General features: G+C 42.5%; 1 protein-coding gene across 1 annotated transcript; it reads left to right on the plus strand.

The window, feature by feature from the left end:
- Positions 1-1,124: 1,124 nt before the first annotated feature.
- LOC140716667 (V-set and immunoglobulin domain-containing protein 10-like 2) lies at positions 1,125-111,114 on the plus strand. The gene is made up of 14 exons (XM_073029487.1): positions 1,125-1,496; positions 11,012-11,105; positions 37,048-37,122; positions 45,753-46,106; positions 51,620-51,898; positions 61,010-61,285; positions 69,141-69,401; positions 72,398-72,655; positions 74,107-74,397; positions 78,283-78,630; positions 99,839-99,961; positions 102,341-102,365; positions 107,198-107,292; positions 110,608-111,114. The coding sequence occupies exons 1-14, from the start codon at positions 1,125-1,127 to the stop codon at positions 110,718-110,720; spliced, it is 2,964 nt and encodes a 987-aa protein (XP_072885588.1). The 3' UTR covers positions 110,721-111,114.
- Positions 111,115-137,187: the final 26,073 nt, after the last annotated feature.

The following is a 137,187-nucleotide window of genomic DNA, read 5'->3' on the forward strand; positions in this document are numbered from 1 at the left end:
TGGAACGAGGGGGCTAGACTGATTCTTGTTCCTAACACAGGATCATTGGAAAGTGATTAGAAATAGGAACCTGGGTTGGTTTCCCATTAACCCCAGACACTGAGGTAAAGATCAGAAGTAGGAACTGTGGCTGAGACCTCTCCAACCCCCCCCCCCCCCCCAACCAACTCTATACCTGAACAGCACATGGTGATGTTGAAGACTTGTATGTAAACTCCACCCCCTGGCTCCCCTTACACTCCAAACCAGGATCACTGGGTAATATTCAGAAGGATTTCCCTGGGCTAATTTGAAAGGGTTGGAGAGTATTGTGAGCAGTTTTGAGCCTCTTATCTAAGAAAGGATGTGCTGGCATTACAGTGGGTCGGTAGGAGAGTCACGAGAATGATCCTGTGAATGAAAGGGTTAACGTATGAGGAGTGTTTGAAGGCTCTGGGCTTGTACTTGCTAGAGTTTAAAGAATGAGGAGAGATCTCATTGAAATCTATTGAATATTGAAAGGCCAAGATAGTGTGGATGTGGTGAGGATGTTTCTTATGGTGGGGGAATCTAGGACCAGAGGGCACAGCCTCAGAATAAAGGGATGTCCATTTAAAACAGAAATGAGGAGGAATTACTTTAGCCAAAAGGTAGTGAATCTATGGAATTAATTGCCACAGGAGGTCAGTTCATTGAGTAAACTCATAGGTTGTTGTTTAGTCAGGGTGTCAAAGGTTATGGGGAGAATGGGGTTGAGAGGGATCAGCCATTATGGGATGGTGAAGCAGACTTGATGGGCTGAATGGCCTAATTTTGCTCCTATGTCTCATGGTCTTATTCCAGCATCTGCAGTCTCTTGTGGATTCGCTAGCTAATGATCTGTAGTGGGAATCTGAATGGGCTCCCCACTGGGCGATCTTCTGATTAAGTAATTGGACTAGCAAATGGAATTCTAAACCGTTGATCCAGGGGCATGGGTTGGATCCCCTGAGGTACCATTTCCCTGAAGTATTATTTCTCTGTCTATTACCCTGACTTACTATTTTTGTTTATTTCCCTCTCTCACAGCCAACATAGTAACGATTATGATTCTTTCCCGGGGAAATTGTGGTCTCTCCAAAAACATCACTCACTACCTGGTGGCCATGGCAACAGCGGACCTCCTGGTCATCTTCATTGACCTGATCCTAAGACATGTCTCGATAGCCTTCTGGGATAAATTTACTTTCTTGGAGTCTCTGCCAGTGTGCAATATTCATGCTGTCTTCCTGTTTGCAGCCACAGACTGTTCTGTCTGGTTCACTGTCACTTTTACCTTCGATCGATTTGTCAGCATTTGTTCTCTGAAGCTGAAGATGAAGTATTGCACTGAGAGAGTGGCTGCTGTCGTGCTGGGAACTGTGACAACAGTGAGCTGTTTGAAGAACATCAGCTGGTATTTCATGTTTAGTGGGGAATACTGGCTTTTGAATAACCCTTGGTTTTGTAATGTAGACTATGATGTTCTGTTTTCGCAGGTATGGGGAGCCGTTGAAACAATTTATTATTTTCTCACCCCGGGTTTTGCATTTGTTCTGATTCTGATGTTTAATGCTTTAACTGTCAGACAAGTTTTGCTGGCTAGCAGAGTCCGTAAGCATCTCCGGATTCACAATAGCTCAAAGAATTCCAAAGACCCGGAGATGGAGAGCCGGAGGCAGTCTATCATTTTACTCTTTGTTATCTCGGGGAATTTCATACTGTTATGGTCAACCTTCATGGTGTATTGTGTATGGAACAGAATGTGGTATTTTGGGTTTACTTATGTAACTCCACCTAGCTTTGTTCAAGAAATTGGATTCATGCTCCAGCAACTTAGCTGCTGTACAAACACTTGTATTTATGTGTTGACCCAGTCCAAGTTCAGAGAGCAGTTGCAGAATATGGTGAAATGCCCTGTTAATGGATGTTGCAAAATTGATTAAGTGATTAAAGTAATGGAGAAAATTCTCACGGTGGAACTCCATCTCATCTTGCGTTCTGCCAGACAATTCTTATCTGAAGGCATTTTGTTACATGCTCAGAGAGGGGAGCTTTGGAGATGGACCAGTTCTTTCACTGTAAAAGGCTCTACAAATTCCACGAAACTCTGCACACAAAGTTACAAGCAGTTTGCTGAAACCACAGCCCCTCTGTGAGACCCTCCTCTCTCTAAAGTGCTGCTCTCTGTAGTCCTTCTTCTTATGAATCATTTGTCTGCACTTCACACAAAGCTCCTGTGTCTGAGACCACCACCCTTTTAAAATTCTCTCCCTATGAAGCTCTTGTCCATCTGAATAAGCTCTTCTAATGAAAATTTTCCACTGATGTGAACTCTACCCCCTCCAGCAGAGAGTCTCTTGACAAAGTCCCCACTTGTGAGATTGTCCCTCCATGAAAATGCCCATGCACAGTATAAAACTGATCACTGTGTCCATTTCTCCTGTATATCAGTAATCCGAGACACTGAAGACCAGCAGTTATAAACTGCTTTATTATCTACATGGAGAGGGAAAGAAAAGAGAGAGACAGCAATTGTTTATCTAGGTGTCTATTCCAATCAACTAATGGACAGCTTCTACAGGGTTTTGTAAAATCAGATTCAGATTAAATTATTTATCACATGTACATACAGTGAAATGCGTTGTTTACGTTAACAACCAACACACCGAAGATGTGCTGGAGGCAACCTGCAAGTGTTGCCATGCATTCTGGTCTCAATGTAGCATGCCCACAATGCACAGCAGAACAACACAACAGAACACAACAAGCAACAAAACAATAACAGCAAAACAAGCTCCTTTTCCCTCCTCCCAACACCTCCCACTCCCCACCAACACACATGGACAGATCTCTAACTCCAGGACAGGCTTCCCGGCCTGCAGTCTCCAGGCTTTGCCTTCTGGGCCTCCGATTGACCTTGGCTTTGATCTTTGGTATCGACCCCAGGACAAACTGATGACTGGACCCCAAACTCCCAGCTCGACCAGTCGATGGTGGGACCTTGAACTCGAGGCTTGACTAACCAATCGTAGGGTTCCGAACTCTCTAATCATTGTTACAGCATAGGTCTCCTGCTATAATTGTCATAGGCATGTACACCCAATATTATATGTCACAAATGTTCCAGGCCATTTAAAAAAAACTAATATCTAAGGTACCTATTGAGTATGTGTTTGCTTTAACTTAGCACAAAGACCCCCAAATATCTGGATTGATGAGCTACTCAGAATTTGAAAAATAAAATTAAAAAAGGTCATGTACTAGAAGCTGAAATAAAAGCAATAGATACTGGAAACACTCTGTGGGTGCTCCCTGAACTCAGTCTACAGAGTTAGAGATACATTTCCCAACCTCGCTTCACATTCAGGCTGGCCAACACTTCGCTCCAGGTGATTGTGTAGACACAGAAATGGTTGCAGGGCATGGGGAAAGGTGGTGAGCTTTGGGAGGTGGGTGGGTGGTCTTCTTGTGCCGATTGCTCTGATCTGGGATGCTATCTTCTGTTGTTGAGCCACAAGTTCGGCAGTGTGGACGTGTTGAGATCCCACTGCATTCTGGCGTTAGATTCAAGTCAGCTTCATCCTCGCTGTGTCTCCAACTCTTAGCCATGGGTAGCCAATCCTGCAACAACACTGAACAGAACCAATATCAAAGGTGCCTGCCTCATAAAAGTCTGCCGCCCCAGCGTGCCCTGCGAACTCTGCAATGACTTTCTAAAGGCTCTGAGCTCTGAGAAATGCAGGAGGATCTGACATGGACACAAGAGATTCAGCAGATGCTGCAAGTAAAGAGTAACACTGGAGGGATCCAGCAAGTCAGGGAGCATCTATGGAGAAAAATAAAGAGCTGATGTTCTGGGTTGAGACTCTTCATCAGGACTCATGATGTGTTCTGATGAAGGGTCTAAGCCCGAAACATAAAGGGTTACATAGATTTGCTGGAGTTCTGAACCATTTCTCTGAACCCTTGTAGCTCAGAAAGTGGTAACCTTGGCTTCACCAAGTCCATGTTAATCCCTTCCAAACCTTTGGAAATGTTAATGCTCAGATCTTCACAGGAGTGAAAACCATCCATTAGCCCCACAAATGCGTTATAAAACATACAGCAATTGTAAAATAATCCATCCATTCCAGGTAAATCTTCTTTCAACTGCTTCAAACTCCTGAGCATCCTTTCTAACGTAACTACTGTATACCAATTTTATGCACAGTAGTCCAGAAAGAATTAAAGTAATCTGCAAAGTTAACATGGTTTTAACATGGAATCAAATTTGATCAAGTTTTCAGAGTTCTTTGAAGAAGTGAGACATAATGTGGGTAAAGGGGAACATGGCAATTAGTAGCTGAGGAGGGAGAGCAGCAAAACTTACAGAATTGCCCATTGTATTTTCTCTTATGGAGTCTAGTTTACCTAAAGAACCATGATCTATTGAATTGTACCAGGCAAATGTGAAGCTAATGTATTCAAGATGACATGGTTGGATCTGAATCCTTGTATATTGACTGCCAGGTGATCTGGAGAATTGGTAAGCAGCCTAGGGGGTTAGATCATGTAAACATTACTTGGAGAATACAATGGAAGTTCTGGTAACAGAGTTTGGCCAAGGTTCCTGGCCAGTCACCAGAGGGCATTGCTAGATTGACTACCAAGACAGAAACTGCAATCAGGAAGGGGGTGAACTAGTCAAGAAGTAGAAGACAATAATCTCTGGACTCTCACTGGATGGCAACCATGAATTATATGGGATTAAACTCATAATTTAGCAAGTGTTGGTGTTGGAGGTTTAGTGTCAACCATTTTGTTAAGTTATTGTAATTGCTTAAATCAAATAAAAGTATACCCTCACTGAATAATTCTTTGTTCTCATTTATGCTTTAGTTAGATCCACATAAATGCTCTCCTGAGGGAAAATTGCCTGGCTATTTTCAGTTCCTTTTTACTTACTTGTGGTAATCCTTCACCCTTACATGTCAGGAATCCATCAATCTCTTACTGAAAAAATGATCAAAGACTCTGCTTCTATGCCCTTCAGAGGAAAGTTCCACGGACTCACGGTCTTCTGAGAGCAAACATGTTGCCTCATCTCAGTCTTAAATGGGTGACCCATTATTTGTAAAAATGCTCTTGGTTCTGGATTCTCACCACATGAACTAAACCCCACTCGAATCTTACATGTTTCAAGTTCAAGCTTATTGTCACCTGACTGTACAACCAAACAAAACAACATTCTTCTGGACCCATTTCAAACCAATTTGTGAACATCTGACTGTGGTATGCAAATTAGAGGCAACACCATAGTTAAAACTTAAACCTTTTTCCATAGCTTCCCACCTCTCTCAAAACACTGGCAGTAGCGATGAAGCCGCAGTGCTGGTGCTTCACCAGCAGAGGGCGGGTAATCCATAGTTACAGAAGCGTGTCCCAGAGGATCCAGCCAGCTCTCTCCACGCACTGCATACATGCGGCAGCGAACCTGAACGGAGAGTGACCTTGATTTGAATGCAGAGATTGGAGAGTCGTCTCCCCTGGCTTTATTGGGTGTCTGTACAGCATGCAACCTCCAGATACAGGTATAACTTTCCCCAGCTATGAATGAATGAAATTTTATTTCTGTCAGTAAAAACGTACCAAAAAGTGTCATTTTCAACCATGATTTCATAAAACAAAATTAAACGATAAAAATCTTTAAAACAGACTGAAAGGGCTGAAGCTACAGCTTATTACGCCTACCCCTCTTACTTATACAAAAACATATTTGGCATCAATCATCACATCAAAATCAAAATATTTAATAATCTTTTAACACATAATCCAGTTCCAAGTATTATTTATTTACATTACTCCCATTCATTTCAAATCATGTATTCTATATTTATTCATTAAATTATTTTAAAATAATTTTTTAAACTTGTTAAGTGTGGTGCATGTTTTTAAATTCTCACTACAACTGTTCCATAGATTCACCCCTCGGACTGAAATACAATGATTTTTTACATTTGTTCTTATCCTTTGTTTTTGAGATATACACGTTCCTCTCAAATCTTGTTGACTTTCTCTCATTTTAAACAACCCTTTGGATCCTTTGTGGTAACTGTCCATTTTTTACTTTATACTTGATTTGTGTTATTTTAAAATCTACTAAATCTCTGAATTTTAAAGTGTTTGGTTGAATAAATAGTGGATTGGTTGGCTCATAATAACTTGTCTTATTTGCAATTCGTATGGCTTTCTTTTGGAGCAGAAAAATTGAGTTTATATTTGTTTTGTATGTATTTCCCCATACCCCTACACAGTAAGTCATGTAACTTTAAGAAATCTTGCGCTTAGTATGGTATTGCAATAGATTTTGATGTTTTTGCTTTGACATAATTTATTTGTGGTTTCCAGTTAATTTACTATCTATTGCCACTCCTGAAAATTTTGTTTCAGATACCTTATCAATTTCTACATAATTTATTCTAAGTTTACTCTATGAGTTTGGTACACGGTTTCCAAATATTATGAATTTAGTTTTACTGAGATTCAGTGATAATTTGTTAGTATCAAACCATTTCTTTATAATTTTTAGTTCTTTCTCCACTGTATCCAAAAGTTGTTTCAGATGTTCCCCACCATAAAATACAGTTGTATCATCAGCAAATAATATACATTTTAATGTCTGGGAAACCATACATATATTGTTTATATACAAAATGAACAGCAACGGACCAAGCACTGAACCTTGTGGAACCCCACAAGTTACCCTCAAAAGTTTTGAATTCAAGTTGTTTATATGTACATACTGTTACCTGTCTTCCAAATAACTACTTAACCAGTCATGTGCCACCCCTCTAATACCATAGCTTTCTAATTTTGTTAATAATAATTTACAGTCAATGGTGTCAAATGCTATTAAATGGGTAAAGGGTTTCACTTCATGGAAAGGCCCACACTTCCGCAAACGTCCCACAGAAACATAGAGCAGTTGCGGCTCAGGAGGTTATTGTATCCTTGCGAGCAGGAAGAGAGTTGTCTAACCAAATCCCACCTGGTCTGTGCCCCTGAATCAGAAACAGGTTGATTGGCACTGACATATGCGATGAAATCTCCTCCATTACTTATATGCCATCTCCAAAGGGATCGTACCACTGAACATATCTTTACCTCCCCCCGCTCTCCGCAGGGATTGCTTCCTCCATGATTCCCTTGTCCATTCATCCATCCCCACTAATCTCCCTCCTGCCAGTCATCACTGCAAGCAGCCAAAGTAGCAATTCACCTCCTCCCTCAACTGCACGGATCTGCTGGGGTCCCTTGTTGTGTCCGGTGCTCCCGATACGGCCTCCTCCACATTAGTGAGATCTGTCCTAAATTGGGGGACCGCTTCGTCGAGCACCCCCACTCCATTTGCCAAAAGTGGAACTTCCCAGTGGTGAAACATTCTAATTCCGATTCCCATTCTCGTTCCGACATGTTGGCCCGTGGCCTCCTCTTGTGCTCAGATGAGGCCACCCTCAGGGTGGAGGAGCAACACCTCCGTCTGGGTAGCCTCCAACCTGAAGGCATGAACATCGATTTCTCCTTCCAGTAAAAAAATTCCCTCTCCCTCCCCTCTTCTTCTATTCCCCACTCTGGCCTCTTGCCTCTTCTCTCCTGCCTATCACCTCCACTGGATCCCCTCCTCCTTCCCTTTTCCTATGATTGACTCTCCTCTCATCAGATTCCTTCCTACCCACCTGGCTTCATCTATCACCTTACAGCGACCTTTCTTCCTCTCCCCCCTACCTTTTCTGACATCTTCCCCATTCCTTTTCAGTCCTGAAGAAGGGTCTCGGCCCTAAGCGTTGACTGTTTATTAATTTCCATAGACGCTGCCTGGCCTGCTGAGTTCCTCCAGCATTTTGTGAGCGATCCTCTGCTTCTTGTTGCTCAGTCAATTTTGGATTGAGTTGAATACTTTGTCCCCTTGGATATCATGGCCTTCTACTTTTCTAACAGGCTTCCATGTGGGGCCTTGCCCAAAACCTTGCTGCAATATATATTAATTACATCAGACACATTGCCCTAATTGGCATTCATTGTTACTTCCTCATAACATAAAATCAATTAGTCAAACACAAAATTTCCCCAACAAATCTGGGAGAATAATGAAATAAATATATTCCTGAAGTGAATCAGACAGTTGTTCAAAAAGAACAAATATTTACATATGAAAAAAGAACAGGACTGAGAGCAAATGTGGATCATATTCCAATAACATCTGGTGGCTTTGAAAGTTCAAAGTATTAACACCAGACCAGCACTGCTGAGTGTGAAATAAACTTTTGCTTTGGTAAATATTTGCAAAGTGTTTAAGTGTATTAAATCAGTTTATGTTTTCTCTTGTTAAGGAAAGAGGAACACGATTGAAGGTGTATATTATTTGTGAACTAATTGTTTCTTCAGGGATCTGGCACTTTAAGGTTTGTGGCTCATGACTAATGCCTCTCTGGATGACAACGACATTAGTAGGATGTTTCAGAGACTGTCTCTGAAGAGTCCTTCAATAAACAGAAGAATGAAGAAGCAGGAGTAAGATATGTGGCCCCTCGTATGTGCTCCTCTTCTCAGTGAGCCACTCAATCCTATTGGATCAAGACTTCCAAAGATTCACACCATCCAAGAGAAGAATGAGAGGCAGAATTAATATTTCAGGACAAAGATGTTCTTCAGATCTGCAGTTGTGTCCAGTCTGCTTAATTACTCTTTTTTGACAATTTGCCAAGCGACCTATCACTGGTAAACTTCCATCATGTTTGCCCTATCACAAGTGTATTCTTAGGTTGCAGAACACATCTGCATATTCCATTACAAATGGGGCCTATAGAATTGGAACAAATGCCTCTATAGAGACCAACATATCATTTGTCTTCAGTGACAAGCTCAGGAACACCAACACCTTTCATGCTCGCACCATTTGTAAAGTACTCGACGTTACTATTTTTCTATGGAAGTGGATAATATAAACATACACTATATTTTCTATATTATATTCTGTCTGTCACGTCTTTGCCTGTTTGCTTAGCGTGTCTATATTTCCCAAAGTTTTTTTTGTTGCCTCCTCCATATAGACCACATAGCCTCATATCACCAACACACTTGGATATTCCACCTTTGATTTCCTCATCAAATCATTGATACAGATTGCAAACAGTTGGAGAACCAAAGCCTACAAAAAGTAGTAGACACAGCCCACATATTGAGGATTGGTTTATCTAGGTGTGCTCGAGTTTCACTTAATAATCTCTTCTATGACACCTTTTGGAAGGCCTCCTCAAAATCCTTCCAACCTGTAATAATCTATGAAAGTTTGGGAGATGGCCAACGTCTGGGGAACCTTCTTAAAAACTCTATGATGCAGGTCATTAGATCTTGGAGACTTATTGGCTTTTTCCCACTAATTTATTTATTCCCACTAATCTCTCTAATACTAGTTCTTTACCAATCTTAATTTCTTTAAACTCATCATTCACAGTGGACTTGTTCTCCAATAGTTTCAGGACAATTTCTGTACCTTATTCCATGAAATCAAACATGAAAGATTAGTGACACAAGAAACTGCTGATGCTGGAATCTGGTGCAACGATCAATCTGATGAAGGACAGTGGGTTGTGCAGCACCTGAAATGTGGGGGGTGGTGGTTGGGAGAGGCAGGGAAGAAATTATTGACATTTCAAGTTGAAACCCTACTCCAAGATTGGCCAATGTAGGGTCTTGACCCAAAATGCGGACAATTCCTTTCCCTCCACAGATGCTGCTCAACTCACTGAGTTCCTCTGGCAGACTGGTTTTTGCAACATTATTTTACCTTCTTTGCCATTTCCTTTTATCCCATTACAGTTCTCCTGGCTCAGTCTATTTGGGATCCATGTTACTCTTTTTCTTTTTACGTGTACATAAGAGATTTTACACCTTCTATTTCTGCCTAATTTGTTTTTCCATTCTACTTTCCATTTGCTTATCAATGCCCTGGTCTTCTTCAGTGAATTCTGAAACATTCCTAATCTGCAGTTTACTGTTATTTTTTTTGTAAACGTTACACACCTGTTCCATTGGTGTAATGTTATCTTTAACTTCTCTGGTATAAGTAGGTACAAATCTTCAAATTTGAGATATTTCTTGTGTCATTTTTTTCAACGTGGTTGACTAATCCACCATTGTCTCCCACAGTTCTTCAATATGTCTATATGGAAAACCTTTCTTACTCATTTCATAAAACTCAATCCTCCACCATATCTGCTCAATTGACACCTATTTTGTTTTTGTTCATTGTGTCTCAAGTGTGTCAATCTGCATGTGCTCCAAAGAACTTTGTTAGAATTAAAAAGTCAGTGGGAACACATACTTTACGTTAGATGTAAAAGGGATGTGATACCAGTTCTAAAAATAAGTGAGTTCTGGAGAGATATAAACAGGGATGGGAATTATAAAATCCAAGTGTTGCTAGGCCAGGAACTGTTGAAGGGTAGACATTGGCTGGAGGGGGAGCAAGGAGAGGGTGGCCAAGGTTATGCCTGAGTTTAAATGCAGGCAATTTTGAATATGTTTAGACTTACAGCAGGTAGAACTTGGAGAATTGGAGGAATATCGATGTATGTCACCTGGCATCAGTCCTTGCAATGTGAAATGTTGCAGCTATCATATATGCAGCTAGACAGTGTAGAGCTCGGGCACGAGGCCTTTGAGTGGCTGATGTGTCAGAGCTTGACAGACGTCCTTGGCTTAGGGAGTGGTTGCTTTCAGGAGAGGATAAGTGAGAAGAGGGTGTGACAGAATAGAAAGTAATGTGGCTTAAGGTATGCAGGGGAATGATTAAGTTGCTACATAAGTACCCAGAATACATCAGTTCGAAGCCCAGTGTGCAGCCTGAGAATGTCCTGTGTGGGTGGGCAGTAAATACCCAAAATCCTGTGTGGGAGGGCATTAATTACCCACTATCCCGTGTGGGAGGGCAGTAATTACCCACTGTTAAGGCTGTGTGCTGTGGCTGCAGGAACCTCAGGCAGATCACGAGTCATGGTTGACATTGCATTATATCTGCTCTAAGTTTGACCCTGGCCCAGCTGACCACACTGACCAGGCAATCAGTGGGTTCAAGCCCACCTCCAGAACCCAAACTCACAGGTGGAGCAATGATGCTGGAAACACTCAATAAGACAGGCAGCATCTGCGGAGAGAGAAACTGAATCAGTGCTTCATTGACAGAGATATGGAATGGAAACAGCCCATGCTGACAACTATCCATAAATATATACTGATCCAATCTTAATCTATGTTTATTCTCCCCACATCCTCATCAATTTACAGTGGCCAAGCCTTTGGAAGTTCGAGCACTCAGAGGAAACCAGGGTGAATGTGCAAACTCCCCTGACAGCACCGAAGCCAGGATCGAACCTGGCACTGTGGCGCTGTGAGGCAGCAGCCGTGCTACTGTGCTGCCCTTCATCCAGGTCATCGGATGAAAGGTCATCAGTGCTGAAGCATTAACTCTGCTTCCCTCCCCACAGATAATGCCTGACTGATTGAGACTTACCATCAGATTTTGGATGTGTTTTGACCCACTGACAGAGTATTCAGTGGGAGACGTGGGTTCTGGTTTCCCTTTTGTTAAGATGGGGCAATGCACCCACTGTGTTAATTGAAACAGGCAAACTGCTGGCAACAGCTGCCCAGAGTAAAATGTGGCTGAGCCCGGGAATCAGGTATTCTTGGTAAACAAGATCCTGCAGGCACCTCTCCATTTCGGCTCTTACTACGGCAGCTATAAATTTCTGGCAACCACTTCAGGGAGGCCCGGTTTCAATGATCTGGCCGAGCCAGCTGTGAGAAGTTGCTTAAGCAAGTCATGAAATATTTTAAATAAACAAGCTTATGAAAGCTTAGAGACAAGAGCCTGCAGTTGCTGGAATCTGGAGCAGAAAGCAAAAAACTGGAGGAACTCAGCAAATTGAGAAGCATCTGTGGAGGGAGATGAACAAGGTGATACCCTTCCTCTGCACTGTCCATTTCCCTCCACGGATGCTGCCTGACCCACTGAATTCCTCCAGCATTTTGTTCCTTGAAGCCCATGAAAGCATTTCTAATAGTCTTTGTGTTTCAGCATCGTCATTGTCAAAGCAAATATATGTATTAAAATCAACAAGGTGTGCTGGAGGAGACAATGACTTTGTGAATTATTGTTATACACCTGTACCCACAAAATGCTGGAGGAGCTCATCAGGCCAGGCAGCATCGATGGAAAAAAGTACAGTCAATATTTTGGGCCAAAAATATTCAGCTGGACTGGAGAAAAAAAGTTGAGGAGTATATTTGAAAGGTGGGTGGAGGGGACAGAGAAATGGCAAGCGATAGGTGAAACTTGGAGAGGGAGGGATGAAGCAAAGAGCTAGGAAATTGATTGGTGAAAGAGACAGAAGGCCATGGAAGAAGGAAGAAAGGGAAGGGGGAGGAGCACCAGGGGGAGGTGATGGCGGCAAGGAGATAACATGAGAGAGGGACAAGGGTATGGGAAATGGTGAAGGGGAGGAGGCATTACTGGAAGTTAGTGAAATCAATGTTCATGCCATCAGGTTGGAGGCTATCCAACTGGAATATAAGGTGTTGTTCCTCCAATCCAAGTGTGGCCTTATCACGACAGTGGAGGAGGCCATGGATGGACATATTAGAATGGGAATGGGAAGTGGAATTAAAATGGATGGACACTGGGAGATAGATCCTGCTTGTTCTTGCGGACGAAGGGTTTCGGCCTGAAACATCGACTGTACTTTTTTCCATAGATGCTGCCTGGCCTGCTGAGTTCCTCCAGCATTTTGTGTGTGTTACTCGGATTTCCAGCATCTGCAGACTTTCTCTTGTTTGACACCTGTACCCACTGTGGTCTTGTCTCTAGATCTAGTTCAAATCTTGAAAGTACAACATAACTGCATCTTGGCATGTCTACAAGACCTTTACATTGTAGTAACGCAGAGAGAAAGCCTGAACAATGCACTGTGTTGATCAGAATGCTATCACTGTTACTCTTTTTCCTCCTCCTAGCCCACCTCTGCTGGCAATCTCTGGTATGGCTACCCAAAGGTACAAACGTGTAGATGAACGCAAGCATTGTCCATGCCAGCCTAGTACACTCGGGAATGGAAGGGAGATTTTGACTAAGGTCAGCTGTCAGTGGTAGGGATCTTGATGGAGAACCAGTAACTGAATAACTCAGGGGATTTGAATGGTCCTGGTTTCCAGTGCTGGCCTGGCTGATCCTCTTTATGTGCCCTAGGGGGCAGGTTTCACCGAGTGATCTGTGGATGATACAGGCTGCTCCAACGTTTCAGGAAAGTGACATGCCTGTGTGTAGGTGGGCAGGTGGCAAAGGGATGTGTTTTGATGCTTTATTGCATGTTGTTCTGCTGAACATTGCAGATATGCTACATCCACGTTGGAATATGTAGTGACATTTGCGGGCTGCCCCCAGCACAGCCTCAGATTCTGTTGGTTGTTGACTCAGGCGACACACTTCACTGTATGTTTTGATGTACATGTGATAAATGAAGAAATCGAAATCTAAATTTAATGTTGCAGTTCCCAAGGCCCCCAAAAAGGCCACTAGTCTCTGACAGCAACTCACAGACAATCTGTCTGCTTCTAGTCCACAGAAGCTGGAGACTATCCACAGATCACAGGTTGCCCGCAGGTCCACCATGAGTGTAACCTAAGAAGCTTTATAAGATCAAAAGACGTAGGAGTAGAATTGGGCCATTTGACTCATTGTGTCTGCTCTGCCATTTAATCATGGCTGATACTTTTTCTTCCCCTCCTCAATCTCACTCCCCGACCTTTTCCCCGTAACCTTTGAGAACGTCCAACGAAGAACATGTCAATCACAGCCTTTAATATCCCCAACGGCCTGACCTCCACAGCTGTATGTGGCAATATATTCCACAAATTCACCACCCTCTGGTTAAAGAAATTTCTCCTCATCTCTATTTTAAATGGACTCCCCTCTATCCTGAGGCTGTGCCCTCTTGTCCTAGACTCCCCCACCATGGGAAACATCCTTTTCCACACCTACTCTGTCTAGGCCTTTCAACATTCGAAAGGTTTCAATGAGATCCCCCTTCATCCTTCTAAATTCCAGTGAGTACTGACCCAGAGCTATCAAACGTTTCTCATATGATAATTCTTTCATTCCTGGAATCATCCTTGTGAACCTCCTCTGGACCCTCTCCAAGGCTAGCGCATCTCTTCTTAGATAAGGAGCCAAAAAGTGGTCACAATACTCAAGGTGAGGCCTCACCGGTGCCTAATAAAGCCTCAGCATCACATCCCTGCTCTTGTACTCTAGACCTCTTGAAATGAATGCTAACATGGCATTTGCCTTCCTCACCACCGACTCAACCTGCAAGTTAACCTTAAGTGTGTTCTGCACAAGGACTCTCAAGTCCCTTTGCATCTCAGATTTTTGGATTTTCTCCCCATTTTGAAAATAGTCTGCACATTTATTTCTACTACCAAAGTGCATGACCATGCATTTTCCAACACTGGGTGTATTTATGGTACCTTGGCTTCTCTACCTAGAACTATGACTGGTTTGATTAGAGTGACCAAGCGATTGAGGAACTAATTAACCCCAAATCTTTAGGTGTTCCTGGTTTGGAAGTCCAGGAGAAACAAACAGGATTGGAGAGATCCAGCTTCTGCCCAGGATCTAAAGGGCAGTTGGAGAGAGATGGGGAGATAATGAGAAAATAGGACTTCAGCAACTGATTGATTGTCATAACATGTACAAATTCTACAGTGTAAAAGATGTTCTTCATGCTAACACCCAAGCCCTCACCCCACTGAAACCCAGGAATGGGGGGTGAACTCATTAGGGGCAATAGCATAGTTGCTGTCCACAGGTTGAAACACGTTAAAGGCTTTCTCACTGTAACTCTATGTTTGACATAAGTGTCCTTGGCTCCATCTCATTGCAGCAATCCTGACCTTGAGGTCAAAGTTGGCACATCCCAGGTCAAGAATAGCCTCAGGTACATATTGGATCTCTGATGAAGTCCTAAACCTCACCAATGAAAAGCTCCAGACACAAGTTGTCCACATCAGGGAAAGGGAGAATATTCCAGGAGACCTCAGAGATGTCATAATTGTGACTATTTTAAGGAAAATCGACAAGTTGGATTGTGGAAGCCATGGGGGGTGTTCGCTCCCTGCTGTTCTCCCTCCTGCCTGACCCCAGTGGCTGAGAGCTGCTTCTTCAACCTCAGTGTGGATTCTGTCCATCCAGATTCACAGTGAAAATGACCTTCACCAAGCAATAATCCCAAGAAAAATACCGGGAGCAGGGTTGGCCATTTTCAACATCACCCCAAGCATCTGACTCCAAAAATACCCTCTAAATTCTGCTGCCCACTAAAATTTGTCCCTATTTTTGTTTGTTCTTGGACAAATGTGAACCATGATAATAGCTAACAGGTCTACCACAGAGCTATTCTCTGTGAAGACTGATGCTTGTGTTACTACCTAAACATTCTCTGTAGCAACAATACTCCTTAACTCCAACAACATCTCATGGGAATAGAGCTAATCTTCAGAAATATTAGTAAACTGTTCAACCTAAACACAAGAACCAAGGCCACTTGAACCTCAGTAATTGTCTACCTGCCATGTCAGGTATCTCATGCTGCATTAGTGGGAAAAATCTCTGTCACGAAGTACGCTGGAAACGTTGGAACCCAATTGTGGAAAACAGATAGGCTCCTATGTAGTGATGGTGACCAAAGTTTATTCTTAAGAATTCCAACAGAATATTGGTGTCTCAGCCAGGCGACACTGTGAGAAGTAACATTCTCAAAACTAGGACCCCGCGATTAGTGTTAATGAGGGGTCCGCTTAAATAATACAAGTAACCTGGAATCCCTGCGCCTGTCAAAATAAACTTAACAAGTTGAAACAGAAAGCACCACAACACTGCATTACAAACAACACTCGAGAAAAAACGCAAGGGACTCTAAATGATTTTGACTGTTATTGAACAACAATTAACCAATTCAGGTGCTCTCAAAACCTTAGAACATAATGCTCTCTGGCGCCCTGCACAGGGCTGAAGAGTTCACTGCAGTCTGAGTTTCCCATCATTAGCATCTCAGAATCTTTAAAATGGGAGTGGAAGGAAACCATCATGATATTGAAGAACTGTTTAAGGAGAAGAAGATACTCAGTCCATAAAGATGTGGTAACATATATCTCTGTACCACTCCCTCAATTGCACTGAACCCATTGTTAAAATCTTGAACAGACTTCTCATGCACTGATGAACACTTGATCTCCTAATCCTCTCGTACTTTATTTGTCTCCCTGCACTTCACGTTCTCTGTAACTGCAACACTATATTCTGCTTTCTGTTTTTACTGTCTTGATGTACTTCTGATCTGTTTGGAGGCCATATAGACAAAATCTTTTCACTGGATCTTCGTACATTTGATAAAAATAAATCAATACCAATAGTAATACCAAGGGTCCAACCCAGATTATGTGCTTGGACCTCTGAAGACAGTGGTGAGCCCACAGTTTACTGATTCAGAATTGACAGTGTTCTCACTGGGTCCATTCATCGTACATGTCTTGACAGTGAATATGGGCTAAACAACAAAAGGGAGCCATTCCTGATTCCATTTTTAAACTGATGTCCACACATTTGTACTTCATAACCAAGCCATCTGGCAGTACAAAACTGAGCAAAAATTAGGACTGCATAATGGTGGTTACTGGTTGAACAGCCAGTGCCCTTTGTCACTGGTGCAGGCCATGAGTTCAAATCCCCCCACAGCCACTGGGGAATTGAAGCTCAAAGTTATTAAATTAACCTGGACTGGGAAATGCAAAGGTGATCCTGGAACTATGTTAACAAAACTGGCCACCTGTTCACCAACCCAGTTCAGGGAAAGAAACTGTTGGCTTCACCCGGCCAGTTCTCTACGTGACCCAACAGACTGACCAAAATGTTGTAACACACACAAACTGCTGGAGGAACTCATCAGGCCAGGCAGCATCTATGGAAAATAGTAAACAGTCGATGTTTTGGGCCGAGACCCTTCAGCAGGACTGGAGAAAAAAAGATGAGGAGTCAGAGTTAGAAGGTGGGTGGGGGGGAGAGGGAGAGGAAGAAACACAAGGTGATAGGTCAAACCAAGAGGGGGGTGGGGTGAAGTAAAGAGATGGGAAGTTGATTGGTGAAAAAGATACAGGAATGGAGAAGGGGGAATCTGATAGGAGAGGACAGACTGTTGATAGTTGACCAAAACTTTGATAGTTGATTTAGGGGCAAGTAGAGACAGAGTCCCACTTGGTGGCACAATAATATCAGCGCTGGACTCCGGAGCGAAGGTTCTCGAGTTCGAATCCAAGTCGGGTTGAGTGTCAAGCTAGCAACTCAGCCTTGTAAAACAAGAGTAGCTTGCTACGGAAACACCGTCATGACGGTGCCCCGATAACGCCACTGCTGAGTTAAGGGCTAATGAAAAAGAGAGAGTAGAGACAGAGACAATAAATGCCAGTATTGCCAGTGAATAAACCTTAAAAATGCAAGGTTTTGGATGCAAATTTATTGGACGGTGAATTTCTGGATAATCAATCATTTATTATCCAATTTCTGATCATGACTATGACCATGATCTCTTCCTGTGCTTTCTTAGTTTAATTGAAATTCCAGACTAAATCTACACTCCATGTTATAATCCCTCAATCAAACGGGATTAAGGAATTAACACTGACCACAGTGCACGCCACCAGATTGATCCCTGAGGTGGGAGGATTATATAAGGGAAGGTTAAGCAGATTGGGACAATGCTCTCCAAACTGTAGAAGGTGATTTCAATGCAACAGTCTGATCCAGAATCAGCTGAATCAGAACTAGGTTTATCATCACTGATATATGTTGTGATATCTGTTGTCCGTGGCTGCAGTACAGTGCGTGCCATAGAAGTCTACTATGAGTTACAATATTTAAAAAAAAGCACAAATTAATTAATTAAAATAAACCAACAAATACATAAATAAATAATGAACAAAACTCTGATGGGTGTTATAGGGTAGACAGGGAGTTATTTTATGCCCTGTCTGGGGCTATATAGAACCAGGGTTACAAATTCTAAATAGAACTTCGACATTGAGGTTAGAGATGAGCAGGATTTTTTTTCAGGAAGGGTAGTGTTCATCTTTGGACTCCTCGACACCAAGGAGCTGTGGAGGTATGGTTAGTCAGTTTATCCAGGACAGAAATTGATAAAGTTCTGGATATTTTGAGAATCATGGGATTGGGGTTAGTGAAGGAAAATGGTATTTGTCTGTGTGGTCAGCCATGATACTAGAGTGTGGTGGAGCAGTCACAAGGGGCTGGGTGGGTTTGCCAGTGTGTGTGAGATATGCCACGCTGATTGACAGAAACAATTGATTCACTTTTTCAGATGTGAGTGTGCAGCGTTTTTTGCTCATCCCACATCACGCTTGAGAAAGTGGGACTGAGTTGCCTTCTTAGACCTTTTCAGGGCTTACGAGGGGTGATTGATAAGTTCATGGCCTAAGGTAGAAGGAGTCAATTTTAGAAAACCTAGCACATTCATTTTTCAACATAGTCCCCTCCTACATGTACACACTTAGTCCAGCGGTCGTGGAGCATACGGATCTTGGACCTCCAGAAAGTGTCCACAGCAGGGGTGATTGATAAGTTTGTGGCCTATGGTAGAAGGAGATGAGTTATACAGCTCTCGTTACATACACATGCAGTTCAACTCTGAGTGATTATGCAGAAAGTTTGAAGTTAATAACTCATCTTCTACCTTAGGCCATGAGCTTATCAATCACCCCTGATGAGTTATTAACTTCAAACTTTCTGCATAATCACTCAAAGAGTTGAGCTGCATGTGCATGTAACGCTACCTTCTCTATGGCTTCAACACAAAAAAGATCAATGATCCTTTCATTGTCTAAAGACTCGATTACTCATAGTGTCTCAGCGGTTTTCCCAAATTTTGCTATCCACAAGCTCAGGCATGAGCATCCAATTTGTCCCTTACTCTGCACCAAATCCTGCCCACCCATTACCCACTCTGGTACCGACCGTCACTGCAGTGGTGAATACACAAGGGGTACTGGAATGTTGCCTGGCATTCTGAGAAAATAATGGCTAGGCTGGGATTGCTTTCTTGGGAATAAAGTGTGACCTCACCAGATCCTTTATCTGTGCAATGAGATGTCATTACTCCCATACTCAAATTATCTTGCAGTAAAGACTTTCTTAATTTCTGGTGGTATGATGATTCGTGCAACAAAATACCCAAGTCATTCTGAAACTAAATTGTTTCAAACTCCCAGTATTTAAGAGAAATAAAAGGAAAAGATTTTATGGCAGGTGAAGAGAAGCTTCTGCCTCTTCTTCCGACCTTGGCCAGCACTGGATGGTGGACATCATTGCCTAAAATGGTGATGGAGGCAGAAAGAGTCAGAACATTACATATGACCTGGATGAGCACTTGATTAGTTGGTCTGATGTAATCTAAAAAGCTACAGATTAAAAACTGGTTGTTAGCTATTATCACCTTGTGATGAATTTTCTTTGTAAATTGACTGATACTGTATGCTGGCTTTTCACGAGATGCCAGGGTGACAGTTTTGATTTGGCCTGACATCTGGAGTTTATTGTCCTGAATCTTTTGAACATCTCATGCAGCAAAATCCCATGTTACACTGCCAAATACTATCATATCAACTATCCTGCACTCTCCACACTGATCCATACTTTTGCTTAAAACAGCCAATACAAATGGTCTTGGCAGAGAATTCAGATCTTCACAGCAGTGTCCGAAATGTGCTTTACATCTTTGATGCAAAGTTCTGCAAAATAACCAGGAAAAGCAACTTTGCCAATATAAACCATTTTCCTGCAGATGTGATTTTCTTATGTTTCAGTCTGTTGCTCATGAGTAAAATTGCTTCACCTAGGACAATAATTTCAAAGCCAACATTCTGGAATTCAAGTGTAAATGTCAGCTGGAACAATATCACTGAAAGAAAATGGCCAGTTACATCCAAAATCTGTAAAGAACTGCGCATGCATTGTGGAGCTCAGAAAGAACATGTCCCCTCTCTTTTGCAGAGGAAACCAATGAAGAGTATGTGTGAAGCGTGGGATGGTCAAAGGGGCAAAGATCCAAATATCTGATGTAAATTAAGAAAAAAGACTGTGGACAGTGAAGAGGCATCTAATGATGAGATTCCCTTAATCCTGAACATGGAAATCTGAGGCTGGCTGATATCTTGTGTAAGGAAACAAGGTCAGAGTGCAACTCACTTGTAACTAAGGCCTCATTACCAACTCCTGTGTCAGTAGCTTTCCTGCAAGTGTTCGGCAATACTTGCAAGCAAGCAAACATCAGATGCCATTAGGTGAATCATCCATTTTGAGGCCAATTTCCCATTGGATTGAGTTCCATCTAGAAATAGCCACTAGCCCAGGTGAAACCACTTACTTATAAGATTTCCTTATGCTCCTTGTGTGTAAATGGATGCAGTTCCTAAGGTGGGAGAGAGGAAATGGTCTGTGCCTGGAATGTACCTCTGAATTGACTTCAGGCCTGTCTGCGTAAGGTGGTGATTGGAATAGAAGTGGTCCATTCATTCCCAGCAAACATTTGCGAAAGGCACAACTAACCACCTACCGATCTGGGCCCCATTCCTAGGGTTGCCAGTGTTGTTTGCAAGTAGATCTGGAGGTTTAATCACTTGACACCTTCCATCCTTCAGTTCTACCTGATGCATCCATTATATTTGCATAGTTTATAACTAAGAATAGAGGGCAAAAAAAAGTACTGTCTTAACACCTCTGGGACTTTCTCTGAGCTTGCTTACGGCAGTGCTTCAGACATTAATCCTTAATTCCCAGAATCTCCAAGTGTTTCCCAAAGGGCTGAGAAGCAGTAAGTGAAATCAAGGTCTGGTTAAAGTCAGGTATCGAAGGGGGTTAAAGCACAGGAAAATGTTAACATTGAAAAAAAATAAAGGTACTATATCTATGTAAATACTCTCAGTATTTGCAATGAGGTAAATGGAATAATGGCACAAGTAGAAGTGAAAAGATATGATCTCCTTGTCATTACTCAAACATGACTGCAGGGTGACCAAAATTGGGATCTAAATATTCTAGGATATTCAATATTTAGAATATACCGGGCAACTTGAAAGTTTGAATCCCCCTACAGAAGCCAATTTGATGACAGCGTGGTAACCCATGTGTTGAACATAATCCTATTAGACTGCATGTTCCAGAGTTTTGTCTTTGGGGGGGGGAATAGATGATGGCAATATGTGTAATTTGAAAGGATACTTGGAGATGATGGTGTCCTCAAGTCACTGAGATATACCTGTATCTCTTTTTAATGATGAAGGTTTCCCGTGAGGGAACTGTTAACATGCTAACCCGCTGTTACGCTTCCAGTTGACACTCCTACTGAAACCACAAGCCGAGGAAGAGGAGGGGTGGCTAAGTGATAGAGGCACCGATCAGGTGGATCATTGTGCTTTGTAAATGTTGAGTTGCTTGAGAGTCATCACAGGTTCACCATCCAGGCAGGTGATTAATATACGCTTGGTGGTCACTTTATTAGGTACGCCTCTACACCTGCTCATTAATGCAAATATCTAATCAGCCAATCAGCCTTCTTCATCCAAGGGAAAGGGCGTCAGATGTGGTGCACGGAGGCGGTGTGCGGTCTAACAGATGGTGCAAATGATTCCCTTGGGTGTTTTCCTTGTGATCGCAAGACCCCATTGGACATCGGTAATGTTAGAATAACGTAGAAGTCCAGTTCATCGGTTCATTGGTGAGACCGATGGCGGGGCAGCTGCGTGGCCTCGGTGGTTGCACGGACCAGGGCCTCGTGCCGTGGCATCGCCTGTTGCAGCTACCTAGGGGAGGAGCTGCTGGAGGTGGTGTGAGAGAGAGAGCAGAAGTGCAGCGGGCTTGCTGGCTTGGCAGCATAACCCTCCCATTGGGGCTGCTCTCCAGTTTTTGCTGAGTGGAAGACAATTTGGATTGCGTTCATCTGTGGCATGCTGGCACGTGATGAGGAACTGCTGCATTCTTGTTCTTGCAGAAACATGGCTTCAGGACAACATCCCATGCATTATCAATTTTTAGACCATGCCACTCTGGGAATTGGGCTATATTATTTGTGCACAACAAAAAAAAATGGTTTTCTTCCTGATATAGATATTTTGCAGTTATAGTTGTCTGCAATCTATTTACTGCATTCAAACATTTCATGATGCGCTGTTCGATCATAAGATTTGGACGAAGCATTAGAAGAATTTGGACAATACCAGTTACACAGGAGTGATGTCAAGAGCGTAAACAGAGACTGTTAAAGGATAGAGGCTTGATATACTTCATGTGATGGACTGTTGTACTGAATAATTCACAAAGTAGATAGCATTTGTTACATATTGAGTTTCTAATTCAGACTAGAAGGTTCTAAGCTGCTAGCATCAATAATTGAGCCAATTATTTTACATTATTGATTACTGATCTAGTCCCACTAAGCAAGATGGCTTCATCATCCAAGTTGAAGAAGTCCCCATGCCATGCATCCTCAGGTATAACTAGAGAGATACCTCAGTGATAAGCCTCTGTGCTGACTTGGCTAATCTTAGCTGAGAACATAAGAACACAAGAAAGAAAAGCAGGAGTGAGCCACTTGAGATGTTATCTGTAGATGCATCAACCTTTCATGTGTTGCTGGCTTGAACACCAGCAACAATATCACTTTCCTCATCCTCATCTCCCCATGGCTGTGTTTCCTGACTCTGTGTCTCACCCCAGCATTTGATGATATTGTTCACCCTCAGGAACTTTTGCTTTCATTCCACATTCAGAGCACGTTACTGCTGCATTTAAACAGAGAAAGAACCACCCACCACGAACTTAAGCACCAAATAGCAGCTCCTAGTCCAGATGACCTTGCAAAACCCTCCACTGAAGCTTTCTGGGACACGTATCAAAACCAGGAGAGCTGTCTCACCAACTAGTAAAACAGCAGGCTAACGTAGTTCTCACAGATAATTGTCTACTATGTGCCACAATCCACCATTTACAACTTCTGGGTGTGCCCTGTCTCACCAACAATACATCGGTACATTGATAGGAGGGAGAAGTCCTGGAATATTCAAGTTGAATTCCAGACCCCGTAAAGTCTCATTAGATCAGATCAAAAGGAATCTACTCATGTTCATCAACTCTCACACTCCCCCAGCTGAGGAATTAGTACTCTTCCATGTTGAACAATGCATGGAAGAAGCACAGAAAATAGTGAAGATACAGGATGTACTTTGGGTGGGGACTTTGATGTCTATCACTTCCTGTGGTTTGGTAGACCAACACTGTGCTTAATTCTGGTTGCCTCACTACAGGAAGGACATGGAAACCATAGAAAGGGTACAGAGGAGATTTACAAGGAATTTGCCTGGATTGGGGAGCATGCCTTATGAGAATAGGTTGAGTGAACTCGGCCTTTTCTCCTTGGAGCGACGGAGGATGAGAGGTGATCTGATAGAGATGTACAAGATAATGAGATGCATTGATCGTGTGGATAGTCAGAGGCTTCTCCCCAGGGCTGAAATGGCTAGCATGAGAGGGCATAGTTTTAAGGTGCTTGGAAGTAGGTACAGAGGAGATGTCAGGGGTAAGTTTTTTACGCAGAGAGTGGTGGTGAGTGCGCAGAATGGGCTGCCAGCAGTGGGGGTGGAAGCGGATACGATAGGGTCTTTTAAGAGACTCCTGAATGGCTACATGGAGCTTAGAAAAATAGAGGGCTATGGGTAAACCCTAGGTAGTTCTAAGGTAAAGGCATGTTAGGCACAGCTTTGTGGGCTGAAGGGCCTGTATTGTGCTGTAGGTTTTCTATGTTTCTAACACTAACTGAGCTGGCTGAGTCAACCTATGAACTTACTTTGAATGACTCTTCATCTCATGTTCTCGATATTTATTGCTTATTTGTTTATTATTATTTTCTCTTTTGTATTTGCACAGTTTGTCGTCTTTTGCATATTGATTGTGTAACACTCACCCAACAGGCTGGTATATGTCTAGGGGAAAAGGAGATCCAGCCACACACCAACCCCACCTCCCGTACACGCAGGTGCTGTGAGAATCGAGTCTATGCCTCGCGCCTGCCCACAGTATCAAACCCACAACAAATACCGTTATGAAATACACTTTAAAGAGTTTACTAAAATTAAAAGAGTATTAGGCAATACAATATATATGCAAGGAAAAAACAAAAGGCGCCAACTTATCAAAGTTCAGTCAGTTTAGTGCACATCGTTGGAGCTCAACCATCGAACCATCCGACCTCTCGTCACTTTCCTCCGACCTCCACGTCTTCGCACCTAGGACCCCCCGGTAGTCTTCCGAGCAGTGCAGCGCATGTCCACCTTCCTCGGCGTCTTCCTCCCGACTCCCCACCAAAAGCCCGCGAAAACCCCTTCCCCACGTGCCCAGCCTCACAAGACAAAATAACATTCCCCATTGGTTAACAAATGAATACAATTACCATATCAGCAAGTATAAAGCAAACAACTGCGAGAGAAACACTTATCGGACAAAGAAGCATTCCTACTCTTAACAAACCAAAAAAACCCATTTTGAGTAACATACACAGGACATTGTACAATTGTTTGTCTGTCCTTTTGGTGCGGTCTTTCATGGATTCTATTGTCTTCCTTGGGTTTACTGTGCATGCATGCAAGAAAATGAATCTCAGAGTTGTATATGGTGACGTATATGTGCTTTGATAATAAATTTACTTTGAACTTTGAATCTGAAAGAAAAGAACTCCAAGATAGGAACTGTCAAAAAATAAGGGATAACTTTTAAACACAAGAGATTCTACAGATGCTGGAAGTCCAGAGGAACAGACACAATTTATTTGATCTCATCCTCATGAACCTACTTGTGGCAGATATATTTGTTCATCACTTCAAAGGCAGAAATTACCTTTTAGTGACAGAGTGATGCCTTTATGCTGAGGACACCCTCGATCGAAGTGTGTTGGGCTACAATTTTTTTATATAATTCAAATTTTTATCACTATTTATTCTTATTTTACAAAGCAGCACAGCATATTTACACAACCATCCCATGATAAGAAAACAAATAAGACTTAGAAACAGAAAAAAGTTCTAATTTAAGTTTAAATTAACATAAAACCAAAATTGATCCTACGTGTCTTGCACTTTTCCCTCACTGTTAATTCTTCCCAACATGTGTTCATATGATGAAATCTTAACCATTTCCTCAGTCCATTCCCTCACAGTGGGACATCTGGGTTTTTTCCAGTTTTGCAATATAATTCTTGCAGCTGTGATGAGACCCACCTTCAAAATAGTAAATTTGTCATTGTTTACATTAGGTATCATTGTCCTATCACCCAGGAGACAAAGCCATGGGCACAAGGGCAGTGTAGGACCCGACCAATTCCCCAACAAATCAAGAACTTTACACCAAAATGGACGGACCATAGAACACTCCCAAATCATGTGAAAATATGTGCCCACCTCACTTTTACATTTCCAGTATAACTTATTATCAACGATCCCCATTTTGTAGAGTCTAGTTGGTAGGCTACAATTTTCAGAATGGGAATCAGATTTCAGACATAGGTCATGAAATTTGTTGTTTTCTGGCAGCAGTAGAGTGCAAGACATTAAATTCACTATAAGTTACAACAAATAAAGAAATGAAGAGTGTGAAGGTGGAATAGCAAGGTTGTGTTTATGGGTTCATGTACCGTTCGGAAATTTGATTGCAGTGGGGAAGAAGCTGTTCCTAAAACATTGATTGTGAGTCTTCAGGCTCCTGAACCTTCTCCCTGTTGATAGTAATGAGAAGAGGTCATGTCCTGGATGGCGAGGATCCAAGTGATGAATGCTGCCTTCTGGAAGCATCGTGCTTTGATGATGCCTTTGATGGTGGGGAGGGTTGTGCCCATGCTGGAGCTTCCTTCGATCCTGTGCAGTGGGCCCTCCATGCCAGACGGTGACACAACCAGTCAGAATGCTCTCCACGGCACATCTGTAGAATGCTGAATGCGATAGACCAGAACAGATCTGATAGCTGGAAGCGGGGAGTTCATGGCGTGCTGTAGATCGCCAACAGCAGAAATGTACACCATCACAACCTATAATCTTGTTGCCCCAATGTATTCCTCTCTGCACCATTACTGCCGAGCCCTGGAATTTACCCTGCCTCAATGAGGAGTGCAGAAGGACAATCTTGGAGCAGCAACAGGCTTACCTAAACTGATGAGGTGCCAGCCTAGCGAAGTTACAACTCAAGCAAGTAAATTACATGCAATTTATTAGATGCCAATGTTGTAACTGTAGTAGTATGCTAAACTGCAAAAGTGCAAACTAAAATTCTATTGCATTTCTTTGCTCCCTGTAAATGACTGTAAGAAAATAAATCTCAAGGTAATATTGTAGCGGGAAGGGTTAACCCTATCTGCTGGTTGAAAGCCTCTGCTGCTGTATTAGTTATGAATAGACCTGTTTGAAGAGCGTTGCAGCCCTTCCATTGGCTGCTTTTGGCGCTGTGGTATTGGCTTCCAGCATCAAAGTTCCACTATCAATATAAATATAAATATCGTGCACATGGGGCTCTTGCTTCGGGGGCTCGTCACAGACTGGGTCACAACCAATGCTGTGGAAGGATTGGAAACGTGCTGCAGATAGAGAGCCCATGTGTGCACTTAGTTAAGTATCTGTGTAACTTCAGTGTTTAAGTCTTTGTCTTTGTTTTGTTAATAAAGAGTTAAAATACGGGTGTCTTCTGTCCCATTTACCGAATTCGTGAATCTGCTTCCCTGCAACAAGTATAGGGTAAAATACACAGTACGTACTTTGATAATGAATTTAGTTTGAACTTTGAACTTTCAACGGATCAGTTACAACATACTCCGGTAATGGCTCAGGTATTTCAATAACACCAGTACTCTCATGGGAAGCTAATACCCAACGATAGCTTGTGTACATGTTCAGTGATGTTACTACTATGATCACTGAGTGAAGTTGCTAGTGACAGCAGGAGTGTTCATCAGTAACTGCCTGGACTAATACTCACATCATGATCCCAATCCTAGACTGAGCATATTGGTATTGAAGTTACTACTCTAAACAGAGGTTGAGTACTGTAATACCTCAGCCACACATCCAGTACTCTAATAATCATGTTATTGTCCCATAACTTTACTGGGTAGAAAAAGCACACAGGGTGTAAAATAGTCACCACACCAACTTTCCTCTTAGCTGTTTGGTGAGTTGGGTTAAATTACCCTTGAAATACCAAAGAGAAAAATATTCCTTGCTGAGCAACGTAGTTGACAAAACATTCATAGGTAATTAACATAGGGTTTATTTTCATTAGGAATTCATTTATGTCTGATCCTGATCCTGAGAGTCATGTGAAACATGTCAAATACTGTCCTTCATCTTTTAGGACCACAATCATTGTTTAAATTTACTCACTTGATTCTACATCATCTTGTCTTAAATAAGACAAGATCAGATCTCCTTCTCAATTTCCCCTTTTGGCTTATGAATGTAGGATTCTTTCTCCTGTTCTCTCAACAAGAATGAAAAGATTGAATTTTTAAAGCACCTTATCATTTCATGAAGAGAGTAAGAAATAATTAATGACGTTAGTGCTGGTGAGCATGATGCTCAGCCTCAGCCATTGAACTCTCTTCCAAAATAAAAAAACTTATTTACTTTCAGTTTCCTTTCAGTAGTTTACTTTCAATCACCCTGCAGTTACATGATACAATGATAAAAGGTCATTAGCTGATCATTGCAATCAATCTTTATCAATTAATCTGCATTAATAGTGTGACTAGATCTGTAGAAGATTCTGGTCATAGAGTCATATAGCACACTAATGGACCCTTTGGCCCAACTGGTCCATGCCGAACAAAATTTCCATCCAAGCTAGTCCCATTTGCCCATATTTAGCCTGTATCCCTCAAACCTTTCCTACCCACGTACATGTCCAAGTACCTTTTATTTATGTTCCTGCCTCAATCACTTGCTCTGGCAGTTCTTCTACATATGGGCCATCCTTTTGACATTGTGAGCATGCTACGTTCTCTGGTATGCGTGGCAACACTTGCAGGCTGCCCCCCCCACTCATCCTAAGTTGTATTGGTTGCTAATGTAAACAATGCATTTCACTGTATGTTTCAATGTGTATGTGATAAATAAAACCGAATCTGAAATCTGTAATCTCAGGTTTCTATTAAATATCTCCCTTCTCACCTTGAAACGATGTCATCTAGTCCTTGATGTCCCAAACCTGGGAAGAAAAAAGACTGCATTCACCCTATCTGTGTTACTCACAATTTCATACACCTCTAAAATATCACCCCTCATTCTCCAACACTCCAACAGGGAAAGTCCAGTCCTGCTCAACCCAACTCAAAATTGTGGGTCTAAGTTCACAATTTCCTTTAAAATATTATTCAGGCATTTCAGTTCAAAAGTATGCTTTCTACAAGTTTAGAAGTAGCACTGTAACATGGTGTTTAAGTTCCTGAACTAAAAATCCTGGGCTGTGTTCCAGAGACATGAGCTCAAATCCCAGCACAAAGATTAAAATTCAGTTTATTAAATTAGTTCTCAAAAGAATTCAGTAAGATTAATGGTGACCATGAAACTATCGTCTCCCTAATTAGATGAACTACCTCCTCGTTATCAGAATATGCTATGGACCTATACCATTATGCAAGGTGTCCGCAGAACCCACATTGGGAATCCCTGCTCCAGAACTATAGTGATATGCTTAGCTCTTATCTTCCCACATCATTACTGCAATGTGAGTGGGCCTTGTTGGTGAGTACAGTATGGGACATCTTTAATTATCCTTCTGAAGGTAGGTGTGAGGGAACTGCTATAATCCAAAATGGCTCAACAAGCCAATCAAGTTCAAGGGCAATTCAAAAGTTCAAAGTAAATTTTATTATCAAAAGTACATGTATGCCATCATATACAACCCTAAGATGAATTTTCTTGTGGACATATTCAGCAAATCTATTGAATAGTAACTATAACAGGATCAATGAAAGATCAACCAGAATGCAGAAGACAATAAACTGTGCAAATGTAAATATAAATAAATAGCAATAAATAATGAGAACATGAGGTAACAAAATAAGGAGCCCTTAAAGTGATATCATTGGTTGTGGGAACATCTCTAAGGATGGGCAAGTGGGTGTAGTTATCCCCATTGTTTAAGATCTGATGGTTTTTGAGGGACTGTGACAGTGTATTCTGGAGTTATGGTATATAGCAAATATTGCAGATTGCAGATTGAATTTAAAATGCAGCTCAGAACAATGGTCTTCCTGGAGCTGCAAACTGGGTTGGTTGCAAACCAATAAACACCCATTCACCTGAGATGTCTGCATATGCATGAATGCAACTCAGAGTCAAAGGAGTTTAACACTCATTTTGGATGTGTTGCTGTGAAGACTGAGGTGTTTGAAATTCTGTGCAACCCAAAAGAAGCATTATGAGTTCATTGTAACTATAGAAATTGATCTGCTGTTACCTTTGTTCTTTAAACTATAAAATGTGATGTAATATTGGATCAGGAGGCCTCTTCTTCCAAGAGTGTCTCCAGTATGATTCCTGCTTGTTTTAGACAATAGACAATAGACAATAGGTGCAGAAATAGACCATTCGGCCCTTCGAGCCTGCACCACCATTCTGAGATCATGGCTGATCATCTACTATCAATACCCAGTTCCTGCCTTGTCCCCATATCCCTTGATCCCTCTATCCATAAGATACCTATCTAGCTCCTTCTTGAAAGCATCCAGAGAATTGGCCTCCACTGCCTTCTGAGGCAGTGCATTCCACACCCCCACAACTCTCTGGGAGAAGAAGTTTTTCCTTAACTCTGTCCTAAATGACCTACCCCTTAATGCCCTCTGGTACTGGACTCTCCCAGCATCTGGAACATATTTCCTGCCTCTATCTTGTCCAATCCCTTAATAATCTTATATGTTACAATCAGATCCCCTCTCAGTCTCCTTAATTCCAGCGTGTACAAGCCCAGTCTCTCTAACCTCTCTGCGTAAGACAGACCGGACATCCCAGGAATTAACCTTGTGAATCTTGTGCACTTCCTCTACAGCCAGGATGTCCTTCCTTAACCCTGGAGACCAAAACTGTACACAATACTCCAGGTGTGGTCTCACCAGGGCCCTGTACAAATGCAAGAGGATTTCCTTGCTCTTGTACTCAATTCCCTTTGTAATAAAGGCCAACATTCCATTAGCCTTCTTCACTGCCTGCTGCACTTGCTCATTCACCTTCAGTGACTGATGAACAAGGACTCCGAGATCTCTTTGTATTTCTCCCCTACCTAACTCTACACCGTTCAGATAATAATCTGCCTTCCTGTTCTTACTCCCAAAGTGGATAACCTCACACTTATTCACATTAAACGTTTTGCTGAATAAAGACTTCTATATCCACCAGCTTCAGTGTCTCTCTGGTGACTTTGTTCACAGTCACAACAATTAGAGTTGGGGAATAATCACTAACCTTCCCAGCAACACTCACAACTTATGAATGACTAAATAAAGAACTACAGCATGACTAGACACCACACAGTAATTTACCTCCCTTTGTTTGGGCTAGAAAATGCAACTAGCATTAAAAAGTCAATTGTTATATTTAAAGTGGTTTAAGTAAAGAGCATTGAGGGATAGAGAGCAAAAGTAAACAAGTTTCAATAGAGATCTGTAATGATCTGTTTGAGTGTTGGGGCTATTTCAGGAACCTAAGTGGCTTACCATTTCTGGTTTTCAATGTAACAGCATCAATACCTGCTAAGAAATGGTACTTGAGGCTTATCGAGCAAGAGGTCAAGTCCTTAGATTTCATGGAACTTTTCAGACTTAGAGTAAGGTTTAATATCAAAGGCATATGTTGTGAAACTTGTTAACTTTGTGGCAGCAGTACAATGCAATATATGATAATATCGGGAAAAACTGTATTATGGTAAGTATATTTATACTAAATAGTTAAATGAAATATGTAGTACGAAAAATAGAAATTAAAAAGTAGTGAGGTAGTGTTCATGGGTTCAACATCCATTCAGAAATTAGATGGCAGAGGGGAAGAAGCTGTTCTTGCATCACTGAGTGTGTGTTTTAAGGCCTCTGTACCTCCTTCCTGATGGTAACAATGAGAAGAGAGCATGACCTGGGTGATGGGGGACCTCAGTGATGGATGCCGCCTTTTTGAGGCACCGCTCCTTGAAGATGTCCTCAATACTACGAAGGCTAGTGCCCAAGATAGAGCTGACTAATTTTACAACTCTCTGCAACTTACTTTGATCTTGTGCAGTAGTGCCTCATACCAGACAGTGATGTAGCCTGTCAGAATGCTCTCTACGGTACACCTGTAGAAATTTTCAAGTGTTTTTGGTGACATATCAAACTCCTAATGAAATATAGCAGCTGTCTTGCCTTCTTTATAGCTGCATCGATATGTTGAGTCCAGGTTAGGTGCTCAGAGATATTGAAACCCATGAACTTGAAATTGCTCACCCTCTCCACCTATGATCCCTCTGTGAGGATTGGTGTGTGTTCCCTCGTCTTACCCTTTCTGAAGTCCACAATCAGCTCTTTGACTTTGAGTGCAAGGTTGTTGCTGTGACACCACACAGCTAGCTGGAGTCTCTCACTTCTGAATGCCCTCTCATCTCCATCTGAGATTTTACCAACAATGGTTGAATCATCAGCAAATTTATAGATAGCATTTGAGCTGTGGCTAATACACAGTCATGGATGTAGAGAGAGTAGAGCACTAGGCTAAGCACTCATCCCTGAGGTGTGCCAGTGTTGATTGTCAGCGAGGTGGAGATGCTGTTTCCAATTTGCACAGACTGTGGTCTTCCGGTTAAGAAGTCAAGGATCCAGTTGCAGAGGGAGGTGCAGAGGACCAGGTTTTGGAGCTTTTTGATCAAGACTGTAGGAATGATGGTGTTAAAAGCTGAGCAGTCGTCAACAATGCTTTAATAAATTTATTTTCCCTTAGTTCATTGTGGTTGAACTCTAGGATTATAAGCTACCTTTTAGCCAATTGGCAGAACATGTTTTGGGAAGGAAAATTTGAGGTTAGAAGGAGATGATAGACAACTGTAAGGAAGATTTGACTCTGCCGCCCAGTTAACAGAAGTTCTAACAAACATCTTCAACATCTCTCTGGAACAGTCCACTGTCCCCAAGAGGGTGACATTAACCTGCCTTAATGATTACTGTTCAGTGGCACTGACCTTAATAATAGTAGTGCTTTGAGAAGCTGGTTATGGACTGCATTAAATCCCATCTTCCTGCTAAATTGAACCCTTTCCTGCTTGCTTATCACTCAAATCGGTCCATTGATGATGCCATAGCTTCTGCACTCCACTCCGTCCTGCCCCACTTGGAATATGGTGCCTCATATGCCAGGGTGCTCATTATTGACTTCAGTTCAGCACTTAATACAACCATCCCTCAGAAGCTGGAGAGTGAACTGTCGTCATTGGGTCTCAGCACATCTCTCTGTTAACTGGATCTTGGACTTCTTGACACAAGGACCACAGTCAGTGCACGTTGGTGGCAACATTTCTAGCTCCATCACACTGAGCACCAGTGCTCCCCAGGGCTGCAGGCTCTTCCTGCTGCACTGCTAGATCCAGGTCAAACCAAGTGATCACGATTGCTGATTGACCCAGCTGTGGTTGGTCTAATCCGCAATGATGACAAGAGGCATTAGAGCGCTGGTAGACTGGTGCAAGCACAACAACCTGAGTCTCAACGTGGAGAAGACCAAAGAGATGACTGTGTACTTTCTGAAGGTGCAGGCAGCCCACTTCTCAATGTATATAAATGGCTCCTCCATGGAGAGAATTAGGAGCACCAAGTTTCTTGGAGTGCACATGACCGACGATCTTTCCAGGTCTCTCAACACCACCTCTTTAGTCAAGAAAGTTCAGCAGTGTCTCCACTGCCTGAGGAGATTGAGGCAAGTGAAGCTCCCTCACCCCAACCCCATTCTAGCCAATTTTTACAGGAGCACCACTGAGATTGTCCTGACAAGCTGCATCAAGGTTTGGTACAGGAATTCCAAAGCGTCTGACCACGAGATCCTACAAAGGATTGTGAGGATTGCTGAGAGGATCACTGGGGTCTCCTCCACCCATCAGAGACATTTATCAGGACCGCTGCATACGCTGTGCCCTTAGCATTGTCAATGATCCCTCCCATCCATCCAACAATCTCTCTGACCCTACCACCAGGCAGGAGGTACCGTAGCATTAGCACAAAAACTGTTATGATGGGAAACAGCTTCTTCCCCCAGGCTGCAAGTCAACTGAACTCTCTGCCACCCACCCTGGTCTCATCAAGAATGAAGTGCCAGTGGTGTTATACTGTTTACTTTTTAACTTGTGTCATAAATGCACCTTATTAATTGTTAACTTATTTGTGGTAATATTACTTACGTGTTTTGTGTGAGTTACATGTACTGCGTTATGCACCTTGGTCCGGAGGAATAGGGTTTTGTTTGGTGGTATACAAATGCATGGATGGTTGGTGATAAGCTTGAACTTGAACTTGAAAGGTTAGTCTGAGGTTGTGGAAGGAGATGCCTTGATGAGATATGCAGCTTCTTTTGTTTCAGGCATTCCCATGATCATAAATGACAAAAAGAAGAGAAAAGCTGAGTCTTACTTAAATACCGTGTGACTATTATTTCTACTTGTCTGAGAATCTTTTACTACAAAAAGAATTATTGAAAGTTTATATATATCTATCTCAAGTAAGTATAAAAGCAAATGTAATGTTGTCCTTTATTGCAAGGAGTGCAAGAGTAGGGAAGTCTTGCTACAAATTTATTGGACTTCTGTGAGATCACACCTGAAATACTAGCACTTAAGGAAGAATTAATTTGCCTTAGAATTGACCCAGTCAAAAGGCATTTGATCAGTTCTTGGGATTAAGGAGTTATCATATGAATAGGATTGGATAAAATGAGATAGTACTGTCTGAAGTTTAGACATTAGAGAGGCAATATCATTGAAACGTGAGGGCATTTGACCAAGCAGATGCTGTGTCAATATTTCTCCAGGTGGGGGAGTGTGAAGTTCAGGGTGTAAGGTGTGGCCCCATTTAACACTGAGATGAGAAATATTTTCTTCTCTCGGAGAGTAGTGAATCTTGGGGAAAAAAATCTACTTCAGGGAGCTGTGGATGCCAAAATAGACAGACCTTTGGGCAAATCAAGGATTATAGAGACTAGATGGGAAAATTGAATTGAGGCCAAAAAATCACAATTCATGGTCTTCAGCTCAGGAGGTTGTACGTCCAGCGCTTACTTCTTAAACACTTTCAGCCAGAAGCAAGAGTTCCTGAGCAGACTCTTGTTGTAGTGAAGAGACTGTAGGAAAGAGAAACATTGCTGGACTTTATTGCTCTGAGTGTTGGAGACTGAAAGGTCATCTTACAGAGGATATAAAATCATGATGCACACAGGGAGGACAAATGCACTCAGTCTTTTTCCCAGGGCTGGGGAATCAAGAAGTAGAGGGCATAGATTGAAGACAAGAGGGGAAAGATTTAATAGGAACTTGAGGGACAACAATTTTGTACAAAGGATAGAATGCATGTGGAATGAGCTGCCAGAAGAAGTGGTTGAGACAGCTACACTAACAACTTGTAAAAGACATGGACACATGTGAATAAATTTCAATGTTCAAAGCTCAAAGTAAATTTATGTCACCATATACCAACATATGATTCATTTCCTTGCAGGCAAAAAGAATACAACAGAATATTACAAAAAGCTAAACATAAGCAAGCACAGACTACAAAACAGCCAATGTGCTAGAGAAGACAAACTGTGTAAATAAAGTAATACTGAGAACACGTAGCAAGTGTGTGGAACACACTGCCCGGGTTGATGGTAGAGGCAGATACATTAGGAACATTTAGGAGACTCCTAGATGTTAGAAAAATGGAGGGCTATGTAGCAGGGAATGGTTGGATTGATCTTTAAGTAGTGTTACGTAACCCCGTAACCAGGTAACTTACCAGCAAAGATAGCGGGATCAGCTGAGTCGGATGCTACTATTTTCAAACGTTTTATTCAAAAAGGGGCACAAGCGTATGGTTAATACAAAACATTCAGATCATATACATCGTCAAAACTCAATCTAAAACACCGGTGTAATAATAATCAATCAGAAATAAGCTCTATAGTTGTCTAGGGGTAATACTGAGTCCAATTGAAATATAAAGAGTCACTCAGAAGTTTGCAGACTTTTCCCTTTTGGGAACCGCTGGGGTTTTCACGTTGTAGAGAGAGAGAGATGGTTTAGAAAGGATAAACACTTGCCCGTTGTCTTTGCAGAGCAAATCCTTGGAATCAGGGGAGCCGGCTTCCCCGTTGTTGGTTAAAAGCAGTCTTCCGTTGGTTCTAGCCACAGATTCAAAACTTGGAATCTAACGCACGTGGCTTCCTTCAAAATGGCTTCCCGCTCCCACGGGAATCGGTATCGTGCTTCCTTGGTGTCTCCTGGGTGCGTCTGAGGGTTTTCCCCCCCTCAGACCCTCCTTTATACTTCTTCACGGGATCGCAGGTGTCAATCAGGTTGCAGGTAATGCGATCTCTCTCTCAACCAGCCCACTTTGCCCGAGGGCTTTTCACGTGGTCTCCATGAGACAATAGTCAATGTCGCCTTTATTCTGCTTCTCGGGAGAACGTGGTCTTCCGCACGTCTCTCTCTCTCTCTCCCATTTTCCTGTGTCTATTCAGCACGTCTCTTTCTCTCTTGGGTCAGTTGACCCCCCCTCGACTAGGGCTCTTGCGATTCTCACAAAGGAGGGGGCCGAGGGCATAACACCTCCCCCCATAGCAGGTTTTTAACCAGCGGTTAAAAACAGGTTGGTACAGGACTTTTTTTTTTAATCTACATACTACACAAGCTTTTCTCTTCACAGAGTACTACCGTTATACATTCAAGTCAGTATCTAAACAGGTAACAAGTACAGTGCCCCTTTCTTTAATACCTTAACCTCAAGTGCCATACTAAAGTCTGGTAGCATCAAACTTTAGCTTAATAACCACCTTATTTATTTGCTTTCTTCAGCAACATAACTAAGGAGGTGTGATCTTAGCTTACGTGTGTACTACAAAAGTTCATGCAAAATACTACCGTATATTCCGGACTACAGAGCGCACCTGATTAAAAGCCGCTGGCTCTAATTTTAGAAAGAAAATCAATTTTTTACTTGTACAGGCCGCACCGGATTTTAGGCCGCACCGGATTTTAGGCCGCACCGGATTTTCGGCCGCACCGGATTTTCGGCCGCAGGTGTCCCACGTTGTAATATGAGATATTTACACAGACAGATATTACACGTGAGGATTTTTTAACTTTTAATTAAATCCATATGGTAACATAAACAAATACATATTGCAAATGCTTTTTTTCGAACCGTGCCTGTAACGCGGCTACTTTTAAATATACGTTGCGTATACTTTTTTACTGAACAACATTCCAATATCTCCTAACGACTGGTAAAAAATATATATACTGCAGCCTACCAGGAAAAGTTATTGATTGCCTTTAACTTAAAAGCAGCGTTCGCTCAGATCCAATGCCGCTCGCGTAATGTGCTCCCCCCCGCCTTCCCGTTTATCGCAAACTGGCATTTTTCCTACAAGACGCGGCGAAACCGGGTGTGATGTCATAGCATCCCGCGATGTAGTACAGAAAACAAATATAGTTAAAACACTTCTAACTTTAACTAGAAAATGAATTACTAAGCGAAAATATTATAAACTAAATAACTGCCATAAAGGCAGCACAATGCTTTTCTTCGAGTGTTTTCCATGTTGATGAGGGTGAGTACAAATGACTGATTTACAATAATTTAATTGTGAAAGTGCGCTTGATTTATCGTACAATTTCATTGGACCTCTGTGAACTACTCATCAATTTTATTGGTCTACTGTTACGAGGCAAAATGTTTTTGGCGGCATGAAAAAAATCATGTATTAGCCGCACCATATTAAAGGCCGCAGAGTTCAAAGCTGTTCAAAATGTGGGAAAAAAGTAGCGGCTTATAATCCGACATCTACGGTAATTTTTATGTTACTTTCAAACTTAACAGTCAAGCTTCCATGGGTGTTGTCTTTATTATTCACATACTTTGTCAAAATCCCTTAAAACCGGCTTCTGCTATTTAAAAATGGCGTCCCCATTAACCCTCGCCTCTTTTCCGGTTAATTCCCTCGTGGTGATCTTGGGCACCCTGGCGAAATAGGCTTTCGCCCGCTCCTTTCATAGGAGTTATTTTATCAACGTGTTCCAAACTTAGACCATCTTCCGAATTTCCACCCAATTCTTTAATTTTATGCAATTTGTTATTTTTCTCTTCAGGACCCGTCATGCTATTAGTTTCCAATTTAAGATCTGCAAGCGATCCCGCTTTGTTCAGACAGCATGTCAAGTGCTGCCTGTTCACACCACAGCCTTGCATAACAATAGCGTGTGGGGCCCCTTTACCTTCCAACTCAACCTGTAATTGATTCACAGGCTTTGTGGTACCAAGCCATTGTCTCTGTAGCCTGGTTGCTGCTTTGATATCAGTCCAGCCTTTAAATTTTCTTCAGTCAATTTGGGAACTACACATTTCCCTTTTCCTTCAATAATAATATTCACCTCACCAACTTGTAACCCACCTTCGAGCACAAACATCTGGGAACTCTCACTTCCCAAGGTTAACCCTTTTTATTCCGAACCAAGTCTATCTGATCCAAAAGGACGGCCGTCTCGTCCAGCTGAGTCAAATACCTCCACTTTTCCCTGAGCTCCGTGACTAGGTTCAGCACCGCGTGCATCCCCATCTTGGACACTCTCAAACGGGACAATGGCCTCTTCCAGGCTTTCAACACCCGTACCTTTTTCAAATTCTAACGTCCCCCGATCCTTCCAGCTACTCTCTAGGCAGCCCCCCGTTGGGGAAGGCGCAACCCTGCAAGCTGAAACAACCTCCTCGGCCATTTCAGCTGACTTCTCCACAGCAAGGATACCCTTCCTCTCTAAGACTGCCCTCATTTCACTCTCAGGACCATTGAGAACACCTTTAGAACTCTCAACTTCTCCAAACAATTCTGCCAAACCGGACAGATCAACCACATCCAACTCTGGACGTTTTAACAGCTTTATCCGTTTCTCATCTTTATTTCCTACCTCTAGGACCTTTCTCTTCACTAAGGGGGGGGGGCTATCTCCTCGCCCTTACCCCCTTTCACTTTACTACTTTCTGCTTTACCACCCTCGGAACCCTCATGGTATAGGGTCGGTAAAAATGTCTTGGCCAATTCACTACTGGCCCGATTTAAACTGCTCTGGTTCTCAGCTGCTTTTCTCGACAGGCTGCGAGTGACCGCACATGCGCGATAGCTTTGGGACTCTAGGGGCGGGGAGACCGTACTCGCCGGTCGGTGGGTCGGCATCCTGGCTGCCCAAATCCTACCTCTGGCTAAATCGTCCCCCTCCCCTCTCTCTCCCCCTTGAGCTCTTCGCTTGTCCAGCTCCAATTCATGGCTCCTTTGTTTCTCTTTCTCTTCTGCTTCTGCTTTTACTTCTAGCTGCTTTAGCTGGAGCTCATGACCCCATTTCATCTCTAATTCCCTTAGTCTGAACACATGCTCTCTTTCCGCAGCCTTTCCAGCTCGTTCCGCAGCCTTTTCAGCTGCTTATAGCTGCTTTACTTTAAGCTCATGGTCCAACCTTGCTTTCTCCAACTCTGCCTGATCTGTCCCACTCGCTAATCTCTTTTCGGGAATATTTTCCAAATTCTCAGCTGCAAACACCTTCTTCCCAACGTAATGCTGTTGTATGACCCTTCGCACTTCCTGCTTTTTCATTGCTGGCTTCACCGCTGTGAGGTCTAACGCCTGCGCCAAATTTACCAAGTCTGATTTTGTAGCCTTCCCTAGCGCCTCTACCGTCGGGTTTCTCATAAATTCATCCACGTCCATCTTTGCTGGTTTCCCGTCTGGCTACCTGCGTCACCAGATTTAAGTTTGGACTTACAGCCCGATTCACTGACCCTCCCGTTTGGTTTCAAATTCGGGACGAGAACCCCACTTGTTATGTAACCCCGTAACCAGGTAACTTACCAGCAAAGATAGCGGGATCAGCTGAGTCGGATGCTACTATTTTCAAACGTTTTATTCATAAAGGGGCACAAGCGTATGGTTAATACAAAACATTCAGATCATATACATCGTCAAAACTCAATCTAAAACACCGGTGTAATAATAATCAATCAGAAATAAGCTCTATAGTTGTCTAGGGGTAATACTGAGTCCAATTGAAATATAAAGAGTCACTCAGAAGTTTGCAGACTTTTCCCTTTTGGGAACCGCTGGGGTTTTCACGTTGTAGAGAGAGAGAGATGGTTTAGAAAGGATAAACACTTGCCCGTTGTCTTTGCAGAGCAAATCCTTGGAATCAGGGGAGCCGGCTTCCCCGTTGTTGGTTAAAAGCAGTCTTCCGTTGGTTCTAGCCACAGATTCAAAACTTGGAATCTAACGCACGTGGCTTCCTTCAAAATGGCTTCCCGCTCCCACGGGAGTCGGTATCGTGCTTCCTTGGTGTCTCCTTGGTGCGTCTGAGGGTTCCCCCCCTCAGACCCTCCTTTATACTTCTTCATGGGATCGCAGGTGTCAATCAGGTTGCAGGTAATGCGATCTCTCTCTCAACCAGCCCACTTTGCCCGAGGGCTTTTCTCGTGGTCTCCATGAGACAATAGTCAATGTCGCCTTTATTCTGCTTCTTGGGAGAACGTGGTCTTCCGCACGTCTCTCTCTCTCTCTCCCATTTTCCTGTGTCTATTCAGCACGTCTCTTTCTCTCTTGGGTCAGTTGACCCTCCCTCGACTAGGGCTCTTGCGATTCTCACAAAGGAGGGGGCCGAGGGCATAACAGTAGGATAACATGTTGGCACAACATCATGGGCTGAAGGGCCTGTACTATGCTGCACTGATGTATGTTTTATGTTCTGAAAGCTGTAAAGAGTCCTTGAACATGAGTCCGTAGGCTATAGAATCAGTTCAGAGTTGTGGTGAATGAAGTTATCCATGCTGGTTCAGGAGCCTGATAGTTGTAGGGTAATAACTGTTCCTGAGTCTGGTGGTATGGAACCTACGGCTCCTGTACCTCCTGCCCAATGGTAGTAGTGAGAAGAGGACATGGCCTGGATAGTGGGGGTCTTTGATAACCGCTGTTGCTGTCTTATGACAGCACTCCTTGTAAATTGGGCCAGAATACTGTGCTGAATCTCTGAATAAAAACAATGAAAATTATGCACTCAATGGTGAGAAACTTGTGAGGGAGTGGAATGAATCCACCACTTTCTGCAGCCTTTTCCATTCCTGGCCATTGGCATTTCCGTACCAGGCTGTGATGCAACCAGTTAAGACACTCTCCACTATAGAAGTCTGTCAAAGGTTTTAGTGACATGCTGAATCCATGCAAACTTCTAAGAAAGTAGAGGTGCTGCTGTGCCTTTTTTGTGATGCCACGTATGTGCAAATCCTCTGATATGTTAACATAAAGGAACCTAAAGCTCCTGAGCCTCTTCACCTCCATTCACCTAAAGAGGACTGGCTGATGGACCTTCGCTGACGTTGAGTGAGAGGTTGTTGTCGTAGTGCCATTCAACCAGATTCTTAGTATCCCTCCTTTATGCCAATTCATTGCCACCTCTGACACGGCCAACACAGTGGCATCGTCAGCAAACTTAACTGCAGCGTTAGAGCTGTGCTTGGTCCCACAGTCATAAGTTTAAAGCGAGTAGAGCAGGGGGCTAAGCACACAGCCTTGTGGTGCACCTGTGCCGATGGTGATTGTGGAGGAGATGTTGTTGCCAGTCTGCATAACTAGCGTCTGCCAGTGAGGAAATCGAGGGCCCAGTTGCACAGGGGAATAACGAGGAAGGGTTTAGAGGGATATGGGCCAAATGCTGGCATATATTACTAACCTTGAGTGAGAATCTTGGTCAGTAAGGACCAGTTGGGCTGAAGGGCCTGTTTCTGTGCTGTATTACTCTATGACTATGTTCAAGGGCTACTGGCTAACTTTCTGCAATCCAGTGCCCATTTCTCCTCCACAGCTTGGTTCAATGCATAGCACTGGACTTGCTCTGCTTCATGTATGTTTGGAATCTATTACCTGTCCTTCATATGCATATGAATTCATGCCCGACTGTGTCTTCAGCTCTTTGTAGTTAATACTTCCTTTAAGTCTGTTTCACTGAAAGTTTGCAGAATGTAATCTGTTATTCAGTTAATACTCAGAGTTTAATAATGACATCATTGGTGGATTTTGGCACTGTCATTCAATGTGGCACCAGGCATATTTACAATGGAACTGTATGATATCCCCAGACATCAATAACATGGAAAGTTAGAACCAGACTTGATACTTGAGAATGCAGCTTAATGATTTATTATTATTTGCTTCAGTTTTCTAATAGATCTGAGGTTTCACTGGGTGTTTGCCAGCCATATGAAAATGGAGTTCAAGCTAACAAACAGAACAAAAGAGTACAATTGTAAAATGTTATTTTCCCTCGATATTTTACAAGAATTCAGAAAAGAATCCAATTGAGCTAAAGGTGGTCACTTATTTTGAGTCTGCCATGACCAGCTTGTGTGGTCTGTGCAATGGTCTGTAAGCCTATCTGTCTCAAGGGAGCTGTCGTCAAGGTGATCTGTGGCTGACTGAAGCCACTTAAGAGCTTGGGTTTCTTGCTGATGAAGACTAGCTATTCACTGGGTCTTGACGATCTCACAGAAGATTATTATCAGAATTACATTGTAAATATTGGCCATATTCATTGTAATTTAGTTCTCCACTCTCACTCCATGAGCCACAAAGTATTACAGAATATTTACAGCATGAAAGAAGGCCATTCAGGCCATTGAGTCGGTTCCGTGTAAGAACAATCCAGCTAGTCCCACTCTCCCACAAATGCTTTCTTTTCTGACCCAGCTACACTGTAAAGACTATGGTTGAACCTGCTTCCACCATACTAAGAGTTGGCATTGGAGAGGGTCCAGAGGAGATTCATAAGAATGAGAGGGTTATCATATGAGGAGCATTTAATGGCTCTGGCTCTGTACTCACTGGAATCTGGAAAAATAAGGGGTGGGTGGGATTTCTTTGAAAAGCTTAGACAAGGTGGATGTAGGGAGGATGTTTCCTATAGTGGGGGAGTCTAAGACCAGAGGGCACAACCTCAGAATAGAGGGACATCCCTTTAGAACAGAGATGAGGAGGAATTCCCTGAGGCCAGGGGTGGTGAATCTGTGGAATTTATTGCTGCAGATGTCTGTGGAGGCCAAATCATTGGGTGTATTTAAAGTGCAGGTTGACAGGTTCTTGATTAGTAAAGGTGTCAAAGATTACAAGGGAGAAGGCAGGAGAATGGGGTTGAGAGGGATAGTATATCAGCCATGATGGAATGGTGGAGCAGACTCGATGGGCTGAATGGCCTGATTCTGCTCCGATGTCTATGGTCTATATATGAACTGAGTAACATCATTTGACAAGTAGCTGGGAAGGAGAAGTGTTTACTTCTGCATAATAAATAGATGTTAAAGCATATTAGTAAACTGAGAGCAGTTGATCAAAGAAGGTATAATAAATAATTCAGAGTTAATCTGAAATAACTTCAGTGCTTCGTGTTCCTTGGTCCAGGCTTGAATACATCATCCTAGGTATGTCACTGTGATTACACAGTCTTCCCAGGAAAGCACGGTGGCTTGAAATGCCTCCGAACGAATTAAGGAAAGCTCCCCAGGACAACTTGTTCTGACATCACGCTGGTCAAAGGGGTGTTCTCCGCACATCCTATGCCCTCTTCAGCAGCATGATCCCGAGATGGGTGATGGATTGACTCGGCATTCCCAAATCCTGTTGAAGTTTCTCTGGATTCTGTCTCCGTTGTCTCTAGGTAAGGATTGAGAGTATGTCCTTTGTGTTCTTAACAATTCAAAAGTCCATGGTTATAAAAGGTGCTTTAACATCAAGGAGGAAGACCTTTCATTTGTATTGCTTCTTTTCAATCTGCAGTTGGTAATGTTCATTCCAAACTGCCTGCTTCTTGAAGACTGTCTGGTACTTTGGGTTAAACTGTAGCTCTTACTCCTGGGAATTTTTTTCATGACTGGATTCTAGCCCATGTTTCTTGCTGTAAGGACACTGCATGAAGGAGACTGGACCAAAAGTATCTAGACTAGAGGTGAAATTATTTCTCTTCCACTAGAAAATTGAATGCAACAGGTTTTCAAAAAATGGTGCCAAATTATCATAAAGGTGGAAAATGTGGAACTGGCTACTACAGGAGAGGTTGAGTCAAATACATTGTTTGAAGGGAGGCTGGATAATTATTTTTAAGTATTAACCATAGATGGTTTGTTTATTATGTGAGACTGAATCAGATGGGAGGAGGTTCACATGGAACAATAGCAAGATATTCCAATCTCATCAATTCTATATTATAATTCATGGCCATGTACATTTAGAATTAGGCTTTTACAGCGCTGTCAAGTTTGCTTGAGTGTTGAAGGTGGTGTTACGTACCCCGTAACTGGGTCACTTACCAGCAAAGATAGAGAGGTCCGTTGAAGTCTGATGGTACTATTTTTAACAGTATTTATTGATAAAAATACACAAAAATAATATCAATGCAAACATACAGATAATATACATCATCAATACTAAATCTAAAAGCGCAGGTATAATAATAATCAATAAGAAATAGCTCTATCGTTGTCTAGGGGATAATGTATTGTCCGATGGAGATATAAGAGTCACTTTAGTTCATTCAGGCTGCAGCCTTTGGTTGGAGTCAAGAGAGAGAGATTTTGGAACTTGCCAGAGTTTCCTTTTCTATGATGTCGATCCTTCGAAATGTCGTTGGTGTTCTTTTCCTTTTAGCTAAGCCGTTCTTCCGTGGTCAGTCCCAATCCCAGGCAACGGGAAAGGACACACGCGGGCCCCACCGGCTGTCGCTATTAAACGCTGTCACGGGATTTCTAGCGTTTCTCCTGGTGCGTCTGAAGGGGTTGTTCCCCAGACCTTCTTTTATCCTTACTCACGGGGTCTCAGATGTCAATCAGGTTGGGATGATGCAATCCCTCAACCAGCCCACTCTGGTCATTCCCTGAGGGCTTCAATGAATAGTACAGTACTCAATACACAATTCCGTCTCCAAGAGACAATGGCCGTTATCCGTGGCTTTGTATCGCGGAGGCCAGGACACATTCCAAACCCATGAGGATTCTCTCTCATTTCCTGGGTCCCCAGACCTGAATTAATAGCGATCTTGCGATTCTCAAAAAGGAAGGGGCTACTTTGTACCCTTCGGCCCCTCAGAGTTGTGGCACGTCCGTAACAGTGGTAAGCACCCTGAGTTTTTGCAGACAAGGCAGGGGGAGGAAGCTTGTTTACTGTTGTCATGATGTATATTGTCTTTCAAGAGGAACTTTGTGCAGCAAAGTCCAGGGTCAATCCCAGTGTTACCGCCCACCTGGCAGCTATCACCCCACCCCGAGCACCACTCACCCTCCCAATTACGACAGTTGAACCGCCTGCTGATGAATATCACCAGAACTCACAAACAGCGTTTCAGGATAAAGATTTGTAGTAGTGGGACTTTGTAAATTTGATACAAAAGTCTTTCTGGAGGTTATGGGTTGAAGCCATTTTCTTTGAGCATAATCTAAGTTAGCAACCCAATACAGAGGGAATATTGCATTGGTGTGGGTGCATGGATATTAATCGTGTTTAACTGGATGTAAAAGATCCCATGATGATACATGAAGAAGCGTGGTGAGTTTCCTAAAAGAGCTGGACTGTTGTCATTCCTCAAATAAACCGATCAGCATGGGTAGGCTGCTCACCATGTGTCTGCAGGATCTTGCTGACAGTGAATAGTGTGTTCACCAATACAATAAAAATGGTTATGCTCACCAATTAACAGTTCAAAGTGAAGAAAATATGCTCACTGAGATGCAATGCTATATAAATACAATTCTGACTGAAAATGTTAGCTGTTATGTAAGGTTAAATGTTAAATTTCTTCCTTCTGCTTGATACATTGCATTGAGTTAAACATTTCATCTTAAGTACGGCTCCCATTTTCCAACGATGGAAGATGGCCACATCTAGCACTAGTGGAGGCCTGGGCTTGAGCTTGAAATGTGGTGTCATGTGCTTGATGAAGTGGTATCCCTCCTCACCAATCCGCCCTGTTTCCACCACATTCTCAGGCCAGGATAACCATCTCCTCTTTCATAGATTTTCCATGCCGCCAACCCTCTGTTGTAGCATCACTTCCACCTATTGCTACTTCCTTTACCTGACTTCCTTTATCTGGTCTTATAGCACCATCTCTTCTAGATTTGCTGTTTAAAAGCTGTGACATCTCCAGCATTTTCCATTTCTGTTGGAAGATTAACAGATGGAAATGCTACCCATTTCTCTCTCAACTGATGCTGCTCCCTTACGCAGTGTAAGACTTCTCTGATTGCACTTATGCACTTACTTATCTTGTTCCCTGTTCAACTCAGGGTTGGTGATCTTGGATCCAGAGGAGGTCACATACATTGAGACCCAAGTGAAAGGGGTCATAGGTCGATCTGTGGTGTTGGAATGTGGCCAGTCCCTGCCCACCATTTACATCTGGGGCTTCACGAGACCCGGGTCCAGTGGTATTCGAGCGGTGCTGTACGATTACGGGATGGGTGCCAAACTGCAAAGAATGGCTTCCATGTTCGGTGAGGTGAAAGTTCTCTCCAACAGTGCGTCATTGGTCATAGGCAATCTTCAGCTGGCAGCTGAGGGCCGCTTCACATGTCAGAGCTTATACGACACCAACGATGGAGCAAAACTCGTGTACGTCTTTGTGGATTTGTACGTTCTTGGTGAGTCTGAGATTTTAATCTGTGGGTTGTGTAATTCAAGTCCAGTGCAGTGTGCATGACTGGCATTGATTCGGTGTGCTTTTCTAAACAGGACCCAAATATCTGGATTAGAACCATAGAACATTACAGCACAGAAACCCTTCTTGGCTGTGCTGAACCATTTTTCTGCCTAGTCCCACTGACCTGCACCTGGCCCATATCCCTCCATACACCTCTCATCCATGTACCTGTCCAAGTTTTTCTTAAATGTTAAAATGTTAGACATGGCACAAAATGGGAATCATCATGACACCATTTGCAACATATTGAAAAGATAGCTTATCAGTAATTCTCTCTGACAGTGATTTAGATGCCTTCATCAGGAATATTATACTATTTTCATTCGTGTCTAAATCTAGTCATGATCTGTGTGGTGGCCAGTGGAATTGCCCTAGATCAGAGGAGCGCAGACACAATACTGCATGCTAAAAGCAAATAAAAACTGGTAACATGGGAACTCTAAAATAACAACATTGGCCTTCTGAAGTAACAAAATCTGAAGAAACAACTTTGGCACATTGGACTTCATAAATCAGGGCATGGTGTACAGGAGTTGGGATGTTATGTTGAAGTTGTTTAAGACTTTGGTGAGGCCAAATTTAGAGTATTGTATGTACTTTTGGTCACCTACGTACAGGAAAGCTATCAATAAACTTGAAAGAGTGCAGAGAAAATTTACAGGGATGTTACTGGCACTTCAAGACCTGAGTTACAGGGAAAGGTTGAATCAGTTTAGACTTTATTCCCTGGAGTGCAGAAGAATGAGGAGTGGTCTTATGGATGTATTTTAGAAGTAATTCTGTATTTCTGAGGGCATAGATAGGCGTTTCCCCTCAGATTAGGTGAGACTAGAATTAAAAGTCATAGGTTTAGGGTGAAGGGTGCAATAGTTAAGGGAACTGAGGGTAACAATTTGACTCTGAGGGTGGTGTGAGTGTGGATTGAGCTGTCAGCAGATGTGTTAGATGTGGGTTCAGTTGTAACATTTTAAAGAAGTTTGAATAGGTACACTGATGAGAGAGGAATGGAGGACTATTTTCCAGCTACAGGTAGATGGAACTAGGTAGACTAGGGTGGTATGGACTAGATGGGACAAAGAGCCTGTTGCTTTATGTCCCTGTCCCAGGGATGCAATCTTCTCAGACAATGATCTCCCTACTCCCCTCCACACAGACTTATCCTAATACACGGAATCTTTTATAGCGTCATGGAGCACTACAGCACAGGAGCAGAGCAGAAAATATTCCTGATAGCCTGTTGACGTTGCAAGTAGCTAGCAGGCCAGGTAGCACCTGTGGAGAGCTAAAATGCTGGAGATACTCAGTAGATCAGGCTCAGTTCTGACGTAAGGTCATCAACCTGAAATATTAACTGTTTTGCCCCACAGGTGCTTCCTGACCTGCTAGCTATTTGAAATGTTGTCAGGCTATGAACAATATTTTCTGTTCTAGGCCTCAACACCAGTCAATGCAGGCATCAGTCAGACACCCGATCTCACCAACTGGCCAGGGATGACAGATGAGATCAGGGGAGGGGAGGAGATGTGACTGGAGTGGTGGATGTTGGCAAATCCAGGCTGGTTGGAGCAAGTCATTTAATATGGACAAGTCTTGTTTCCCCTGGCTCCACATTAAGTTGTTTTGTAAACATCAACTGCAGCTTATTCAATGAGCGCTTGTAGACCCGGTTTCTTCAGGGTCCCAATTTGCACCTGGAATGTGCAAATTGACAGCCATTGTCATTGTCATCACTGGGGCTCTCTACCATCAACATCCAGGGAGCGGGGAGGTCACAGTTCACATAAAACAAGTTTGAGGCTGGCTATCCTGAAAGTAATTCACTTTCTGACAGCCTTTTTACTATTTAAAACATACAAGTCACTAGCATGATCGAATAATCTCCACTTGTTTCAGTGTCACTCAATCATTTGGCACTATTAAGGAAAAACTTGTGGAGTTAGGGAATCTTGGACTTATCCAGCATAGAAACCAGTCGTTTGGCCCTAATTGTGCCTACCAACCACAGTGCCTATCTGAGCTAACCCCGTTTGCCTAAACTTGGCCCGTATCATTCTAAACAGTTCCTATCCATGCGCCTGTCTAAATATCTTTTATATACCATAATTGATGTCTGCTTCTACCACTTTCTCTGGCAGCTTATTCCATATACTCACTGTCTATGTGAAAAACCTGCCCCTCTGTCCTGTTTAAAACTTTCCCCTCTCACCTCAGTTTTAGATTTTGCTGCTCTGGGGAGAAATACTGTGACCATTCACCTTATCTATCCTCCTCATGATTTTATTTATCTCTTTTCCATTATCCTTCAGCTCCTACATAGCAGAGAAAACATCTATTCTCTCCTTACAAGTCAAACCCAATCCCTGCAAAATCCTTGTGAATCTTTTCTGCACCTTTCTTGCTCAATAACATCCTTCCTATAGCTAGGCAACCAAAAATGCGCAATATTCCAAATGACATCTCACCAACATCTTTACCGCTGTGACATGATATCCCAACTCGTGTACTCAATGCCCTGACCATTGAAGGCCAGTGTGTCAAAAGCCTTCTTCACCACAATGTCTAATTGTGTCAGCACTTTCAATAAACAATGTAATTCTACCCTTAGTTCCCTCTGGTTGACAACACTCTCCAGCACCCTGTGAAGTTCAATTCCATCAGCCATCCCAATGCCTCATTTCCCAGTTGACCTAGATTCTATTGTAGTCTTACATAACCTTCAATACCCACTGTATCATAATTTTGGTGCTATTTGTAAACATACGAATTCTGATCCAATTCATTAGCATACGAGGGGTGATTGATAAGTTTGTGGCCTAAGGTAGAAGGAGATGAGTTATTAACTTCAAACTTTCTGCATAATCACTCAAAGAGTTGACCTGCATGTGCATGTAAAAAGTGCTGTATAACTCATCTCCTTCCACCTTAGGCCATGAACTTATCAATCACCCCTGCTGTGGACACTTTCTGGAGGTCCAAGATCCGTATGCTCCACGACCGCTGGACTAAGTGTGTACATGTAGGAGGGGACTATGTTGAAAAATAAATGTGCTAGGTTTTCTAAAATTGACTCCTTCTACCTTAGGCCATGAACTTATCAATCACCCCTCGTAGGTGCCAAACATCAGGGGACCCAGCAGTGATCCTTGCAACACACCACTGGTCACAGCCCTTCGCTATCACCCTTTGACTCGTACCACTAAGACAATTTTGTATCCAATTAACTAGTTCTTCCTGAATCCCATGGATCTAACCTTTCAGACCAATATCCCCATGAAGGGCCTTAACAAAGGCACACACTCAGTGATTCAGGAACAGCTTCTTCCCCTCTGGCATCTGCATTCTGAATGGACACTGAACCCATGGACACTAAATCACGACTTTATTCACACTACTTATTTACTTTAACCATTATTTATTTATTTAAATTTTACATTCGCCCCACAGCGTGAGGGAGTACAGATTTTTGCGTTATGACAGCGTCACTATGTACAGACGTGAATTTTTGATTCTAATGGCTTGTAGAAAGAAGCTGTCCCGGAGCCTGTTGGTCCTGGTCTTAATGCTGTGGTACTGTTTGCCAGGCGGAAGCAGCTGGAACAGTTTATAGTTGGGGTGACTGGTGTCCCCAATGATCTTCCAGGCCTTCTTTATGCAGCTGAAAATGTCCTCAATGGAGGGAAGTTCACATCCACAGATGCGCTGGGCTGTCCATACCACTCTCTGCAGTGCCCAGCGATCAAGGGTGGTGCAGTTCCCGTACCAGGTGGTGATACAGCCAGTCGGGATGCTCTCAATGGTGCCTCTGTAGAAGGTCATGAGGATTTGGGGGCCCTTGCCAAACTTCTTCAGTCGCCTGGGGTGGAAGAGATGCTGTTGTCACATAGTTAGTTACTTTATTTCTTACCCTAATTCACAGTTTTTATTACAATGTATTACAATATTGATGCCACATAACAACAAATTTCACGCCATATGCCAGTGATATTAAACCCAATTCTGATTGAAGTCTGTGTAGACAACATATACCACCCTGTCTTCATCAGTTATCTTGGTCACCTATTCAAAAAAACTTGAATTAGTGAGACCTGATTTCCCACGTAAAAAGCCATGCTGCCTGTCCCTTTCCTGTCTGTTAGAATCCCCTGCAGTAACTTTCACACCACTGATGTTAGGCTCACTAGCCTGAAGTTCCCTGGTTTGTCCTTGCAGCCCTTCAGTCTTCCAGTGCTTCACTCATAACTAACAAAGATACTCTGCCGGAGGCAAGCAATTTTTTTCCTTGCCTTCCTATAAATGTTCCATATCTTTTGGGGCCCCAGGAATGTATCCACATTGCTACTTTCTTTCCTGAATCCCCAAGCTTCTATGATCTCTACAGTAACTACAGACAAAAGATTTCTTTAAAGATCTCACCCATCCCTTATGTCTCCACACATAGATGACTGCTTTCCACCCACATCGCCAAACTTTCATTCCTTCTTAATAAATGAAGCATAAAATAGAACAGCAGTGAAATGGAGCTTTTAATCACATCCTGAGTACGTCATACAATCCATCCATCACATTAAAGGGAGCCATTTGGAAGGGTGCAGAGGAGATCTATGAGGATTTTGCCATTTTTATCTACGAGGGAAAATCAGACAGGGCAGGGTTGTTTTCTTTACAACAAAGAAGCTGAAAAGACTTTTAACTCATTTAACTAAAATTATTATATGAGGAGCTGAGGATGGAGCATGTAGGAAGGAGATATTTCCTTTAGGTGAAAGGTTAAAGACCATGGAAAAGAATAAATTGGTGGAACAAACAGACGGTGAGGGGATTGAAGAAATATCTTTTCACTTAGAGAGTGAGAGGAGTCTGGAGCTCACTGTCTAAAAAGATGGTGGAAACGAAATCTCTCACAACATTTATGCTGCTGTGACAAAAAGATTTCAGATGCTGGAATGTAGAGTAGAAACAGAGTGCAGGAAGATCAGCAGATATAGAGAAGAGAGGTGTAAGACTATGTTTTGGGTCGAGACTGCAGGGTCTGATCACCAGGTCCCAAATGTCGACATCACTTTTCACTTCCACAGATGCTGCTTGGCCCGCTGAGTTCCAGCAGCGTTCTGTTTAAGAAACGTCGGGCATTTGCCCGAGGAACCATGTATTGCAGAGCTATGGAGCTGGTGCTGGAAGGTGGCATTAGGCTGGGTAGCTGTTGTAAGACTGGCTGAATGGCTCCCCGTTGCAATGACTGGTTTATTATTGACACATGTACTGAGATACAGTGAAAAGCTTTTGGTTGCATGCCATGCAGGCAAACCGTTCTATACATAAAACATTGAGAGAGTACAAAAGGAAAACAAACCATCCTAGTGCCACTGCAACATGTCACGAGGAGGGTTTGTTAAATAGAGGTGAAAACATTCAGTATATTTTGTTGGAGATAACCATGCTCCTTTTACTTCACAGTTCCAATTACCAACCCGTCCATTCAGATGAGCACCTCGGCACCTGTTGAAGGGTCCACAGTTTCAATAGTGTGCTCTGTAGAGAATGGAACCGGGCCCTTGGAGTACATCTGGAACAGGCAGGAAACTCCGTCCAGGAGCCCTGTCAACATCTCCGAGACAACCAGCAGCCAGCTCAACCTCACCTCAGTAAACAGGAACCACACTGGCTGGTACACCTGCACCGCTAGGAACGAAGTGAATGAAGCCACCAGCAACCGGGTCTGGCTCGACGTGATCTGTGAGTCCCCATAAGTACTTGGAAACTTGTGCGGTACAAGTGAAGAGTTTCTGGCTGTGCTGGAAGCAGAGTGATTCCAATTTTGGGGAAAATCTCACTCTAGTATGCAATGTGATTGGTTCCCACTGAGCACCCTATTCTTCCCATTAATCATCCAGCTCCTGTTGGTTTTCTTCTTTTTTTATTGTTTTTGACCATTATGCATGGGCTATATACAGCTTAGCTGGTGCTGTATAGCTCCCAATCAAAATACTTGAACGGAAAGTCGATGGTGACAGTTCACTGCAGTGAAATGCAGTTCCGGAGAGTAGTGAATTGTGCTGCTCTACTAGAGATTCGCTGCTTTTTCTTAAAGTATTGGGAAATACACGGTGTAAATACTTCTTTCTTAGTTTCATTATTGGAAGGTGGATGATCACAGAAACATTTCAAGCTTGACATTGCTGATTCACCTTTTAGAAGTTAATCATCTTTGTAATATCCTCCAAAACTGCTGGAATAGGATAATGGGAATAAAGATGTAATGCCTCCAAGAAACAATCCCCCAGTGCACTTTTGATTGCTAATTAACAGTTTAGATACTTGCAACACCAGCCATTTTCATCTTGGGTCTGTGTCCTGATTCAGCCCTGAACAAGAGCTCACAGAGTGGGTAAAAGAATCCCTAAGGTGTGAGATTGGGGAATTCACCCAGAATAGCCCAATACTACCTTCAGCCCAACATCACCCCCAGTTTACAGTTAGATAGCACTATCTGCCACAGATAAGATAGAGGAGCAGAATTAGGCCCTTTGTCCCATCGAGTCTGCTCTGCCATTTCATCATACAAACATAGAAGTATAGAAAACCTACAGTACAATACAGGCCCTTCGGCCCACAAAGCTGTGCTGAACATGTCCTTACCTCAGAAATTACCCATAGCCATGGGTTACCCATAGCGCTCTATTTTTCTGAGCTCCATGTCCCTCTCCAGGAGTCTCTTAAAAGACCCTATTGTATCCTCCTCCACCACCATCACCAGCAGCCCATTCCACACACTCACCACTCTCTGCATAAAAAAACTTACCCCTGCCATCTTCCTCTGTACCTACTTCCAAGCACCTTAAAACTGCGCCCTCTCGTGCTAGTCATTTCAGCTCTGGGAAAAAGCCTCTGACTATCCACACGATCAATGCCTCTCATCATCTTATACACCTCTATCAGGTCACCTCTCATCCTCTGTCACCCCAAAGAAAAAAAGGCCAAGTTCACTCAACCTATTCTCATAAGGCATGCTCCCCAATCCAGGCAACATCATTGTAAATCTCCTCTGCACCCTTTCTATGGTTTCCACATCCTTCCTGTAGTGAGGCGACCTGAACTGAGCACAGTACTCCAAGTGGGGTCTGACCAGGGTCCTATATAGCTGCAACATTACCTCTCGGCTCCTAAACTCAATCCCACGATTGATGAAGGCCAATGCACCATATGCTTTCTTAACCACAGAGTCAACTTGTGCAGCAGCTTTGAGTGTCCTATGGACTTGGACCCCAAGATCCCTCTGATCTTCCATACTGCCAAGAGTCTTACCATTAATACTGTATTCTGCCATCATATTTGACCTACCAAAATGAAACACCTCACACTTATCTGGGTTGAACTCCATCTGCCACTTCTCAGCCCAGTTTTGCATCCTATCAATGTCCCGCTGTAACCTATGACAGCCCTCCATACTATCCACAACACCCCCAACCTTTGTGTCATCAGCAAATTTACTAACCCATCCCTCCACTTCCTCATCCAGGTCATTTATAAAAATCACAAAGAGTAGGGGTCCCAGAACAGATCCCTGATGCACACCACTGATCACTGACCTCCATGCAGAATATGACCTGTCTACAAACACTCTTTGCCTTCTGTGGGCAAGCCAGTTCTGGATCCACAAAGCAATGTCCCCTTGGATCCCATGCCTCCTTACTTTCTCAATAAGCCTTGCATGGGGTACCTTATCAAATGCCTTGCTGAAATCCATATACACTACATCTACTGCTCTACCTTCATCAATGTGTTTAGTCACATCCTCAAAAAATTCAATCAGGCTCATAAGGCACGATCTGCCTTTCACAAAGCCATGCTGACTATTCCTAATCATATTAATGCCTCTCCAAATGTTCATAAATCCTGCCTCTCAGGATCTTCTCCATCAACTTACCAACCACTGAAGTAAGACTCACTGGTCTATAATTCCCTGGGCTATCTCTACTCCCTTTCTTGAATAAGGGAACAACATCCACAACCATCCAATCCGCCGGAACCTTTCCCATCCCCATTGATGATGCAAAGAGGCTCAGAAATCTCCTCCCTTACCTCCCACAGTAGCCTGTTGTATATCTTGTCCGGTCCTGGTGATTTTTCCAACTTGATGCTTTCCAAATGCTCCAGCACATCCTCTTTCTTAATAACTACAGCTCAAGCTTTTCAGTCTGCTATAAGTCATCTCTACAATCGCCAAGATCTTTTTCTGTAGTGAATACTGGAGCAAAGTACTCATTATGTACCTCTGCTATCTCCTCCGGTTCCATACACCCTTTTCCACTGTCACACTTGATTTGTCCTATTCTCTCATGTCTTATCCTCTTGCTCTTCACATACTTGTAGAATGCCTTGGGGGTTTACCTTAATCCTGTCCACCAAGGCCTTCTCATGGCCCCTTCTGGCTCTCCTAATTTCTTTCTTAAGCTCCTCCCTGCTAGCTTTATAATCTTCTAGATCTCTATCATTACCTAGTTTTTTGAACCTTTCGTAAGCTCTTCTTTTCTTCTTGACTAGATTTACAACAGCCTTTGTACACCACGGTTCCTGTACCTTACCATCCTTTCCCTGTCTCATTGGAACATACCTATGCAGAACACGCAAATATCCCCTGAACATTTGCCACGTTTCTTCCATACATTTCACTGAGAACATCTGTTCATGGCTGATACATTTCCCTCTCAGTCCCAATCTCCTGCCTTCTGTCCGTATCCCTTCATAATCAAGAATCTATCAACTTCTGCCTTAAGTATACCCAATGATATGGCCTCCTGTGGCAACAAATTCCACAGATTCACCACTCTCTGGTGAAAGAAATTCCTCTTCATCTCCATTCTAAATGGATGTCTCTCTATTCTGAGGCTGTGTCCTTTGCTCTTGGAGTCCCCCACCATAGGAAACATCCTCTCTGCATCCACTCTATCGAGGCCTTCTAGCATTCAATAGGTTTCATTGAGATTCTGCCTCATTCTTCTGAGTTCCAGTGAGTTCAGGCCCAGCGCCATCAAGCACTCGTCATATGATAACCCTTTCAATCCTGGAATCATTTTTGTGAACCTCCTCTGAACCCTCTCCAATGTCACCACATCCTTTCTTAGATAAGGTGCCCAGAACTGCTCACAATACTCCAAGTGAGGCCTCACCAGTGCTCTACAAAGCCTCAACATTATGTCATTGCTTTTATATTCTAGTCCTCTCGAAATAAATGCTAACGTTGCATTTGGCCTTCCTCGCCACTGATACAACCTGCAAATGAATGTTTAGGGAATTCTGCACAATGACTCTGAAGTCCCTTTTACTTTCTAAGATTTACTAAGATTTTTTACTTTCTCTCCATTTAGAAAATAGTCTATGCTTTTAATTTTTTTTACCAAAGTGCATGACCATACACTTCCCAACACTGAATTCCATCTGCCACTTCTTTGCTCATTCTCCTAATCTGCCCAAGTCCTTCCGAAGCCTCTCTTCTTCCTTAACACTACCTGCCCCTCCAACTATCTTCATATCGAATGTAAACTTTGCTACAAAGCCACCAATTCCATCATCCAAATCATTGGCATATAATGTGAAAAGAAGTGGTCCCAATACAGACCCTATTGGAACATCACTAGTCACTGGCAGCCAACCAGAAAATGCTCTCTTTATTCCCATTCTTTTTGTCCTGCCAATCAGCCAATCTTCTATCCATGCAGGTATCTTTCCTGTAATACTATGGGCTCTTAACTTGTTAAACAGCCTCATGTGTGGCACCTTGTCAAAGGCCTTCTGAAAATCCAAGTACACAACATCCACCAATTCTCCTTTATCCATCCTGCTTGTTATTTCTTCAAAGAATTCCAACAGATTTGTCAGTCAAGATTTTCTCTTGAGGAAACCATGCTAACTTTGGTCTAATTTATCATGTGCCTCCAAGTACCACAAAACTATACCCTTAACAATTGACTCCAACATCTTCTCAAACACTGAGATCAGACTAACTAGCCTGTAATCTCCTTTCTTCTGCTTCTCTCCCTTCTTAAAAAATGGAGTGACATTTGCAACTTTTCAGTCCACTAGAACCATGCCAGAATCCATTGATTATTGAAAGATCATTACTAATGCCTTCACAATCTCTTCAGCTTCCTCCTTCAGAACCCTGGGGTGTAGTCCATCTGGTCCAGGTGACTTATCTACCTTCAGACCTTTCCACTTCACAAGCACCTTCTCCCTGGTAATGGCAACTTCAACAACTTCTGCACCATGACACCTGGAACTCCTGGCATACGGCTAGTGTCTTCCACAGTGAAGACTGATGCAAAATACTTATTTTCATTGTAGAACACCCAATCCAGAACAGCCGATTCCCTAGTGGGCTCTACCATGAGCTGCTCTAAAAAGCCATCTCGTAGGCATTCTACAAATTCCCCCTCTTGGGATCCAGCACAAACCTGATTTTCCCAATCTACCTGCATATTGAAACCCCCCATGACTATTGTAATGTTGCCCTTTTGACAAGCCTTTTCTATCTCCTGTTATAAATTTTTAGCCCACATTCTGCCTACTGTTTGGAAGTCTGTATATAACTTCCACCAGGGTCTTTTTACCCTTGCAGTTTTTTAGCTCTACCCACAAGGATTCTACACCTTCCAATCCCATGTCACCTCTTTCTAATGATTTAATTTTTTTACCAATAGAGCCACGCCACCCCCTCTGCCTACCTGTCTGTCATTTCAATACAGTGTGTTTCCTTGGATGTTAAACTCCCAGCTCCCTTCTTTCAGGAACGGTTCAGTGATGCCTACAATGCCATACATGCCAATCTGCAACTGTGCTACAAATTCATCTACCCCACTCCGTATACTGCACGCATTCAAATATACCACCTTCAGTCCTGTATTCATCACCCTTTTTGATTTTGTCCACCCTTTACATTGCAACTCATCCTGTTGACTTCAATTTTGCCCTATCATCAGCCTCTCCTTCCTTACAGTCTCACTTCACATTGCCTCTGCTGGTATACCAACTACCCCAGCCTCAGCACTATCATTCCAGTTACCATTTCCCTGCCAAATTAGCTTAAACTATCCTGAACAGCTCTAGCAAACCTGTCCGCAAGGGTATTGGTCCCCCTCGGGTTCAGATGTAACCGGTCCCTTTTGTACAGGTCGTACCTTCCCTAGAACTGATCCCCATTTCCAGAAATCTGAATCCCTGCCCCCTGCACCAGTTCCTCAGCCATGCATTCATCTGCCAAATGCTCCTATTCTCATCCTCACTGGAGCATGGCACAGGCAGCAATCTAGAGATTACTAACCTGGCAGTCCAGATTTTCAGCTTTCTACCTAGCTCCCTAAATTCTCTCTTCAGGACCTCATTGTCTTTCCTATCTATGGTCATTGGTACCAATATGTAGCAAGAGTTCTGCTCACTAAGAATGCCATGGATCTGATCCAATATTCCTGACCTTGGCGCTTGAGAGGCAATATGCAATCCGGTGTCTCTATCGAGCCCACAGAATCTCATCTTTGTTCCTATGCCTATGGACTCTCCCATCAACACTGCAGACCTCTTCACCTCTCTGCTCTTCTGAGCCACAGCACCAGACTCAGAGCCAGAGACCCAGTCACTGTAGCTCCCCCCCCCCCGATAGGTCGTCCCTCCTCAGCAGAATCCAAAATGACTGAGGGGAACAGCCACGGGGTACTCTGCACTGGCTGCCCATTTCCCTTCCTTCTCCTGACAGTCCACCTGCAACCCAGGGGTGATGACCTCCCCGTACCTCCTATCAATCGCTTCCTCAGTCTCCAGTAGCTCCAGCTCCTTAACACGTTCTCTGAGCATCTGCAGCTCGGGGTATCTGCTGCAGATGTGGCTATCTGGGAGGCTAAATGTCTCCCAGAATTCCTACATCACACAGATAGAACAAAACACTGCCCTTGGAGCTATTCTTCCTGTACAAACAGTGCCCTAACAGATGAGGAATGAAAAATAAAGAAACAGAAAAAGAAATTCACCAGATACTTACCTCAACCAAGCCTGATGAGCCAAAGCCCCTTCAACACTGGCCCCCTCACATAATGGCCACTCCCACAGCCCCTGCCTTTTTTTTTATTTGTCCTTTCTAATGAATCCCATTCACGGATTGGTCACAGTCTAACTCTGAAAACCGTCGCAAAGCGCCGCTTTTTAAAATCTTCAGCTGTGTACCTCAGTGAAATCGCCGCCTCGTGCTTCTGCTCATGGATTGGTTGCAGTCCAACTCTGAATACTGTCGCAAAGCGCCGCTTTTTAAAATCTTCAGCTGCGTACTTCAGTGAAATCGCCACTTCTTCTCATGCTCCTGCTCACTGATTGGACACAGTCCAACTCTGCGCCCAATCAGATATGGACGAAATGTTACTCTGTAAGATGTGTAAGTTCTGATTCCTAAAGTACAGTTAAGGTGTAGTTTGGGTGATACTTTAACCAGAATATAATGTTTACAACAACTAGTTCCCAGAGTTCTTTTAACATAGAGCTTTAGTACTGAGCAGAATTGTTCTGTCTGATTATTGGGCTGTTAGCTATCAAGAGATCTCAGACTTCAACACCAGTGTGACCATAGGTGTAGAAATCTGAAATGTCCTGAAGGCCTCATTTAAAAAATTATTTCAAGATACAGCGTGGTGCAGGCCCTTCTGGCCCTCTGAGCCGCACTGCCCAACAACCCACCAATTTAACCCGGAGCCTAATAACAGGATAATTTACAATGACCAATTAACCTACTAACTGGTACGTCTTTGGACTGTGGGAGGAAACTGGAGCACCCGGAGGAAACCCATGTGCACATGGGATTAAAGTACAAACCTTCTTACAGAGGACGCTGGAATTGAACTCTGACGGTCCAAGCATTGTGCTAACCACTAAGCTACCAGACCACCAACTCTGTCGTTGAGCTGTTTGGTGAAGGAGTGACTCACTGATCAGAGGGTGCAAATCTAATTTGCATCCAACACTTTTGGGATGCATTGGGCCAGACACCTCTATTTATTTGAAATTGGGAAAAAAGTAAAAGCTGATTTTAGTTTATTTTACTTGACTATAAATCTCAAATGAATTTTAGTATACTATAAATGAATCTTAAGGTAGTATATGGTGATTATAGATATACTTTAATAATAAACTTACTTTGAACTGTATTGTTATTGGTTTATTATTATCATGTGTAGACATAAAGTATATCTTGTGTCGCGTGCTTTTGTCTTGTTTTCCACCCAGGCAGATCATGTAATAAACAATTATATTAAGGTGGTAAAAAAGAAAATCAGAATGCTGAATATGGTGTAGCTGCCGAGAAAGTGCAGCGCAGGTGGATAAATGACATGCAAAGTAGATATATATGGTGCAATGTTTTTAATTAGTGTTCTTGTGTTTAATTGTTTAGTTATTTTTAATTTGGTAGGGGATTTGTATTGTTTAAATTATTGAATTCAGTTTGAATGGCCCCCTCTGCTTCCGGAGAAAGGGCGTGTTTGCACATGGGCAGGGAACCCACGAAGCGAGCTGGGGCCGGGGACACACCTTGAATGATCCATTTCATTATCTACAGCAATTCAGGTTTTAATGGCAGAAATAAAGGGGGTCCTGCTCCAGAAATACGGGTGCGGGTGTCCCAGCGCAGCACTGAGGGCGCAGCGCATTCAGATGTTATGTTAAGCAGGCCACGTCAGCTTTCCCATTTGGAATTAAAAGATTCCATTATCGGAAAGCATTGTGGAACAGAGAGAGGTAAGGATGCAAGTATGTGGTTCCTGAAAGTGGTAGGCAAGTTGATAGGGTGGTGAAGAGAATATTTTGCATGCAGGTTTTCATCAGTCAGTGTACTGGGTACAGAGGGTGGTGTGTCATGTTACAAATATAAAGCTCATCAGTTAGACTACATTTAGAGTATTGTACGTAATTCTAGTCTCTCACCGTAAGGAAGAATGTCCTTAAACTGGAAAGAGTACGAAAAACATTTGTAAGGATGTTACCAGACTGAGACGTTTGAGGTATCAATATGGACTTCTTTAGCCAGAGGGTGGTGAATCTGTGGAACTCATTGCCACAGATAGCTGTGGAGGTCAAGTCATTGGATATATTTAAAGTGGAGGTTGATACATTCTTAATTAATAAGGGGTCAAAAGTTACAGGTAGAAGGCAGGAGAGTGGAGTTGAGAAGGATAATAAATCAGCCATTATGCATGTTAGAGCAGACTCAATGGGCCGAATGGCCTAATTCTGCTCCTATGTCTTATGGTCTAATAAGAAAAGGCTGGATGGGTAGTGACATATTTTTCCCAGAGCATAGGACGCTGAGGAGTGTCCTTCTAGAGGCATTTAAGATCATGAGGGGTATAGATAAGGCAGATGTTCACAATCTTTTTCCCAGGTTTGGGAGGTTGAAAGCAAGAGGACATAGATTTAAGGTGAGAGGGGAAAGATATAAAAGGGACATGAGGGGCAACTTTTCCACACAGAGTATGGTGGAAATCTACAACTCTAAAACAGAGTTTTCACCTCAATGGCAACAAGATTATCTTGTCATTGTCTCCTGAGTGTAAGGGAGAATGTTATTTGCATGATGCCATATTTTCCACTCTAGTGGTTCCTCCTTGGCTGGGAAACACTGTGGTTGTCCTGTAGGCCTGTAAAGCTATTGGGCCAATTCCACAACCTTGGCTCTTGGTTGACAAAAATCAGTGCCAGGAAAATAATTATCATTTGACTGTAAGAAGCTCTGTTGTCAATATCTAGTACTGGTTAATAATTCATCGATATGTAGTTCCTGAATTGAAGGTGCTCCGCCCTGTTGTTTTCCAGATGGTCCCGACCAGCCAGCCATCAACATAACTCCCTACTCTCTCAACTCAGTGGGTTACTCAGCCATTGAACAGGACACCATCTCAATGACCTGTTCAGCCTCTTCCAATCCACCCAGCCAGTACATCTGGTTTCACAACAACTCTCAGATCTACGCCGGGCAGCAGTTCGTCATCGAGAGAATTTCCCGAAGTCAGACAGGAACTTACATGTGCCTCGCTCACAACACAGTCCTCAACACCAGAACTAAGACTACCATCGTGCTCACTGTCTACTGTGAGTAGAATTTAATCTCAAATGATTTGATTTCAAGGAATCTTCTGTATTTTAAGCTAAAACTGGAAAAAGAACCTGCAGATGTTGGAAATCTGAAACAAGGTAGAAAATTCTGGCAAAACTCAACAAGTCAGGATCTATCTGTGAGAGTCCACCCAGCTGAAACATTGACCATGCTTCCTTCTCCACAGATGCTGCCTGACCAGCTGAGTGAAATGCTTTCAGCATTTTCTGCTTTATTTCAACTCTCTTTTTCTGAACACAGTAATCTTAGAAAAACTGAGATTTTTTTGGCAAACTTTAAGATTATGGATGAAATGAAGACCTTTTAAACCTCTGTGGTGAGATTAATAAAATATTGAAGTGCAAGCATGTATTGTAATTTCCTGCATTAATTCTTAACACAATGATAGAGACAGTTAACAGAACAGGGCGCCATGGTAGTGTAGCAATTAGCATGATGCTATTACAGCTTGGGGTGTCAGAGCTTGGATTTCGAAGTTCAATTTCAGCATCCTCTGTAAGAAGCTTGTATGTTCCTTCCCGTGAGTGTGTGGATTTTTTCCAGGTGCTCTGGTTTCTTCCCACAGTACAAAGATGTACCAGATAGGAGGCTAATTGGTCATTGTGAATTGTCCTGTGATTAGGCTAGTGTTAAATAAGCGGGTTTCTTGGCAGTGCAGCTCATTGGGCCGTAAGAGAATGTTCTGCACTGTATCCCTAAATAAATAAATAATTTGATACCTTTTCGTGTTGTGGGCACAATTCAAGGCAAACACAGGTTGATTGAATTATAGTTTTGGGAAAAGAATATTATTTTCTATGAAACCCGCTGATATTATTCTCAACTAATTGTCTATCATGCAAGTTTCATTAAAGAATTGTGTAACATCATTCTCAGAATGTACAGGAAATGGAAACTGAAATCGAGCATTAATGATGTATTCATGAAGCTCCATCATTCTAATTAAGATCAGCTGGTATAGCTTCAGGTAAAGCCAGCTCCAGTTGGCTCAAGTAACAGGAGACACTTAGAGGGTCCTCATACTTTACGACCTAACACAGAAAATCCATTATTCTATCCACATTTTTAGCAAGTTGAGTTTGTTACTTACAATCTGTTGAGGCATTGAAGATAGGTTTAGTATATTCTTATTATTAAAGTCTTTGTAGTGTGACAGAAATATAGCAGCTGGTCATTTTTTCATGTTGTTCTTGTGGAATTCAGATTTGCAGGTTAATTATATTCAGCTTTGCCCTGATTTTAATCTCCTTAGAGTGATCATCAGAGATTTTGGTGTGTTTTCCCCAGTAAAGTAGTTGAGGCAGTTACTATAAAAGATTTAAAAGACATTTCAATAAGTACATGGACAGGATATGGGCAAATGGGACCATCTTTGATGGGAACCTTGGACAGTATGGATGAATTGGGTTGAAAAGCTAATTACATGCTGCATTACTCTGTAAGACTCTGTAACTAAATTAGCATCAGAATATACCTGTTCAGCACATAAAGCCTGTATCTTGAGAATGGAGTCAACATTCTCCTTCCGTTATGGATTCATCTTAGAAGAAAAATTTATCTGACTCACCTTTACCTTTTGAATTTTGATAACTTTGGTATTGCTCAAGGTGAGTCAGTTTTACGACAGAAGAGTCACAAAGTAGAAGATCCAGTTTCTGTTTGCAATCTGTTTTGTTACCTTGCCGGTCTGTGGCTCACTGAATCCAATTCAGTGGATGACTGACATCAGTTAGTATCTTCTTGGTGGGATTGGGGAATTTATAGACTTTTGAGTGTTTGTAAAAATTATAGCTCTCAGTTAATGTATAAATCTGTCATGAGCCCTGTGGATCTGTGTGGTCAGCTGGAGAGTACTGGGCTCTGAGATTGCTAGAGCACCTGTATTTTTTGTCTTAACTAGAGTCACTAAGCCCTTGTGCTTTCTGTTTAATCTTATCAAGTTAATTTGGCTGGCATGGGGTTTCCATGCACTGTGATTATTTAAAGTGGACTCCTGATTAGCACCTATTTCGGCATCCTTGTGTTAAGAATGAGTCATCTCGCAGTGTCGCTTGGTCGCGTCACCAATGTACTATTGAAATTTCTATGTATAAACTCTTGTTTTCGTCTCTACATGTGAGTCTGTCATTCCTCTGCACCTGGATTCAGTCATTGCCAGTGCACGTCATGATAATATCCCTTTCAGCAGTACTAATTAGATTCTGTTTAATACAAGCCCCTCCTTCGTTAGTACCACCCAGGAACTCCCTCCTGGTAAGAGATCATCCCTTCCCTTTTCTTTCAGCATTCATTCTGCAACTCCAGGCAACCCTCCACCCATGTTCATCAACCACTCCCTTTTTCTTGATACTTTCCTATGCAACTGTAGGAGATCCAATACCTGCCCTTTCACTTGCCCTTTCTATCCCCCATCACAGTGACCCAAGCATTCCTTCCAGGTGGAATGCAGGATACCTGACACTGGTTCTCTGAATTTTGTCACACATTCATAATATTGGAATATATCACAGGCGATTAGGGGTTGAAGTAAGAGTCATCTGAATCGCCCTATAAAACAGAATATACATACTGTACTTGAAAGATGACAAGTGGATTGGTGATTCTCGGTCAAATGGTAATTTTTAATGATAGTCTCTGTAACTAACTTACAGCCGGTTATCAAGACACCCCAAGATTCAATGCATGTGTATTTGTTTCGATAGCACAAACTTCATTTTCATAGTTCTCTTAAATTTGTAAGTTGTTCCAAAGAATTCCATTTGAACATTATCAGACACAAACTAAAACCAACTCACTAAATCTGGGAATTAGACCAAAAGTTGGTAAACATGTTAGTTTTATGATTGCTTTAAAGGATCATGGAATGGTGAAGGGTTGTGGAGATTTAGAGAGGAAATTCCGGGAACAAGGGCATAACAAAGGAAACCAGGTAGAATTAGAGGAACACAGGGGCCTCATTATTGGAAGAATGGAGATGGCTGTAGATTAATGGAGGGATGAAGCAATAAGGGATTTGAATTCTAGAGTAGAGATTTGTTAATTCTCACCCCGAGGGTCTCTTATAGAAGTTCATAATACTGTTAAGATTTACATGTTGTTATTATTGAGACAAATGTGATCTGTGTTCCTGAGCTTGTGTTTGAGGATGAAGAGCTATTTAGTCTAGAGCCTTTGTTTACTCACCTTGCAGATAAGTCATAGCAGTTGTTTTCTCAAGTTTTGAATTTAACCTTGAGTACACAATGAGCATTAGTGCAGGAGGCAATTTATTTGCTTGTGCTTTCATCATCTTGATGTCCTCAGGTCATATAAGCAGGTGCGGGCTATCTGGCTCTTAACCCAGTTCTACCATTCCATTAGATCACAGATGACATACGTACTACTTATTACCTTCTCTATGAAAATTTATAACATTTCAATTACAATTGTGAAACGGCACCCGACATTTTGAGAAGATTTTCAGATCCCTACAATATCTGTGAAGGACAGCTTCCTGGTTTCATTCCTGGGTGACCTGGCTTTAACTACAACATGGGAGACACTGGAGACTATAGACTACAGATGCTGGAATCTGGAGCAACAAACAATCTGCTGGATGAACATAATGATTTGACCAGCATCTGTGGAAGGAAGGGAATTGTCAAAGTATTGGGTCAAAACTGTGTATCAGGACATTAGCATGATGTACCCTTGTATCAGTTTTCCTGGTCTCCGCATGAAATATATTAGCCCATAAAGCCATAAGACATTGGAGCAGAATTAGGCCTTTTGACTCAATGAGTCTTCATTGCTGATATATTATCCCTCTCAGCTACATTCTTCTGCATTCTTACCGTAACCTTTGACGCCCTTACTAATCGAGTACCTATCAACCTCTGCTTTAAGTATACCCACCGACTCCCACAGCTGTCTGTGGCAATAAATTCCACACATTCACCAGCCTCTGGCTAAAGAAATTCCTCCTTAACTCTGTTCTCAAAGGATGTTCTTGTATTCTGAGGCTGTGCCCTCTGGTCCCTCCACTCCACTATAGGAACGATCATCTCCAAGTCCACTCTATCTAGATCTTTCAGTATTTGATAGGTTTCAATGAAATCCCCCTTCATTCTTCTAAACTCCAGCAAATACAAGCCCAGAGCCATGAAATGCTGCTCATGCGTTAATCTTTTCATTTCTGAGATCATTCTTGTGAACTGCCTCTGAACCCTCTCCAATGCCAGCACGTCCTTTCTTAGATAAGCAACTCAAAACTTCTCACGATACTCCAAGTGTGGTCTGAGTAAAGCCTTAACAAGCCTCAGCTTTACATCCTTGCTTTTATATTCCAGTCCTCTTGAAATGAATGGCAATGTTGGATTTGCCTTTCTAACTACCAACTCAACCTGCAAGGTAACCCCTTAGGGGATTCTGCACAAGGACTCCCAAGTCCCTTTGCTACCCATTTAGAAAATAGTCTATTTTCTCTTTTAGTCTATTACTTCTTCCAAAGTGCATGATCATTCACTTCCTTACACTATATTCCATCTGCCGCTTCTTTGCCCATTCACCCAATCTGTCCAAGTCCTTCGGCAGACTCCCTGTTTCCTCAATACTACCTACCTCTCCACCTATCTTCATACCATCCACAAACTTGGCAACAAAGTCATCATCTCTGCAATATAAAGTGAAGAGAAGCAAACCCAACACTAACCCTGCAGAACATCACTAGTCACCTGTAGCTATCCAGAATAGGCTCCCTTTATTCCACTCTTTGCCTCCTGCCAGTCAGCCAATCTTAACCATATAACAATTACAGCACAGAAACAGGCCATCTTGGCCCTTCCAGTCCATGCCGAACACTTACTCTCACCTAGACCCACTGACCCGCACTCAGCCCATAACCCTCTATTCCTATCCTGTCCATATACCTATCCAATTTTACTTTAAATGACAATACCAAACCTGCCTCTGCCACTTCTACTGGAAGCTCATTCCACACAGCTACCACTCTCTGAGTAAAGAAATTCCCCCTCGTGTTACCCCTAAATTTTTGCCCCCTAACTCTCAACTCATGTCCTCTTGTTTGAATCTCCCCTACTCTCAATAGAAAAAGCCTATCCACGTCAACTCTATCTATCCCCCTCATAATTTTAAATACCTCTATCAAGGCCCCCTCAACCTTCTACGCTCCAAAGAATAAAGACCTAACTTGTTCAACCTTTCCCTGTAACTTAGGTGCTGATACCCAGGTAACATTCTAGTAAATCTTCTCTGTACTCTCTCTATTTTGTTGACATCTTTCCTATAATTTGGTGACCAGAACCGTACACAATACTCCAAATTCAGCCTTACCAATGCCTTGTACAATTTTAACATTACATCCCAACTCCTATACTCAATGCTCTGATTTATAAAAGCCAGCATACCAAAAGCTGCATGCTATATCGATATCTTATATCGATGTTAGTATCTTTCCTGTAAGACCATGGGCACTTAACTTGTTTAGCAGCCTCATGTGCGGTACTTTGTCAAAGACCTTCTGAAAATCCATGTAAGTAACATCCACTGATTCTCCTTTGTCTATCCTGCCTGTTATTTCCTCAAAGAATTCCAGCAGATTTGTCAGGCAATATTTTACCTTCAGGAAATCATGCTGACTTCAACCTATTTTATCATGTGCCTCCAAGTATCCCGAAACCTTATCTTTAATAATGGATATTATTCTCAATAGTATTCTATGCTTTAACCACATTCTTCAATTGTCCCAACCTCAAGAGAGCGCTAGTGTTGCATTTCCCAGGTAGGGGTGTGACTGAAGCTCAGTACAGTTCAGTAATGGTTTCTTCCTCTTTGTGCACCAACTTTTGAGATGAAGACCATTAACTTTGTGATAATGTTTTGTGTTTGGGCACTGACTAAGGCCTAAAGGAACATTGACTTCTTTGTTTCCCTACAGTTCTTAGTCTGCTGTTTCGAGTCCCAACACAGACACACAACTTCAAGCACATCCAGCTTCCCAGTACATACTAATAGGGCACTGTCAGAGGTAGCACCTTCCAGATGAGATTTAAACCAAAGCCTTGTCCATTATCAAATGAATGTAAGCAAGCCCGTGAACAGCAAGGAATTCTCTTTTTCATGCTTTGGTGGCTTTTATTCTTGCAGCACCCTGCAAGGGACCTGAGTCAATACATGTCAGGGACCCAAGCAAGTCACTGAGCTATCACTGAGCAAAGAAAAATTACCAAAGGAACCCTGCTAAGAAAAAAAACCATGTGGTATAAAATTGGATTTTGCAAGAACACCAGATATCTGTAATTGAAATGTGTGCCTCCAAGGCATATCAGTCATCATTGGTCATGCTTTTCATGAAAATTGACGTCTTGAAAATGATACGAGGGGTGATTGATAAGTTCATGGCCCAAGGTAGAAGGAGTCAATTTTAGAAAACCTAGCACATTTATTTTTCACCCTCCCCTAGTGTTGCCACCATGTCCTCGTGGACCTCCTTGGGTGATAAGCCCCTGAGACCGAGGTAGCAGATGACTGCACGAAGGCCGATGTTGTCCATTTTCTCAGACAGTGCTTACTTACAATTTTCGATTATCGGAAACAGAAATACCACAAAAGTTATTAACTTCAAACTTTCTGCATCATCACTCAATGAGTTGAACTGCATGTGGATGTAACGAAAGCTGTATAACTCATCTCCTTCCACCTTAGGCCACGAACTTATCAATCACCCTTGCTGTGGACACTTTCTGGAGGTCTAAGATCTGTATGCTCCACGACCGCTGGACTAAGTGTGTAAATATAGGAGGGGACTATGTTGAAAAATAAATGTGCTAGGTTTTCTAAAATTGACTCCTACCTTAGGCCATGAACTTATCAATCACCCCTCGTATGCTATATTCCATTTGTTTAAGTGATCTTGTCCATGATATTGGATGCAGTTCACAGCTACACTGGCAGAGAGGCCGTATGGATTCACCATGGGATATAGACATTTTTCTGACCTTAATCACATTAGTATTGGAACTGGTGCACCTGGTTGGCTGTGTTACACTTCATTGTGCCTAACCCACCTTGTGTCTGACAAAGGACGGACAAGTGGGAAAAACACTCTGCCGTTTATGTTATTTTTTTCTCATTGTAGACAAGAGTTATCTAATTTTTAAAATGGGTTGTTTCATTAAAACTTTTGGTATTAAAACTGTTGGATGAAAACTAATTAAAAAATTAGTAGGGAGTTTTTGAAACTCTGTAATACGGTAATACTTATAGCTCTACACTGCGGCTGGGTCACTTTTGATTGCGCATACAAGGGCATACAATTCCACGATTAAGGAATGTAATCTTTACACCACAAATTTCCCATGGGTTGCCAGGAAGGTAGAGTTGGCATGAACTGTAGCATATTTATTCATTTTTGTCGCAAATACAGAAAATAATTCTGCTGACAAAGGACTATAATTCTGTGATTTGCTCGTTTCTAAGGCTACATTTGTTCAGTTAATTGAAGTTGTTAAAAAAGGTATAGCTGCTTTGGTGCAATGGCAGTATCAGGAGTTGCAGAGAAACAGTAAGAATTCAAGGAAGAGAGCACCTTACAAGTTTGACAAAGAGACAGGATAATCTCTACAGACTGCCTTATCTCCTCTAATTCTTACATTATCATCTTCCTGTTTGGCCTGTTCATGTTCACCATCTGTAATACCCAGGTTCTCTTCATTGTCTGGCAGCTAATTGTAAATGGGAAGAGGCAGCAGAAAGATTGAAGGTAGGACGAGGTTCTGATTTGCTCGCTGATAATGCGTCACTAATTTCTTTAGTCCTTCATACCATGTATAGATCTGCCAGCAGGGAAGCCCATCTGCACCGTGCTCTCTGTTAATGATAATCAGGATATTGCTCTGTGGTGCTCTTGGGAAGGTGGAGACCCGCCAGCGACTCTTCAGTGGTTTAATATGGTGAGCGACAGTGTCGACGCAGAGGGAAGATCCAGTGTCTCACGAGTAATACCGGGTCAGAAGACGTCACACAACAGTACTTATGCCTGCAGACCATCTCACCCAGCTCTGAGGGCAGACTGGTCCTGCAAAACTACTGCACGTGAGTAGAACTGGTTCACTTATAACTACTGGCTTTGGATAGAAAATGCTCTTCCTGCACCCATTCCCATCACCAGCCTTCACTCCTGACCCCAATAACCACCCCTCCCCATTTCCTTCCTCTCTTTTTGGAAGTTGCTGATTATTTATGGGAAGCTTATACAATGCTCATCCAATACACAATTGTCCAAATGGAATCACTGGACTTGAGAAAATAGGAGGAGGAGTCGACGACCAGGCCCCGCAAGTCTGTCCCACAATTCAACACGTTGGCCTCAACACGTCTTTTGTGCCAGTTTCCCAATACACTCAAATCCCCTTCAGATTCACCATCCTCTGAGAAAAGAATCTTCTGTGCACCTTTTCTTTGAATGAATTTTGTGGCTATGTTCCCTGGTTTGTGACTTCCATCTGGTGGAGCCAACTCCAATTCTACTTGCCAGTCCCTTTAGAATCTTACGTGAATAAGGTCACCATTCTTTTTTCTAAACTCCAAATGGTTTAACCTTTTAACATTAATTAAATGGTAAGTATTAAGTTTTAATGGTAAGACTCTTGGCGGTGTGGAGGATCAGAGGGATCTTGGGGTCCGAGTCCATAGGACGCTCAAAGCAGCTGCACAGGTTGACTCTGTGGTTAAGAAGGCATATGGAGCATTGGCCTTCATCAATCGTGGGATTGAGTTTAGGAGCCGAGAGGTAATGTTGCAGCTATATAGGACCCTGGTCAGAAAGGGTCCTCTGCACTGTAGAAAGGGTGCAGAGGAGATTTACAAGGATGTTGCCTGGATTGGGGAGCAGGCCTTATGAGAATAGGTTAAGTGAACTCGGCCTTTTTTTCCTTGGAGTGACGGAGGATGAGAGGTGACCTGATAGAGGTGTACAAGATGATGAGAGGCATTGATCGTGTGGATAGTCAGAGGCTTTTTCCCAGGGCTGGAATGACTAGAACGAGAGGGCACAGTTTTAAGGTGCTTGGAAACAGGTACAGAGGAGATGTTAGGGGTAAATTTTTTACGCAGAGTGGTGAGTGCGTGGAATGGGCTGCTAACGATGGTGGTGGAAGCGGATACGATAGGGTCTTTTAAGAGACTCCTGGACAGGTACATGGAGCTTAGAAAAATAGAGGGCTATGGTAACCCTAGGTAATTCCTAAGGTAAGGACATGTTTGGCACAGATTTGTGGGCCGAAGGTCCTGTATTGCGCTGTAGGTTTTTTATGTTCCTATGTTAACAGCATTACAGTTCATAGAATAAGTTGACCAATGGGAAGGATGCATGAATTTTAGTGAAAAGAAATTTCATTTTAAGGATTAGAAGGGTGGTGCATTGTGGGGGGTGGGATTTTGAGTGTCAGGGTTGGTAGAGGGAGAAGCAATTGCTGTTTTACAAAACGTTTGCTTGAGGGTCCATCAGTCATTACCATGAACTGAGAAATAGGAAGAGGGACTGGACTGGGTGGGTCATTCTTTTGGCTTTAGCCTGTGTAACAGTTTGAATCACCTCATTCTCTGTGGTAATTTTTTTGAGTTCTATGAACTTCTATTTATCACATCCTGGACTGGAGGTGAAGCAAAACTGCCAATGGGAATCTGACATGTGTTGTGGACATAAATCCTTTCATAGGTGGTAGGGGAGAGATTCTAAAGAGACTGGGATTCAGTCAGAGGGATCTTACAGATGGACATATAAACTTTCAAACGAAGATGAGAAGCCCTTCAGCCCCTTGAGTCTGTTCTACCATTTGATATGTTCATGGCTGAATTGGCCGTAACCTCAACTCTGCATTCTTGCTTACTTCTGACCCCACCTCCCCCTTGCTTATCAAGAATCTATTTAAGGCCTGCTTCCACCACCTTATGAGGAAAAGATTTCCAAAGGCTTACAACCATTGACAGAAAATGTTTTGGTTTTTAAACAGGCTATCTGTTATTTTTAAACAGTGATCCTAATTTAAGTTTACCCACAAGAGAGAACTCCCACCCTGTCAAGACCCTTTATAAACTCAACTTGCTCTTAAATGCTGCCATTTTATGTGTACTACAGAGGTTGTCGACTCAGCCAGCTCCATCACAGACACAGCCCTCTTGACCACTGAGGACATCCTCAAGAGGCCATGCCTCAAGAAGGCAGCATCCATCAGTAAGGGCCCTCATCACCCAGAACATGCCCTCTTCTCATTACTACCATCAGGGAGGAGGTACAGGAGCCTGAAGGCCCACACTCAATGATTCGGAAACAGCTTCTTCCCCTCCGCTATCAGATTCATGAATGGTCTATGAACCCATAGCACTACTGCATTTTCCCTTTCTTTGGCACAATTTATTTACTTTTGTAATTTATGGCAATTTTACACCTTTGCACTGTATTTGCTGCTGCAGAATAGCACATTTCACATCATCTACAGTATTGTGCAAAAGTCTTAGGCATAAATACATATATAGCTTGAGTGCCTAAGACTTTTGAAAAGTACTGTATTTGTCAACGTGGAGTGGAGAGCGAGCTTGTAAAACTAGTGGGAGCAAAGGATGTTGAGAATGGTGAGGGTGGAGCTCCGCTAGAGGGGTGTGGGACAGGTGGCAGAGAAAGAGTGCCAGGGCTGGGGTTGGCATGAGTGCAGACACACCCAGCCCTGAGACACCAGGTAAGGTAATTTGATTCCAAACAATTGATCGTTACAGAATGCTCCCTTCCACTTTTCCCAACCACGATTCCCCTCTCTCTGCCCCCTTCCCACTCTCAGTCCACAACCGAGACCCATATCAGAATCAGATTTTTATCATCAACCACATATGTCATGAAATCTGTTTTTTTTTTGCAGTAGTACAGTGCAATTTGTAAAATTACTGCAGTACTGTGCAAAAGTCTTAGGCACCCTAGCTATATGTACATGCCTAAGACTTCTGCACAGTACTGTACTAAACTGACAATAAATCTAATTCTGAGTGAATGACTAACGTGATGTTAAAGTTTGCTTGTTTTTTTCATTACTGGCTAGTGTTGCCTGAAGGGAGACCCAAATGTTCAGCGACTGGAGTGAAAAACTTAGCATACACTATGCTGTCATGTAGTTGGGAAGGAGGCCTACCACAGGCTTCACTGCAGTGGAAAGACTGGAGAAGCAGCTTCTTGGGAAAGGCTGAGCGGTCCATCAACAACCAAGTGCTAACGTCGAGTCCAGTGTACGATGGCAAGGAATTCACCTGCCAAGCAACGCATCCTTTGACCAGAAGTAGGTCCTGCAACATCCAACTAGGTAAGGAGCACTTCCTGGAAAAGCATTCTTTTATAATTAATCACTGATTTTAGTCATGAACTTAAAGCTTCTATTAACCTGTAGTGAAGTGGTTCGTCTTTGACTATTACTTTACTTAACTCCTCACTTTATTTAAAGGACTGACCTGAGCTGGTATTAACATGTAACGAAAAAGATTCTAGATATTCTCTAATCCATGATTCCAACCTTTTCAGATAAAAGTCCCATATTTGATTAAATACACATGGTTACATATGCATGCTTAAATATGTGCACTCATCCATATGGAAAGATGACATACACACTTATCCACATACTTACACAGAAAGGGAATCATCACGTCATCGATTTGGACAGCATGGAAAGAGACCCTTTGGCCCACCGAGACTGTGCTTGCCATCAACCACTCATTTAGACTGATCCCATTTTCTTCTCCCTTCGTTCTCAACAATTCACCCCCCCCCCCCCACCAGATCCTAACACTCACCTAGTAGTGCGATCATTTGAGTTGAGTCTGATGTTCTCCTAAGGGGTTATTCCCTTAATGGAGTACGTCTGTGTTGGCTTAGTTTAACGTGGCGAGGCTGATGCATAGGCAGCCACCACACAGTCTTTGACAGATCGGGGTCAGGGTCCAGTGGCATGGAAAGCAAGATAACTGGGAGCTTTTCATTGCTGCAGCCTTCCTCCACCGCAACCGTCATTGTGGTGTGTCACCATCCTCTGCCAGCTCCACTACTGAGGCCCTGGGTGGATCGTTCTCTGTCTGGAGACTCCCCTTTGACCTTACCACCATGGGGGACCCGACCAGGAGCTAAAGCTTCAGCCGGCATTGCTCTTGGGATCTCAGGAACTCACAAGCCGCTCTAAATGACAAGGTGAAGATCCTTGGAGAACAACATTCACCTACAAACTATCGACATGTATAGTGGCCAATTATTCTGCCAGTCCACACCATTCAAATCTAACTAGCTATGGTAATAATCACCGGGGAAGATGCTCCCTCACTTTTCAGATGGAGATCAATGCCAGTAGTGCAGCACCCCACCACATCGCTTGCTACACACCCTGTAAACAGCTGATGATATCACAGGCAACTTCCTTTATAGATATGGAAATGTCCCAGAAATTCCAAGAGACTATTTTTTTCTGAACTTTCTAACTAAATCATCCACATGTTATTAAAACCTCACAGAGCCTCTGTAAACTTTGATACTGACGTTCCTGCCACAGATGGGGACACTCATCTAAAATAATGAGGACACACTTGGGAAGATGGGTGCACTTATTGCAAAATATGAGATTTGGAGGTGACCTAAATAAGGGTGTCGAACTTCAGGCCATCTACGTCGAAAAGCTTAAAACCAGCAAAGACTTTTTTTGTGAGATGGTGTCCGTAAGTGGAGCAAAGGTGTTATTGAGAATGATCATCGTGTTTATTCTGGTTGCAGAGGCCCCCGAACTGCTCACCCCGAGGAATATAGTAACTGTTTTCGAGGGGAGTGATGTCCACCTGACCTGCGTTCTTCGAGCTGCCTACCCCTCCTCCGAGATCACTTGGCACAACAACAGGAACGAAAGCATTTGGCTAACACCTAAGAAGTACCTGCTTCATCGGGAGGCCTTCTGGTCAAACCTAACTGTTCGAGAAATAGATGGAGACAATGATAATGGATCGTATTGGTGCACAGCGAGCAATGTGGTGGGGAGTTCGACCACTGGCATCAACCTCCACGTGAAGAGTGAGGGAGCTTTTCCCAGTGATTGCTAGATTGATTTGTAACCTTCCCTTCCTCTTGTATGCATGCAGTGTATGTAGGCAAGTGTGAAATTGTATTGTGTGTATGATTGCTTGTATATATCTTTGTGTACAAATGTGTTTGTGTAAATGTGAACATGTGAATATGTGTACACTTGTACATGAATCGGTGCATTTCTGTGTGTATTTGTGGGTGTGTGAGTGTGAGTGTGCATGTGTGTCTGTGAGGGACCTGTGTGCATAACTGTGTGTGTTTAAGGTGTGTGCATGTGTATTTCTTCCTGTGCATAGATGTTTATATGTGTCTGTATGAGTGTGCATACACACCTGTACATTTATAAGCCCATAAGACATAGGAGCAGAATTAGGCCACTTGGCCCATCAAATCTGCTCTGCCATTCCATCATGGCTGATTTATTGTCCCTCGCTACCCCATTCTCCTGCTTTCTCCCCATAACCTTTAATGCCCTTACTAATCACGAATCTATCAAACTGTGCTTTGAATATACACGATGGCTTGGCCTCCATCTGTGGCAATCAAATCCACAGATTTATAACCTTCTGGCTTTCAATATTAGGTAGGCTTTTATGAGATTCCCCCCCCCCCCCCCCCATTCTTCTAAACTCCAGCGAGTATAGAACCAGAGCCATCAAACGTTCCCCGTACATTAACCCGTTCATCCTCAGGATCATTCTCATGAACCTCCTCTGGACCCTTTCAAATACCTGAACATACTTTCTTAGAAAAGGGGCCCAAAACTGCTCGTTTGGATGTTCAAGTGTGGTCTGACCCATGCTTTATAAAGCCTCAGCATTACATCCTTGCTTTTATAACCTAGTCCTCTCGAAATGAATGCTAACATTGCATTTGACTTTCTTACCACTCACCAAACCTGCAAGTTAACCTTTAGGAAGGAAATCCTGCACAAGGATTCCCAAGTCCCTATGATTTCTGAATTGACTCCCCGTTTAGAAAATAATCTATGCTTTTATTCCTTCTACCAAAGTGCAGGACCACACACTTCCCTACACTACATTCCATCTACTACTTCTTTGCCCATTCTCCTAATCAGTCTCAATCCTTCTGCAGACTCCCTGCTTCCTCAACATGACCTGCCCTTCCACCTATGTTTGTATTATCTGCAAATCTGGTTAAGAAGTCATCAATTCTATTATCTAGATCATTGGCATGTAACATGAAAAGAAGTGGTCCCAACATTGACTGCTGCAGAATACCACTAGTCACCAGCAGCCAATTAAAAAAGGCCCCCTTTATTCCCACTCTTTGCTTCCTGCCAGTTCGGCAATCTTCTATCCATGCTAGTATCTTGCCTGTAATACCATGGGCTCTTATCGTGTTTAGCAGCCTCATGTGCAGCAAAAGTCAAAGGCCTTCTGAAAATCCAAATAAACAACATCCGCCACTCTACTTTGTCTCTCCTGCCTGTTCCTCCCTCAAAGAATTCCAACAGATTTGTCAAGTAAGATTTCCCCTTTAGGAAACCATGTTGATTTCAGCCTATTTTATCATGTGCCTCCAAGAACCCTGAAACCTCATCCTTAATAATCGACTCCAACATTTTCCTAGCCACTGAAGTCAGGCACCAGGCGAGCTTTTGCCTCATTCCCTTCTTAAAGAGCGGAGTGACACTTGCAATTTTCCTGTCCTCAGGAACCATTCCAGTATCTAGTGATCCTTGAAAGATCATTACTAATGCCTCCACAATCTCTTCAGCTACCTCTTTCAGAACGCTGGAGTGTAGTCCATCTGGTCCTGGTGACTTATCTACCTTCAGACTCTTCAGCTTCCCCAGCACCATCTCCTTAGTAATAACGACTATAGTCACCTGTGCCTTCAGACACTATTGAATTTCTGGCATACTGCTGGTGTCTTCCACAGTGAAGGCTGATGCAAAATACTTATTGAGTTTGTCCACATTTTTTGTTCCCCCATTACGACCTCTCCAGTGTCGTCATTTTCCATTAATCTAATATCCACTCTTACCTCTCTTTTATTCTTTATATATCTGAAAAAAGTCTTTGGTATCATCTTTCATATTATTGGCTAGCTTGCCTTCATATCTCATATTTCCTCTCCTTTTGGCATTTTTAGTTGCCTTCTACTGGTTTTTAAAAAGCTTCCCAATGTTCTGGCTTCCTACAAATTTTTGCTCTGTTTTATGCCCTTTCTTTTGTTTTTATTCTGTCTTTGACTTTCCTTGTCAGCTATGGTTGCCCCATCCACTCTTTTAAAAACTTCTTCTTTGGGATGTATCCATCCTGCACCTTCTGAATTGCTCCAAGAAACTCCAGCCATTGCTGCTCTGCCATCGTCCCTGCTAATATTCCCTTCCAATCAATTTTGGCCAGCTCCTCTCTCATGCTTCTGTAACTCCCTTTAATCAACTGTAATACTGGTACAAACACAAGAAAATCTGCAAGGCAACACACATAAAATGCTGGAGGAACACAGCAGCCCAGGCAGCATCTATGGAAAGGAATAAATAGTCGAATTTTTGGGCCAAGACCCTTCATTAGGACTGGAAAATTTGATGAAAAGTCAGAGAAAGATGGTAGGGGGAGGGGTGGAAGAAGTACCAGGTGATAGGTGAAACTGGGAGAGGGGGAGGAGTGAAGTAAAGAGCTGGGAGGTTGATTGGTAAACAAGATAAAAGGCTGGAGAAGGGGAAATCTGATAGGAGAGGACAGAAGGCCATGGAAGAAAGGGAAAGGGGAGGAGCACCAGGGGGAGATGATGGGCAGGTAAGGAAAAAGGTGAGAGAGGGAAACAGGAATGGGGAATGGTGAAGGGGGGGCATTACCAGAATTTCGAGAAATGTAAGTTCATGCCATCAGGTTGGAGGCTACCCAAATAGAATATAAGGTGTTGCTCCTCCAACCTGAGTGTGGTCTCATCATGGCAGTAGAGGAGGCCATGGACTGACATGTGGGAATGGGAAGTAGAATTAAAATGGGTGGCCACCGGGAGATCCCGCTTTTTGTGGTGAACGGAGCAAAGGTGCTCAGTGAAGCAGTTTCCTAATCTATGTTGGGTCTCACCGATATACAGGAGGCCACACCGGGAGCACCAGGTACAGTAGATGATCCCAACAGACCCACAGGTGAAGTGTCGCCTCTCCTGAAAGGACTGTCTGGGGCTCTGAATGGTAGTGAGGGAGGAGGTGTAAGGGCAGGTGTGGCACTTGTTCCGCTTGCAAGGGTAAGTGCCAGGAGGGAGATGAGTGGGGAGGGATAAGTGAACAAAGGCGGTGCATAGGGAGCGATCCCTGCGGAAAGCAGAAAGTGGGGGGAGAGAAAGATGTGCTTGGTGGTGGGATCCCATTGGAGATGGCCGAAGTAATGGAGAATCTCAGCATTTCAGCTAGATGACCGTTGATCACAATGGAGACACAAGAGATCAGCAGATGATGGAATTCGGAATCAGTCCTGATGTGGGGTTGTAACCTGAAACGCCAACAATTTCTATCTGTCAACAGCTGCTGCTGCTTGTTGCTCCAGACCCCAGCATCTGCAGTCTTTTGTATTGACCCATTGAATTTTCCCAACAAATTGTATGTGGCTTTCAACTGAACACTCTGAGTTTAGAAGTCACTCCAGACACATTATATGATGAGACCAGGACGTGCTGGAATCCCTCTCCATACACATTGCCAACCATGAGGTATTCTCAGTATTCCACTGCCTTGATAAAATGACCCTGTACAATACTATCTTCTGATTGTATTATAACAAATAACTCTTGATGGGCTTCCTTTTCCATTACTTATATTGGTGTTTTCTGGATTGATTTTACTTGATGGCTCTGCATTTTATTGCACTAAAAGTGCTTCTCCCTCTACCCTCACAGAGTATCCTACTCCGCCAAATGTCACCATCAGCAAGCTACTGTACAACCGCCAGCGCACTGAAGTGGTTCTGGAGTGGATAACCCGAGGCTCTGGAGACTTAACGGGCTTCATGGTGCAGAGGAGACCAGCAAGACGCTCCTTCGCTGGTTGGGGCAAAACTTTGAGAAGGAACTTTGAGGAGCCTGTCACCGACACTCACATTCCCTGGCAGGTTGTTGCCAATGCCATTGACCCTGCAGTCAGAGGTCACAAACTGGGGGGACTGGACCCCACGGTTTTATATGCTTTCCGCATTTTGGCTGTCAATCACAAGACAACAGGGTATCCTTCAGAAGTGAAAACTCCAGGTAGGGCATAAGAGAGCTTGGAAGTTTTTAAAATAATTTCACAACCACCACCTCAGTTTTTGTTATCAAGATGATATTGGCATTGGTAAGGTACATTCATTGCCCATCTCCAGGTGCCTCTTTGAGAGACTATTTGTGAAATTTGTTAACCTTATGACAGCAGTACATTGCAATACATGGTAATTTAAATATAGAGAAAATACTGAGTTACATTAAATATTAAGTATATGCATCTATTAAATGGTTAAGTTAAAATAAATAGTGCAAAATAACAGAAATAAAAAGTAGTGAGGCGGTGTTCATGGGTTCACTGTCCATTTAGAAATCGGATGGCAGAGGGGAAGAGGCTGTTCTTGAATCATTGAGTGTGTGCCTTCAGGCTCCTGTACCTCCTTCCTGATGGTAACAATGAGAAGAGGGCATGTCCTGGGTGCTGGGGGTCCTTCATGAGACAAAGGCACCAGTCCTTGAAGATGTCTTGGATACTACAGAGGCTGGTGCCCATGATAGAACTGACTAATTGCCTTACAGTTAACTAGAAAACTTTGGTGGCTAGTCCATATCTTAACAGCATTCCCACACCAGTCATTAAATGTGTAATGAGCTAACTCAGAGCTAATCCAGTACTCACGTTGTTTGGTTGGTGAGATAAGTTTCTTTTCTTCCATAAATCTTTGAGCCCAAGTATCCTCAGGGTATTCAAGTTTGTACAAAAATGGCATAGTGTGGGGGATCAATATTAATTTTCTGCAAGTTCATGGTGAAGGCTGTTTACGTTCTCCTGATGTGATGTGTGTTTTAAGTTCTCAACCTTCCACAGGATACAAGGAACATTATTTTAAAAGTTTGTGAGCAGCTAATAAACATTCATCCCCTTGACAGCTTCAAGCAAATGAGGTCACTGGTGGGTGATGGAGCAGGCATCACACTGTCTCTGACAACCAATAGAACAAAACGTTGTGGGTGGTTGGCACCCAACACAAGAGCTGTGGCAGTCATACCCATATTCCAGGCCACTTACATCTGCATTCACAGAGAAAGAAGGACATAACTTCTTTCATAACTTATGGAAAAGCATGGTAGCATAGTGGTTAGCACAAGACTTTACAGTAACAGCAACCTGGGTTCAATTCCCACTGCTGTCTGTAAGGAGTTTATACGCTCACCACGTGGGTTTCCTCCGGATGCTCTAGTTTCCTCCCAAAATCCAAAGACATACTGGTTGGTAGGTTAATTGATCATTGTAAATTGTCCCGTACTTAAATCAGGGGCTGCTGGGCAGAGCGGTTTGAAGGGCCGGAAGGGCCTTCTCCACACTGTATCTCAATAATAATTAGTGAACTGTCTGATTTAAAACTCCTGGGTCATTTGAGATACTTCACAAGTAGGAACAAGCCTTTTAAATTCTGGAGCATGTCTTCACACTTTAGTGAAGTCTCGCTTCTGAATTCAAGGCCTTCACTGTTTTGAAATTAACCATGCACCACTTCACATCAGCACTGTCAGTCATTTGACACTTTATTTCTGTGTGTGTAAGGGGAGGGAGTTCTTGCTGATGTTTGATTATCAGTTTTCAGGTTAAAAGAGAGTCACACAACATATGAAATATTGGGCCTTAGACAGTACAGTGTTAATTGGGCCATCGGTTAATTGGGGAAACTACTTATTAAAGAACTTAAAGAACAACTCTTAAAGAACAAAAACTAATCAAGAAAGTACTGAGATTTCCTTTGCTTATTTGGGACACTGTGCTGCTTAATTGGGACAAGAGACTGTTGCTGAACAGTTTTTAATTAGCGCCAGTCTCGTGCACTTGTGTGGTTGTTAGACACAACACTGTGCTTAGAGCAAACCGTTTTTAAATAGCATCAATTGCGTGAGGTTCTGTTTAAAAAGCAGTGATTTTTGTCGCTGACAGTTGGCGAGAAATGCTGTAAGCCATTTCAGAACCGTTTTGCTCACTGTGGTTTCAAACGTTCAGTGTTGGAGAATGTAGAAACAACGAGAAATGAAAGTGAAGTGATTTCACTACTTCAGCAAGATAGGAACTATGAAGAATTTGAAGGTATCGACAATCATCTTGAATGATACAATGAAAATGATTTGGAGGATGCAACAGTTTCTAACTGGTGTCAGTCGCATGCACTTGTGTGGCCATTAGACAGTGCTTAGAATTGACAGTTTTTAAACAGCGTCAGATGTGTCTGCTTGTGTTATATTATTCATTTGGGCCAGTGCACGCAAATTAAAAAGCAGAGTTTTTTGACACTACTTCACGCAGGAAGACAATGAAGGCAGAACATTATCTGACTAGGTGTCTGCGCTGATTTTGTTCATTTACAGTCAATCAAAAGAACACAGCAGCTTCCACTGGATGAATTTCTCCATCAATAACTATTAGGAACTAATACCCAGTTTTATAGAACTGTAGTAATATTGATAGTGTTCTAATTTGCTCTGTACTTCATTTAAATACATAATTTGTTACTCAGTTAAATGGTAATTGTCTTTTTAAAACTATTTCTTGAAACTTGGGAATAATTGGGGCAGCCGCTTAATTGGGCCAAAATGTACTAGTCGCGCTGTGAACTAATTAACTAGAATCTACTGTATTTCTATCTCGTTACATCCTCACATCGATACACACAGGGAAGGTAAAGAATCTCAAACTTGAAGCCACGTCTTCAGTTGCCCTGCCAAAGGCTACTGCAGGAGAATACAACTTTGGCCTTGAAGGCTATTGTTTTGGGAGGAAGACACAGGAAGGGTTACGAGCTATGATGGTGGAGCTCGGTAACTAATTTAGGTCTATACATTCATTAACAACCTTGTATACACAGTAACTCGTTGGTAGTGTTAGAGCTACATCCAGACACAGGGAGAACATTTGATGATATTCCTGGCTTGAAGATGGCGGAATATTCTTAATGAGTTAATCAATGAGCTTGTTGCTGTAGGATGCCGAGTTTCTGAACAACTCCTGTAGTCACAGTTTTAATGTGGTGGTCTGGTTGAGTTGCTGGTTTATGAAGTCCCCAGAGATGTTGACAATGGGAAAGTCAATAGTAATGTCATTGAATGTCAAGGATAGGGGATGGGATCTCTTTTTAGAGACGGTCATTACTTAGCTCTTCTCTGGCATAAGTTATTCTTACCATTTATGAATGTGTCCATAAACATTGTCCAGCCTGAGGAGTTGTGAATGAAACCGAATATTGAATAATCATCAGCAAACATCCTCTCCTCTGATGTGATGTTGTGAGAAAAGTCATTGATAAAGCTGCTGAAAGTAGTTGGTGTACAGCATGTGACGTGGCACTTCATGGAAATACAATAAACAAATGCACCAAGCCTTTTCTAGTCCGAGATGTTGCCAAGATAGATGATAGCCACATTGAAGTTCTGTGAGTAACTGAGAAATAATTATAAAATCATAGAGTGATAGAGCGTGGAATCGGGCTCTTTGGCCCACCTCATCCATGCTGACTCTCTTGCCCAGCGAGGTAGTTCCATTTGCCTATGTTTAGCTGTAGACATCTAAACCTCTCCTATCTATGTACTTATCAAAATGGTTTTTAAATATTGCTAATGTGCCTGTCCTAGCCACTATTTCTGGCAGCTCATTCCAATAATAGGGAAGAAGCATATCAGGATGCTCTTCATTGACTACAGTTCTGCTTTCAACGCTATCATCCCCTTAAAACTAATCAATAAGCTCCAAGACCTAAGCCTTGATACCTCCTTGTGCAACTGGATCCTTGATTTCCTCACTTGAAGACCCCAGTCAGTTCAGATTGGCAACAACATCTCCACGGTCACCAACAGCACAGGTGCACCACAAGGCTGTGTGCTTAGCCCCCTGCTCTACTCACTTTATACTTATCACTGTGAAGCTAAGTACAGCTCCAATTTTCAAATTTAAGTTTGGTGATGACTCCACTCTCGTAGGCTGAAAATGGTCATAAATTGGCATATAGCAGGGAGATTGAAAATCTGGTTGAATTGTGCCACAACAGCAATCTCTCACTCAACGTCAGCAAAACCAAACAGCTGATTATTGGGTACAGGAGGAGTGAACTGGATATCCATGAGTCAGTCCTCATCAGGGGATAAGAGTTGGAGAGGGTCAGTAACTTTAAATTCCTCAGGGTTAACATAGCAGAGGAACTGTCTTGGGACCAGCACGTAAGTGCCATGGCAACATCTCTACTGTCTTAGACATTTGTGCATATTCAGCATATCACCTAAAACTTTGACAAACTTCTATTGATGCACAGTGGACAGCATCCTAACTGGTCGCATCATGTCCTGGTATGGAAACACCAATGCCCAAGAACAGGAAAGCCTAATAAAAGTAGTGGATAGAGCCCAGTCCATCGCAGGAAAAGCCCTCCCCACCATTGAGCACGTCCTCAAGGAGCGATGACTCAAGAAAGCAGCATCCATCATCAGGGACCACCACCAACCACGCCATGCTCTCTTCTCACTGCTGCTGTCGGGAAGGAGGTACAGGAGCCTTAGGTCCTATAACACCAAGTTCAGGAACAGTTATTACTTGACAACCATCACTGGGGTCCTGAACCGGCATAGATAACTTCACTCACGTCAACATTTAACTGACTCCATAACCTATGGACTCACTTTCCAAGGACTCTACAACTCATACTCTCGGTCTAATTTATTTATTTATTTAGTATTATTTGTTTTTGATTGTATTTTAGGATCAATGAAAATCTACAAAGACCAACAAACAACTAATTTGCAGAAGACGACAGCTTTTCATTGATTTTAATGTATTTGTTTGTTCTACTCTGAATGCCTGCAAGAAAATGAATTTCGGGGTAGTATATGGTGACATGCACTCAGTAAAGTGGCTAATAAAATACCTAATAAAGTGGGCACTGAGTGTATGTTCATGGTCTTGTGTCACATGTTCAAGGTTCAACGTGTTCAGTGATGCTCTTCTGCACACTACTATTTTAACGTGTGGTTATTTGAGTTACTGTCGCCTTCTTGTCAGCTTGAACCAGCCTGGCCATTCTCCTCTGACCTCTCTCATTAAGTAAGCATTTTCCCTCATAGAACTGTTGCACACAGGATGTTTTGTTCTTGTTTTTCTTGCCATTCTTTGTAAACTCTGGAGACTGTTATGCCTGAAAATCCAAGAAGATCAGCAGTTTCTGAGATACTCAAACCACCCCATCTGGCACCAACAATCATTTTATGGTCAGAGTCACTTGGATCGCAGTTCTTCCCCATTCTGTTGTTTCGTCTGAACAACAACTGAACCTCGTGATCATGTCTGTATGCTTTTATGCATAGAGTTGCTCCCAAATGATTGGTTGATTAGATATTTGCATTAATAAGCAGGTGTACAGGTGTACCTAATAAAGTGGGTCACTGGATGTATACGTACTTTGATAATAAATTTACTTTGAACTTCGAATCTTAAACTCACATTGTTTGCATGAAGAAGCTGCCCCTGACGTTGCTTTTAAATCTCTCACTTCTAATCTTAAACCTATGCTGTTGTTTTTAGCAACACACACAAAATGCTGGAGGAACTCAGCAGGCCAGGCAGCATCTATAGAAAAAGAGTACAGTCGATATTTTGGGCCGAGACCCTTCAGCAGGAGAGGAGAGAAAAAGATGAGGAGTAGATTGAAAAGGTGGGGGGAGGGGAGGAAGAAACACAGGTGATGAGTGAAACTGGGAGGGGTGAAATAAAGAGCTGAGAAGTTGATTGGTAAAAAAGATATCAGGCTCTGTCTCTGAGACAAAACTGTGCATAGGTGCCATGGAGAAACGTATCATTGTCTGAGTTTAAGCAACATTTAGTATTGAGGCTGATGAACTGTCAAACTAAGAACCCACAGAATATGATAAGGAGTACATTATTTAATGAAAGGCTAGCTACTGGAAACAGCATAATGCAACCATTAAGTTTAGGTCCTGCCCGAGGAACTCCTGCAATGATGTCTTGTGGTTGAGATGATTGACCTCCAGCAAACATAATCACCTTGCTTTTATGCAAAGGATGGCCTCATCAAGGATTGTTGGTCCCTTGATGCTCATTGACGTCAGTTTTCCAAAGATGTTGCAATTAGCAACTCAGGGTAGTCCTCTCGCCCCTCTCCTGGAATTCAACGTTTTGGTCCATGTCTGATCCAAGGCTTTAATGAAGACTGGAGAGAAAGGATTCCAGCAAAATCCAAACAGGGCATTGATGAGCAGGATATTGGTAAGTTAGTGCTACTTAATAGCATTGTCGACATAGTTTTTGTTGCTTTGGTCAGAATCTGAAAGAGAATCAGAATTAGAATCAGGTTTACTATCACTGACCTTTGTTTTGAAACAAACCAATGATTAAATAAACAGTGGAAAAGGGGAATAGAGAGGCATTGTTCATGGACCGTTCAGAAATCTGAAGGCAGAGGGATAGAAGCTGTTCCTAAAATGTTGGATGTGACTCTTTAGGCTCCTGTACTGGCTCCCCAAGGGTAGTAATGAGAAGCAGGCATGTCCTAGGTGGTGAGAGTGCTCAATGATGGTTGTGCCCATGATGAATCCTCTGTAGCCTCTTTCTATCCTGTGCATTGAAGCCTTCGTAACTGGTTTTGATGCAACCAAACAGAATGCTTTCCACGGTGCTTCTATAGAAATTCGCTAGTCATTGGTGATATACCAAATCTCAAACGCCTGATGAAGTAGAACCACTAGTGTGCCTTTTTCACAAGCCTCAATGTGTTGGGCCCAGGATCCTGTGAGATGCTGCTGCCCACTGACCCCTCAACGAGGACTGCTGTGTGTTCTCCCAACTTCTCCACCCTGATGTCCACAATCAATTTCTTGATCTTACTGATGCTGAGTGCAAGGTTGTTGTTTCGACACGACACAACCAGCTGATCTGTCTTACTCCTGTATGCCTCGTCGTTGCCATCTGAGATTCTGCTGAAAGCAGGGTGTCATTGCTAAGATTATAGATGGTGCCTGAGCCATCAGGAGTGCAGAGAAAGTCGAGCAGTGTGCTAAGCATGCATACTTGAGGTGCAACTGCATTGATGGTCAACAAGGTGGTGTTATTACCAATCCACACTCACTGGGGTCTTCCGATGGGGGAGTCAAGGATCCGTTTGTAGAGGGATCCAGGTTTTGAAGCTTGTTGATTAGTACTGAGGGGATGACAGGGTTGAACATCAATAAAACTCAGTCTGACATATGCATTGCTGTTGCAAAGCCAAGAGGAGAGCCAATGAGATTGCATCCACTGTAGATTCCAAATAGATTAATGGGTTACTAATGAGCCAAATTATAATGTCCTACTCTTTGAGGGCTGCAGCTGCTCTCATATATATTGGAACAGCTTTATAATGTATGGCTAGTTCTAGAATACATCCTTATACACCGACTGGAATGTTGTGTGATCCCATACCTTTTATATATTCAGTCCTCTCAGACATTTCGTGGTACCATGTAGGGTGGATTAAATTGGCTGAAGACCCCAATGGCAGGTTCATCGGTGGAAGTCAAATCATCTTGTCGGCTGATGATTTGCCTGCTTGGTTCCTAGATGAAAATGTTTGTAAATATACTCCATGGCCATTTTATTAGGTACGCTTCTGCACCTGTTCGTTACTGCAAATCTCTAATCAGGCAATCATATGGCAAAAATTCAATGCGTAAAAGCATGCAGACATGGTCAAGAGGTTCTGTTGTTGTCCAGATCAAACATCAGAATGGGGAAGAAATGTAATCTAAGTGACTTTGACCGTGGAATGATTGTTGGTGCCAGATGGGATAGCTTGAATATCTCAGAAACTGCTGATCTCCTGGGGTTTTCACGCACAACAGTCTCTAGAGTTTACAGAGAATGGCACGACAAACAAGAAATATCCAGTGAGCAGCAGTTCTGTGGGTGAAAACACCTTGTTAATGAGAGAGGTCAGAGGGGAAAGGCCAGACTGGTTCAAGCTGATAGGAGATCATTAGGAACTCAAACAACCACATGTTACAACAGTGGTCTGCAGAGCAGCACCTATGAATGCACGACACGCCAAACCTTGAAGTGGATAGGCTACAGCAGTTGAAAGCCACAAACATACAGAATTACACTAGGTACTGCGCCCAATAAAATGCCACTGAGTGTATTTCAGCTGGGTCCCACCATTGTCAAAAATAGAGGTATTCTTAGTCCTTCTGTTAGCTGTTCAATAATACAGCACGATTCATAGATGGACACGGCAGGACTGTAGGGATTTTGAGCTGATTTGTTAGTGGTGTCCGTCAGTTTTTCATCTTTTTTGTTATACTCAGTCCTTCTCCAGCACTTTCAGATAGGATTGTTTGCACAAGGCAGTGGAGCTGGACAATCTATTTTTCTTCCGGAGTACTGAGCAATATGACGTGCACCAGGTATATATACTGGGTAGACCAAGTGATTGAGGAGCTCTTGCTGATTCTTTGATAACAAGATAACACAGACTTACGATGACTCATATGTGACACAAGAGAACAAATTATTGATATTCACAAGCAGGTAGGGTTCACACTGCGTATTTGTTATCACAAAAACAGAATTAGACACAGCATTTGGAACAAACTTGAGGAAGTATCTCACAAAGAAAAGTTGCAGAGAAATTTAGATAAAAATTGCAGTTTAGGACTAACTTGATTGGTCTGCAAAGCAGCTGGTGCTCATTCAATGGGCTGGTTGGCTTTGTGTGTGTTGTGAAATTTGTTAACCTAGCAGCAGCAGTACATTGCAATACATGATAATACAGAAAAATTAATTGATTAACCACAGTAAGTATATGTACAGTATATTAAATAGTTAAATTAAAAATAGTGCAAAAACAGAGATAATAAAAAGAAGTGGGGTTCAATGTCCATTTAGGAATCGGATGGCAGAGGGGAAGAAGCTGTTCCTGAATCGCTGAGTGTGTGCCTTCAGGCTTCTGTACCTCCCTCCTGTCAGTAACAGTGAGAAGTGGACATGTCCTGCGTGATGGGGGTACTTAATAACGGACGCCACCTTTCTGAAGCACCACTCCTTGAAGATGTCTTTGATACTATGGAGGCTAATACCCAAGATGGAGCTGACTAATTTTTCAACTTTCTGTAGCTTCTTTCAATCCTGTGCAGTAGCCCCCCACCCTCACAATACCAGATGGTGATGCAACCTGTCAGAATACTGTCCGTGGTACATCTGTAAAAATTTTCTAGAGTCTTTGGTGACATGCCAATTCTTCTCAAGCTCCTAATGAAATATAGCTGCTGTCTTGTCTTCTTTATAGCTGCGTCGATATGTTGGGACCAGGTTAGATCCTCAGAAATATTAACACCCAGGAACTTGAAACTGCTCACTCTCTCCACTTCTGATCCCTCTATGAGGATTGGTTTGTGTTCCCTTGTCTTACCCTTTCTGAAGTCCACAATCAGTTCTTTGGTCTCACTGACGTTGAGTGCCAGGTTGTTGCTGCAACTCCCCTCAATTAGCTGGTATATCTTATTCCTGTATGCCCTTTTGTCTCCATCTGAGACACTGCCAACAATGGTTGTATCATCAGCAAATTTATAAATGGCATTTGAGTTATGCCTAGCCACGTAGTCATGGGTACAGAGAGTAGAGCAGTGGGCTAAGCACACATCCCTGAGGTGCACCAGTGTTGATCACCAGCGAGGTGGAGATGTTATTAGCAATCCACACAGATTGTGGTCTTCTGATTATGAAGTAGAGGATCCAGTTGCAGAGGAAGGTACAGAGGCCCAGGCTCTGTAGCTTTTCGATCAGGACTGTGGGAATGACAGTGTTAAATGCTGAGCTATAGTCGATGAACAACATCCTGACATGGATGTTTGTGTTGTCCAGGCGGTCTAAAGCCGTGTGAAGAGCCATTGAGGTTGTGTCTGCTGTAGACCTATTGTGGTGATACCTATGAAACTAGGTATTCCTGGAACTGTTGTCATTGTTGTGTAAAGGTGCTTGATTCTTGGCGATCCAGTTAATATTTTTACATGTATTTTGTGGAGATGACTCAATTTTTTAATCTGCTGATTTTAATTTTATTTGTATGGTAAATTTTGCTGTGCTCTCTCCAAACCTCTGAATAATATCATGATTTATGTATTTTTCTAAAATAAAGAGTATTTCTTAGTATTAAGCCTTTGTGAAGGCCAATTGAACATGAAGAAAACACAGTCTACCTCTATGCTGCGGCAATCCAGGTAATCAGATCTAACCCCTTCTCCCAATTATTCCAGTTTACAGTTTCCTACTGTGTTTTTCCAGCATTTTCTGATTTTATTTCAGATTTCCAGCATCTGCCATTTTTTATTTTGATTTCCATTGTTATGAACTTGTTACAAACCTCAAAGCAAGAGTATTTTTCTGGGATTGGGTAATTTTCAATTTGAGTAAAAAGGTGTATGGTATTGACCCAGTTACTTCCTGGAAGTTCACAGCAATGAAAGTTGATTGTATAGATGTATTTAGTGCTTTGTAAGGTTTCTGAAAGTTAGTTGACTTGAGGTGCAGGGCTCTGATAAATATTTTGATGAAACTTAATTAGAAAGTATTGACAGTCTGTAAGAGCACCCTGTTAAAATGTTGTGAATTAAGTATTTTGATTTGAATATATTACCATCAAATATTTCTTTTAAAGAGATCAGACTTTTCTCTTGAAGGTGATTAAGATCTAAGTCTGAGAAGATGGAAAACTTTTGACAAACAAATTCTATAGGGTTCAGTGTGTTTGTCTCTGTGGAAAGTGGAAAGATTGTAGTTTCAGATGAAGGTTTTATGAGAAAAACAGAAAATGCTGAAAATACTCAACAGGTTAGGGGCATCTGTGGAGAGTGAAATGGAGTCAATCTGGGGCGGCATGGTAGCTTAGCGGCTAGCGTAGTGCTATTACAGTGCTAGCGATCTAGGTTCAATTTCCGCCACTGCCTCTAAGGAGTTTGTACATACTCCCCATGACTGTGTGAGTTTCCTCTGGGTGCTTCGGTTTCCTCGCATATTCCAAAGACGTACAAGGTAGTAGGGTTAATTGGTCACATGCACATACTTTGTAGGCGTGGGTTCATTGGGTTGGAATGGCCTGTTACCATGCTGTTTGGAAATGTTAATTTTGGTTTACTTTCTGAGATGCAGCCAGAGCTGTTGACTGCTTCCAATATTTTCTGTTTTCATTTCTGATTTCCAGCATCTGCAGATTTTTTCTTTTTGCTTTTCAGGGTGATGAAAGTCTTTTGTTTTTTTGATAATTACTAACAATGAAAAGTCATAGACAAGAAAAAGTTGTTTGGCTCCTGGGAATCATTCCATGAGCCTGCTCAGCATGGTAATTAGCTGGTAAACCAATCCCCAGGTAATTTAATTGGATAATAGCTCAATAGGCTAATGCACTAATCCTCTTGAAACTCAGTTACATTCAGCACTTGATACAATATACAGTAGGTACTGTGGTCATTTGCGTTATAGTCATCTAATACTCTGACCATCTAATCACATGATACTCTAATTGCACTCTGGCTTAATCAGCTGAATCCAAACCCTCTGATATCCCAGTTAATTAACATCATTCCTTCCCATTGCAATGCTCTCAGACCCTTAACTCTACCTCTCTTGCTTATTTCACAGTTGTCACTTTAGTATTCCTTTTCCACTACTTCAGATTCCACTACTTTGCACCATTCTGTTGTTTTGTGATTGCTGCTGTATTTATTGGTTTTTATATCATTACCATCTACACTTTAGGCCAGAGGTGTCGAACTCAATTGCACATGGGGCCAAAACTCAAAGCACACTTTAGGTCGCGGGCCGAACAGGATAAACATTTATTGAACACACTAAAACTAAACATTTTTTGAACATAAATATGAATAAAAACAGACATGAATATTATTCCAGAAAAAATAAACTAAAACTTTAAATAACTTAAATATTTTGCTCTCCATAAAAATATCTCCTGTCAGTATTATACAAGTTAGAAATATGAGCATGCTGCAAAAAAACCCTGAAAATATAAATAAAATTTGTGCTTTTCAGCAAAAGTTAAAACAACAACAAATCAAAACACTCAGTTTTCTTTGCTCTTATGCTGTTTTGTCAGAGCTGGATGCTTGGCATCTTTTCTTGGCAATAAGTTCGTTTAGGTTTGGTGTAAGGTTCTGTGTTGTGGAGATTCTCAGGATGGACTGCAGGTGTTCATCAGTGAGACGACTCCTGTGTGATGTTTTGTTAATCTTCATCACTGAGAAAAGCTTCTCACACAGATATGTGCTACCAAACATGCACAAGGTTCGAGCCGCATGTAGAGGGAGTTGAGGCATTGCTTCAAGAATGGAGCGAATAAACTGTACGGGCCCTGCAGTGTCGTACTTTGCCTTTAGTGTCCCATTACACTGCAGCTCTATCAGCTCCATCTGAATCTGTACAGGTGCAGTTTCCACGTCGACGGCAAATGGGTTGCGAAGCAGCTCGAAATTAATTTTTTGTGCTTCAAAGTCACCAAAGCGCTGTGCGAACTCAGTGCGAAGTGCGCTCAGTTTATCAGCAAAGTGCGCATTTGGGAACATCATTGCGCCGACCTGGTTCAACATTATTTGGCAACAGGGAAAATGAGGCAAGTTGCACTGGTGCATTTGTGTCTCCCATAAGAGCAGCTTCACTTGAAATGCCTTCACTTTTCTCTTCGCCATTGTTAGGGGTTAGCTTTGACTTCAGAATAGCGTTGTATACAGCAACAGACGCTTGATGCGGGAATGTTCCCGGGTAGCCTATCGGCAGCTGTTGCGCTGCATTATGGGATCTGTAGTTTGTTTGTTATCAGCGCTTCATATTGCCGGGCCATTAATAATTAAAATAATAGATCTATCTAAAATGATCTTGCGGGCCGGATATAATTGTACGCCGGGCCGGATATGGCCCGTGGGCCTTGTGTTTGACACATATGCTTTAGGCAAACTAGGAATTTCATTGCACCCTGGTGAAAATGACAATCTCGCCTAATCCAGCCTTTAACAAATCACAAGGTTATGATAATACAAACTCATATAACAAAGCAACAGTTATGTCTGTGTTGGATTAATTGATCCTAAAGGTACTTCCATCAACATAAACACTATTCAGACAGGGTGGTCTTTCTGTTTTGAAGACTAAAGAGCCCCATGTTCACATCCATTATTTTTCCTACTCATACTTATATGTCTTTTTTCCCTTATACCTTCTGTCCTGCTTGAAGATGAATATTGAATGGATCTCTGGTAAGATATGATGGACTCTTGATCTCACAATCTACCTCAGTATGGTCTTGCACATTATCCTGATTACACTGGCACCCATCACCCTATCTCTTTCCCCTCCTCTGCTCTCTCCATCTTTCCAACACCCACACACTCCTACTGGTTTTCCTCCACACCTCCTTCCCTTTTTTCTATGGTCCACTGTCTTCTGCTGTCGAATTCCACCGTCAGCCCTTTGTCACTTCCACCTATCACCTACAAAAGAAAGCCTGCAGATGCTGGAAAGTCGAGCAAAACACACAAAATGCTCGAGGTATGCAGCGGGCCAGGCAGCATCTGTGGAAAAAAGTACAGTTGACGTTTTGGGCCAGAACCCTTAGGCGGGACTCCACCTACCACCTCACAGCTTCTTTAATCATTCCCACTCCCCACCCTCCCTCGCCTGTCTGTCACCACCCTCCTCACCTAGATCCACCTATCATCTACCAGCTCTTGCTCCATCCCTTCCAGCAAACTTTTTTATAGTGGCAGTTCTGATGAAGAGCCTCAACTGCTCATTTCCCCTTGTGGATGCTGCCCAACCCACTGGGTTCTTCCAGCTCCTTTGTATGTCACACCTTATTGTCTGCCTGCACTGCACTTTCTCTGCATCTGTAACACTTCATTCTGCATTCTGTTATTGTTTTCCCTTGCACTACCTTGATTTACTGATGTGGTGAAATGATTTAAATGGATGGCATGCAAAACATAGTTTTTCACTGGATCTTGGTATGTATTCCAATTACCAATGTCAATTAAGTCCACTTATTGCATTATCTCTTCAGCCTAGCCTTCTCCTAACCGTCAGGAGTTAACAATGGATTTACCAATTTCAGACAACAAGCCTATGATGGAAGATCATTCATCCTCACTCACTTTCTTTCTCAAAGGCACTGTCTTGTCTCCTAAGTATTTCCAACATTTCCCATGTTTTGTCCTGCTTCTCGCAGTTCCAGTAGGCTCATTTGTTTTAATTATTCTCTCTATTTTCCCTGATTCAACTATTAACCAGCCACCTCCAAGAGTATCGTCCAACCTCTCTTTATTCTCCATCCCTCTCCGTTACTGCAACTTAAAACATGTTTGCTCACCTCTCTAGTTCTGAGGAAACATGAACTACTTCTCTCTCCACAGATGCTACTGATCAGCTGAGTACATCTTTCTTTCTTTCTTTTTAAATCTTTTTATTAATTTTTTTTAAACAAACATAAATGAAACATGAATACAAAGTGTTTGAGAGTACATAATTAATAGTTTAAGTAGACATTCAAATATATAATAATCAATATATATAGCCTCCCAAACTCATGGTATTTATGAACAAGAGACAAAAAGAAAAAAAACCCCAAAAAAGAGAAAAAAAACACTAACCAACATGAGCCATTGCATAATGTTAAATACATACAGTAGTGCCAATAACTCCGAACCTCCATCCAAATAATTAAGGATAATCAAAGTGAGGTTTAGGAAAAGACAATTTAACTCATATGAAAATGTTGAATAAATGGTCTCCAAGTTTCTTCAAATTTAACTGAAGGATCAAAAACAACACTTCTAATTTTTTCTAAGCTCAAACAAGAGATAGTTTGAGAAAACCACTGAAATATAGTTGGAGGATTAATTTCTTTCCAATTCAATAAAATAGATCTTCTAGCCATTAATGTAACAAATGCAATCATTCGTCGAGATGAACAGGATAAACGACTATTATCTACCATTGGTAAACCAAAAATTGCAGTAAAAGGGTGTGGTTGGAGATTGATATTCAAAACTCTTGAAATAATACTAAAAATATCTTTCCAGTAGTTTTGTAAACAAGGGCAAGACCAAAACATATGGGTCAATGAAGCAACATCAGAGTGACATCTGTCACAGGTTGGATTAACATGAGAGTAAAAGCGAGCAAGTTTATCCTTAGACATATGAGCTCTATGTACAACCTTAAATTGTATTAGGGTATGTTTAGCACAAATAGAGGACGAATTGACTAATAGTAAAATTTTCTCCCACTGCTCAGTGGATATAAGACAATGAAGTTCTTCTTCCCATTCTTTCTTAATTTTTTCTGATACTTCTGGCTGTATTTTCATGATCATATTATAAATAACAGCTACTAAACCCTTTTGACAAGGGTTTAGAGCTAAAATTCTTTCCGTAATGTCCAATGGACATAGTTTCGGAAAAGACTGTAACTCATTGTGCAAAAAATTTCTAACTTGCAAATATCGAGTACATCTATCACTATCTATTTCACTCTCCAATTTGCAGTACCTTTATGATTTTTGTTCCATTGTTAGTACATTGAATGCTTTATAAGGCACTGGTGAGGCCACACTTGGAGTATTGTGAGCAGTTTTGAGCCTCTTATCTAAGAAAGGATGTGCTGACATTGGAGAGGGTTCAGAGGAGGTTCATGACAATGATTATGGAAATGAAAGATTATCGTATAAGGAACATTTGAAGGCTCTGGGCCTGTAGTCACTGGATTTTAGAAGAATGAGAGGGTATCTCATTGAAACCTATTGAATGTTGAAAGGCCTAGATAGAGTAGATGTGGAGAGGATGTTTCCTATGGTGGTGGAATCTAGGACCAGAGGGCACAGCCTCAGAATAGAGGGAGGTCCATTTAGAACAGAGATGAGGAGGAATTCATTTAACCAGAGGATAGTGAATCTGTGGAATTCGTTGCCACAGGTGGCTGTGGAGGCCAGGTCATTGGGTGAATTTAAGGTGGAGGTTGCTAGGTTTTTGATTAGTCAGGGTGTGAAAGGTTACAGGGAGAAGGCAGGAGATTGGGATTGAGAGGGGAATGGATAAGCCATGATGAAATGGTGGAGCAGACTCAATGGGTCAAATGGCCTAATTCTGTTCCTATATCCTATGGTTTTTTATTCAGTGAAGTCAGATGAAAGCACTCTTTCAATAGATATAACCCCGCTTTCTCGAGGCTATCTTTTGTATAGTCTGTAATCAAACACACACTTTACTATCCTTTTAAAATAAATGTATTTATAAAAGACATTTGGGATCCCAATAACTATTATCTCATATTGTTTCTGCTTTTGCATTGTATTTTCTGTATTCAGCTTGAAACGCTGAACAATTATGAGCATGCAATCGATTATAAATCTTCCACTGCTTTTATTTTTGCCTCAATGGGACAGAAATTCAATAACGTACATCCTGTTTGCACATTGCACTCTGATCTGAATCTTGACATTTATAGCTGGCATTGCAAGACCACATTTTTCTCTGCATCTCAGTTCATGTGATAATAATGAGCTATTTACCAATTACCAACACGCATTGGATTCTGGTATTGAGGCAACTAACATTAGGTGATATTCTGCGTAACATTTTGATGTTGGTGTGGATATCTTCTCAGTACACCTCTAAATGAAGCATGTCTCCGTCGTGGTCAATTGTTCTACTTGAAAATAATACCAAGTACTTCTGTAGATAGGATTAGCATAGATCCATACTTGATGTTTGGCATGTACGTGGTGTGTGGAAACACCACTGTGTTTTATGACTCTACGATTCTAATTCAGATAAATGAAAAACACACATCTTGTGCAAAATAGAGATAGAGAAGTATGCCAAGAGCTTGATCTCCAAAATCCTGTGTGTTGTAATTGGTCAGAAAGAACCGTGTGGTAAGTTCTGAAGTTCTGGAAAAAATGAGCGGGAGTAAGTGATGGTGTTAAGAGTGCAACATATCAAGTGTAGAGGAGGAGGAAATACATAGGTTGTTGGGTACTTGTACCATACAGTCATAGAGTAAAACAGTACAAAAACAGAGACTTTAACCCAATCATCTATGCCATCCAAGATACCCACCTAAGCCAGTCCAGAAGAAACAAATAGAAGCAAGGAGCAGCAAGAATGATCATAAAATGGAAGAAGACAATCAAAGCAATGAGAAACCTTGATATTTGGAGTATTAATTGTGGGCACTTGAGTTCAAACCAAAAAGGAGCTACCATCTCAAACGACACACACAAAATGCTCAGCAGGCCAGACAGCACCTATGGTAAACAGTTGATATTTCAGGCTGAAACCCTTCATCAAGACTGGAAAAAATAAAGAAGTCAGAGCAAGAAGGTGGGGGGAAGGGGGGGAAGAAGTACAAGGTGGCAGGTGATAGGTGAAACTGGGAGAGGGGGAGGGGTAAAGTAAAGAGCTGGGAAGTTGATTGGTGAAAGAGATTAAGGGCTGGAGAAGGGAGAATCTAATAAGAGAGGACAGAAGACCATGGAAGAAAGAGAAGGGGAGGAGCACCAGGGGGAGATGATGGGCAGGTAAGGAGATAAGGTGAGAGAGGGAAGCAGGAATAGGGGAATGGTGAAGGGGGGCAATTACCAGAAGTTTGAGAAATCTGGTTGGAGGCTACTTAGACGGAATATAACCTGAGTGTGGCCTCATCGTGGCAGTAGAGGAGGCCATGGATTGACATGACTGACATTTCCTCCCCTTCTCCCACTTTCTTGCTCTGACTCCTCATTTTCTTTTCTGGTCCTGATGAAAGGTCTCGGCCCGAAACAACGACTGTTTACTCTTTTCCATAGACGTTGCCTGGCCTGCTGAATTCCTCCAGCATTTTGTGTGTGTTGCCTTGGATTTCCAGCATCTATAGATTTCCTCGTATTTGTGCATCCACCTCAATCCCATTTCCCATCTTATTTGTATAGTAAAGTGTTCACTCAAATATTTTTCAAATCAGTCCTGATGCAGGGCCTTGGCCCAAAATGTCAATGATCCCTCTGCCTCCATGGGTGCTGCTTGACCTGCTCGGATCCTGCAGCAGTTTGTTTTTTGTTATTCTCCAAATTCACCAAGTTATTGAGATTGTTCTGGCATTTCAGACTGGGCATTCAATATTACCTCTACTCTCCAGATCTGAAATGATTCTTCTCATCTCTCTAATTCCATTACCATTAATCTAAATCCATACCTCCTATGTAGTTATTCACCATTTTGTGAAAAACCTAATGTCTTCATAGTTTGCACACTCTGAGCAATTCAATCTTCTCTGTTCCAAAGAAAACAACCAAACTTTTCCAATTTTTCCTTGCAGCCAAAATACTCCATTTCTGGCCACGTTCTCATAAGTTCCATTTGCATTCTCTCAGGTGCTGGCAAACCCTTCCTGTAATGTAGTAATCAGAACTTTATAATCAGAATTTCAGACTCCCATGGTTAGTCCAGCTAGCATCTTACATATTTGTAGCATTATTTCTCTGGTCTTCTGTGTTCAGGACATTGAGGAATACTGTATATCCTTAAGCTTTCTTACTATCTTATCTACTTGTGCATCTTCCTCTAGGATGTTTGGTCACATTCTTTGTTCCTCTGTACTTCACTTTTTTTTTAACCCTCCAGTTTTCCAGAAGATGTAATTATAGATGCCTTAGAGATGGGAACAAGAATGTGGTGTTCATTGAATGAGATGTACTGAGCTGGGAAATTATGAAGAGCTGGAGTACCCATATGTGCAAGAACATTATATGTTTTGAAAGATGCTAGCAACTTCCCCCCCCCCCCCCCCCCTCTTGTTCTCACTAATTCCTGCCCGAGTCACGCTCCAAAGTTGCTAGGTTCTCCAGTTTCTTACAATTTGTCTTCTTGTCTTGCTGTGAAATATTATCTTTTGTATTTTTGTTATACTTCTCATTCCAGTTGCATTCCATTAATTGCTGGGCATGGACAGTTTGTTGGACGTATGCCTGGTTTTTATGCTAGGATTATATTTCTGTGAAACCCTGCTACTGCAGATCCCAGTATTAGTTTTACGATTTTCTGTGAGGGAATAGTTTTTTGAGCACTTAAAGGCATTTTTGTTGAAATATGCGAATGAAATGTTCAGCTCAGGATAAAGGTGATAGATAAAGATTGTGGGGAAGGGTATCAGGGTGGCGCATCAATGAAATTATATGGCAATCCAAAGAATCAAGTTCAAACCCCATCACAATACTGAAGAATTTATATTCTGTTACTAATTTGAAACAATTAATTGACATAATGATTACTGCAAAAGTTATTGCATTATCATAAAAATCTATTTGGTTAAGGAGGGGACATTTGGCATTCTTACTCACTATGTGTGACTCCAAACTCTTCCCAAATGGCTTAACAAGTCACTCGTTGTACCTCTACTGCTACATTTAAAGAGAGGTAGTTGGGATTATTTTCACCAGATGGACTGCGGAGGTTCAAGAAGGCAACTCACCAATATCTTTAAAAACAAGAGAAATCTGAGCAACGCATCTGAGCCCGAAACGTCGGCTGTACTTTTTCCATCGATGCTGCCTGGCCTGCTGAGTTCCTCCAGCATTTTCTGTGTGTTTCAGGGTGATTAGGGATGGATGATAAATGTAGACCTTGCCAATGGTATCCAGATCCTGAAGTTAAATACACTAACTTAAAAATAAGATGTATAAAAGATTCACGAGAGTGAAGCCAGATATGAGGGTACGTTCTGTATTATTGTCTCTCTTGTATTGATGGGTCCTGGGTCCCAAGTGGATGCATTTTCTCTTTACATATCTTGTCTAACCTTTTTAGGCAGACATTCTTCCAGACTTCTGTCAGGCATTCCATCAGCTTTCTTCTTGCTAGACTAAAGGAGCCCATTCGTTCTTTCTTGTTAATTATAACCCTCCAACCTTATATCTTTGAATAAATCTATTTTACTTTTAATAAAATCAGAACAATGTCCCAAATTCAATCTAAACAAGGAACGAACAAGCTTAATATGCAGTGTCTGCTTTTTTTAAAATTGATTTTACTCATCTCAAAATGAGCCACAGCAGTTAGATTGCAATTTTTACTGCTGTGTTACTACTTCTGATGATTTGAACACTTATAACCTCAGATCAATGAGCTTCTTTACCTTTCACTGCAACCCTCCCTTCACGTCTTGTCAGCTTCCAATTTCTTGATAATGAGCTCATCCTTGCAAATACAGCATCTGAAAAGGATGCTCATTTGAGACCAGCTGGTCCATCCAGCCTGCCTATGTGGCCAGATCATTGTGACTAGATGGTTTGCACCCAATGTAAGATCCAGGGAGAAGCAGGAGGCAAAAGCCCAGACACAGTAGAATGTACTACTCTGGGAAATTATGCATTCAGGCAATCTCCTGACCTCAAGATGAGACTGTTGTTCCAATTAAGAAGAGGTTCAGCTCCTGAAGGCTGTAGAGAGCCAGTACTTCATCCAGATCACCCATCCCCGTGCAAGCTCCAATTTGCCTACATTCCCATTCCTGCTGAACCCCTCCTGACTCACTGCCCTGAAGAATGCCTCTTCAGGTTACCGAACACAGAGTTCCATCCATTTGTAAATAACAGGTGGAATATCCAGCTTACTCCTTATCCGACAATCCCAGGCACATGGGGCAGATGCAGAATAAACATCCCATCCCTGTTTTCAACTCCAAAAAAACACTGAAGACTGTTTCTATAGTTCTGGAGCATGGCTCTATCCCACATCTCAGCTACATCATCAGGAGCAGAGCTTTGAGTTGGTTTTTAATTGATATTGCCTGTGGTTCTCTCCCTACCTGTCACCACCACACCCCCCCCCCCCCAATTCCTTCAAGACATTTTATTGCCAAAGAGTGATTTAGTTAAACTTACAAATGTAATAATTTAACACTGTTTGTTTATTTTTTTTATTATTTACACAATTTGTCCTCTTTTGCACACTGGACGTTTGTAAGTCTTTGATTTTTTTCATGAATTCTATTGTATTTCTCATTTTCTTGTGGGTGCCTGCAAGAATATGAATCGCCAGGTTAATAATGGTGTAGACACTTTGATAATAAATTTACTTTGAACTTTTTAAATATCTTATTTATGCTCAAAAGAACTGAGTCATCTGTAAAGCTGAACTGTCAGGCTTGTTCCTGGGTATTTTTCAGCTGACCCACCTTTCAGTGCTTTGCCGGCTGTGATCGGAGCTGCTGTGGTTGGAATGCTGGTTGCTGTTGCTGGAACAGTTTTGGTGTTTCAATATGTTATGAGGAACCGTGAAAACTTTCCATGTAAGTAATTTTCATCCCACTTGGACATTAATTACTTTCAACTTTGATGCTTCCCAGATGCAGAGACCAATAAAAAGCCTTGATGTATTGATGAGTGTGGGAATTTGCAAACAGTGGTGCAGCCAATTGAACTGTTGCTTTGCACACCAGAGACCTGGTTTGATCCTGACCTCAGGTCCTGTTTGTGTGTGGAGTTTGTATGTTCTCCCTATGCCTGGGTTTCCTGTGGATGCTGTGGTTTCTTCCCACATCCCAAAGATGTGTGGGCTGGCAGATTAATTGGCCAGTGTAAAATGATCTTGGTGTGAGGGTGAGTGGTAGTATCTAGGGAGGCGGGGAAGGGGGAAAGTTGATGCGATTGTGGGGAGAATAAAAGAAACACGATTCAAGAAGGAACGGGTGCTTAATGGTTGGTGTCGACACAATGGGCTGAAAGGCCTGTCTTTGCTGTGATTTTATCATCTACCCCTTGCTTTTAATGAGTGGAGTTATAATTAAGCATTTCTTGCCCATGCATTGCAGATCCTTAACCCTTCTCTGTAGATATGAGATCTGAGCCAAGGCAAAGAAATAAATGCCAGGCAAATAAATTTTTTGGGAAATTTCCCTCTGAGGTTATCGGAAGATTGGAGCATCCAAGAGACTGCATGTAGCAAGTAGGAACCTTCCTGTATTTTATGCAGTCTTTGCTTTCATCAGGAACAGGCTCCCTCTTAAGGGCGAGCAGTGTATCAGCAGATGCCACGGTTACTGTAGGCTCACTCACTGTTCTCTGAGGACCATTAACCATTCACACTTCTGTGATGTTAAGAAGTGGCGCACAGTAGTCCAAGCTTCACATCATATTGTCTTCGGCTTGATATTTCCTCAATGCTCACAAGGCTATCAAAACTTTTTTTTTCTTATAAAATCTTCCTGTCCAGCTTAGCCATTAACCCATCCCATTCAGGGATTTGCATCCACACCCCTCTCATACTTCATTCTGATTGCTCTCTCTCAAACATGAATCTGGTTAGCTACCACTAGCTAAGTAAAAAGGCATTGGTATTATTGTAATCTGCTCCATGAGGCCAACAGTATTTTCAGTCTCTTGAAAAGACTTGTGATATCTGAGGCAATTCTATGCACAAGGAGATGCCATAAACAGATTTCTATCCACGTAATTGATAAATAGAAAATGTGGCTGATTCATTATCAAACAATTCCAGGCCCCAGATAGGTGAGATGTAGAACACTCTACCCTCTTCACCCTCCCATGGAATACCTTTGAGGAAAGTATGGGATAGATACGCAGTCAAACTTCTATTACAGTCCCTTGCAGCTCTTCCTAGGCAGATAGAGCACGGGTTGATGACTATTCTCAAACCAGATAGTCCCAGGCAGAACACACAGGTAATGAGATCAGTGGGAGGGTGAGAGAAGAATCTGGAAATGATGGTGTTCTCATGTAGCTTGCAGCTTGATGTTCTCAGGTTGGATCAGGAAGTTACAGTCATAAATAAGCACTCATGCAAAAGCTCTTATTAATCTAAACGATGGGTCTAACAGAGTCTGTAATCTTGAGCATTAATATCAAGAAGCAACTGTCCTATTTCCTGCCATCATGTCCTGAACAAGTGAGGAATGATATATTTGCAAATGTTAAGTGCATTGAATTCAAATGAGAAAGTCTGCTCTGAGGTTGAAGGGCAATGGGTGACGATGATCATCATCACAAGCCTGGGTGGAAGGTATGAAGATCCTGAGATGCCCAGTCGTCAAGATCCCCCTCTCAGCCTCACCGGTGTAGTCCAAAGGAAAGCTTATGAAGCAATATGTTTGACACTAGCTTGCTGCAGGAGCTGCCGGAAGGATGTTCAATGATGTCCAGCTGCCTTAGCGGCTCCACTCCGGATTTGCTGTCTGGGTTTACTCCCGTTGCCTTTGTCTCTCCCAAGGCTGTCCACAAGGCAGTGGAGTTATTTACCCATAGCTGGGGATCTGGTTCACGAGCACCAGGGTGTGTCCACAAACCGGTGGGCCTGTGTGCTACGTGTGCGGGGGCCAGACCTCCTCCCCGTCCTCTATAGTTCAGCCTGAGTCCGAAAGGAGTCCAATTTCCACATGTCACCAGTGAGGAGGCACTACGTGAGGTTTGCTGTTGGAGATGCTATGTACTGGCAAGGAGAGACTTACACATTCAGCTCTCCTTTTTGCAAGACTGCCAGCCAGTGGAGGAAACTGAAAGTGAGAGCGACAAGCATGGCCCAGTACATTACCACACTAGACGCATCTCAACAACCATTTTGACAATTTTGACAGCATAGTGTTCCTTAAATAATTGATGGATAATTTTGAAACATTGATATATTTTAATGGTTGACTATCTCTTGTTCTCAGGGTTACATGATCTGCTGTTTCAACAGTAAGTATTGCATAATCTTAACAAATACCTTGGAGAACCTGATTGTGTCTTCTCCCAAGTTTGTTTCACAATAAAGTGCTCTCTCTGCTATTCTGAAAAGTTGACTTTCTGAGTGTTATTCAAAGCTTATTTTGTAGCCTGGGGAGAGTACGCACTCAGGATCACAAATATTTTTCAGGTCTATAATTCCTTTATCTGTTTTAGATGTTTCAATTTAAAATAACACAGTTCCTTCTGTTATAATCTCAGCTTAATTTTGGTCCACACGCTTGTGTGCCAACTAGTTACTGTATGTATGCAGTATGAAAATAAATAAAACAAAATGTACAAAACCAATACATAGAGGTAAATCTAAAAAAATACAATCAACATTAGAATCCTAACAACCCTGTACCTTGTACACAATATCAAAAATATGAATAAAAACATCTCATCTTAACTAAGAGGTATACTCGCTTTAGCACACACGTGCTTAACTTCCAAACACACATAGGCTAGACCCTGAAATGAGTTCTCCTCGCTCACACTACGTGAACAAAGATTAACACGCTCACTTTACTCTGTTGCATTCACATTTGGTCATGAAATAATAAAGAAAGAAAAATAAACTTTTACAAAAATTTCACAATATATTGCCTTGTAGCTAAATTACTAGGTAGTCTAACCTACTAGGCTGATAAGGAACTTCGCACAACCACGCTATCTAGTGCCGATACCTTACTCGCGAAAATCAAAAGCATCCACATGTAAAACATGTCAAATTACCAATATTCTAGATTTACAAACAAGTATAAATGAATTACATGGATATTATCAAATATTATTCACCTTTCTCCATCATATGACCAGCACTCGACATTCTTTCTAGAACATTGTAACTCTTCTTTCTATTCCACACGTGCATTATGCTGTCACCACTTTCTCGAAGGCACAGACAGCTATTTTAGCATTACCAGACTGAATATATAAGTGCAGTTTAACAATAAAAAAATGATATTCAACGGTCACCTGGTTACACTTAGAATTTCTTGAGAATTTCTATTATCATTCTGTATCCACAATCTTACTTTGAGGAAAGTTTTCAGATTCCACATCCTGTTGTATTGAAAAAAAAACTACTTCTGAATTGCACTCCTGAATGGGTTGCCTTTAGTTTTCGTTCTTCTGGATTCCCTCTCAGTGACCACATGACTTACCATCCACTCTGTTAAATCCTTCCGCTATTTAAACACCTCAATTAGAAGAACCTTCAATCTTCTACAATCAAAGGACTATAAACCGCAACATTTGAATCTCCTATCCCAGTTTAACCCTTTACTTGTTGCTATTAATTCTAGTAGAATGGCTTTTCAGTGACTATTTGTAGTTTTGGTGCTGATTATAGTGTTCTGCTAAGTGGTATTGTGAAACCATTCACCATAATACAGCAGTTCTGCTGTATCCGGTTCCTCCTCTTTGCTTGTAGTGAGATAAGGGAATCTCTTTTTTATATCATGTTACCCACAACTGTGTAGCAGGAAAATGTTACAGGAAGTTCTACGTGAATCTAGGAGAACTTTGTGAGCCAGTATGTTAATAGTCCATTTAGGAAAGTGGCAGAATCCTTGGAGATGTAGCTGGACAGGAGGTTGGAATGGTCAGTGAGAGAGCATTTTGGAGACAGTGACAATAGCTTTTAACTTCAAGGTCATTATGTTTTAGAAATTCGGTTCATGAATTAGGAGAAGGCTGATCACAATATCATACAATACGGCCTGGCAGAGATCAACTGGGGGCAGGTATTTGCAGCTAGGTCTACATTCAATCAGTTGAGTCATTCAAAACTGAAATAAGGAGAATTCAGGGCCAGATACGGATAGTAAGTCCAAGGAACTGTGGACGTAAATGGAGATTAATTTTAAAAAAGGAGAGAAATTATCTGGTATGTGTATGAACTGAAAACAAAGGAAGATCTTCAGGAGTACAGAAGCTTAAAATGAAAGAAATTACGTCAATGAGGGGTGAGAAATATCACTTGTGGATAAGATTAAGGAAAATCCCAAGTCATTTGATAAATTTATTAAAAGCAAGACAGTAATCAGGGAAAGAGTAGGACTCATAGCAGCCTATGTGTGGAGCTAGAGCATGTAGCTGAAGTCTTAAATGAATAGGGCTCATCACTAAGGAGATGAATTTAGGGAGGGATAGAGGTAGAAATTCTAGAACATTATCATTAAAAAGGAATTATTAGATATTTCAGCCAGCTTAAATTGTTTAAGTCCCATTGCCCGATGGGATGTATCCAGGTTGCTATGGAAGCAGTAGTGGAGATGCTAGGGCCCCTAACTTTCACTGTCTAGGATTTTAATGCTTCTTTGGCCACAGGTGGCTGATGACTGGAGGACTGGAAGAAGAGCAGGAAGGATAGGCCAGATAATTTCAGGCATGTCAGTAGTAGGGAAATTATTGGGAGAAAAAAACGAGGAACACATTTAATCTGTACTTGGAAAGATAGAGCTTTTGGGGGGGGAGGATCTTATCTGACCACTTTGCTTGAACTTTATGAAGAGATAACAAAATGTATTGATGAAGGCAGTGAGGTTAATGTATTCTATTCAGATCATAGTTAGACCTTTAACATGATCCCACATGAAAATAAACTGGTCCAAAAAATTAGAGACCATGGGATTCAGGGCAAGGAGGCAAACTGGATCCAAATCTGGCTTTGTAATAGGAAGCAGGGGGTGTTGGTGGTGGACTTTTGTGAGTGGAAGACTGGGATCTTTAGTGTTCCACAAGGATTGTTATACACATTAGCAACTTGGATATGAATGCAGGAGGTAGGATCTGTAAACTTGCAGATGACATGAAAATTGGTGATGTTGTGATAGTCAGAGGTTACAGGAAGACATTGATCAGTTGAAATAATGGGCAGAGCAATGGCAGATGGATATTACAAATTTAAGATGATGCCCATTGGAAAGACCAGTAAGGATAGGATGCACACAATAAATGGTAGGGATTGAGAAACCTCAGTGTACAAGTTTAAGGATCCCTGGAGAAGACAGCACAGGTAAAAGAGGTGATGAAGAAGGCAAAGAAGATATTTGTTTTTATTAGATGTGGTTTAGAATGTGAGGGTAGAAAAATAATGGTATAACTTCATAAACCATTGGTTGGGCCACATCCGAAATGCTCTATTTCTGGCCACCATACCACAGGATGGACTTGATTGCACTGGAGATGTTAGAGAAGAGGTTTATTAGGATGTTACCTGGGGTGGTGGGTTTCAGTTATGAGACCAGATAAGTTGAGTTTGTTTTCCCTGGAGCGGAAGAGGCTGAAGGAGGACTTGATTGAGCTATGCAAGATTATGAGGATGTTGATATGGTAGGTAATTTTAAAAAAATCCCATATCAGGGATATCTAAAACCAGACAACATAGTTTTATGATAAGGAGTGAGTGAACTGGAGGGGAAGAACATTTTCATCCTGATGATATTTGGAATCTGGAAGCCACTGCCAGGGGCAGGGGAGGGTGAAGCAGGTACCTGCATGGCATTTAAGAAGTATCTAGATGAGCATTTGAATCATAGAAGGACATAGAACATTATAGCACAGTACAGACCCTTCAGCTGATTGATGTTGTGCTGACCTTTTAAACTACTGCAAGATTGATTTAACCCTACTCTCCTATATAACCCTACATTTTTGTATCATCTCATTGTCTAAGAGTTTCTTAAATGCCCCTACTGTATCTGCCTCTGCCACCTCTCCTAACAAGGTGTTCCATGCACCCACTACTCTCTATGTAAAGAACTTGTCTCTGGCATCCCCCATGCTTTCCTCTAGTCATCTTAAAATGATAGCCCCTTGTATTAATCATTTCCGCCCTGGGAAAATGACTCTGGCTATCCACTTTTTTCTTCTTATCATCTTGTACATCTCCATCAAGTCACAATAGAGGTGACTTGACAGAATCATTAAGGCACAAAGGCTACAGACCAAGTTCTGGTAGATGACATAGTATAGATAGGTCAACATGGGCATGCTGAGTCAAAGGACCAAGTTTTCTGCTATAAGATTCTGTGACTCTATGACGTAAGTCTGATACCCACAACAAGTACATAAAGAATTTCAACAGACTTGGTTTATTATTGACACATGAAAAACTCGTCTTGCATCCCACTCACACAGATCAGTTCATTACAATGGTGCATTGGTGAAATAACGGAATGCAGAATGAAGTGTCGCAGTGACATTGAAAGTGCAGTGCAGGTAGACAAAAGCTGCAAGGTAGATTGTGAGCTCAGGAGTCCATGATACCGTTCTAGGGGACCATTCAGTAGTCTTTTGATAGCAGGATAGAAGCTGTCCTTGAGTCTGATGTTGCATGCTTTCAGGCTTTTGTATCTTCTGCCCAATGGGAGGAGAAAGAAGAGAGCATGTCCAGGGTGGGTGGGGTGTTTGGTTATGTTGGCTGCTTTACTGAGGCAGTGAGAAGTGTAGACAGAGTCCATGGAGTGGGAGCTAGTTTCCACGATGTGCTGAGCTGTGTCCTCAGCTCCCTGCAATCTCTTGTGATCGGAAGAGCACTTGCCATACCAAGCCACGATGCCTCTGTTTAGGATGCTTTCAATGATGCATTGATAAAAATTGCGAAAGACTTATAAAGGAAAAAAATCGTGCTGACGTATTTTTTAAAATATATTAAAGGATCAATTATAGGGCCAGGTGATTATCCTGAATAGGCTTTTGTTCCACGGTTTCTTATGTGCTTGACAAATGGTAGCACTGATTAGAGATGGTTTTAATCCTCAAACACATTTCTCCTCGTTTTCCAAACCTTCCAGTGAATTGCGGGAACAGATTAACCATCCAGAAGATGCAGAGGCTGCATTGCCAGCTGAGGGAGAAGGCACTGAGGGCAGCAGGGAACCGACAGAAGGTATGAGATAGATCTTCTTTGTCTTCCTTTGTCTCCTTCAGTCTCACTGATTCTCAGCATAAGAACTCTGGAAGCTGCCCTAAAGTAGCCAAGATTGCGTCATCCTATTCAGCTGGTTCCTAACTCTGTGAGGATAAACAGTGCTTCTCAAATCCCTCACCCTGATGGGACCTCAGTGATACACACAGAGACTAAAGCCAGCTGAAAGGAGTTGGGAGGTGTACATCTTCATCCAAATACCACAGAGGATTTTTCTCTGGTTGAAAAATGGTGCTTGCTTCAGCTGAGCCCATCAGACCACAGGACATAGGATCAGAATTAGGCCATTCAGCAATCAAGTCTTCTCCACCATTCCATCATGGCTGATTTAATTTCCCTCTCAACCCCATTCTCCTGCCTTCTCCCTGTAAGCTTTAATGCCCTAACCTATCAATCTCCCCTTTGAATATACCCAATGACTTGGCCTCTACTGCCATCTGTGGTAATGACACCTTCTGGGTAAAGAAATTCCTCCTAATCTCTGTTCTGAAGGTACATCCTTCTATTCTGAAGCTATGTCTTCTGATCCCAGACTCTTCCACTGTTGGAAATATTCTCTCCACATCATTTTTATCTAGGCCTTTCAATATTCAGTAGGTTTCAATGTAGTTCCCCCCCTTATTCTTCTAAACTCCAGTGAGTACAGGCCCAGAGCCATCAAATGCTCCTCATACATTAACACTGTAATTCCTGGGATCATTTTTGTGAATCTCCTCTGTAGCTTTTTCAATGCCAGCACATCCTTTCTTAGGTATGGGCCCAAAACTGCTCTTAATACTCCAAATGTGTTCTGACAAATACCTTATAAAGCCTCAGCACATTGGTCATCATCCAAAAGTCCAGAGGTACAGGCTTTATCTGGTTGCATTACATTACAACATCTGATCTTCTAAATGCAATGCAAATGCTGGCTCAATATTCTATCGGAATTCGGGGTTTAGACTGGAATTTCTCCACAAGGGTGTTGACTTTGTTCAAAATCCGAAGCATTTTTAATCCTTGTACTATCATTGTCAGAAGGTACTTCAGTAAATTCCTGGAGAGAAACTGTGGGTGTTAGGAATTCTGCCTGGTTCCTCAGTCACAGGATGCAGAAAGGGCCTTTTGCGTCATTACTCCCGATTGTTCCATCCATCTTTTTTTCCACAGCTACAGTAAAAGCTTCATTTTTCAGCATCTGGGCACACTGGCAAGGACAGCATTTATTACACATCCCTCGTCCTTGAGGTGCTTGGCCATTTTCAGGAGGGCATTTAAGAGTCGACTACATGAGGTTGGTCTGGAGTCACAGATCAGGGAAGAATGACAGAACTCTCTTGAAGGGCATTAGTAAGCCGGACGTGTTTTGATGACAAAATAGTAGCTTTTAAAAAAGGATGTAGGCAAAAGACAGGCAACTGTAGGCCAGTTAGCTTAACATCTGTAGTTGGGAAAATGATTGAAGCTGTCATTAAGAAGGAAATAGCGAAACATTTAGAGAAGAGTGTTTCCATTAGACAGACGCAGCATAGATTCAGAAAGGGCAGGTCCTGTTTGACAAACTTACTGGAGTTCTTTGAGGACATAATGAGTGCAGTGGATAGAGGGGAACAGGTGGATGTCGTATATTTGGATTTCCAGAAGGCGTTCGATAAGGTGTCGCACAAGAGACTTGTAAATAAGATACGGATGCATGGAGTCGGAGGAAATGTATTGGCATGGATAGTGGATTGGTTAATCAATAGAAGGCAGAGAGATGGTATAAGTGGGTGTTTCTCCGGTTGGCAGTCGGTGGTGAGTGGGGTGCCGCAGGGATCGGTGCTGGGCCTGCAGCTGTTTACCATTTACATTGATGATTTGGATGAAGGGACTGAGTGTAGCGTAGCAGAATTTGCTGATGATACTAAACTGAGTGGAAAAGCAAATTGTACAGAGGATGTGGAGAGTCTGCAGAGGGATATAGATAGGTTAAGTGAGTGGGCCACGGCCTGGCAGATGGAATACAACGTTAGCAAATGCGAGATCATCCACTTTGGAAGGAATAATAGAAGAGCAGGTTATTATTTAAATGGTGAAAGATTGCAGAGGGACTTGGGAATGCTTGTTCATGAATCGCAAAAAGTTGGCTTGCAGGTACAACAGGTTATTAAGAAGGCAAACGGAATGTTGGCTTTCATTGGTAGAGATTGAATTCAAGAGCATGGAGGTTGTGCTGCAACTGTACAGGGTACTGATGAGGTCGCACCTGGAGTACTGCGTGCAGTTCTGGTCTCCATACTTGAGGAAGGATATACTGGCTTTGGAGGCGGTGCAGAGGAGGTTTACCAGGTTGATTCCAGGGATGAAGTGGTTAGCCTAGGAGGAGAGATTGAGTTGCCTGGGACTATACTCTCTGGAATTCAGAAGAATGAGAGGGGATCTTATAGAAACATACACAATTTTGAAAGGGATAGATAAGATAGAAGTAGGAAAGTTGTTTCCATTGGTAGGTGAGACTACAACTAGGAGACATTGCCTCAAGATTCAGGGGAGAAGATTTAGGACGGAGATGAGGAGAAACTGTTTATCCCAGAGAGTGGAGAATCTGTGGAATTCTCTGCCCAGGGAAGCAGTCGAGGCTTCTTCACTAAATATATTTAAGATACAGTTAGATAGGTTTTTACATAATAAGGGAATTAAGGATTATGGGGAAAAGGCAGGTAGATGGAGTTGAGTTTATGGACAGATCAGCCATGAATTTATTGAATGGCAGGGCAGGCTCAATGGGCCGGATGGCCTACTCCTGCTCCTATTTCTTATGTTCTTATGTTTTACTGCCTTCATACTAGTTGTAATTGCCAAACTGAATTGAATCCCACCTGCCCAGCTGCGATTTGAACTCAGGGTTCCATATTGCTAATGCAGGCCTATGGAATGGGTCTGGGATGATAATTTAGTGCACCGCACCACTTGGCAGTGAGGAATTAAATCCAACTCTAAATAACTGTATGACCACTTACAGGAATAAAAGGCATTACTAAATCCAATGGGGAATTTTGGGAAACCTTACGTTTATAAGAGGCTCCTTGAAAGAGGGACATCACAAATAAGCAATATAGGCCTACTCAGACTTAAAGCGCAAGTGTGTTTATATTGTTTATGAATACGCGGCCGTGAATATTCATTCAAGCCATGGAAATGCTATGCCATTATAGTCTGGCGGATTGAGTCTGATGAACAAATTTTCTGTTTGAAATAGCTATTATTTGTGTGTAGGAGCATAGGACATGTTCTCAACCATCATATTCCATCCTGCAGAGCCCAGCTCAGGAGCTTCTGGTGAGGAGGCGTCCAGCACACCAGCCATCATCGAACCTTCAGCCACCAGTGAGCAAGAAGATGTTGTAGCAACTGAAGCAGACAGTACCTGAGGGTGGGGTAGGAACCTGTGGAATACTTGCCCAAATTGAAGCCCTGAAAACTTCAGGAGGTTTGAATGGACACTGATAATCTGCTGTTTGACTAATATGAAATCTACGCATGGAAAAATACACACCTTGTGAAACCCATGGTTGCTGAACAAGTGCTGCCTTACATCTAGAAAGTTTTCTATACTTTGCCATTCAGTGAAGAATTTCATGGGCCGTTGTTTTTCTGGGAAGTACAGGCCATTTCTTACTTTTCCCACATCCTGCCATCTTTCCTCCCACCTCAGCCTCCTCCCTCCTCACCCTCCACCACCATCCTTCCTCCACACACTCCTTCCTCCTCCCTCCTCACCCCTCCTCCCTTCTTTCTTTCCTCACTCTCTTCATGCCTCCTCCCTCCTTCCTCCTTAACCACTTCCTTCCTCACCCCTATTCTCTCTGCCCTCCTCACCCTCCTCATCCTCCTCTCTCCTCTCCCTCACCCCTCCAACCTCCTCTCTATCCTTACCCCTCCGCTCTCCTTTTTCCTCACTCACCTTCCTCCACACTCCTCTTCCATCCTCACCCTTACCCCCTCCTCTCTCTCCTCACCCCTTGACCTCCCTCTTCCCTCCTCACTCTCCTCACACTTGCTCCCTCCTCACCCACCTCCTTCCTCAACCACCTCTCTCCTCACCCTCATCACTCCTTCTCCCTCCTGACCCTCCTCTCACTCCTTACTTCTTCACCCTTTTTCCTCCTCCTTCCCCACCCTCACCCCTCCTTTCTCTTCACCCATCTCACCCTCCACTCTCCTCTCTCCTCACCTTCCTCACCCTTCCACCTTCCTCTTTTCTTACTCTCCTCCATCCTCTCTCTCTTCACCCCTCCACACTCCACTCCTCATCCTCCCCTCTAATCCCCCTCATCTCATCAACCTCCTCCTCCTTCACCTTCATCCCTCCTCTCTCTCCTCACCCCTCCACCCTCCTTACCTTCCTTAACCCTCATTCCTCTTGCCCCTCCATCCTCCTTCCTCACCCTCCTTCTTCCTCACGCTCCTCCCTCTTCTCTCTCCTCACCCCTCAACCTCCCTCTTTCTTCCTTACCCTCCTCACCCATCTGCTTCCTCATCCACTTCCTTCCTCACCTCCCTCGCTTCTCACCCTCCTCCCACCACACACTCCTCTCTCTTCCCCCTCACCTCTCCAGCCTCCTCCTTCTTCACCCTCCTCCCTCCTCTCTCTCCTTACCCCTGAACCCTCCTTCTTCCTCCCTCCTCACCCCTTCTCCTTCCTTCATCCTCCCTCTTCCCATATCACCCTCCTCACCCTCCTCCCACCTTACCCCTGCCCCCAGTTTACCTCACCTACCACCTCATTGTAGAACCATGGCAGATCCCACCAGCTCCTGCTGACTTTCATCTGCTTCTATTGAGGTGCATTTCTGGCTTATTGACCATAGTGTCATCTCTGAAATGTGTGTATCTTTATTCTGTCAAGTGTTCTGCAAGTATTCATTAAATTAGTCCACAGAGCAAGCCCACTGTTCATTTGAAAGACTTTTTAATTATTTCTGATCCTCTCCATTTTCAGGTGTGCCTAATGCTTCGGGTATTTTTGCTGGATCTTCATCCAGCCTCATTCAGACAAAGCATTCCAAACTAAAACAATTTATCATATCCTCATGTGGTTCAATACTTCACACCCCAGTCAGCTCAAGTTTTGAACATAAATAGTTCCAACACATCTTCCCATTAAATGCCATAATGATTCCTAGCATTTTGCTGCCCATCATTTACCAATTAGAGCCATCACTTTCCCTCTGTTTCCCATTTTGCCAATTAATCCAATTTATAATTTCATTTTGGAGCCCATGAGAGGTTCATTTCAGACATACCTCAGAACGGAAACCTTGGCAACGATTTGATCTAAGACAAGTTCCAGAAAACTTCCCAAGTGTGCTGTGACCTCAAAGAGTTTAGAAAAATCTTTGCATGACCTGGCTTTCATAAAGCTGTCACTTTGGATTTTATGCTGATTAAATGCATCAGTATGATCTCTTTCATGTTTAGCTTCTCCACTTTCTCAGTTGTGCACTGTCAATGTAATTGACAGACAATCCACAGTCTTCTGTTTCTAATTTTAATGCAGTAGAGAAGTCCCAGGAGACTACCATCCGAACTACATCATCACTGGCTCGGTGAAGTTTACAATATCCCTGCTTGTTTCTGATCGGAATCATATCAGTACAATGAAACTGGACTAAGTGTCTGGTCAAGCTTCAGCTGGGCTATTCTGCCCAATGCTCCGTTAGGGCGGGTGTAGAGGAGACAAAACAGAATGGGACCAGAGATGATGAGGTTCAACTTTCTGGAGAGACTGACATTGGAGATTTTTTAAATGGGGGGTGGGCAGAGTGGGGGTGGTATTTGACAACACAGATCAGAAGAAACTGGTAGATAGGGCCGTAATGAGAGCCTTTGGCTCATTGACCTTCATAAATCAAAGTCTTGCGTACAGGAGAATTGATGTTATGTTGAAGTTGTATAAGGGTGAGGCCTAATTTGGAGTATTATGTGCAGTTTTGGTCACCTACCTACAGAAAAGATGTAAATAAGGTTGAAAGAGTACAGAAAAAATTTACAAGGACGTTGCTAGGACTTTAGGACCTGAGTTATAGGGAAAAGGTTGAATAGATTATGACTGTATTCCGTGGAGCATAGGAGAATGAAGGGAGATTTGACAGAGGTATATAAAATTATGAGGGGTATACAGAAGACAGGGTAAATCTGCAGATTCTGGAAATTCAAGCAACACACACAAAATGCTGGTGGAACGCAGCAGGCCAGGCAGCATCTATAGGAAGAAGCACTGTTGACATTTTGGGCCAAGACCCTTCATCCTGACTGCATTCCACCAGCATTTAGTATGTAAATGCATTCAAGTGTTTTTCCACTTAGATTGGGTGAGCCTAGAACTAGAGGTCATAGGTTAAGGGTGGAAGGTGTAATGTTTAAGGGAAACATGAGGGGGAATTGCTTCACTCAAAAGGTGGTGTGAGTGTAGAATGCGCTGCCAGCAGAAGTGACGGATGTTGGCTTGATTTCAACATTCAAGAAAAAATTGGCTAAGTACAGGGATGGGAGGGGTATGGAGGGCTTTGGTCCGGGTGCAGGTCGGTGGGACGAGGCAGAATAATAACTTGGCACAGACTAGATGAGTCAAAGGGACTGTTTCTGTGCTGTAGTGTTCTATAACTCTACAAATCTAAACTGTTTCCTGCAGCAAGAGGATGGTAACCAGATCACTCAGGCTTATGACAGTAGGTAAGCCACCAGTCGCATAGATTCAACTGGAACTTTCAGAAGGCAGTGGAAATAGATAAGAAGACTTGGTATGTTTTCCTTCCTTTCCCAAGCTCTGAGAGAATAGAATTCAATAGGAGAGAGTGAATTCTGAGTCATTGCAGCAACTTCTGAAGTGCAGTACAAAATGGTTAGTACAGTACAAAAGAAACTGCACATAGGAGCGCAATCAGGCCATTTGGCCCATCGAGTCTGCTCCGCTATTCAATCATGGCTGATTTATTATCTCTCTCAACCCCATTCTCCTGCCTTCTCCCCGATAACCTTTGATGCCCTGACTAATCAAGAACCTACCAACCTCCACAGCTGTCTGTGGCAAAATATTCCACAATTTCACCAGCCTCTGGCGAAAGAAATTCCTCCTCATCTGTCCTTCCATTCTGAGGCTGTGCCCTCTGGTCCTAGACTCCCTCACTGTAGGAAACATCCTCTCCATATCAACTCCTAGACCATTCAATATCCGCTAGGTTTCAATAAGATGCCTCTCATTTTTCTAAACTCCAGCAATTACAGGCCCAAAGCTATCAAACGCATCTCATACGTTAACCCTTTCATTCCCAGGATCATTCTCATGAACCTCCTCTGGACCATCTCCAATGCCAGTATATCCTTTCTTAGATGAGGGACCCAAAAGTGCTCATAACATTACAGGTGTGGTCAGACCAACGTCTTCTAAAGCCTCAGTATTACGTCTTTGCTGTTATATTCTAGCCCTCTTAATGGGCTGAAGGGTCTATTTCTGCACTCTCCCTATGACTCTGAGTAGAGAAATCAGGACAGAAATTAATGAATGGGAAGGATATGGTGGGAATTAATGGCAAATCCAAAGAACAACACATAAAGTTCTAGTTCTCAGGGAAAACATGTCTTAAGGACAATTGGCAAGTTTGTTCTTATTTAAAATGGGATTTGACCTGAAAGTTATGGGGGTGGGTGTGGCACAGTTAAACTTGGAATATAATTTGATGGAGGCTTGATGACTCTGTCTAAGATTTGACTTTGCACAGGGTCAATAATACATCTAATGTAGATAAGAATAGTGAAAAAAATAAAAATAATTATTTTGGATGTTGGAAATCCAAAATAAAAATAGAAAATGTTTGAGATAGTCAACAGGTCAGGCTACATCTGCAGGAAAAGAAAACAGTCAATGTTTTGGGTCAAATCCCCTCTGTGAGAGCAGCGAAAGAGACAGAAATTATGAGGGTGGGAGAGGAGGGTTGTCACTGACAGAGTAAAACAGGGGTGATCATGGGGTTAAGATGTAAACAAGGTCAGTGAGTGAGTTGGAGCAGTTAGAGCGAAAAAGAATGTAGACAAAAGAATGTGGGCGTTGCAAAATGCAGAGCAGGAAAATGTACCTGGCTGGTCAGGCTGGGCTCGTCCTCCACTCCCAGGTGAAAATAACAGAAAAAAGAGAAAAAGGAGAGGGACAAAAAGCCAAACAATGATGCACCATCGACGTACATTCTCTTTGCACCTCCATCCCACATCAGGGTGGTCCGAAGGCTCTCCTTTCTCCCTTGAGCAGGAACTTAACTAATTCCCTTCCACCATGCCTGAACTTCCTCTCACATTGAACAATCTCTTCTTGAACTCCACTCTCTTTGCCCAGATCAGTATCAGAAACACTGGCATATGATATGAAGTTTGTTGTTTTGTGACAGCAGCCCAGTGCAAAAATAAAAATCTATAAATTACAAAATACAGTAAATGCACAGTGCAAAAAATGTAGTGTTCATGGGTTCCTGTACCATTTAGAAATCCTGGTGATAGAGGGGAAGGAGCCGTCCTGGAGGGTAAGGATCCTTAGTGGCCGATGCCATATTCTCGAAGACCTGTATCTTAAAGATGTCCTTGATAGTGGGGAGAGCTGTGTCTGTGATGGAGCTGGCTAAGTCTATAACTATACCGGAAATTAATTACTGGATTGGTGCTGTTTCCTGCCGAACTCAACAATTTTATTAATTGCTGGCTATTTCCAATCTGCTCTCAACTTCATGCTTTCGATCTCCAACTCTTCCAATCCTTTTGTGGGTATTTTTGTCTCCATCTCAGGAGATAGGCTAGCTGCTAACATCTATTGTAACCCCACTGACTCCAAGGCTACTCTGATCATTCTTTGTCCCAGTCTGCCTTAGTAAGGACTCTTTGCCATTCCCCCAGTTCCTCCATCTCCATCGTGTTTGTTCTGATTGTAAGACTATCCATACAGGTGCCTCTGGGATGTCTTCCTTCTTCATGAACCTTGGTTCCCTCTCAAGCACTTAACCACATTTCATCCACTTTCTGTGCCTCTGCTCTACTCCTTTTTCCTCTGGGATGGATCATTAACTTTCAACTATACACTCAACAGATCATTCTCCGTAATTCCCACCACATTCAGAGTGACTCCACATCATCCTGTCTCAGCATACCTCAAGGACTGTTCCCCGCATGACTTTCTGATCTCCTCTTCCATTTGCACCACTTCATAAAGCACTTTGCCTTGCACCACCCATCCTTTCACCTCATCCCACCATCCATGGACCTCAACAGTGTCTCCAGGCAAAACTGTGATTTACTTCCCCAATAAAAAATGCAGTCAAAAATGTTTAATTAATGCATTGAAAATATATGGAAAAGAAAAGGAAGCAAGCAAGTCTGTATCAAACTGGTTGAGAAACATCCCACGAGGATGCCATACATAACTGGGTCTGACTGACTTGAAACTGTGCTGCTACTTTTGTGTCACATGCTGAGACCATTTGGCTTACCTGGCTCCACATACTCTAGAAATCACAGTCCATCTACTCCCCTTTTATCTTCACCCCGCCTGCTTAGAGCAGCCAAATAACCGAATAGCTCGCCTTTAGTTCCTGACACAGGTGCCAACCCAAGATGTCGACAATTCTCCTACCTCCACAGATGCTGCTTGACCCGCTGAGTTCCTGGAGCAGGTTGTTTTTTAGCTTCCAGCACCTGGGTTTTCTTGTGTTTCCATCATTGGAGTGTGGACTGTGTTCAATGCCGGGTTAAGAAGTTGGGTCCTGTGGAGTGTGAGGCTGCTTTGCTGTCAGCACCTGTACGTCTGAATGGCTGTGGTCGGTCACGTTGTGAATTAATATTCAGTGTTGGGCAGAAATGTCCCATGATACAAAAAAGCAATTTTGATTGGAAAAGAGTGGAAATATCTCTGGTGTGTATGCCAGGAACAATGTAAGACCTCTGGAGGATTTCAGTGGACATAATGCTTCTCACCTAGATTGATGATAGATTGTCAACAGATCCATGAAGGAAAAGAAATAAGATTTAATTCATTTGAAACACAAGATTCCAGACTTCTGGAGCAACACACAAAGGAACTGGAGGAACTCAGCAGGTCAGGCAGCATCTGTGGAGGGAAATAGACAGTTTATTTTTTGAGTTGAGACCCTTCTAGTCCGCTTTCATTTATTTCTTTGGATGGAAGAGAACCTGCCTATTCCTCTTTCAGCAGAAGGCAGTGTTTAACAGTAGTGCCTTTACAGGAGGAGGCAGTCCTCAGGCAGGGTGTAGGACAGACAATGAGAGCCTGCAGACAAAGTTCAGACTGGGAAACTTGCGTGTCTTCAGAATGCAAGACTATGGACCCTGACTGCAACACAGCTAGTTAGATTGTTAGGTCTGAATGAGCAACCCCACCAGTTTCAATTCACCCTTCTTCTTCTTCCATTCATCTGCTGCTTATTCTCTCTCCCTCTTAGGCTCACCAAATCTCTAATGACTCTTTCATCACCTATTTGTGCTAAGGCATCATTCGCAGTGGCCAATTTTAGGAGGAAACGGGAACACCCGCGGGAAATCCGTGTGATCGCAGGGAGGACGTGCAAACTCCACATGGACAGTTCTAGAGGCCAGGACAGAACCTGGGTCACTGGAGGTGTGAGGCAGCAACACTACCTGCTGTACCGCCGCATTGTTCTAAAGCACACAGCTTGTATTTCTTGTTGTACCGTTTATTTTGCATCATTTGCAACCACGAGAGGATCCAGCGGTCGCAGAAATACTAACGGAAAATGTGACTGGTGTAAAAATGCCCTGCGAACTGAAGATCCAAAAACATCACAAGCAGCATTAAATGGAACTGCAAACAGGGCTCTGCCGGGGTTCCAGTGAGAATTAGGTTAAAGAATGGAAAAAAACGTGGGCCCTGTTGTTAACTCATTCTGGACTGGGAGTGCTTGTGGAGTGGATTATTTCTTGTGATTTACCTGCAAAGGAATGCGGTGTCAGGACATGAACCAAAGATATTCGCTCGCAGACTCTGAGTCTCCTTACCTCTCAGGGAGGTGAAGAACAGTCAGAGCCCACAGCATTGATCATAATATTTGCCTTAAGACAGCCTCATGTGGCAGAGCTATTAACAGACTCCCCATCATAGAAAGATCACTGGAATATCTTCAGAAGAAGTTTAACCAGGGAAAGGTCACTGCAGAGAGCTCACACGTGTTTGCCAGTCACACTCTTAATATATACCCTGTAGTCAGGAATGTACTTTCTCCCTTTCACTGCTGTATTTGTGGTCAAACACACAGATGTCTGCACAGAACATCATTTCCAGATAGATTGCTACACATTCCTAGACGTCTAGTGAGTGTGCACCTGGGTCTCCCTGATAATCAGTTTTCCCTGCTGTTATCCATGTAATCGCCGACACAAGCTGGGGGGGGGGGGGGGAGAGGGAAAGGGAAGAAGCATTTGGAATCCTCTTTATGGCAAAGCTGTGGACTTCAGGCACTCTTGCTCCGGTAGTACCAGGCAACAAAGCTTCGTATAAGAGAGTGAGACGATGGGCAGCACAGACATCTATGCAAGGTCTTCTAACCAGGTCCATGTCTTCCCAAGGCTACTCAAGGTTCTGTTTGTAACCCAAACTGTTTACGAGTCAGAATTGCGGCCAGCGGCTGATTTCTCAGACAGCAGAAGATGCCTGCAGCTCCACAACAGCTGGCAAATCCCTCCTTCCGGCCTTCCAAACTCTTGTAGAATTGGAATTGGAATTGAAATTATTATTGCCTCATGTACCAAGGTACAGTGTCTTGCATACTGTTCCTGCATGGGCTGTACTTAAGTCGGACACTTGTAACCTGGGGCGAGCCTGTAATCATTTCTTTCAAAACTGGTGATTATTACCTAGCTACTAAATAGCTTTGAAATGCACACAAGACTACAGACAGGGTAATGGCCAAACGATTCAGTAAAATCCATTCCTAAGACCATTCTAGCAGATTTAATAGCCAACAGTTACTTTTGGTTTACATTTTTTGTAGTATAAGGAAACATGAAAGCTTACTTCTGCACAGCAAACTCCACCACACACACACAGCAATGGGATTATCAATCTTCAGTGGAGAATATATATAGGCTGTAACACCAGAGGTAACTCATGCACATTTGCCCGAGATAATTCCATTGTTCAAGTAAAATATGGAGCATCTGAATGGTGCACCACTCCCTCATTAGCACAATGGAATATTAACCTAGACTTCCTGTTCAAGTCAGTTTTGATCCCAGGACATTCCACCTTAGAGAAGAGGGTGATTATAAATCCTGCAAAAAATTGCACGTTCTTGACCCAAAATCTCAAGTGTCTCTGCATCTGTAAGTGCTGCTCAGCCTGCTGAGCTCTTCCAGCTGTTGATCCCTCTCCAGATCCCAGCATCTGCAGGCTCTCTGGTGTCTTCTTTATAAATCCTGGTTACATTATCCAATGGATCTGGCATACTTAAGGTTCATGTTCACTTTAGGAAGTGGGGCTTCATAATGGCAGGAAACTATGTGGGGTCATGAGTAAGGAAGAGGGTGTGACAAAGAGCTGCCTTCTGAGCTGTAGCCATTCAACGATCCACGTAAAGAGGCCTTAAGAGGGGGTGAAGAAGCTGAGTGACAACATGGCAGATGGAATATAATGTGGAAAATGTGAAGTTATATACTTCAATGTACAAAGCATAAAAAGAGTATTTTTTTAAATGGTGAGAGATTGGGTAATGTTGATGCTCAAAGAGACTTAAGTGTTTTTGTACGCCAGTCACTCAAAGCCAGTAAGTGACAAGTAGTACTTATTGTCAGAGGCTTTGAGTAAGAAAGCAAAGAAGTCTTATTGCAGTTGCGTAAAGCTTCGTTGAGACTGCATTTGGAGTACTAGGCAATGCTGTTGTCTCTTTATGTAAAAAAGATGTACTTGCCAAAGAGAGAGTACAGCACAGATTCACTAGCCAGGTTCAGGGCTAGTGGGTTTGTCACATGAGGAAAGATAGCACTCACTAGAGTCTGGAAGACTGAGAAGGCATCTCAGTGAAATGCAGGCTTCACGGGGCAGACGGTGGTGAAATTTTGAAATTTCTTCATTTGACTGTGGAAGCTCAGTCAGTGAGAGTATTCAAAACAGAGATCAGTAGATTTCTGGACATTAAGGGAATCAAGGGACTTGGGGAAAGAGCAGGAGCACGGTGCCAAGGTATATTTGTCATGATCTTGATGAATGGTGGAATGAGATCAAAAGGCCACATGGCAGACCCCATTGCATTTTCTTATAAGACCATTACATGTGTCTGATGTGAAAAAGGTAACTCTCTTTGGCCTGGTCATCCCTTGGTACGTGGCTCATTTATGATGGTTGTTATGCGTGAATGAAGCAAAGCTGGGTTTAATTTGGAAAAAAGAATGTGAGAGACCCAGAAAGGCAATTGCTTCCAGATACGATTCCAATGGACATGATCTCTTTCCTCTTCCTTATGCTCTCCAGATGGTTGACTGGAATGGTTCTGCCAATACCCTGGCAATCAGGCTCAGGAGCAGCTCATTAATAACACTCCTGTCCCTCAGATTGTTTGCTGTGTACATCCACCACCCATACAGACTGGCAAGGGTTCACGTTCCACTCAGCTGAGTCAGAACTGATCTCATAACGGAGGATGCGATTGGGGCTGCAGGCTGGAGAGGAGGGACGGAACAACATATTTGAGCTCCCTTTGGAGAAGGGGAAGGGAATCAGTCCAAGGCTGCCTGTCTCTCTGTGGATTGCTTCAAGCTGGGTGTGATGGAATGGGGTGGTTCCTCATTAATTCTGCTGTCCCAAAGCAGAGTTTGCATCCATGAAATATGATACAAAACTAAAACAAACCTTGGCATTATTTTTCTCTTTCTACAACCAGAGATATACAACTATATTTCTACAACTATAGTGCTGCAAAGCACATGTCTTAAGGACGGTTCTTGTTGTGAGGTAATAACCTACTTATGCACAGTAGGATCCCACAAACAGTACTGAGGTAAACAGTTCAGCAGATATACGGGGAATGGCAAATTCCACCCAGGGAAATGAGGAAAGATACCTACCCTGGCATTCTGTGACCAGTCGTAAAAGCAGCTCAGGCCTTGGTTGAAAGTATCACCAGCAGATGACAAACTGTAGTGTTAGAATATAGTTAGAGGATAAGTTTTCAGAACATAAACCCGCAACTTTCATACTCAAAGTCGAGAGAGCTACCACTGAACTACAGGAAGTATTCCATATAAGCAGGGAAAAAATGAAAATTAAATGCATATGGACAAAAAATGATGAGCCTCAAGTGATCTTTTTGAGTACATTCTCCATTTATGTTCAGATTCCCGAGTTGTTTTGAATTGTAGTTCTACAAGATGCCAGCAGGTGGAGGGCATCACCCAGGAATGGCCTGTTTCCGACCAGCTGTGGAAATTTTACTGCATAAGCAGCCAGCTTTTGGGAACAAAGCAAGATGCTACACATTCACAGGCTCACTGTTTCCTTGCTAGCTGACTGCATTCCCTGTTATGACTGGACTGAGCTGTCAGTGTGGGATGGGTTTGGGTATGCATGAGGAATCACTGTGTCTCCAGTTGTTCGGGTACAATGTGTGACCAGTATCTCTCAGAAGGGCTCTCAACATGTCAACAAATGGAAGGAGACAGGAAGTGACTAGTTCTGTCAATCAGCCCATTGCCTGGCACATTGGATCCTGTGAATGGCATGATCGCATCCCTTGGTCCTTGGCCATCCACAATCTCCAATCCCGATGAAGGATCTCGACATTGGCATCCTACTACCTCCACAGATGCTGCCTGACTCACTGAGTTCCTCCAGCAGCTTGTCTTTTGCTTCAGATCCCAGTGTCTATGGTTTCTTGGGTCTCCTGTGTAGCTGCTCAGTGTCATGAGGAACCAAGAAAAACTCTTTGGAGAATTTTGCTTCCAGCTGGTGCCTGAATTCTATCAAGTTAACTATAAAATGGGGGTGCGAACTGGCGGATTCAACCTCTGCTGACCCAATGGCCTCAAAAGACAACTCCTTCTGGACAAAGTACTTTAAATATAATCTAAAAGATCATCACCTGTGCATTTTTTAAAATGTTGTACCTTCACAAGTTAATGCTGCCATTTATGGTACATGACTAACTGCTCCTGAACAAAGGGGCAACCACTTTGGTGGGTTTACAGTCAAACAGAGGATGAACTGGATAAGGACCCTGAAGCACGCCTGTGTTTCAGATGGTTTAAAAAAAAACCAGTAGTTTTATGTTTCCCTTGATAAAGAACAACTACTTTTAAAATCCCACTTTAAAATGTAAGTTAAGAAATTAAAATTCATTAATGTATTATCATAGCAACACACACTAAATGCTGGTGGAACGCAGCAGGCCAGGCAGCATCTACAGGGAGAAGCACTGTCAACGTTTTGGGCTGAGACCCTTCGTCAGGTCTAACTGAAAGGAAAGATAGTAAGAGATTTATTATCACTGGTATGTGCCATGAAACTTGTTAACTTAGCAGCAGCAGTTCAATGCAATACATTATAATATAGAAAAAATAAGTAAGTCAATTACTGTTAGTATATATGTATATTAAATAGATTAACAATAGTGCAAAACAGAAATAATATATATAAAAAATGAGGTAGTGTTCATAGGTTCAATGTCAATTTAGGAATCGGATGGCGGAGGGAAAGAAGCTGTTCCTGAATCACTGAGTGTGTGTCTTCAGGCTTCTGCACCTCCTACCTGATGAAAGTGATGAGAAGAGAGCATGTCCTGGGTGCTGGGGGTCTTTAATGATGGACGCCGCCTTTCTGAGGCACTGCTCCTTGAATATGTCTTGGATACTATGGAGGCTAGTACCCAAGATACATAACTCAGGTCCTCCAGACCCGGCAACATCCTTGTAAGTTTTCTCTGTACTCTTTCAACCTTATTTACATCTTTCCTGTAGGAAGGTGACCTAAGCTGTACACAGTACTCCAAATTAGGCCTCACCAATGTCTTAAAGCGGAGGTTCTTGTTTAGTAAAGGTGTCAAAGGTAAAGGGGAGATGGCCAGAGAATGGGGTTGAGATGGAACATGAATCAGTCATGATGGAATGATGGAGCAAACTCAATGGTTCAAATGGCCTAATTTCTACTATGTGTTATTGTCTTATGGCCTTATGTTTGAAACAAAGCTGTTCATGGGTCCTACTTTCAATGGCAATGGATTGGTCCAGCCCATGAAGGCGCTTGACATGTCCTGGGATTGTACGATAAACATAAATGCTTTTTTATTCAAAGTAAGATCATTATTTGCATATGCCACCACCTCACAGATAACCTTCATCACATTGAGGGCTGGTGAACACTGGTGGACACCCAGGGAGACCTGCCAAACCGTTTCAGTTGGAGACTGCCATTACTGAGCAATCCTGTGGTTACCACGGCAACTTTTCCCCATGTAACTGTAAACACTGTCACTGATGGGGAGGAGAAGGGGAGTGGGGGTTGGGCTGCACAGAGGAGAAGACTTGGAGTGTTTCAGATACTTCTGTCATGCTGGTGAGGTTACAGAGAAAGGGGGACTAAGCAGAGTTGAGAGATGCAGGGAAATCCATGACAGGGCTCAAATGCAAGGAAGAAATTTCACATTGCAAGAGGTGATATAGGCTGTGAGGGAGCAAGATGGGAGCAGTATGACCTCTGCTTCTCAATGCATGGGTATTGAGGTCAACTGAAGCCTCCTTACTGGACTAGGACTGGCTGCTACACTACAGATAACATTAGCTGGGACAAGAACCATTTCCAACCAGCTGTGTTGTTCTCAGGAACTGTAAAAACGGTTGGCACTATCTAAAGTTAAGACTTTTTGTTTTCCCCTGGGTTGGTTGCTATATTTTTGAGAGTCTGGTGCCTTGGTGGCAAGGCAACAGCCTTTTCCTCAACCTTTCTCTCAATGAAGGAGCTAGATATTGACTTCAGGAAGTGGGGTGGAGTAAGCGTCTCCGTCTGTATCAATGGTGCTGAGGTGGAGATCGTTGCAAACTTTGCATTCCTTGGTGTAAACATCTCCAGTAATCTGTCCAAGTCTAACTACGTGGATGCTACAGCCAAAAAAGGCACACATCAACGTCTCCGCTTCCTCAAAAAGCTAAAGGAATTCAGCATGGCCCTAATAATTCTTACCAATTTTACATAGAAAACACCTTATCCAGATGCATCATAGCTTGGTGTGGTAACTGTTCTGTTGAAGACTGCGAGAAATTGCAGAGCATTTTGAACACAGCTCATTCCATGACACAAATCAGCCTCCTCTCTAATGACTCTGCCTACACTCTCTGCTGTGTTGCTAAAGCCCCCAACGTGATCCAGGACCCTTCCCACCCACGTCATTCTCTCTTCTCCCTTCTCCCATCAACCAAAGATGTAAAAGAGCCTAAATGATCAGATTCAAGGACAACTTTTACCTCATTGTTATCAGCCTCTTGAACAGACCCCTCAAAGCTAAAAGATGTTCACTTGAACTCTTGATCTCACAGTCTATCTCATCGTGGCCGCTACACTTCATCTATCCACTTGCACTGCACTTCCTCTGTGACTGCAACGCTATACCCTGTTTTCTCTTTACAAACTCAATGTAATTATACTGTACATGGAATTTCATAAGATTTTCACTGTCTCTCATGAGATAATAATAAAACCAACTTATAATTTACCAGATCTTCAGCATTTTGGTTTTGGACAATCATAAGGATAGAATTTTCAATTAGTTGTCAATAAATCAAAAGAAATTAATTATAAACTACCATGTAGTGTATATGGATTTCAGCAAGGCATTTGATAAGGTTCCCCATGCAAGGCTTATTGAGAAGGTAAAGAGGCATGGGATCCAAGGAGACATTGTTTTGTGGATCCAGAACTGGCTTGCCCACAGAAGGCAAAGAGTGATTATAGATGGGTCATATTCTGCATGGAGGTCAGTGACCAGTGGAGTGCCTCAGAGATCTGTTCTGGGACCCTTACTCTTTGTGATTTTCATAAATGACCTGGATGAGGAAGTGTAGAGATGGGTTAGTAAATTTGCTGATGACACAAAGGTTGGGAGTGTTAGATAGTGTGGAGGGCTGTCAGAGGTTACAGCGGGACATTGATAGGATGCAAAACTGGGCTGAGAAGCGGCAGATGGAGTTCAACCCAGATAAGTGTGAGGTGGTTCATTGGGTAGGTCAAATATGATAGCAGAATATAGTATTAATGGTAAGACTCTTGGCAGTGTGGAGGATCAGAGGGATCTTGGGGTCCGAGTCCATAGGACACTCAAAGCAGATGCGCAGGTTGACTCTGTGGTTAAGAAGCCATACAGTGCATTGGCCTTCATCAATCGTGGAATTGAATTCAGTAGCCAAGAGGTGATGTTGCAGCTATATAGGACCCTGGTCAGACCCCACTTGGAGTACTGTGCTCAGTTCTGGTTGTCTCACTATAGGAAGGATGTGGAAGCCATAGAAAGGATGCAGAGGAGATTTACAAGGATGTTGCCTGAATTGGGGAGCATGCCTTATGAGAATAGGTTGAGTGAACTTGGCCTCTTCTCCTTGGAGCGAAGGAGGATGAGAGGTGACCTGATAGAGGTGTATAAGATGATGACAGGCATTGATCATGTGGATAGTCAGAGGCTTTTTCCCAGGGCTGAAATGGTTGTCACAAGAGGACACAGGTTTAAGGTGCTGCGGAGTAGGTACAGAGGAGATGTCAGGGTTAAGTTTTTTACTCAGAGAGTGGTGAGTGCGTGGAATGGGCTGCCGGCAACAGTAGTGAAGGTGGATACGATAGGGTCTTTTAAGAGACTTTTGGACAGGTACATGGAGCTTAGAAAAATAGAGGGCTATAGGTAACCCTAGTAATTTCTAAGGTAGGGACATGTTCGGCACAACTTTGTGGGCCGAAGGGCCTGTATTGTGCTGTAGGTTTTCTATGTTTCTATGTTGCTGTTTCAGGGAGAACTGGCATACAGTACCATTGCAGCAGTTTCTACCATCTACAGAATTCATTTCAGTAGCTCAGTCAGACTCCTTAAACAACACCATCCAAACTCACCACCTTGACCATCGAGAACAAGGGCAGCAAAAGCATAGAGAGCATCACCCACCCCTGGAAATTGCCCTCCAAGCCACAAAGCATCCCAACTTGGAAATATGTCCCTATTCCTTCATAGTTCCTGGGTCAATACCCTAGAGAACCCTCCCTAACCACATTGTGAGTCCACCCTCACCTCAGCGGTGGGAGTGGTTGAAGAAGAATGCTCACAACCACCTCCTCAAGGGCAATTGAGGATGGACAATTAAATGCTGTGAAACCCACGTCTTGAATAAATGTAAAAAAATTCTTCCAATGAAGCCAAATACATTGAGACAGCAAAGATATCTCTGGGGTAGGAAAATGTTCGACTTTGCAATGGCAGAAGTCGATTTATTGTCATATGCAAATTACACATACACACAGGGGCAATGAGAAACTTACTTGCAGCAGCATCACAGGCAAATAGCATCATATGAGCAGGATTCACAGGAAAACTATAAATTAAACAAAAATTATACCCAATTTACACAATGTCTGCTCCAATATATGTGTTTCTTGGTGCTGAGAGTTGACCAATCAAAATTAGTAATGACATCATTCAATAGCATATGATCAATTAGAACCATTGAGTCATTCAACACAGAAACAGGCCCTTCAGCCCACCTCATCCATGCTAACCTTTAAGTGTCTAGATTTAGTTTTTGTCCTGAATCTATCACCTTGCTAAAGGGCTATTGATCTGAAAGCAACTCATTTCCAGGAGCCTTTGTAACGAAGCATTGCTAACAAAGCTGTGGCTTTGATTCCTCTTGATGTTTCGGGCCAAGACCCTTCAGCAGGAATTGATAGAGTTTGTCAAATATGTTTAGTAAAGTTTTCTTAATCAATATTTTGAGGTCCTAATTTCAGAGAACGTGATACTGGATCTCTGATCAGGGCAGGTGACAGAAGTGTGTGTTGGGGAACATTTTGAATGTAGTGATCATAATTCCATTAGTTTTGAGATATTGCAGAAAAGGATAGGTCTGGCCCTCAGGTTGAGATCTGAAGTCAGAAAAAGATCACTTTTGAAGATACTAGAAGGGAAGTGGTAAAGTGTGGATCGGGGACAGGCTGTTTTCTGGCAAAGGGATGCTTGGTAAGTGGGAAGCCTTCAAAAGTGAAACTTTGAGAGTACAGAGGTTGTATATGGCTGTCAGAAAGAAAAGGTAAGGCTAACAGGTTTAGGAAACCTTGGCTTTCGAGAGGCCCTTTTTAAGAAGAAGGAGGTGCATAGCAGGTATAGGCAAGAAGAAGAAAAGTACTTAAGGAGTATAAGAAATGCAAGAGGGCTAAAAGAAAGCATGAGGTTGCTTTGGCAGACAAGTTGAAGGAGAATCCCAAAGGCGTCTACAGATATATTAAAAGCATAAGCATGACAAGGGATAAAATTGTCCCACTTGAAGATCAGCATGGAAATGGGAGAGATCTTGAATGGATTTTTGCATCTGTATTTACTCAGGAGGTGAACACAGAGTCTATAAAAGTGAGGCAAAACAGCAGAGAGGTCATGGACTATATCCAGATTTCAGAGGGGGAGGTGCTTGCTGTTTTCAGACAAATTAGGGTGGATAAATCCACAGAGCCTGTTAAGATGGTCTCTCAGATGTTGTGGAAGTTAGTGCAGAAATTGCAGGGACCCTGACAGAGGTATTTAAAATGTCTTTAGCCATGGGTGAGGTGCTAGAGGACTGGAGGATAGCTAATTTTGTTCCGGTGTTCAAAAAAGGCTTTAAGAATAATCTAGTAAATCATAGACCAGTGAGCCTGACATTGGTAGTAAGTAAGTAATTGGAAGGTATTCCAAGGGACTGGATAAGAATTTGGATAGACAGGACCTGATTAAGGATAGGCAACTTGGCTTTGTGTGTTGAAAGTCAAGTCTAACCAATCTTATAGAGATTTTCGAGGAGGTTACTAGGAAAGATGATGAAGGAAAGGAAGTGGATATTGTTTACATGGACTTTAGTAAGGCTTTTGCATGGGAGGCCATGTGGGTAGAACATAAAAATAAAAAAGAGATTGCTTTGATGGGATGATACTATAGTTCCCTCAAAGTTCAGCAGGAATTAGAAGAGCAAGTATGTATGGAAATCACAGATAGGTGTGAAAATAGTGTAGGTTTCCTAGAGAAGGTGCTACACTTGATCTCCTTTTAGGAAATGATGCTGGGCAAGTGGTTGACATGTCAGTCGGGGAGCAAATTAGGGCCAATGACCATTATTCCTTTAGTTTCAAGATAGTCATGGAAAAAGATAGGTCTGGTCCCCAATGTAATATCTTAAATTGGGAGAGGGCTAATTCTAATGGCATCAGGTAGGAATTCTCTGATGTTGATTGGGACAGGCTCTCTGCAAATGACTGGCAAGAGGGATGTTTTGAAAAAACGAGTGGGGAAGAGTTCAGGGCTAGCATATCACTGTTAGAATGAAAGACAAGGCTGGCACAAATAGGAACTTTGGTTGATGAGGGATATTGAGGGTCTGGTGGGGATAAAAAAAAGTTGCCTGAGGAAAATAAGGGGCATAGGAGAAAAAATGGAAATTGGGAGGGTTTAAAGAAGCCATGAAATATCCATGGAAGATTAGATAAGAGAGAATCTGAAAAGATTCTTTATGTACATTAAGAGTGAAATGACATTTAGGATAATAACATGTCCTCTTAAGAATCAGTGTGATAACCTGCGTGAGGCCATGGGAGATGGGTGAAGTCTTGTTTCACGTTCCTCTCTTATTTTCAAAGGTTTCAAAGGTACATTTAATGTCAGGGAAATGTATACAATATACATCCTGAAATGCTTTTTCTTCGCAAACATCCATGAAAACAGAGGAGTGCCCCATAGAATGAACGACAGTTAAATGTTAGAACCTCAAAGTCCCCCCAGCTCCCCTCCCTCTGGTGTGTAAGTGGCAGCAAGCAACGATTTCCCCCCCAGTAGCAAAAAAAAGCATCGGCACCCGCCACCGAGCACTCAAGCGTGAGCAAAGCACCATCAAAGACACAGACTTGCAGTATCCCAAAGACTTCACATTTCACCCGGCATTCGACATACCACAGGCTCTCTCTCTCTCCCTAATAAAGGAGAGAGAGGTGGCTCCATTTTCACAGCGAGCGAGGAGACATAACAAACAGCTCGCTGGTTTATGATGTTAAAGGTCTGTTGCGTTGCTTTTTTTCGAGCTCTGTGCCCAAAGATCTGGGCACACAGCCGTAGATACTCCGACTCCCCTGATGATACACGGGTCTTACTTCCAACATTGTGCCTTCTCTATTCCCCACCAGTTCATTCTCAAGTATATTGAATTTGGGCTCTGGCTAGCCACACGGGGTTATGATTCTGCACAGCTGCAGTGGATTTATGTAGCATGTTGCACTTAGACTCATTGGATATACTGAAGTGTTCCCAACATCATTATCTGATTCTGGTGTCATCTCTTATAAAGAAACAAACTGGTAATTTTTGTTGGTCCTCTCATTTCTGAGGTCCACTCAGTGGCCACTTTATTAGGTACACCTATATACCCGCATGTTAATGCAAATACAGCGAATCACGTAGAGGCAATTCAACGCATAAAAGCATGTGGACCTGGTCAAGAGGTTTAGTTGTTGTTCAGACCAAACATCAGAATGATGAAGGTATGTGATCTAAGTGACTTTGACGGTGGAATGATTGTTGGTGCCAGATGGGGTGGTTTGAGTATCTCAGAAACTGCTGATCTCCTGGGATTTTACGCACAACAGTTGTTATAGTTTATAGAAAACTGTGCAAAAAAAATCAGTGACTCGCAGTTCTGTGGGCAAAATCAGCTTGATAATGAGAGAGGAGGAAAATGGCCATTCTTGCTGAAGGTGACAGTAACGCAAATGTTACAACAGTGTGCAGACGAGTATCTCTGATTGCACAACACATTGAACCTTGAAGGGGTTGGGCTACAGCAGCAGAAGGCCATGAACATGTACCTAATAAAGTGGCCACTGTGTCTAGATTCTGCATTTATAGTGCAGCCTATCAAAACTTCAGAACATTTTAATCCAGTAGTGAAATAGCTTAACAGCAGCCAAACCTACATTGTTGAGGGCAGAATATTACCTTGGCTACCAGAAGGAACTCCTTTTCAAACATGATATCTTAACATCAGCCAGTGATTAGGAAAGCTAATGGGATGTTATTCATTATTGAGAGGGAAGCTGAATATAAAGTAACAATATTTTTATATGGTATTGAAGGTCTGTGAACAGCATTAGTTTCTGGTTCTAACATGTTGGAAGCAATTACAAAGAAATTTAGTCAACAAACATGGAATAGGTGGTGTGTGTAATGAAGGAAGGTTGGCCAGGCTGTATCCACTGGAGTTTAGAAGAATGGAAAGAGCCTTAAAACTGTGGGGAGGATGTTTCCTCTTGTGGGAGAACCTAGAAGAAGTGATCACTGTTCAATAATAATGCTCAACCTCTTTGAAAGTTGAGGCAACAATTTATCTCTTAGAAAGTTAAAAACTTCTTTAAGACAGCTGGAAGAAAAGTCTTTAAAAAATTTTAAGGCACATGCTCTCAATACTTACCAAGTGCAGGGTCTAATACAGGTTCACAGGAATGCAGAGCTGACGTTGCCAGACTTACTGAATAGGAACAGGCTCGAAGGGCTGAATGGCCACATTCCACTCCTAAGTTGTCCATTTGTTCACTTCCTACCATGGAGCACTCCCTCCTTAGTTCACCTCAGTTTGTGTGTGGATGGAGGTTTGAGAAATGCCTCAAGCAGCAAGACCACTCCACACATGACAGATTAACCTACACCAGTCCTTGCTGGCTATGGGCTAACTCGCCTTGTGACTAAGGACAACTTGTCAGTACAGTGACACAATAATGTGCATCAGACTCAGTGAAAACACAACAAAATATTAAAAGAGAGCATAACATTTGAATAATGGTGTTTAAACATATCCAAAGGAAGTTAATGGATGCTGGAAATTCAGATGCTGACACTTCCAGGCTTAAGAATTCACCCACAGAGAACCTTCAGTTAAGTAGAGCAGGAGTACATCAAAGGTGAAGTATCACACATTAATAAGTGATTAAAACTTTTATGTTTATTGAAACTTAGCTACACTGCTGTACTGTGTGCTGAAGAGTCATCCTTTACCCTTGTGAATGGGAAGCGTGTGGTTTTTGCCATTGAAAAGTTACTTGCTACTTCAGGAGAGGACAAAAGGACAAAAGGTACCACAACAAACATGACGAAACAGTTTATTCAGCAATAAATTAACTACTGCTCAATATGTTTGATTCCTTTTAATGCACATGTTTTGCATTAAATATTTTATGCATTATTCATGAATACACTCCCTTCATTTACTCTGGATAATTCAGGGCCAATTATATGCTAAACAAATGTCAAGGGGGCACTCAGTCATTGCATTGTGTCTGCGGAGAGATTGTACTTTTTGTAATGTTGCTGACTGAGTGCTGGATCATCAACCTGTGCATTCACCTGGGGTTTTGCCATATGGCAGCACTCACCTTTGCCAAAGATTGGATGTTGCTGTAATGGAGATGGAGTTTTGGTTTGAAAAGTGATGCAGACTGTGCTGACTTTGTCTCCTCCACCGGATTACGTGAAACAAAGAAGTCAGGTAGTTGGTGATTTTAACTTTCCACATATTGATTTGGACTTCCATACTGTCAAAGGACTAGATGGGGTAGTGTTTGTCAGATGTGTTCAGTAAAGCTCCCTTAATCAGTACATAGAAGCCCCAATGAGAGAGCGTGCGATACTGGATCTCCTATCAGGGAATGAGACAGGGCAGGCGACAGAAGTTTGTGTAGGGGAACAATTTGCACCCAGTGATCGTATTGTCATTAGTTTCGAAGTAAATATACAGAAAGATAGGTCTGGTCCATGAGTTGAGATTCTAAATTGGAGAAACGCCAATTTTGATGGCATCAGAAATGATCTGGCAATTGTGGATTGGGACAGGCTGTTCTCTGGCAAAGGTGTACTTAGAAAGTGGGAGGCCTTCAAAAGTGAAATTTTGAGAGTACAAAGCCTGTATGTGCCTGTCAGAATAAAATTAAAGATACCAGGTGTAGGGGACCTTGGTTTTCAAGAGATATTGAGGCCCCGGCTAAGAAAAAAAAGGAGCATAGCAGGTATAGGCAGGTAGGAACAAATGAAGTGCTTATGGAATATAAAAAGTGCAAAAGAACACTTGAGAAAGAAATCAGGAGGTGTAAAAAAAAGGCATGGTTGCCCTAGCAGACAAGGTGAAGGAGAATCCTAAGGGATTCTACAAATAAGAGCAAAAGGATTGCAAGGGACGAAATTGGTCCTCTGGAAGATCAGAATGATAATCCATGTGTGGAGTCAGAAGAGATGGTGGAGATATTAAATCAATTTTTTGCGTCTGTATTTACTCAGGAGACAGACACAGAGTCTATAGAAGTGAAACAAAGCAGCATCAACTACATAGATCCTGTACGGATTACAAAGGAGGAGGTGTTTGCTGTCCTGAAATATATCAGGGTGGATAAATCCTCAAGGTCTGACAAGGTGTTCCCTCAGACCCTACAGAAAGCAAGTTCAGAAATTGCTGGGGCCTTAGCAGAGATATTTAAATCTTCGTTAGTGACAGGAGAGGTAACAGAGGATTAGAAAATAGCAAACACGAGGAAATCTGCAGATGCTGGAAATTCAAGCAACACACACAAAATGCTGGTGGAACACAGCAGGCCAGGCAGCATCTATAGGGAGAAGCACTGTCGATGTTTCGGTCCGAGACCCTTCGTCAGGACTAACTGAAAGAAGAGATAGTAAGAGATTTGAAAGTAGGAGGGCGAGAGGGAAATGCGAAATGATAGGAGAAGACCGGAGGGGGTGGGGTGAAGCTAAGAGCTGGAAAGATGATTGGTAAAAGGGATACACAGCTGGAGAACGGAGAGGATCATGGGACAGGAGGCCTAGGGAGAAAGAAAGGGGGAGGGGAGCACCAGAGGGAGATGGAGAACAGGCAAGGAGTGATTGAGAAAGGGGCAGAGAGAAAGAAAAAAGGTGGGGGGAAGAGATAAATAAATAGATAGATCGATAGATAGATAGATAGATAGATAGATAGATAAATAAATAAGGGGTGGGAGAGCTTGCCAAATGTCAACTGATTGCTGTTATTCCTATATTGCTGTAGTGATTTCCTTTAAATAGTATGAGGGGTGATTGATAAGTTTGTGGCCTAAGGTAGAAGGAGATGAGTTATTAACTTCAAACTTTCTGCATAATCACTTGAAGAGTTGAGCTGCATGTGCATGTAACGAGAGCTGTATAACTCATCTCCTTCTACCTTAGGCCACAAACTTATCAATCACCCCTGCTGTGGACACTTTCTGGAGAACCAAGATCCGTATGCTCCACGACCGCTGGACTAAGTGTGTACATGTAGGAGGGGACTATGTTGAAAAATAAATGTGCTAGGTTTTCTAAAATTGACTCCGTCTACCTTAGGCCATGAACCTATCAATCACCCCTCGCATGTGTGTTTCTGTGAACCTGCCTGGATGCAAATGATGCTGAATGGCTTTCAGCGTTCAGTGCCGTGGCTTCACTTTAGATGCTCCTGTGTGCTTTCTGTGCTTCTGATTAAGGGGATCATCCCTTCTACCCACCCTCAGCCCTCAGAACTGGGCTGTAAAAGACCCAGCGTCCTTCTGAGGCACAAATTAATAAGCATCTCACCTGGGGGGCGGGGGGGGGTAGAAACCAGTGAGAGATTGAGGAAGGAACAATCGATCCCTGTGCATACTAAGCTATTGTCCCTGTTGTCATCAGGCAAGAGGTACAGGAGCCTGGAGACCCACGCACAAGGTTTATAAACCACTTCTTTCCCACTGTCATCAATATTTATGTTAATTTAAGATTATGTCATCTATACACTCAGTGGTATATTATACCTCTCATACCTAATAAAGTGGCCACTGAGTGTACGTCCATGGTCTTCTGCTGCTGTAGCCCAGCTACTTCAAGGTTCAACATGTTACGTGTTCGGAGATGCTCCTCTGCTCACCACTGTTGTAACACGTGGTTAATTGAGTTACTGTCACCTTCCTGTCAGCTTGAACCAGTCTGGCCATTGACCTCTGATCTCTCTCATTAACAAGGTGTTTTTGCCCACAGAACTACCAATCACTGGATGTTTTTTTCTTTTTTTCTCACCATTCTCTGTAAACTCTAGAGACTGTTGTGAGTGAAAATCTGAGGAGATCAGCAGTTTCTGAGATACTCAAACCACCCCACCTGTCACCAACAATCATTCCACGGTCAAAGTCACATTTCTTCCCCATTCTGATGTTTTGTCTGAACAACAACTGAGCCTCTTGACTATGCTTTTATGCATAGAGTTGCTGCCTCATGATTGGTTGAATAGATATTTGCATTATCGAGCTGGTGTACAGGTGTCCCTAATAAAGTGGCTTCTGAGTGTATTTGTCATGTTTTTAATGTACTATGCTGCTGCTACAAAATATTCTTATGGCATTTATACCCTGGGTATGTATTAATTTGACAATAAACTTGATCTTTAACCTACGACCATCTTCCATCCCACAGACACATTTGGTTGTCTGGATACAGAGGCTTCAGGCCTGGTTCACAATGTGACAATGAATACACAGGTCATTGGTGTTCATACCATTCACATGCACCCTCTTGCTGCACAGCAATTTTATAATTCTACAGTTAACTGTATAATTGTGACACTTTCAATTATTGTAGCACTTCGATGAGGAGCTAAGTACCTGCTTATTCAGTAACATTGGCTGGCAGTTCATCCACCCACATTACAAATGGTTGCTAAAGAAATGCAGGAACATAAATTCAATTTCTCCTCAAGTCAAGTTTACTGTCATTTAACTATATGCGTTTATATAACGTATATAACTATATAATGTATATACTGTAGAAACAACACAATGTTGCTTCGAACCAGGGTGTAAATCACAGTAGTACGTATAACACACGATAACTTATGAAGGCAAGGATAATCTACAGACATAAATAATAAACTAAAGTGCACTAATATTAAATGTACAGAACAGATTAACACAAAGTGAACTTCAATTACGATGTGGCAGGGAGTTCAGAAGCCTAATGGCCTGGGGGAAGAAACTGCTTCTCATCCTGACCGTTCTTGTTTTTATGCATTGGAATCTCCTGCCTGATGGTGGAAAGTCAAAGAGGATGCTGGATGGCTGGGTGGGATCCTTAATAATACTCAGGGCCCCATGATCCTCTCAGTTGGTCTCACAGTCCTTTGTCAAGACTTTGGGTCTGATGCTCGACTGCTCCCATACCGGATGGAGATGTAACTCGCCAGTATTCTCTACAGGTGAATGATTTCCTTGCTTCCAAATAATGTTCCCTTGTAAAATAATTCTTCAAAGTTCCTGAGCTGGCTGTACCTTGTCACTGGCTGGAAATTTCACTTTGTGTCCATAATGAGCGCAGGCGGATGACAGAAACAATGAAAGACAAAGATGACAACCTGGAGACAGATGCCAGAGATCAGGCTGATATCTCTGAACGGCTCGAAGACTTGTTGTCTGCAGAGCAGTTGGAAACAACAAGCAGTGCATTCACCTTCAGGCAACGCCCTTTCAAACATTTTCTGAGAGGTCGGTGCTGGATGGATGGGTGGGATTCTTAGTAATACTAAGGGCCCTGTGTACACAGCGCTCCTGATAAATGTCCCTGATGGATGGTAGGGAGAACCCTGTGATCCTCTCAGCTGTTCTCACAGTCCTTTGTAGGAACTTCTGATCCAATGCTCAACTGCTCCCATACCAGATGGAGATGCATCATGTCAGGACGCTCATTCACCTGTCACATCATTTATCAACTGATCTGAGATCTTGTTTCCTACTCTGTCCGAATCTCTGGACATTACTCTTTACAGGTGAATGATTTTCTTGCTTCCAAATAATGTCCCCTTGTAAGTTAATTCTTCAAAGTTCCTCAGCTGGCTGTATGGAAATTTCACTTTGTGTCTGTAATGAGCACAGTTAGACCAGAAAACCAATGAAAGACAACATTGACAACCTGGAGACAGATGCCAGAGATCAGGCTGATATCTCTGAGCAGCTAGAAGACTTGTTGTCTGCAGAGCAGTTGGAAACAACAAGCAGTGCATTCACCTTCAGGCAACGCCCTTTCAAACATCTTCTGAGAGGTCGGTGCTGGAAGAAAGTCTACCATCTCTTCTGTGGACACATCTTATTCACATGTTCCATGTTAAACCGAATCGGAGGCTGAGCGGAGATAAACAGATGTGGCTCTTACCTCATTATACAGGCTTGCTCACTTTTACACAGAACAAACATCCAGATCTTCTTCCTTTCTTGAGTGCTTTTTTCAGCACCCTCTCAGAAAGCAGGCTAATTAGAATGTGTGAGCCTGAGACATGACAGTTACTGTCATCACTCCAGAGAAAGAGACAAAAGAAGATGGTGTGGTGGAGACCAGGGATTTAGGTCTCACTTGTCATGGCTGTGATTTGCTGAGTCACATACTGTGCTTTCTTCTGTTTCCCCTTATCCTTTATCAATTGCTCACGGTCTAAGCAGCATCCTAACATCAGGGCCATGTAGAAAAAGAAGTTCCTATTTGCAGTGTGCCCACTTCAGCTTTAAATACAGTCACTCATAGTTACGCATCATGGGCCATCTCTCTTTTTCACTCACCCTTC

This window comes from Hemitrygon akajei, chromosome 26 (genome assembly GCF_048418815.1).
Source record: "Hemitrygon akajei chromosome 26, sHemAka1.3, whole genome shotgun sequence".
NCBI lineage: Eukaryota > Metazoa > Chordata > Chondrichthyes > Myliobatiformes > Dasyatidae > Hemitrygon > Hemitrygon akajei.

What these genes read in the sequence shown, in the direction of transcription:
- LOC140716667 (XM_073029487.1), top strand. Translation starts at nt 1,125, where the DNA reads ATGGCAACAGCGGACCTCCTGGTCATCTTCATTGACCTGATCCTAAGA. An exon ending in GTCCTGCAACATCCAACTAG is followed by an intron (nt 72,656 to 74,106) that starts GTAAGGAGCACT and finishes TTCTGGTTGCAG; the next exon opens with AGGCCCCCGAACTGCTCACC. An exon ending in CATGATCTGCTGTTTCAACA is followed by an intron (nt 102,366 to 107,197) that starts GTAAGTATTGCA and finishes CAAACCTTCCAG; the next exon opens with TGAATTGCGGGAACAGATTA.